Source organism: Oncorhynchus mykiss, chromosome 11 (assembly GCF_013265735.2).
Source record: "Oncorhynchus mykiss isolate Arlee chromosome 11, USDA_OmykA_1.1, whole genome shotgun sequence".
In the NCBI taxonomy this organism is placed as follows: domain Eukaryota; kingdom Metazoa; phylum Chordata; class Actinopteri; order Salmoniformes; family Salmonidae; genus Oncorhynchus; species Oncorhynchus mykiss.
Genome location: NC_048575.1, coordinates 4,487,473 through 4,630,462, shown reverse-complemented (window position 1 = coordinate 4,630,462; position 142,990 = coordinate 4,487,473). Strand labels below are relative to the sequence as shown.

Here is a 142,990-nt window from a genome sequence, read left to right as displayed (position 1 = left end):
ATTGTCACTATCACATAGTCACTATCACATAGTCAATATCATACTATCACATAGTCACTATCACATAGTCACTATCACACTATCACATAGTCACTATGATACTATCACATAGTCACTATCATACTGTCACATAGTCACTATCATACTATCACATAGTCACTATCACAGTGTCACTATCACACGATCACATAGTCACTATCACATAGTCAATATCATACTATCACATAGTCACTATCACATAGTCACTATCACATAGTCACTATCACACTATCACATAGTCACTATGATACTATCACATAGTCACTATCATACTGTCACATAGTCACTATCATACTATCACATAGTCACTATCACATAGTCACTATCACACTATCACATAGTCACTATCACATTATCACATAGTCACTATCACACTATCACATAGTCACTATCACATAGTCACTATCACACTATCACACAGTCACTATCACTTAGTCACTATCACATAGTCACTATCACATAGTCACTATCATACTATCACATAGTCACTATCACATAGTCACTATAACACTATCACATAGTCACTATCACATAGTCACTATCATACTATCACATAGTCACTATCACACTATCACATAGTCACTATCATACTATCACATAGTCACTATCACATAGTCACTATCATAATATCACATAGTCACTATCACGTAGTCACTATCATACTGTCACATAGTCACTATCACACTATCACATAGTCACTATCACACTATCACATAGTCACTATCACATAGTCACTATCACACTATCACACAGTCACTATCACTTAGTCACTATCACATAGTCACTATCACACTATCACACAGTCACTGTCATCAAATCAAACGTGGCCAGTCCTCTTCTGGCTGTGCCGGGTGGAGATTATAACAGAACATGGCCAAGATGTTCAAACGTTCATAGATGACCAGCAGGGTTAAATAATAATAATCACAGTGGTTGTAGAGTGTGCAACAGGTCAGCAACTCAGGAGTAAATGTCAGTTGGCTTTTCACAGCTGATCATTGAGAGTATCTCTACCACTTCTGCTGTCTCTAGAGAGTTGAAAACAGCAGGTCTGGGACAGGTAGCACGTCCGGTGAACAGGTCAGGGTTCCGTAGCCGCAGGCAGAAACAGTTGAAACTGGAGCCAGCACAGGTAGACTGGGGACAGCAAGGAGTCAAATATTTTACTAAATGAATCTGAGTTTAAATAGAGACGGATATATTGATAAAAGTCACGTTGTCCGAGAGAGATTTACATGTTTATCCAAACGTCACTCCAGGGTAAGCGTAACACGAAACACAGCCCATATTTTAAATGTTTCTAAAAATCCCCTATAGGATTTGTATGGAGGAAAAATAATTGGTACCATTTCCCTGTTGGCCCGCTAGGTTTTATGGGTATAATGACACCGTCGCTGTGGGGCTCTATAGCATGTCTATAGAGCCCCAGGAGTCCAGGAGGGGCCACGTAGTCCAGGAGGGGCCACGTAATAAGCAGAGTGGTGAATGTCTGAATCTGCCTCAATGAGGACATTTTGTGACATTAACGTGTGTGATTGAATGTGTGAATAGATCCCTCAAAACACTTTTGTCCGGTCCAGAAACCCAGAAACAAAAGTTGAAAATATCCAGTCAGTCCTTCAGTCGGTGTGGAGGGTAGAACCAGCCTATTGAGGACATTAAAGCCTTTGTGAGCAGAGAGAATGTAGGGTGTGGGGTTAATAGCCAGGCAAAGAGGGCCCCTCCCATTACTTGTAAACTGGGGCAAGGATATCTACACATGTCCTGAGAGCAAAAAACAAATATCTGTTTCTTAAGTAAATTTGTTAGCAGTGGAACCAGGATATTCCATCCATACAAAAGACAGCCAGTCGGACTGACAGACAGACAGCGTGCCAAGCCAACATGGTGATCCTCCCCTCCGCAGTCCTTTACCCCACCCCACCACACTTCCCTCCTCCTTTACCCCAGCCCTCCACACATCCCTCCTCCTTTACCCCAGCCCTCCACACATCCCTCCTCCTTTACCCCACCCCACCACACTTCCCTCCTCCTTTACCCCACCCCACCACACTTCCCTCCTCCTTTACCCCAGCCCTCCACACATCCCTCCTCCTTTACCCCAGCCCTCCACACATCCCTCCTCCTTTACCCCAGCCCTCCACACATCCCTCCTCCTTTACCCCAGCCCTCCACACATCCCTCCTCCTTTACCCCAGCCCTCCACACATCCCTCCCCCTTTAACCCAGCCCTCCACATATCCCTCCTTTACCCCAGCCCTCCCTCCTTTACCCCAGCCCTCCACACATCCCTCCTCCTTTACCCAGCCCTCCACATATCCCTCCTTTACCCCAGCCCTCCACATATCCCTCCTTTACCCCAGCCCTCCCTCCTTTACCCCAGCCCTCTACATTTCCCTCATCCTTTACCCAGCCCTCTACATATCCCTCCTCCTTTACCCCAGCCCTCCACACGTCCCTCCCCCTTTATCCCAGCCCTCCATATATCCCTCCTTTACCCCAGCCATCCCTCCTTTATCCCAGCCCTCCACACATCCCTCACCCCTTATGCCTCCTCCTCCTGTCCACTTCTTCCTCTCCCTCCAACTCGCCCTTCCCTCCTCAGAGCGTTCTTCAGCCCGTCATCCCGCCACAGAGAGGAGCAGCCAGGACACACACCACACACACACACACACACACACACACACACACACACACACACACACACACACACACACACACACACACACACACACACACACACACACACACACACACACCACACACACACACACACCACACACACCACACACACCACACACACACACACACACACACACACACACACACACACACACACACACACAGTAGCAGCAATGTTCAAAGTGACTCCAACTTTCTCACAGTAGGTCCTGCTGCTTCTCATGTATAGATCTCATGTCGACATTACCAAAACGTTACCCTATCAACCAACCACCCAGCCAATCAACCATATCTTAAACCCATGTGGACAACACCAACTCTGCAGCCTCAGCTTGGCTTGGCATTCCTCTACTACAGTACAATAGTAGTGATATTGGCACTTCTAGCACTGGGAAGCATTTCCTATTGTTATAATCCAAACGTCTTTTCAATTTTAGGAGGAAGAAGAAAGTTCTAGAACTTAAACACAGTAGATGATGACCGTTTAGAGGAAAGGGAAGTTTAAATGTATAAATATATAATATTAAACATGAGTGACCGGATATTAAATAACAAACATACTCTCAGTGAGGTTGGAAAACCTGAAAGGATCTGTGTTGGATCTCTGCCAGTCCAGGGATGTGTCCCAAATGGAATTCTATTCCCTATGTAGTGCACGGCTTTTGACCAGAGCCCCTATGGAAACCCTGTCAGCTCTGGTCAAAAGTAGTGCACTTTCAAGTGCTTTTTTTTTGGGGGGGGGGGGGGGGGGGACTACAAAGATAGCTTTAGTGAATCTCTGTCTCTCTCCGTCTCGCCGTCTCTCTCAAATTTGGGTTGTGTTGGTTTATCATGGCTGAAAACATGGTTTTAAATGAACTATATTAACCTAAATGTCTATCATTTGAATAAAGACAGGGCCAATCACTTTTGGAACATTTTAAGAATTTAATACAAAATTGGGAATTTTTTTTTTATAGTTGAAGACTAAACATACACTTGTGGTTAGAAAAGGGTTCATTTTGAGGGTATTCTAAAAACTATGCACAGTTTTCAAATAAATATTCACATATAACGGAGATGCATTGACATTAGGTGAACGAATCGAGAGAGAGAGAGAACTAAGGGGGTCATTGCACGAAATGAGTCTCTTTTGGGTAGTGTAACTTGTTAAAAAATTAAAATGTCCTATATTGTAAAAATGTATTAAAAAAATAAGATTTTAATGCCAACATTTAACATGTTCCTCCATGCACCCTCTGTGACTTCTAGAAAGATGCTAACCCACCCCAACATTTATCCAGGCTTTTCCATTGTTCTTTTGTTGCTTTGACCAAGTCATTTCTGAAGATTAATTTATTTAACGTGATTAGTGAGATTCATTTTAAAAAGTCCAGCCGCAGTCAAAAAATGTGGGCGCCTGAAAATGTGGTGGGATGGTGTTTTGGCCTGCGTGGTGACATCACAGGTAAATGAGTTAATAGACCAATAAGAAAGATAGTTCCAAACCTCTCTGCCAATAACAGCTTGTTTTCAGAGTTGCACTTCCCACTCAGACCACTCCCAGACTCCTACTTGAGAAATTGTTCTTTGCTAAGAAGCTAGTTGGTTTAAACATCTTCGTAGAAGGTGTTGAAGGTGTACGGAGGGACATGTCAAATGTGCAGAATTTTGGCACTTTAGCCTTAGTCTTTAGTCATATTAAAAATCTGATTGATTGAATTTTCCATTGTGGACTATTATTAAAGAGCACGTCATGTACTATAGTAGTCTTTTAAAATGAATTCAATAATGGTGCACAATTTTGACTTAAAATATGGAAAGGGACTTATTTCACGGAATGACTCGAGGGCTTGTTGGAGCAAAGTGAAAAATCGAGGAATGTGTTTCCAAGGTTCCTCAAATTTAGGGCCGGACGGAATCACGGAATCACGCAATCACGGAATCACGGAATCACGGAATCACGGAATCACGGAATCACGGAATCACGGAATCACGGAATCTAGACATTAAAACTTAATTAAACAATATTCAACAATGTATTGAACTTAGTAGGAAATCAACTAAATGTGTTGAAATGAGTTGGAAATCAACTAAATGTATTGAACTTAGTAGGACATTAATTCATTTGCCCAAGTTAATCATTAGATATGAAGAAAATGCATAAATTATTTGTATTTTCCTGCAACTTTCTGGAACGGCAGAGGAATGCCACTGTCTGTGTGTCCACACGTTCTGTAGTGATGAAGGTAATGATAATTATCTTCTGGGAGAGGTTGAATGCCTTTCCCCAAAACCATCTCAATTCAATAGTTAAATACAAGTAGCCTACTAGGCTGAATGAGATCACGATTATTTACATCCATCCAGTGGTTATTTGTTTTTTCAAACTCATGAGCACTACAGAAACATCGCTAACCAAACAATGGTATCTTGCTGGTGCGAATTAAAGGAATTAAAGGATAACAAATATATAAATTTCTTAGATTTTTCCCCATGACCTCAAAAGTGGTCTCATGATGTGTTTTGAGATTTTTTTGTGGACATAGAACGTTCATTTTGTATTTGTTTTTTGTTTTACTGATTTTAAAGTGTGATTTATAATATCAAAAACTGGAAAAGCAGACATTTGGAAAAACAAAAACAAAATGTAGAAAATGGAATTTGTGAAAAAAATAAATAAACGGAATCATGCAAAAAAGAAAACTAGTTTTAGAGGGGCCAACAAATGGACATTATTATATTGCAGACCTGTACTGACCTCTGCTGGTGAAATGACTGAACTACGTACTCTCCATGAAGTACAGCAGGCTACTGCACTAACCATTGGCTCTTTATAGTCTACGGTGCACAGGCTTTTGTTCCAGCACAACACTACATCTAGGGCTGTGACAATTAGGGAATGTGTGGTAACCATTAATTGTCATGCAAATAGCCAACTGTTATTGTCATGATTACCATTGTTAGCTAGCCAATTACACTCACTGCATCTCAATGCTGGAGGCATCACTACAGTCCCTGATTCGAATTCAGACTGTGTCACATCCGGCCGTGATTGGGAGACCCATGGGGTGGCGCTCAATTGGCTCAGCGTCGTCCGGGTTTGGCCGGGGTAGGCCGTCATTGTAAATTAGAATTTGTTCTTGGTTAAATAAAAGTTTAAATAAATACTAAATTAATAATTAATAAATTAATAAAACAATTGTTGTTGAAAAAATGTTTTGAACTTGTAATTCATCTTTTGAAAATAAGCTATGACAAAAGACCGCTTTGACCACTTGGAAATGAAGTACCTCCTCCCAACCGTGCCCTAAAATAATGACCGGCTCCACCCACTTCATGTAAACATTTTAAACTGCTATTGGGTAAACTGTATCTTCTTGAATATAAAGTCTCCTAAAATGAATGTGTTAAGACAATTAGCTATAACGATAGTTTTTAATAGCCTTTTTTTTGTGTCCATAATTGTCGCTTACACGAACATACGATAATTGTGCCAGCCATAACTATGACACAACAAAACTATATTCAACAGGACATTTTGGAACGTTAAGCTAGAAATATGATATGTAGAACAAACATGCCGCTCCAAATCATGTCTGCACTATTCACATTTCTATTTATGTAACGTTCGACAACGTTTGGCAACTTGAACTTAGAAGTTGATGAATTCAATCAATTCATCCACAATTTGATAATCACTTCCTATCTGGAAAGGCTGTTACATCCCTTCCTATCTGGAAAGGCTGTTACATCCCTTCCTATCTGGAAAGGCTGTTACATCCCTTCTTATCTGGAAAGGCTGTTACATCCCTTCCTATCTGGAAAGGCTGTTACATCACTTCCTATCTGGAAAGGCTGTTACATCACCTCCTATCTGGAAAGGCTGTTACATCACTACATTTGCAGTTGGCTTCCACCCTATATTTAAGTTAAATGACTGCTTAACTCTCGGAAGAAAGAGAATGTTGTCAGAGGCGGAGGACAGCAGCCTTCAGAAAGAGTATGTTGTCAGAGGCAGAGGACAGCGGTGAGGCCTTCAGAAAGAGTATGTTGTCAGAGACAGAGGACAGCGGTGAGGCCTTCAGACAGAGTATGTTGTCAGAGGCAGAGGACAGTGGCCTTTAGAAAGAGTATGTTGTCAGAGGCAGAGGACAGCGGCCTTCAGAAAGAGTATGTTGTCAGAGGCAGAGGACAGCGGTGAGGCCTTCAGAAAGAGTATGTTGTCAGAGGCAGAGGACAGCGGCCTTCAGAAAGAGTATGTTGTCAGAGGCAGAGGACAGCGGTGAGGCCTTCAGAAAGAGTATGTTGTCAGAGGCAGAGGACAGCGGTGAGGCCTTCAGAAAGAGTATGTTGTCAGAGGCAGAGGACAGTGGCCTTCAGAAAGAGTATGTTGTCAGAGGCAGAGGACAGTGGCCTTCAGAAAGAGTATGTTGTCAGAGGCAGAGGACAGCGGCCTTCAGAAAGAGTATGTTGTCAGAGGCGGAGGACAGCGGTGAGGCCTTCAGAAAGAGTATGTTGTCAGAGGCAGAGGACAGCGGTGAGGCCTTCAGAAAGAGTATGTTGTCAGAGGCAGAGGACAGCGGTGAGGCCTTCAGAAAGAGTATGTTGTCAGAGGTAGAGGACAGCGGTGAGGCCTTCAGAAAGAGTATGTTGTCAGAGGCAGAGGACAGTGGCCTTCAGAAAGAGTATGTTGTCAGAGGCAGAGGACAGCGGCCTTCAGAAAGAGTATGTTGTCAGAGGCAGAGGACAGCGGTGAGGCCTTCAGAAAGAGTATGTTGTCAGAGGCAGAGGACAGCGGTGAGGCCTTCAGAAAGAGTATGTTGTCAGAGGCAGAGGACAGCGGTGAGGCCTTCAGAAAGAGTATGTTGTCAGAGGCAGAGGACAGCGGTGAGGCCTTCAGAAAGAGTATGTTGTCAGAGGCGGAGGACAGTGGTGAGGCCTTCAGAAAGAGTATGTTGTCAGAGGCAGAGGACAGCGGCCTTCAGACAGAGTATGTTGTCAGAGGCAGAGGACAGCGGTGAGGCCTTCAGACAGAGTATGTTGTCAGAGGCGGAGGACAGTGGTGAGGCCTTCAGAAAGAGTATGTTGTCAGAGGCAGAGGACAGCGGTGAGGCCTTCAGAAAGAGTATGTTGTCAGAGGCGGAGGACAGCGTTGAGGCCTTCAGAAAGAGTATGTTGTCAGAGGCAGAGGACAGCGGTGAGGCCTTCAGAAAGAGTATGTTGTCAGAGGCAGAGGACAGCGGTGAGGCCTTCAGACAGAGTATGTTGTCAGAGGCGGAGGACATTAGCCTTCAGAAAGAGTATGTTGTCAGAGGCAGAGGACAGCGGTGAGGCCTTCAGAAAGAGTATGTTGTCAGAGGCAGAGGACAGCGGCCTTCAGAAAGAGTATGTTGTCAGAGGCAGAGGACAGCGGCCTTCAGAAAGAGTATGTTGTCAGAGGCAGAGGACAGCGGCCTTCAGAAAGAGTATGTTGTCAGAGGCAGAGGACAGCGGTGAGGCCTTCAGAAAGAGTATGTTGTCAGAGGCAGAGGACAGCGGTGAGGCCTTCAGAAAGAGTATGTTGTCAGAGGCAGAGGACAGTGGCCTTCAGAAAGAGTATGTTGTCAGAGGCAGAGGACAGTGGCCTTCAGAAAGAGTATGTTGTCAGAGGCAGAGGACAGCGGCCTTCAGAAAGAGTATGTTGTCAGAGGCGGAGGACAGCGGTGAGGCCTTCAGAAAGAGTATGTTGTCAGAGGCAGAGGACAGCGGTGAGGCCTTCAGAAAGAGTATGTTGTCAGAGGCAGAGGACAGTGGTGAGGCCTTCAGAAAGAGTATGTTGTCAGAGGCAGAGGACAGCGGTGAGGCCTTCAGAAAGAGTATGTTGTCAGAGGCGGAGGACAGCGTTGAGGCCTTCAGAAAGAGTATGTTGTCAGAGGCGGAGGACAGTGGTGAGGCCTTCAGAAAGAGTATGTTGTCAGAGGCAGAGGACAGCGGCCTTCAGACAGAGTATGTTGTCAGAGGCAGAGGACAGCGGTGAGGCCTTCAGACAGAGTATGTTGTCAGAGGCGGAGGACAGTGGTGAGGCCTTCAGAAAGAGTATGTTGTCAGAGGCAGAGGACAGCGGTGAGGCCTTCAGAAAGAGTATGTTGTCAGAGGCGGAGGACAGCGTTGAGGCCTTCAGAAAGAGTATGTTGTCAGAGGCAGAGGACAGCGGTGAGGCCTTCAGAAAGAGTATGTTGTCAGAGGCAGAGGACAGCGGTGAGGCCTTCAGACAGAGTATGTTGTCAGAGGCGGAGGACATTAGCCTTCAGAAAGAGTATGTTGTCAGAGGCAGAGGACAGCGGTGAGGCCTTCAGAAAGAGTATGTTGTCAGAGGCAGAGGACAGCGGCCTTCAGAAAGAGTATGTTGTCAGAGGCAGAGGACAGCGGCCTTCAGAAAGAGTATGTTGTCAGAGGCAGAGGACAGCGGCCTTCAGAAAGAGTATGTTGTCAGAGGCAGAGGACAGCGGTGAGGCCTTCAGAAAGAGTATGTTGTCAGAGGCAGAGGACAGCGGTGAGGCCTTCAGAAAGAGTATGTTGTCAGAGGCAGAGGACAGTGGCCTTCAGAAAGAGTATGTTGTCAGAGGCAGAGGACAGTGGCCTTCAGAAAGAGTATGTTGTCAGAGGCAGAGGACAGCGGCCTTCAGAAAGAGTATGTTGTCAGAGGCGGAGGACAGCGGTGAGGCCTTCAGAAAGAGTATGTTGTCAGAGGCAGAGGACAGCGGTGAGGCCTTCAGAAAGAGTATGTTGTCAGAGGCAGAGGACAGCGGTGAGGCCTTCAGAAAGAGTATGTTGTCAGAGGCAGAGGACAGCGGTGAGGCCTTCAGAAAGAGTATGTTGTCAGAGGCAGAGGACAGTGGCCTTCAGAAAGAGTATGTTGTCAGAGGCAGAGGACAGCGGCCTTCAGAAAGAGTATGTTGTCAGAGGCAGAGGACAGCGGTGAGGCCTTCAGAAAGAGTATGTTGTCAGAGGCAGAGGACAGCGGTGAGGCCTTCAGAAAGAGTATGTTGTCAGAGGCAGAGGACAGCGGTGAGGCCTTCAGAAAGAGTATGTTGTCAGAGGCAGAGGACAGCGGTGAGGCCTTCAGAAAGAGTATGTTGTCAGAGGCGGAGGACAGTGGTGAGGCCTTCAGAAAGAGTATGTTGTCAGAGGCAGAGGACAGCGGCCTTCAGACAGAGTATGTTGTCAGAGGCAGAGGACAGAGGTGAGGCCTTCAGAAAGAGTATGTTGTCAGAGGCGGAGGACAGTGGTGAGGCCTTCAGAAAGAGTATGTTGTCAGAGGCAGAGGACAGCGGTGAGGCCTTCAGAAAGAGTATGTTGTCAGAGGCGGAGGACAGCGGTGAGGCCTTCAGAAAGAGTATGTTGTCAGAGGCAGAGGACAGCGGTGAGGCCTTCAGAAAGAGTATGTTGTCAGAGGCAGAGGACAGCGGTGAGGCCTTCAGACAGAGTATGTTGTCAGAGGCGGAGGACAGCAGCCTTCAGAAAGAGTATGTTGTCAGAGGCAGAGGACAGCGGTGAGGCCTTCAGAAAGAGTATGTTGTCAGAGGCAGAGGACAGCGGCCTTCAGAAAGAGTATGTTGTCAGAGGCAGAGGACAGCGGCCTTCAGAAAGAGTATGTTGTCAGAGGCAGAGGACAGCGGCCTTCAGAAAGAGTATGTTGTCAGAGGCAGAGGACAGCGGTGAGGCCTTCAGAAAGAGTATGTTGTCAGAGGCAGAGGACAGCGGTGAGGCCTTCAGAAAGAGTATGTTGTCAGAGGCAGAGGACAGTGGCCTTCAGAAAGAGTATGTTGTCAGAGGCAGAGGACAGTGGCCTTCAGAAAGAGTATGTTGTCAGAGGCAGAGGACAGCGGCCTTCAGAAAGAGTATGTTGTCAGAGGCGGAGGACAGCGGTGAGGCCTTCAGAAAGAGTATGTTGTCAGAGGCAGAGGACAGCGGTGAGGCCTTCAGAAAGAGTATGTTGTCAGAGGCAGAGGACAGCGGTGAGGCCTTCAGAAAGAGTATGTTGTCAGAGGCAGAGGACAGTGGCCTTCAGAAAGAGTATGTTGTCAGAGGCAGAGGACAGCGGCCTTCAGAAAGAGTATGTTGTCAGAGGCAGAGGACAGCGGTGAGGCCTTCAGAAAGAGTATGTTGTCAGAGGCAGAGGACAGCGGTGAGGCCTTCAGAAAGAGTATGTTGTCAGAGGCAGAGGACAGCGGTGAGGCCTTCAGAAAGAGTATGTTGTCAGAGGCAGAGGACAGCGGTGAGGCCTTCAGAAAGAGTATGTTGTCAGAGGCGGAGGACAGTGGTGAGGCCTTCAGAAAGAGTATGTTGTCAGAGGCAGAGGACAGCGGCCTTCAGACAGAGTATGTTGTCAGAGGCAGAGGACAGCGGTGAGGCCTTCAGAAAGAGTATGTTGTCAGAGGCGGAGGACAGTGGTGAGGCCTTCAGAAAGAGTATGTTGTCAGAGGCAGAGGACAGCGGTGAGGCCTTCAGAAAGAGTATGTTGTCAGAGGCGGAGGACAGCGGTGAGGCCTTCAGAAAGAGTATGTTGTCAGAGGCAGAGGACAGCGGTGAGGCCTTCAGAAAGAGTATGTTGTCAGAGGCAGAGGACAGCGGTGAGGCCTTCAGACAGAGTATGTTGTCAGAGGCGGAGGACAGCAGCCTTCAGAAAGAGTATGTTGTCAGAGGCAGAGGACAGCGGTGAGGCCTTCAGAAAGAGTATGTTGTCAGAGGCAGAGGACAGCGGCCTTCAGAAAGAGTATGTTGTCAGAGGCAGAGGACAGCGGCCTTCAGAAAGAGTATGTTGTCAGAGGCAGAGGACAGCGGCCTTCAGAAAGAGTATGTTGTCAGAGGCAGAGGACAGCGGTGAGGCCTTCAGAAAGAGTATGTTGTCAGAGGCAGAGGACAGCGGTGAGGCCTTCAGAAAGAGTATGTTGTCAGAGGCAGAGGACAGTGGCCTTCAGAAAGAGTATGTTGTCAGAGGCAGAGGACAGCGGCCTTCAGAAAGAGTATGTTGTCAGAGGCGGAGGACAGCGGTGAGGCCTTCAGACAGAGTATGTTGTCAGAGGCGGAGGACAGTGGTGAGGCCTTCAGAAAGAGTATGTTGTCAGAGGCGGAGGACAGTGGTGAGGCCTTCAGAAAGAGTATGTTGTCAGAGGCAGAGGACAGCGGCCTTCAGACAGAGTATGTTGTCAGAGGCAGAGGACAGCGGTGAGGCCTTCAGACAGAGTATGTTGTCAGAGGCGGAGGACAGTGGTGAGGCCTTCAGAAAGAGTATGTTGTCAGAGGCAGAGGACAGCGGTGAGGCCTTCAGAAAGAGTATGTTGTCAGAGGCGGAGGACAGCGGTGAGGCCTTCAGAAAGAGTATGTTGTCAGAGGAAGAGGACAGCGGTGAGGCCTTCAGAAAGAGTATGTTGTCAGAGGCAGAGGACAGCGGCCTTCAGAAAGAGTATGTTGTCAGAGGCAGAGGACAGCGGCCTTCAGAAAGAGTATGTTGTCAGAGGCAGAGGACAGCGGCCTTCAGAAAGAGTATGTTGTCAGAGGCAGAGGACAGTGGCCTTCTGAAAGAGTATGTTGTCAGAGGCAGAGGACAGCGGTGAGGCCTTCAGAAAGAGTATGTTGTCAGAGGCAGAGGACAGCAGTGAGGCCTTCAGAAAGAGAATGTTGTCAGAGGCGGAGGACAGCGGTGAGGCCTTCAGAAAGAGTATGTTGTCAGAGGCAGAGGACAGCGGCCTTCAGAAAGAGTATGTTGTCAGAGGCAGAGGACAGCGGCCTTCAGAAAGAGTATGTTGTCAGAGGCAGAGGACAGTGGCCTTCAGAAAGAGTATGTTGTCAGAGGCAGAGGACAGAGGTGAGGCCTTCAGAAAGAGTATGTTGTCAGAGGTGGAGGACAGTGGTGAGGCCTTCAGAAAGAGTATGTTGTCAGAGGCAGAGGACAGCGGTGAGGCCTTCAGAAAGAGTATGTTGTCAGAGGCAGAGGACAGCGGTGAGGCCTTCAGAAAGAGTATGTTGTCAGAGGCAGAGGACAGCGGTGAGGCCTTCAGAAAGAGTATGTTGTCAGAGGCAGAGGACAGCGGTGAAGCCTTCAGAAAGAGTATGTTGTCAGAGGCAGAGGACAGCGGTGAGGCCTTCAGAAAGAGTATGTTGTCAGAGGCGGAGGACAGCGGTGAGGCCTTCAGAAAGAGTATGTTGTCAGAGGCAGAGGACAGTGGCCTTCAGAAAGAGTATGTTGTCAGAGGCAGAGAACAGCGGCCTTCAGAAAGAGTATGTTGTCAGAGGCAGAGGACAGCGGTGAGGCCTTCAGAAAGAGTTTGTTGTCAGAGGCAGAGGACAGTGGCCTTCAGAAAGAGTATGTTGTCAGAGGCAGAGGACAGCGGTGAGGCCTTCAGAAAGAGTATGTTGTCAGAGGCAGAGGACAGCGGTGAGGCCTTCAGAAAGAGTATATTGTCAGAGGCAGAGGACAGCGGTGAGGCCTTCAGAAAGAGTATGTTGTCAGAGACAGAGGACAGCGGCCTTCAGAAAGAGTATGTTGTCAGAGGCAGAGGACAGCGGTGAGGCCTTCAGAAAGAGTATGTTGTCAGAGGCAGAGGACAGCGGTGAGGCCTTCAGAAAGAGTATGTTGTCAGAGGCAGAGGACAGCGGCCTTCAGAAAGAGTATGTTGTCAGAGGCAGAGGACAGCGGCCTTCAGAAAGAGAATGTTGTCAGAGGCGGAGGACAGCGGCCTTCAGAAAGAGTATGTTGTCAGAGGCAGAGGACAGCGGCCTTCAGAAAGAGTATGTTGTCAGAGGCAGAGGACAGCGGCCTTCAGAAAGAGTATGTTGTCAGAGGCGGAGGACAGCGGTGAGGCCTTCAGAAAGAGAATGTTGTCAGAGGCAGAGGACAGTGGCCTTCAGAAAGAGTATGTTGTCAGAGGCAGAGGACAGCGGTGAGGCCTTCAGAAAGAGAATGTTGTCAGAGGCAGAGGACAGCGGTGAGGCCTTCAGAAAGAGTATGTTGTCAGAGGCAGAGGACAGCGGTGAGGCCTTCAGAAAGAGTATGTTGTCAGAGGCAGAGGACAGCGGTGAGGCCTTCAGAAAGAGTATGTTTTCAGAGGCAGAGGACAGCGGTGAGGCCTTCAGAAAGAGTATGTTGTCAGAGGCAGAGGACAGCGGTGAGGCCTTCAGAAAGAGTATGTTGTCAGAGGCAGAGGACAGCGGCCTTCAGAAAGAGTTTGTTGTCAGAGGCAGAGGACAGCGGCCTTCAGAAAGACTTTGTTGTCAGAGGCAGAGGACAGCGGCCTTCAGAAAGAGTTTGTTGTCAGAGGCAGAGGACAGCGGCCTTCAGAAAGAGTATGTTGTCAGAGGCAGAGGACAGCGGTGAGGCCTTCAGAAAGAGTATGTTGTCAGAGGCAGAGGACAGCGGCCTTCAGAAAGAGTATGTTGTCAGAGGCAGAGGACAGCGGCCTTCAGAAAGAGTATGTTGTCAGAGGCAGAGGACAGCGGTGAGGCCTTCATAAAGAGTATGTTGTCAGAGGCAGAGGACAGCGGCCTTCAGAAAGAGTATGTTGTCAGAGGCAGAGGACAGTGGCCTTCAGAAAGAGTATGTTGTCAGAGGCAGAGGACAGCGGTGAGGCCTTCAGAAAGAGTATGTTGTCAGAGGCAGAGGGCAGTGGTGAGGCCTTCAGAAAGAGTATGTTGTCAGAGGCAGAGGACAGCGGTGAGGCCTTCAGACAGAGTATGTTGTCAGATGCAGAGGACAGCGGTGAGGCCTTCAGAAAGAGTATGTTGTCAGAGGCGGAGGACAGCGGTGAGGCCTTCAGAAAGAGTATGTTGTCAGAGGCAGAGGACAGCGGTGAGGCCTTCTGAAAGAGTATGTTGTCAGAGGCAGAGGACAGCGGTGAGGCCTTCAGAAAGAGTATGTTGTCAGAGGTGGAGGACAGTGGTGAGGCGTTCAGAAAGAGTATGTTGTCAGAGGCAGAGGACAGCGGACTTCAGACAGAGTATGTTGTCAGAGGCAGAGGACAGTGGTGAGGCCTTCAGAAAGAGTATGTTGTCAGAGGCAGAGGACAGCGGCCTTCAGAAAGAGTATGTTGTCAGAGGCAGAGGACAGCGGTGAGGCCTTCAGAAAGAGTATGTTGTCAGAGGCAGAGGACAGTGGCCTTCAGAAAGAGTATGTTGTCAGAGGCAGAGGACAGCGGTGAGGCCTTCAGACAGAGTATGTTGTCAGAGGCAGAGGACAGCGGCCTTCAGAAAGAGTATGTTGTCAGAGGCAGAGGACAGCGGCCTTCAGAAAGAGAATGTTGTCAGAGGCAGAGGACAGCGGCCTTCAGAAAGAGTATGTTGTCAGAGGCAGAGGACAGCGGCCTTCAGAAAGAGTATGTTGTCAGAGGCAGAGGACAGCGGCCTTCAGAAAGAGTATGTTGTCAGAGGCGGAGGACAGCGGTGAGGCCTTCAGAAAGAGAATGTTGTCAGAGGCAGAGGACAGCGGTGAGGCCTTCAGACAGAGTGTGTTGTCAGAGGAGGAGGACAGCGGTGAGGCCTTCAGAAAGAGGATGTTGTCAGAGGCGGAGGACAGCGGTGAGGCCTTCAGAAAGAGAATGTTGTCAGAGGCGGAGGACAGCGGTGAGGCCTTCAGAAAGAGTATGTTGTCAGAGGCAGAGGACAGCGGTGAGGCCTTCAGAAAGAGTATGTTGTCAGAGGCAGAGGACAGTGGCCTTCAGAAAGAGTATGTTGTCAGAGGCAGAGGACAGCGGTGAGGCCTTCAGACAGAGTATGTTGTCAGAGGCAGAGGACAGCGGCCTTCAGAAAGAGTATGTTGTCAGAGGCAGAGGACAGCGGCCTTCAGGAAGAGAATGTTGTCAGAGGCAGAGGACAGCGGCCTTCAGAAAGAGTATGTTGTCAGAGGCAGAGGACAGCGGCCTTCAGAAAGAGTATGTTGTCAGAGGCAGAGGACAGCGGCCTTCAGAAAGAGTATGTTGTCAGAGGCGGAGGACAGCGGTGAGGCCTTCAGAAAGAGAACGTTGTCAGAGGCAGAGGACAGCGGTGAGGCCTTCAGACAGAGTGTGTTGTCAGAGGAGGAGGACAGCGGTGAGGCCTTCAGAAAGAGGATGTTGTCAGAGGCGGAGGACAGCGGTGAGGCCTTCAGAAAGAGAATGTTGTCAGAGGCGGAGGACAGCGGTGAGGCCTTCAGAAAGAGTATGTTGTCAGAGGCAGAGGACAGCGGTGAGGCCTTCAGACAGAGAATGTTGTCAGAGGCAGAGGACAGCGGTGAGGCCTTCAGAAAGAGTATGTTGTCAGAGGCAGAGGACAGCGGTGAGGCCTTCAGAAAGAGTATGTTGTCAGAGGCAGAGGACAGCGGTGAGGCCTTCAGAAAGAGTATGTTGTCAGAGGCGGAGGACAGCGGTGAGGCCTTCAGAAAGAGTATGTTGTCAGAGGCAGAGGACAGCGGTGAGGCCTTCAGAAAGAGTATGTTGTCAGAGGCAGAGGACAGCGGTGAGGCCTTCAGAAAGAGTATGTTGTCAGAGGCAGAGGACAGCGGTGAGGCCTTCAGAAAGAGTATGTTGTCAGAGGCAGAGGACAGCGGTGAGGCCTTCAGAAAGAGTATGTTGTCAGAGGCAGAGGACAGTGGCCTTCAGAAAGAGTATGTTGTCAGAGGCAGAGGACAGCGGCCTTCAGAAAGAGTATGTTGTCAGAGGCAGAGGACAGCGGTGAGGCCTTCAGAAAGAGTATGTTGTCAGAGGCAGAGGACAGCGGTGAGGCCTTCAGAAAGAGTATGTTGTCAGAGGCAGAGGACAGCGGTGAGGCCTTCAGAAAGAGTATGTTGTCAGAGGCAGAGGACAGCGGTGAGGCCTTCAGAAAGAGTATATTGTCAGAGGCGGAGGACAGTGGTGAGGCCTTCAGAAAGAGTATGTTGTCAGAGGCAGAGGACAGCGGCCTTCAGACAGAGTATGTTGTCAGAGGCAGAGGACAGCGGTGAGGCCTTCAGAAAGAGTATGTTGTCAGAGGCGGAGGACAGTGGTGAGGCCTTCAGAAAGAGTATGTTGTCAGAGGCAGAGGACAGCGGTGAGGCCTTCAGAAAGAGTATGTTGTCAGAGGCGGAGGACAGCGGTGAGGCCTTCAGAAAGAGTATGTTGTCAGAGGCAGAGGACAGCGGTGAGGCCTTCAGAAAGAGTATGTTGTCAGAGGCAGAGGACAGCGGTGAGGCCTTCAGACAGAGTATGTTGTCAGAGGCGGAGGACAGCAGCCTTCAGAAAGAGTATGTTGTCAGAGGCAGAGGACAGCGGTGAGGCCTTCAGAAAGAGTATGTTGTCAGAGGCAGAGGACAGCGGCCTTCAGAAAGAGTATGTTGTCAGAGGCAGAGGACAGCGGCCTTCAGAAAGAGTATGTTGTCAGAGGCAGAGGACAGCGGCCTTCAGAAAGAGTATGTTGTCAGAGGCAGAGGACAGCGGTGAGGCCTTCAGAAAGAGTATGTTGTCAGAGGCAGAGGACAGCGGTGAGGCCTTCAGAAAGAGTATGTTGTCAGAGGCAGAGGACAGTGGCCTTCAGAAAGAGTATGTTGTCAGAGGCAGAGGACAGCGGCCTTCAGAAAGAGTATGTTGTCAGAGGCGGAGGACAGCGGTGAGGCCTTCAGACAGAGTATGTTGTCAGAGGCGGAGGACAGTGGTGAGGCCTTCAGAAAGAGTATGTTGTCAGAGGCGGAGGACAGTGGTGAGGCCTTCAGAAAGAGTATGTTGTCAGAGGCAGAGGACAGCGGCCTTCAGACAGAGTATGTTGTCAGAGGCAGAGGACAGCGGTGAGGCCTTCAGACAGAGTATGTTGTCAGAGGCGGAGGACAGTGGTGAGGCCTTCAGAAAGAGTATGTTGTCAGAGGCAGAGGACAGCGGTGAGGCCTTCAGAAAGAGTATGTTGTCAGAGGCGGAGGACAGCGGTGAGGCCTTCAGAAAGAGTATGTTGTCAGAGGAAGAGGACAGCGGTGAGGCCTTCAGAAAGAGTATGTTGTCAGAGGCAGAGGACAGCTGCCTTCAGAAAGAGTATGTTGTCAGAGGCAGAGGACAGCGGCCTTCAGAAAGAGTATGTTGTCAGAGGCAGAGGACAGCGGCCTTCAGAAAGAGTATGTTGTCAGAGGCAGAGGACAGTGGCCTTCTGAAAGAGTATGTTGTCAGAGGCAGAGGACAGCGGTGAGGCCTTCAGAAAGAGTATGTTGTCAGAGGCAGAGGACAGCAGTGAGGCCTTCAGAAAGAGAATGTTGTCAGAGGCGGAGGACAGCGGTGAGGCCTTCAGAAAGAGTATGTTGTCAGAGGCAGAGGACAGCGGCCTTCAGAAAGAGTATGTTGTCAGAGGCAGAGGACAGCGGCCTTCAGAAAGAGTATGTTGTCAGAGGCAGATGACAGTGGCCTTCAGAAAGAGTATGTTGTCAGAGGCAGAGGACAGAGGTGAGGCCTTCAGAAAGAGTATGTTGTCAGAGGTGGAGGACAGTGGTGAGGCCTTCAGAAAGAGTATGTTGTCAGAGGCAGAGGACAGCGGTGAGGCCTTCAGAAAGAGTATGTTGTCAGAGGCAGAGGACAGCGGTGAGGCCTTCAGAAAGAGTATGTTGTCAGAGGCAGAGGACAGCGGTGAGGCCTTCAGAAAGAGTATGTTGTCAGAGGCAGAGGACAGCGGTGAAGCCTTCAGAAAGAGTATGTTGTCAGAGGCAGAGGACAGCGGCCTTCAGAAAGAGTATGTTGTCAGAGGCAGAGGACAGCGGCCTTCAGAAAGAGTATGTTGTCAGAGGCGGAGGACAGCGGCTTTCAGAAAGAGTATGTTGTCAGAGGCGGAGGACAGCGGTGAGGCCTTCAGACAGAGTATGTTGTCAGAGGCAGAGGACAGCGGTGAGGCCTTCAGAAAGAGGATGTTGTCAGAGGCAGAGGACAGCGGCCTTCAGAAAGAGTATGTTGTCAGAGGCAGAGGACAGCGGTGAGGCCTTCAGAAAGAGTATGTTGTCAGAGGCAGAGGACAGCGGTGAGGCCTTCAGAAAGAGTATGTTGTCAGAGGCAGAGGACAGTGGCCTTCAGAAAGAGTATGTTGTCAGAGGCAGAGGACAGCGGCCTTCAGAAAGAGTATGTTGTCAGAGGCAGAGGACAGCGGTGAGGCCTTCAGAAAGAGTTTGTTGTCAGAGGCAGAGGACAGTGGCCTTCAGAAAGAGTATGTTGTCAGAGGCAGAGGACAGCGGTGAGGCCTTCAGAAAGAGTATGTTGTCAGAGGCAGAGGACAGCGGTGAGGCCTTCAGAAAGAGTATATTGTCAGAGGCAGAGGACAGCGGTGAGGCCTTCAGAAAGAGTATGTTGTCAGAGACAGAGGACAGCGGCCTTCAGAAAGAGTATGTTGTCAGAGGCAGAGGACAGCGGTGAGGCCTTCAGAAAGAGTATGTTGTCAGAGGCAGAGGACAGCGGTGAGGCCTTCAGAAAGAGTATGTTGTCAGAGGCAGAGGACAGCGGCCTTCAGAAAGAGTATGTTGTCAGAGGCAGAGGACAGCGGCCTTCAGAAAGAGAATGTTGTCAGAGGCGGAGGACAGCGGCCTTCAGAAAGAGTATGTTGTCAGAGGCAGAGGACAGCGGCCTTCAGAAAGAGTATGTTGTCAGAGGCAGAGGACAGCGGCCTTCAGAAAGAGTATGTTGTCAGAGGCGGAGGACAGCGGTGAGGCCTTCAGAAAGAGAATGTTGTCAGAGGCAGAGGACAGTGGCCTTCAGAAAGAGTATGTTGTCAGAGGCAGAGGACAGCGGTGAGGCCTTCAGAAAGAGAATGTTGTCAGAGGCAGAGGACAGCGGTGAGGCCTTCAGAAAGAGTATGTTGTCAGAGGCAGAGGACAGCGGTGAGGCCTTCAGAAAGAGTATGTTGTCAGAGGCAGAGGACAGCGGTGAGGCCTTCAGAAAGAGTATGTTTTCAGAGGCAGAGGACAGCGGTGAGGCCTTCAGAAAGAGTATGTTGTCAGAGGCAGAGGACAGCGGTGAGGCCTTCAGAAAGAGTATGTTGTCAGAGGCAGAGGACAGCGGCCTTCAGAAAGAGTTTGTTGTCAGAGGCAGAGGACAGCGGCCTTCAGAAAGACTTTGTTGTCAGAGGCAGAGGACAGCGGCCTTCAGAAAGAGTTTGTTGTCAGAGGCAGAGGACAGCGGCCTTCAGAAAGAGTATGTTGTCAGAGGCAGAGGACAGCGGTGAGGCCTTCAGAAAGAGTATGTTGTCAGAGGCAGAGACCAGCGGCCTTCAGAAAGAGTATGTTGTCAGAGGCAGAGGACAGCGGCCTTCAGAAAGAGTATGTTGTCAGAGGCAGAGGACAGCGGTGAGGCCTTCAGAAAGAGTATGTTGTCAGAGGCAGAGGACAGCGGCCTTCAGAAAGAGTATGTTGTCAGAGGCAGAGGACAGTGGCCTTCAGAAAGAGTATGTTGTCAGAGGCAGAGGACAGCGGTGAGGCCTTCAGAAAGAGTATGTTGTCAGAGGCAGAGGGCAGTGGTGAGGCCTTCAGAAAGAGTATGTTGTCAGAGGCAGAGGACAGCGGTGAGGCCTTCAGACAGAGTATGTTGTCAGATGCAGAGGACAGCGGTGAGGCCTTCAGAAAGAGTATGTTGTCAGAGGCGGAGGACAGCGGTGAGGCCTTCAGAAAGAGTATGTTGTCAGAGGCAGAGGACAGCGGTGAGGCCTTCTGAAAGAGTATGTTGTCAGAGGCAGAGGACAGCGGTGAGGCCTTCAGAAAGAGTATGTTGTCAGAGGTGGAGGACAGTGGTGAGGCGTTCAGAAAGAGTATGTTGTCAGAGGCAGAGGACAGCGGACTTCAGACAGAGTATGTTGTCAGAGGCAGAGGACAGTGGTGAGGCCTTCAGAAAGAGTATGTTGTCAGAGGCGGAGGACAGCAATGAGGCCTTCAGAAAGAGTATGTTGTCAGAGGCAGAGGACAGCGGTGAGGCCTTCAGAAAGAGTATGTTGTCAGAGGCAGAGGACAGCGGCCTTCAGAAAGAGTATGTTGTCAGAGGCAGAGGACAGCGGTGAGGCCTTCAGAAAGAGTATGTTGTCAGAGGCAGAGGACAGTGGCCTTCAGAAAGAGTATGTTGTCAGAGGCAGAGGACAGCGGTGAGGCCTTCAGACAGAGTATGTTGTCAGAGGCAGAGGACAGCGGCCTTCAGAAAGAGTATGTTGTCAGAGGCAGAGGACAGCGGCCTTCAGAAAGAGAATGTTGTCAGAGGCAGAGGACAGCGTCCTTCAGAAAGAGTATGTTGTCAGAGGCAGAGGACAGCGGCCTTCAGAAAGAGTATGTTGTCAGAGGCAGAGGACAGCGGCCTTCAGAAAGAGTATGTTGTCAGAGGCGGAGGACAGCGGTGAGGCCTTCAGAAAGAGAATGTTGTCAGAGGCAGAGGACAGCGGTGAGGCCTTCAGACAGAGTGTGTTGTCAGAGGAGGAGGACAGCGGTGAGGCCTTCAGAAAGAGGATGTTGTCAGAGGCGGAGGACAGCGGTGAGGCCTTCAGAAAGAGAATGTTGTCAGAGGCGGAGGACAGCGGTGAGGCCTTCAGAAAGAGTATGTTGTCAGAGGCAGAGGACAGCGGTGAGGCCTTCAGAAAGAGTATGTTGTCAGAGGCAGAGGACAGTGGCCTTCAGAAAGAGTATGTTGTCAGAGGCAGAGGACAGCGGTGAGGCCTTCAGACAGAGTTTGTTGTCAGAGGCAGAGGACAGCGGCCTTCAGAAAGAGTATGTTGTCAGAGGCAGAGGACAGCGGCCTTCAGGAAGAGAATGTTGTCAGAGGCAGAGGACAGCGGCCTTCAGAAAGAGTATGTTGTCAGAGGCAGAGGACAGCGGCCTTCAGAAAGAGTATGTTGTCAGAGGCAGAGGACAGCGGCCTTCAGAAAGAGTATGTTGTCAGAGGCGGAGGACAGCGGTGAGGCCTTCAGAAAGAGAATGTTGTCAGAGGCAGAGGACAGCGGTGAGGCCTTCAGACAGAGTGTGTTGTCAGAGGAGGAGGACAGCGGTGAGGCCTTCAGAAAGAGGATGTTGTCAGAGGCGGAGGACAGCGGTGAGGCCTTCAGAAAGAGAATGTTGTCAGAGGCGGAGGACAGCGGTGAGGCCTTCAGAAAGAGTATGTTGTCAGAGGCAGAGGACAGCGGCCTTCAGAAAGAGTATGTTGTCAGAGGCAGAGGACAGCGGTGAGGCCTTCAGACAGAGAATGTTGTCAGAGGCAGAGGACAGCGGTGAGGCCTTCAGAAAGAGTATGTTGTCAGAGGCAGAGGACAGCGGTGAGGCCTTCAGAAAGAGTATGTTGTCAGAGGCGGAGGACAGCGGTGAGGCCTTCAGAAAGAGAATGTTGTCAGAGGCGGAGGACAGCAGTGAGGCCTTCAGAAAGAGTATGTTGTCAGAGGCAGAGGACAGCGGTGAGGCCTTCAGAAAGAGTATGTTGTCAGAGGCAGAGGACAGCGGTGAGGCCTTCAGAAAGAGAATGTTGTCAGAGGCGGAGGACAGCGGTGAGGCCTTCAGAAAGAGTATATTGTCAGAGGCAGAGGACAGTGGTGAGGCCTTCAGAAAGAGAATGTTGTCAGAGGCGGAGGACAGCGGTGAGGCCTTCAGAAAGAGTATGTTGTCAGAGGCAGAGGACAGCGGTGAGGCCTTCAGAAAGAGTATATTGTCAGAGGCAGAGGACAGCGGCCTTCAGAAAGAGTATGTTGTCAGAGGTGGAGGACAGCGGTGAGGCCTTCAGAAAGAGTATGTTGTCAAAGGCAGAGGACAGCGGTGAGGCCTTCAGAAAGAGTATGTTGTCAGAGGCAGAGGACAGCGGTGAGGCCTTCAGAAAGAGTATGTTGTCAGAGGCAGAGGACAGCGGCCTTCAGAAAGAGTATGTTGTCAGAGGCAGAGGACAGCGGCCTTCAGAAAGAGTATGTTGTCAGAGGCAGAGGACAGCGGTGAGGCCTTCAGAAAGAGTATGTTGTCAGAGGCAGAGGACAGCGGTGAGGCCTTCAGAAAGAGTATGTTGTCAGAGGCAGAGGACAGCGGCCTTCAGAAAGAGTATGTTGTCAGAGGCAGAGGACAGCGGCCTTCAGAAAGAGTATGTTGTCAGAGGCAGAGGACAGCGGTGAGGCCTTCAGAAAGAGTATGTTGTCAGAGGCAGAGGACAGCGGCCTTCAGAAAGAGTATGTTGTCAGAGGCAGAGGACAGTGGCCTTCAGAAAGAGTATGTTGTCAGAGGCAGAGGACAGCGGTGAGGCCTTCAGAAAGAGTATGTTGTCAGAGGCAGAGGACAATGGTGAGGCCTTCAGAAAGAGTATGTTGTCAGAGGCAGAGGACAGCGGTGAGGCCTTCAGACAGAGTATGTTGTCAGATGCAGAGGACAGCGGTGAGGCCTTCAGAAAGAGTATGTTGTCAGAGGCGGAGGACAGCGGTGAGGCCTTCAGAAAGAGTATGTTGTCAGAGGCAGAGGACAGCGGTGAGGCCTTCTGAAAGAGTATGTTGTCAGAGGCAGAGGACAGCGGTGAGGCCTTCAGAAAGAGTATGTTGTCAGAGGCAGAGGACAGTGGCCTTCAGAAAGAGTATGTTGTCAGAGGCAGAGGACAGCGTTGAGGCCTTCAGACAGAGTATGTTGTCAGAGGCAGAGGACAGCGGCCTTCAGAAAGTGTATGTTGTCAGAGGCAGAGGACAGCGGCCTTCAGAAAGAGAATGTTGTCAGAGGCAGAGGACAGCGGCCTTCAGAAAGAGTATGTTGTCAGAGGCAGAGGACAGCGGCCTTCAGAAAGAGTATGTTGTCAGAGGCGGAGGACAGCGGCCTTCAGAAAGAGTATGTTGTCAGAGGCGGAGGACAGCGGTGAGGCCTTCAGAAAGAGAATGTTGTCAGAGGCAGAGGACAGCGGTGAGGCCTTCAGACAGAGTGTGTTGTCAGAGGAGGAGGACAGCGGTGAGGCCTTCAGAAAGAGGATGTTGTCAGAGGCAGAGGACAGCGGTGAGGCCTTCAGACAGAGTATGTTGTCAGATGCAGAGGACAGCGGTGAGGCCTTCAGAAAGAGTATGTTGTCAGAGGCAGAGGACAGCGGTGAGGCCTTCAGAAAGAGTATGTTGTCAGAGGCAGAGGACAGCGGTGAGGCCTTCTGAAAGAGTATGTTGTCAGAGGCAGAGGACAGCGGTGAGGCCTTCAGAAAGAGTATGTTGTCAGAGGCAGAGGACAGTGGCCTTCAGAAAGAGTATGTTGTCAGAGGCAGAGGACAGCGTTGAGGCCTTCAGACAGAGTATGTTGTCAGAGGCAGAGGACAGCGGCCTTCAGAAAGAGTATGTTGTCAGAGGCAGAGGACAGCGGCCTTCAGAAAGAGAATGTTGTCAGAGGCAGAGGACAGCGGCCTTCAAAAAGAGTATGTTGTCAGAGGCAGAGGACAGCGGTGAGGCCTTCAGAAAGAGTATGTTGTCAGAGGCAGAGGACAGCGGCCTTCAGACAGAGTATGTTGTCAGAGGCGGAGGACAGCGGTGAGGCCTTCAGAAAGAGTATGTTGTCAGAGGCAGAGGACAGCGGCCTTCAGAAAGAGTATGTTGTCAGAGGCAGAGGACAGCGGTGAGGCCTTCAGAAAGAGTATGTTGTCAGAGGCAGAGGACAGCGGTGAGGCCTTCAGAAAGAGTATGTTGTCAGAGCCAGAGGACAGCGGTGAGGCCTTCAGAAAGAGTATGTTGTCAGAGGCAGAGGACAGCGGTGAGGCCTTCAGAAAGAGTATGTTGTCAGAGGCGGAGGACAGCAGCCTTCAGACAGAGTATGTTGTCAGAGGCAGAGGACAGCAGCCTTCAGACAGAGTATGTTGTCAGAGGCAGAGGACAGCGGTGAGGCCTTCAGAAAGAGTATGTTGTCAGAGGCAGAGGACAGCGGTGAGGCCTTCAGAAAGAGTGTGTTGTCAGAGGCAGAGGACAGCGGTGAGGCCTTCAGAAAGAGTATGTTGTCAGAGGCAGAGGACAGCGGCCTTCAGACAGAGTATGTTGTCAGAGGCGGAGGACAGCGGTGAGGCCTTCAGAAAGAGTATGTTGTCAGAGGCAGAGATTACAGCGGTGAGGCCTTCAGAAAGAGTATGTTGTCAGAGGCAGAGGACAGCGGCCTTCAGACAGAGTATGTTGTCAGAGGCAGAGGACAGCGGTGAGGCCTTCAGAAAGAGTATGTTGTCAGAGGCAGAGGACAGCGGTGAGGCCTTCAGAAAGAGTATGTTTTCAGAGGCAGAGGACAGCGGTGAGGCCTTCAGAAAGAGTATGTTGTCAGAGGCAGAGGACAGCGGTGAGGCCTTCAGAAAGAGTATGTTGTCAGAGGCAGAGGACAGCGGCCTTCAGAAAGAGTTTGTTGTCAGAGGCAGAGGACAGCGGCCTTCAGAAAGACTTTGTTGTCAGAGGCAGAGGACAGCGGCCTTCAGAAAGAGTTTGTTGTCAGAGGCAGAGGACAGCGGCCTTCAGAAAGAGTATGTTGTCAGAGGCAGAGGACAGCGGTGAGGCCTTCAGAAAGAGTATGTTGTCAGAGGCAGAGACCAGCGGCCTTCAGAAAGAGTATGTTGTCAGAGGCAGAGGACAGCGGCCTTCAGAAAGAGTATGTTGTCAGAGGCAGAGGACAGCGGTGAGGCCTTCAGAAAGAGTATGTTGTCAGAGGCAGAGGACAGCGGCCTTCAGAAAGAGTATGTTGTCAGAGGCAGAGGACAGTGGCCTTCAGAAAGAGTATGTTGTCAGAGGCAGAGGACAGCGGTGAGGCCTTCAGAAAGAGTATGTTGTCAGAGGCAGAGGGCAGTGGTGAGGCCTTCAGAAAGAGTATGTTGTCAGAGGCAGAGGACAGCGGTGAGGCCTTCAGACAGAGTATGTTGTCAGATGCAGAGGACAGCGGTGAGGCCTTCAGAAAGAGTATGTTGTCAGAGGCGGAGGACAGCGGTGAGGCCTTCAGAAAGAGTATGTTGTCAGAGGCAGAGGACAGCGGTGAGGCCTTCTGAAAGAGTATGTTGTCAGAGGCAGAGGACAGCGGTGAGGCCTTCAGAAAGAGTATGTTGTCAGAGGTGGAGGACAGTGGTGAGGCGTTCAGAAAGAGTATGTTGTCAGAGGCAGAGGACAGCGGACTTCAGACAGAGTATGTTGTCAGAGGCAGAGGACAGTGGTGAGGCCTTCAGAAAGAGTATGTTGTCAGAGGCGGAGGACAGCAATGAGGCCTTCAGAAAGAGTATGTTGTCAGAGGCAGAGGACAGCGGTGAGGCCTTCAGAAAGAGTATGTTGTCAGAGGCAGAGGACAGCGGCCTTCAGAAAGAGTATGTTGTCAGAGGCAGAGGACAGCGGTGAGGCCTTCAGAAAGAGTATGTTGTCAGAGGCAGAGGACAGTGGCCTTCAGAAAGAGTATGTTGTCAGAGGCAGAGGACAGCGGTGAGGCCTTCAGACAGAGTATGTTGTCAGAGGCAGAGGACAGCGGCCTTCAGAAAGAGTATGTTGTCAGAGGCAGAGGACAGCGGCCTTCAGAAAGAGAATGTTGTCAGAGGCAGAGGACAGCGGCCTTCAGAAAGAGTATGTTGTCAGAGGCAGAGGACAGCGGCCTTCAGAAAGAGTATGTTGTCAGAGGCAGAGGACAGCGGCCTTCAGAAAGAGTATGTTGTCAGAGGCGGAGGACAGCGGTGAGGCCTTCAGAAAGAGAATGTTGTCAGAGGCAGAGGACAGCGGTGAGGCCTTCAGACAGAGTGTGTTGTCAGAGGAGGAGGACAGCGGTGAGGCCTTCAGAAAGAGGATGTTGTCAGAGGCGGAGGACAGCGGTGAGGCCTTCAGAAAGAGAATGTTGTCAGAGGCGGAGGACAGCGGTGAGGCCTTCAGAAAGAGTATGTTGTCAGAGGCAGAGGACAGCGGTGAGGCCTTCAGAAAGAGTATGTTGTCAGAGGCAGAGGACAGTGGCCTTCAGAAAGAGTATGTTGTCAGAGGCAGAGGACAGCGGTGAGGCCTTCAGACAGAGTATGTTGTCAGAGGCAGAGGACAGCGGCCTTCAGAAAGAGTATGTTGTCAGAGGCAGAGGACAGCGGCCTTCAGGAAGAGAATGTTGTCAGAGGCAGAGGACAGCGGCCTTCAGAAAGAGTATGTTGTCAGAGGCAGAGGACAGCGGCCTTCAGAAAGAGTATGTTGTCAGAGGCAGAGGACAGCGGCCTTCAGAAAGAGTATGTTGTCAGAGGCGGAGGACAGCGGTGAGGCCTTCAGAAAGAGAATGTTGTCAGAGGCAGAGGACAGCGGTGAGGCCTTCAGACAGAGTGTGTTGTCAGAGGAGGAGGACAGCGGTGAGGCCTTCAGAAAGAGGATGTTGTCAGAGGCGGAGACAGCGGTGAGGCCTTCAGAAAGAGAATGTTGTCAGAGGCGGAGGACAGCGGTGAGGCCTTCAGAAAGAGTATGTTGTCAGAGGCAGAGGACAGCGGCCTTCAGAAAGAGTATGTTGTCAGAGGCAGAGGACAGCGGTGAGGCCTTCAGACAGAGAATGTTGTCAGAGGCAGAGGACAGCGGTGAGGCCTTCAGAAAGAGTATGTTGTCAGAGGCAGAGGACAGCGGTGAGGCCTTCAGAAAGAGTATGTTGTCAGAGGCGGAGGACAGCGGTGAGGCCTTCAGAAAGAGAATGTTGTCAGAGGCGGAGGACAGCAGTGAGGCCTTCAGAAAGAGTATGTTGTCAGAGGCAGAGGACAGCGGTGAGGCCTTCAGAAAGAGTATGTTGTCAGAGGCAGAGGACAGCGGTGAGGCCTTCAGAAAGAGAATGTTGTCAGAGGCGGAGGACAGCGGTGAGGCCTTCAGAAAGAGTATATTGTCAGAGGCAGAGGACAGTGGTGAGGCCTTCAGAAAGAGAATGTTGTCAGAGGCGGAGGACAGCGGTGAGGCCTTCAGAAAGAGTATGTTGTCAGAGGCAGAGGACAGCGGTGAGGCCTTCAGAAAGAGTATATTGTCAGAGGCAGAGGACAGCGGCCTTCAGAAAGAGTATGTTGTCAGAGGTGGAGGACAGCGGTGAGGCCTTCAGAAAGAGTATGTTGTCAAAGGCAGAGGACAGCGGTGAGGCCTTCAGAAAGAGTATGTTGTCAGAGGCAGAGGACAGCGGTGAGGCCTTCAGAAAGAGTATGTTGTCAGAGGCAGAGGACAGCGGCCTTCAGAAAGAGTATGTTGTCAGAGGCAGAGGACAGCGGCCTTCAGAAAGAGTATGTTGTCAGAGGCAGAGGACAGCGGTGAGGCCTTCAGAAAGAGTATGTTGTCAGAGGCAGAGGACAGCGGTGAGGCCTTCAGAAAGAGTATGTTGTCAGAGGCAGAGGACAGCGGCCTTCAGAAAGAGTATGTTGTCAGAGGCAGAGGACAGCGGCCTTCAGAAAGAGTATGTTGTCAGAGGCAGAGGACAGCGGTGAGGCCTTCAGAAAGAGTATGTTGTCAGAGGCAGAGGACAGCGGCCTTCAGAAAGAGTATGTTGTCAGAGGCAGAGGACAGTGGCCTTCAGAAAGAGTATGTTGTCAGAGGCAGAGGACAGCGGTGAGGCCTTCAGAAAGAGTATGTTGTCAGAGGCAGAGGACAATGGTGAGGCCTTCAGAAAGAGTATGTTGTCAGAGGCAGAGGACAGCGGTGAGGCCTTCAGACAGAGTATGTTGTCAGATGCAGAGGACAGCGGTGAGGCCTTCAGAAAGAGTATGTTGTCAGAGGCGGAGGACAGCGGTGAGGCCTTCAGAAAGAGTATGTTGTCAGAGGCAGAGGACAGCGGTGAGGCCTTCTGAAAGAGTATGTTGTCAGAGGCAGAGGACAGCGGTGAGGCCTTCAGAAAGAGTATGTTGTCAGAGGCAGAGGACAGTGGCCTTCAGAAAGAGTATGTTGTCAGAGGCAGAGGACAGCGTTGAGGCCTTCAGACAGAGTATGTTGTCAGAGGCAGAGGACAGCGGCCTTCAGAAAGTGTATGTTGTCAGAGGCAGAGGACAGCGGCCTTCAGAAAGAGAATGTTGTCAGAGGCAGAGGACAGCGGCCTTCAGAAAGAGTATGTTGTCAGAGGCAGAGGACAGCGGCCTTCAGAAAGAGTATGTTGTCAGAGGCGGAGGACAGCGGCCTTCAGAAAGAGTATGTTGTCAGAGGCGGAGGACAGCGGTGAGGCCTTCAGAAAGAGAATGTTGTCAGAGGCAGAGGACAGCGGTGAGGCCTTCAGACAGAGTGTGTTGTCAGAGGAGGAGGACAGCGGTGAGGCCTTCAGAAAGAGGATGTTGTCAGAGGCAGAGGACAGCGGTGAGGCCTTCAGACAGAGTATGTTGTCAGATGCAGAGGACAGCGGTGAGGCCTTCAGAAAGAGTATGTTGTCAGAGGCAGAGGACAGCGGTGAGGCCTTCAGAAAGAGTATGTTGTCAGAGGCAGAGGACAGCGGTGAGGCCTTCTGAAAGAGTATGTTGTCAGAGGCAGAGGACAGCGGTGAGGCCTTCAGAAAGAGTATGTTGTCAGAGGCAGAGGACAGTGGCCTTCAGAAAGAGTATGTTGTCAGAGGCAGAGGACAGCGTTGAGGCCTTCAGACAGAGTATGTTGTCAGAGGCAGAGGACAGCGGCCTTCAGAAAGAGTATGTTGTCAGAGGCAGAGGACAGCGGCCTTCAGAAAGAGAATGTTGTCAGAGGCAGAGGACAGCGGCCTTCAAAAAGAGTATGTTGTCAGAGGCAGAGGACAGCGGTGAGGCCTTCAGAAAGAGTATGTTGTCAGAGGCAGAGGACAGCGGCCTTCAGACAGAGTATGTTGTCAGAGGCGGAGGACAGCGGTGAGGCCTTCAGAAAGAGTATGTTGTCAGAGGCAGAGGACAGCGGCCTTCAGAAAGAGTATGTTGTCAGAGGCAGAGGACAGCGGTGAGGCCTTCAGAAAGAGTATGTTGTCAGAGGCAGAGGACAGCGGTGAGGCCTTCAGAAAGAGTATGTTGTCAGAGCCAGAGGACAGCGGTGAGGCCTTCAGAAAGAGTATGTTGTCAGAGGCAGAGGACAGCGGTGAGGCCTTCAGAAAGAGTATGTTGTCAGAGGCGGAGGACAGCAGCCTTCAGACAGAGTATGTTGTCAGAGGCAGAGGACAGCAGCCTTCAGACAGAGTATGTTGTCAGAGGCAGAGGACAGCGGTGAGGCCTTCAGAAAGAGTATGTTGTCAGAGGCAGAGGACAGCGGTGAGGCCTTCAGAAAGAGTGTGTTGTCAGAGGCAGAGGACAGCGGTGAGGCCTTCAGAAAGAGTATGTTGTCAGAGGCAGAGGACAGCGGCCTTCAGACAGAGTATGTTGTCAGAGGCGGAGGACAGCGGTGAGGCCTTCAGAAAGAGTATGTTGTCAGAGGCAGAGATTACAGCGGTGAGGCCTTCAGAAAGAGTATGTTGTCAGAGGCAGAGGACAGCGGCCTTCAGACAGAGTATGTTGTCAGAGGCAGAGGACAGCGGTGAGGCCTTCAGAAAGAGTATGTTGTCAGAGGCAGAGGACAGCGGTGAGGCCTTCAGAAAGAGTATGTTGTCAGAGGCGGAGGACAGCAGCCTTCAGAAAGAGTATGTTGTCAGAGGCAGAGGACAGCAGCCTTCAGAAAGAGTATATTGTCAGAGGCGGAGGACAGCAGCCTTCAGACAGAGTATGTTGTCAGAGGCAGAGGACAGCAGCCTTCAGAAAGAGTATGTTGTCAGAGGCAGAGGACAGCAGCCTTCAGAAAGAGTATATTGTCAGAGGCGGAGGACAGCAGCCTTCAGACAGAGTATATTGTCAGAGGCAGAGGACAGCAGCCTTCAGAAGGAGTATGTTGTCAGAGGCAGAGGACAGCGGCCTTCAGAAAGAGTATGTTGTCAGAGGCAGAGGACAGCGGTGAGGCCTTCAGAAAGAGTATGTTGTCAGAGGCAGAGGACAGCGGCCTTCAGAAAGAGTATGTTGTCAGAGGCAGAGGACAGCGGCCTTCAGAAATAGAATGTTGTCAGAGGCGGAGGACAGCGGCCTTCAGAAAGAGTATGTTGTCAGAGGCAGAGGACAGCGGCCTTCAGAAATAGTATGTTGTCAGAGGCAGAGGACAGCGGTGAGGCCTTCAGACAGAGAATGTTGTCAGAGGCAGAGGACAGCGGTGAGGCCTTCAGAAAGAGTATGTTGTCAGAGGCAGAGGACAGCGGTGAGGCCTTCAGACAGAGTATGTTGTCAGAGGCGGAGGACAGTGGTGAGGCCTTCAGAAAGAGTATGTTGTCAGAGGCAGAGGACAGCGGTGAGGCCTTCAGAAAGAGTATGTTGTCAGAGGCGGAGGACAGCGGCCTTCAGAAAGAGTATGTTGTCAGAGACAGAGGATAGCGGTGAGGCCTTCAGACAGAGTATGTTGTCAGAGGCAGAGGACAGCGGTGAGGCCTTCAGAAAGAGTATGTTGTCAGAGGCAGAGGACAGCGGTGAGGCCTTCAGAAAGAGTATGTTGTCAGAGGCGAAGGACAGCGGTGAGGCCTTCAGAAAGAGTATGTTGTCAGAGGCGGAGGACAGCGGCCTTCAGAAAGAGTATGTTGTCAGAGACAGAGGATAGCGGTGAGGCCTTCAGACAGAGTATGTTGTCAGAGGCAGAGGACAGCGGTGAGGCCTTCAGAAAGAGTATGTTGTCAGAGGCAGAGGACAGCGGTGAGGCCTTCAGAAAGAGTATGTTGTCAGAGGCAGAGGACAGCGGTGAGGCCTTCAGAAAGAGTATGTTGTCAGAGGCAGAGGACAGCGGCCTTCAGACAGAGTATGTTGTCAGAGGCAGAGGACAGTGGTGAGGCCTTCAGAAAGAGTATGTTGTCAGAGGCAGAGGACAGCAGCCTTCAGAAAGAGTATATTGTCAGAGGCGGAGGACAACAGCCTTCAGACAGAGTATGTTGTCAGAGGCGAAGGACAGCGGTGAGGCCTTCAGAAAGAGTATGTTGTCAGAGGCAGAGGACAGCGGCCTTCAGAAAGAGTATGTTGTCAGAGGCAGAGGACAGCGGTGAGGCCTTCAGAAAGAGTATGTTGTCAGAGGCAGAGGACAGCGGCCTTCAGACAGAGTATGTTGTCAGAGGCAGAGGACAGCGGTGAGGCCTTCAGAAAGAGTATGTTGTCAGAGGCAGAGGACAGCGGTGAGGCCTTCAGAAAGAGTATGTTGTCAGAGGCGAAGGACAGCGGTGAGGCCTTCAGAAAGAGTATGTTGTCAGAAGCAGAGGACAGCGGCCTTCAGAAAGAGTATGTTGTCAGAGGCAGAGGACAGCGGTGAGGCATTCAGAAAGAGTATGTTGTCAGAGGCAGAGGACAGCGGCCTTCAGAAAGAGTATGTTGTCAGAGGCGGAGGACAGCGGTGAGGCCTTCAGAAAGAGTATGTTGTCAGAGGCAGAGGACAGCGGTGAGGCCTTCAGAAAGAGTATGTTGTCAGAGGCAGAGGACAGCGGTGAGGCCTTCAGAAAGAGTATGTTGTCAGAGGCAGAGGACAGCGGTGAGGCCTTCAGAAAGAGTATGTTGTCAGAGGCAGAGGACAGCGGCCTTCAGAAAGAGTATGTTGTCAGAGGCAGAGGACAGCGGTGAGGCCTTCAGTAAGAGTATGTTGTCAGAGGCAGAGGACAGCGGCCTTCAGAAAGAGTATGTTGTCAGAGGCAGAGGACAGCGGTGAGGCCTTCAGAAAGAGTATGTTGTCAGAGGCAGAGGACAGCGGTGAGGCCTTCAGAAAGAGTATGTTGTCAGAGGCAGAGGACAGCGGCCTTCAGACAGAGTATGTTGTCAGAGGCAGAGGACAGCGGTGAGGCCTTCAGAAAGAGTATGTTGTCAGAGGCGAAGGACAGCGGTGAGGCCTTCAGAAAGAGTATGTTGTCAGAAGCAGAGGACAGCGGCCTTCAGAAAGAGTATGTTGTCAGAGGCAGAGGACAGCGGTGAGGCATTCAGCAAGAGTATGTTGTCAGAGGCAGAGGACAGCGGCCTTCAGAAAGAGTATGTTGTCAGAGGCGGAGGACAGCGGTGAGGCCTTCAGAAAGAGTATGTTGTCAGAGGCAGAGGACAGCGGTGAGGCCTTCAGAAAGAGTATGTTGTCAGAGGCAGAGGACAGCGGTGAGGCCTTCAGAAAGAGTATGTTGTCAGAGGCAGAGGACAGCGGTGAGGCCTTCAGAAAGAGTATGTTGTCAGAGGCAGAGGACAGCGGCCTTCAGAAAGAGTATGTTGTCAGAGGCAGAGGACAGCGGTGAGGCCTTCAGAAAGAGTATGTTGTCAGAGGCAGAGGACAGCGGTGAGGCCTTCAGAAAGAGTATGTTGTCAGAGGCAGAGGACAGCGGCCTTCAGAAAGAGTATGTTGTCAGAGGCAGAGGACAGCGGTGAGGCCTTCAGTAAGAGTATGTTGTCAGAGGCAGAGGACAGCGGCCTTCAGAAAGAGTATGTTGTCAGAGGCAGAGGACAGCGGTGAGGCCTTCAGAAAGAGTATGTTGTCAGAGGCAGAGGACAGCGGTGAGGCCTTCAGAAAGAGTATGTTGTCAGAGGCAGAGGACAGCGGCCTTCAGACAGAGTATGTTGTCAGAGGCAGAGGACAGCGGTGAGGCCTTCAGAAAGAGTATGTTGTCAGAGGCGAAGGACAGCGGTGAGGCCTTCAGAAAGAGTATGTTGTCAGAAGCAGAGGACAGCGGCCTTCAGAAAGAGTATGTTGTCAGAGGCAGAGGACAGCGGTGAGGCATTCAGCAAGAGTATGTTGTCAGAGGCAGAGGACAGCGGCCTTCAGAAAGAGTATGTTGTCAGAGGCGGAGGACAGCGGTGAGGCCTTCAGAAAGAGTATGTTGTCAGAGGCAGAGGACAGCGGTGAGGCCTTCAGAAAGAGTATGTTGTCAGAGGCAGAGGACAGCGGTGAGGCCTTCAGAAAGAGTATGTTGTCAGAGGCAGAGGACAGCGGTGAGGCCTTCAGAAAGAGTATGTTGTCAGAGGCAGAGGACAGCGGCCTTCAGAAAGAGTATGTTGTCAGAGGCAGAGGACAGCGGTGAGGCCTTCAGTAAGAGTATGTTGTCAGAGGCAGAGGACAGCGGCCTTCAGAAAGAGTATGTTGTCAGAGGCAGAGGACAGCGGTGAGGCCTTCAGAAAGAGTATGTTGTCAGAGGCAGAGGACAGCGGTGAGGCCTTCAGAAAGAGTATGTTGTCAGAGGCAGAGGACAGCGGTGAGGCCTTCAGACAGAGTATGTTGTCAGAGGCGGAGGACAGTGGTGAGGCCTTCAGAAAGAGTATGTTGTCAGAGGCAGAGGACAGCGGTGAGGCCTTCAGAAAGAGTATGTTGTCAGAGGCGGAGGACAGCGGCCTTCAGAAAGAGTATGTTGTCAGAGACAGAGGATAGCGGTGAGGCCTTCAGACAGAGTATGTTGTCAGAGGCAGAGGACAGCGGTGAGGCCTTCAGAAAGAGTATGTTGTCAGAGGCAGAGGACAGCGGTGAGGCCTTCAGAAAGAGTATGTTGTCAGAGGCGAAGGACAGCGGTGAGGCCTTCAGAAAGAGTATGTTGTCAGAGGCAGAGGACAGCGGCCTTCAGAAAGAGTATGTTGTCAGAGGCAGAGGACAGCGGTGAGGCCTTCAGAAAGAGTATGTTGTCAGAGGCAGAGGACAGCGGCCTTCAGAAAGAGTATGTTGTCAGAGGCGGAGGACAGCGGTGTTGGTTATTACTGCATTGTCGGAACTAGAAGCACAAGCATTTCGCTACACTCGCATTAACATCTGCCAACCATGTGTATGTGACAAATAAGATTTGATTTCATTTGATTTGAACATGTCTCACAGCCATTCTGTCAACGTGTCTCACAGCCATTCTGTCAACGTGTCTCACAGCCATTCTGTCAACGTGTCTCACAGCCATTCTGTCAACGTGTCTCACAGCCATTCTGTCAACGTGTCTCACAGCCATTCTGTCAACATGTGCCACTGACTTATTGACTTATATTCCCTTTGTCCCATTCTTCAATGTTGTCTGGGTTATATATGTTTTAATTTAGACATCTGTATGATATTACATTAGTTTAAATGTATTCACTCTGGACGTGATACATTTCTTTATTTTATCCCTTTTAAATCTCTATGTTTACGTTTGTCTGGATGTTTGAGTTAGCACAGAAGTTAGTAAAACATTTGAAGACCAACATGACAAACATGTTCTGAAAAAAGTTAGTGTTTTTAATTAGTTGTTTTATACAAAAACGTTATTGCATTTGGTAATCCACAAAACGTGGCCATTGAAAGTCTATGGATAGCTGACAACAGTACTCTAGCCCAGCAGACTCACCTGGGGACAGAGAGGATAGCTGACAACAGTACTCTAGCCCAGCAGACTCACCTGGGGACAGAGAGGATAGCTGACAACAGTACTCTAGCCCAGCAGACTCACCTGGGGACAGAGAGGATAGCTGACAACAGTACTCTAGCCCAGCAGACTCACCTGGGGACAGAGAGGATAGCTGACAACAGTACTCTAGCCCAGCAGATTCACCTGGGGACAGAGAGGATAGCTGACAACAGTACTCTAGCCCAGCAGACTCACCTGGGGACAGAGAGGATGGACACATGTTAGTTTTGAATAACGTCTGGGAGACTTTCACAGGGAGGAGAGAGCATGAGTTTTGGAGTGAGTACAGTAAGTCCAATCCAACCAGTGGTCCTTGATAACATGGAAAGGGGGGATACCTAGTTAGTTGTTCAACTGAATGCATTCAACTTAAATGTGTCTTCCGCATTTAACCCCCAACCCTTCTGAATCAGAGGGCTGCCTTACTGTAAATCGACATCTACGTCTTCGGCGCCCGGGGGACAAGTGGGTTAACTACCTTGCTCAGGGGTAGAACGACAGATATTTTTTTTTTACCTTGTCAGCTCGGGACTCGATCCAACTACCTTCCGGTTACTGGCCCAATGCTCCTACCCGCCAGGCTACCTACCCGCCAGAGACTGCAGGTAGTGGGTCAGAAGGCTCTGGAGGTCCTTGGACCAGTCTGTCTCTCAAACACCTGGAGAGAGATGGATAGAGGTAGTGAGTGTGCTACACTATAATAAAAAACTAACTTCTCAAACCCTGAGCAATATATTTAATCGATTACAAATTACGTGACCCCCCCCTGACTGAAATTTTAAAAGCATGACCCAGAGAATCAGAGTAACTTCTGCGTAAATTTCGATCTCTCACTTAAGGCAACAAAAACAAACATATTTTGGCCAATAATAATATCTGAGTGGCTGGTAGATTTGTTTAATCTACATGCCACTGTGGCTGGTGGACCAAAAAGTAAATTTCCCATCCTGTCGGCATGGTGCTGAGAGATCATGAATATGAGGTTGTACCCATCCTGTCAGCATGGTGCTGAGAGATCATGAATATGAGGTTGTACCCATCCTGTCAGCATGGTGCTGAGAGATCATGAATAGGAGGTTGTACCCATCCTGTCAGCATGGTGCTGAGAGATCATGAATATGAGGTTGTACCCATCCTGTCGGCATGGTGCAAATGCAAATGAGGACCTGTGGATGCTTGGCGGTGATGCCTTCATGCAAATTAGGACCTGTGGATGCTTGGCGGTGATACCTTCATGCAAATTAGGACCTGTGGATGCTTGGCGGTGATGCCTTCATGCAAATTAGGACCTGTGGATGCTTGGCGGTGATGCCTTCATGCAAATTAGGACCTGTGGATGCTTGGCGGTGATACCTTCATGCAAATTAGGACCTGTGGATGCTTGGCGGTGATGCCTTCATGCAAATTAGGACCTGTGGATGCTTGGCGGTGATGCCTTCATGCAAATTAGGACCTGTGGATGCTTGGCGGTGATGCCTTCATGCAAATTAGGGCCCGTGGATGCTTGGTGGTGATGCCTTCATGTAAATTAGGACCTGTGGATGCTTGGTGGTGATGCCTCAATGTAAATGAGGACCAGTGGATGCTTGGTGGTGATTCCTATAAACATCTTTATGAGATAGCAACCACATTTCCCACCTCAATTCATTCTTAATGTCCCATAGTTTCATCTAGCTTTGTTTCCCTTGTTATTGTACACATCTCTGTAGATGGTTGATGTGAGGAAGAACCAGTGTGTGAATGTGAGAGGCTGACCCATTAGCTGGCCTAGCCCAGTAGAGTACCTCATATGTCCCATGGGACCGGTTCACAGCCCTGGGAAACTCACCAACAGCTGCAACCCTCCAGGAGCCCGACACAGTCTTTCTCTCTTCTCTTTTCCTCTCCTCTGTCTTCAGAAGTTCTAATTATCACTGTGTGTGTGTGTGTGTGTGTGTGTGTGTGTGTGTGTGTGTGTGTGTGTGTGTGTGTGTGTGTGTGTGTGTGTGTGTGTGTGTGTGTGTGTGTGTGTGTGTGTGTGTGTGTGTGTGTGTGTGTGTGTGTGTGTGTGTGTGTGTGTGTGTGTGTGTGTATGTGTGTGTGTGTGTGTGTGTGTGTGTGTGTGTGTGTGTGTGTGTGTGTGTGTGTGTGTGCGTGTGTGTGTGTGCGCGTGCGTGGGTGCATGTGTGCATGTGTGTGTGTGTGTGTCTGTATGCTCGTGTGTGTCCCAACAGAGCTCCCAATATGTATAATTTGGGGATTTTACCAACAGAAACTGCTGGTAGATCAAGAGATCCCTGCCATGTTTGGGTGCCGTGTTTTAACATAGCGTGAGTTTAATTGAGGCATGGAACACTGACTAAGGTTCAAAGGATTTGTTGAAGTGGTGTGTTATGTCTGGACTGGGAAAGACTGTGGGATAGCCTAACTAACATACCATCTGGAGCGAGTAGTAGGGACATCTGGGGAGGATGAGACCTACTCAGGAGGGCTGAGACCAACTCAGGAGGGCTGAGACCTACTCAGAAGGGATGAGACCTACTCAGGAGGGATGAGATCTACTCAGGAGGGCTGAGACCAACTCAGGAGGGATGAGACCTACTCAGGAGGGCTGAGACCAAATCAGGAGGGATGATACCTACTCAGGAGGGCTGAGACCAACTCAGGAGGGATGAGACCTACTCAGGAGGGCTGAGACCAACTCAGGAGGGATGAGACATACTCAGGCGGGCTGAGACCAACTCAGGAGGGATGAGACCTATTCAGGTGGGATAAGACCTACTCAGGAGGGCTGAGACCTACTCAGAAGGGATGAGACCTACTCAGGAGGGCTGAGACCAACTCAGGAGGGATGATACCTACTCAGGAGGGCTGAGAACAACTCAGGGAGGATGAGACCGACTCGGGAGGGATGAGACCTACTCAGGAGGGCTGAGACCTAGTCAGGAGGGATGAGACCTACTCAGGATGGCTGAGACCAACTCAGGAGTGATGAGACCAACTCAGGAGGGATGACTTTAACTCAGGAGGTATGAGACCTAGTCAGGAAGGCTGAGACCATCACATCATCATCACCATCACATCATCATCATCACCACATCACCACACCACATAATCACCATAGACATCACCACATCACCACATCATCATCATCACCACATCACCACATCATCATCATCACCACATCACCACATCATTATCATCACCACATCACCACATCATCATCATCACCACATCACCACATCATTATCACCACATCATCGTCACCACATCACCACATCATCATCATCACCACATCATCATCACCACATCACCACATCATCATCATCACCACATCACCACATCATCATCACCACATCATCATCATCATCACCACATCACCACATCATCATCACCACATCATCATCATCACACCATTGTCTCCACATCATCATCACCACATCACCACATCATCATCACCACATCATCGTCACCACATCATCACATCATCATCACCACATCATCATCACCACATCACCACATCATCGTCACCACATCATCACATCATCATCACCACATCATCATCACCACATCACCACATCATCGTCACCACATTACCACATCATCATCACCACATCATCATCACCACATCATCACATCATCATCACCACATCACCACATCATCATCACCACATCACCACATCATCACCACATCATCATCATCACCACATCACCACATCATCATCATCACCACATCACCACATCATCATCACCACATCATCGTCACCACATCACCACATCATCATCATCACCACATCATCATCACCACATCACCACATCATCATCATCACCACATCATCATCATCACCACATCACCACATCATCATCACCACATCACCACATCATCATCACCACATCACCACATCACCACATCATCATCACATCATCATCACCACATCACCACATCACCATCATAGACATCACCACATCATCATCACTTATTCTAGTAAAATCTTGGGCCCACTTCAAGATAGATAGGTTTATGTGTCTATCTGGTCCTATAAGGCAGAATAACCATTTGAACCATAATAGGTATGTTTCTGCGTATCACATCTTTGGCCTTTAAAGTCCACTACTTTTGACTAGAGACATATTGTCTCTGGTTGAAAGCAGTGCAGTACAGGCTAGAGGGAACAGAGTGCCATTTGGAACGCAGGAAATGTGGATAGCGCTTTGAGAGATAACTCTTTGAGAGATAACTCTCTGAGAGACAACACTTTGAGGGATACCTCTGAGATATTTCTGAGAGAGAACTCTGAGAGATAACTCTTTGGGAGATAACTCTTTGAGAGATAACTCTCTGAGAGACAACTATTTTAGGGATACCTCTGAGATAACTGTGAGAGATAACTCTTTGAGATTTAACTTTGAGAGATAACTCTTTGAGATTTAACTTTGAGAGATAACTCTGAGAGATAACTCTTTTAGGGATACCTCTGAGATAACTCTGAGATATAACTCTGAGAGATAACTCTTTTAGGGATACCTCTGAGATAACTCTGAGATATAACTCTGAGAGATAACTCTTTGAGAGATACCTCTTTGAGAGATAACTCTGAGAGATAACTTGTTGAGAGATAACTCTGAGAGATAACTCTGAGAGATAACTCTTTGAGATTTAACTCTGAGAGATAACTCTGAGACATAACTCTTTGAGATTTAACTTTGAGAGATAACTCTTTGAGAGATACCTCTTTGAGACAGTGCCTGTGGAACTGGGTCTCTTCTAAAAGCCTTTGGGAGGATGTAATTGATTATAGAACGGTTGAATGCACAGATGTACCGTGTCCTCATAAAAAAATAATTTATTATGTGAAACAAATATAACTCAGATTGGAAGACTTGAACTCTTTCACACAGGCGACCTGACACTGGGAAAGTGCCAACCACACTCCCCTGCATAAACTAGCTGATGGTTATCACTATTGGACACTTAGATATTGGGTATTGCAATATGTTTTGGCTGTCTGCATGGCGTTGGACATCAACAATATGTAACATGTCTTGTAAGAACCGACGTTGGAGTAGAGAAGCAGGTACGGAGAGAGAACATTTACTTTGGAACAGACATGGAACAGGACAGGAACCTCGTCAGAACAAGGGTGACACAACGACAAACGGGAATTAATGCTGAAGCCGGGGAACAGAACTGGGGAACAGACAGATATAAGGAAGGAAATAAACACAGGTGATTTGAGTCCAGGTGATGGCAATGAATCGCTGATAACGCGTGACGAGGGGAGCGGGTGTGCGTAATGACGGTGGCAGGAGTGCGTCGTGCAGGGCAGCCTGGCGCCCTCGAGAGCCAGGTGAGGGAGAGTGGGAGCAGACGTATGACATAGGCCGGTTCCTTATTCTCTATTCTCCACATGAATGGAAAACAAAACACGACACTGCATCCAGTGTAAAGCATTATTGTACGGTGCTGTTTGGTTTGAAGTGACAAAACACAGACTACGGGTTTTAGGTCACGAACAGAACAGACAATGCACAACAACCATGTTTCCTCTTCCTAACAAAGCTTTCTCATTAAGGAAATGTTCTCCTTATCTTGCTTCAACAGTGTCCCCTCTGTCGCTTTGAAAAAGCTGACCATTCCAGACGCTTATCGGCAGATGTAATACAAGATGATGAACAAGCTCACAAGTAGTGCATTTTGGGGCGGCAGGTAGCCAAGTGGTTAGAGCGTTGGGCCAATAACCAAAATGTTGCTGGATCGAATCCCCGAGCTGACATTGTAAAAATCTGTCGTTCTGCCCCTGAACAAGGCAGTTAACCCACTGTTCCCCGATAGGCCATCAATGTAAATAAGAATTTGTTCTTAACGGACTTGCCTGGTTAAATAAAAACTAGAGTAGGAATAGAGTTTAAAGTAAATAGCCTACTCTGGAGAGGAGAGAGAGGTGTTGAATGTAGAATACTTTCCAGAAATATGGAATAAAGACCCATATTCAAAAGTGGATACTATTATGACCCTAATAATTATTGCAGTGCCTGGAGAAACCTTCTAGGGAAGGTTTCTGCAGCATAATAGTATATACTAGAATACAGACTTTCCTTAACGAAAACCGTGTTTTAAGTACATTTCAAATTGGCTTCTTACCGAGCCAAATAACATCGACACCCTCCACACCTTTATCAAAAGACATGTTTATCAATCCACCAAGGGTCAACTATTGGCCTGCTTTATAGACTTCCAAAAAGCTTTAGATTCCATAAAGGACTTGTCCCCAAACTCACCCAAAGTGGAATTTGAGAAATAACCTAGTAAGTTATTAAGTTGGGGCGGCAGGGTAGCCTAGTGGTTTAGACTGTTGAACTGGTAACCAGAAGGTTGCAAGATCAAATCCCTCTGTCTTTCTGCCCCTGAACAAGGTAGTTAACCCACTGTTCCTAGACCAGTTAACCCACTGTTCCTAGACCAGTTAACCCACTGTTCCTAGACCAGTTAACCCACTAGACCAGTTAACCCACTGTTCCTAGACCAGTTAACCCACTGTTCCTAGACCAGTTAACCCACTGTTCCTAGACCAGTTAACCCACTGTTCCTAGACCAGTTAACCCACTGTTCCTAGACCAGTTAACCCACTGTTCCTAGACCAGTTAACCCACTGTTCCTAGACCAGTTAACCCACTGTTCCTAGACCAGTTAACCCACTGTTCCTAGACCAGTTTAACCCACTGTTCCTAGACCAGTTAACCCACTGTTCCTAGACCAGTTAACCCACTGTTCCTAGGCTGAAATTGAACATAAGAATTTGTTCTGAAGTTAAATAAAGATTATGAAAATACATGTTGAAATTAAATTGTTTTAAAAAAAAACACACCGATTTTTTTTCAGACTGGGGTCACCAATCTGAGACCGACATGGTTTAATATCTATATTGATGAATTTGCAACACAGTTTGAGCAATCTACAGCTCGAACAGAACAGGAGTTACATTCTAGTCTATCAGTGATAGATGTTGTCTCAACAGGAGTTACAACATAGTCTATCAGTGATAGATGTTGTCTCAACAGAACATAGTCTATCAGTGATAGATGTTGTCTCAACAGGACATAGTCTATCAGTGATAGATGTTGTCTCAACAGGACATAGTCTATCAGTGATAGATGTTGTCTCAACAGGACATAGTCTATCAGTGATAGATGTTGTCTCAACAGGACATAGTCTATCAGTGATAGATGTTGTCTCAACAGGACATAGTCTATCAGTGATAGATGTTGTCTCAACAGGACATAGTCTATCAGTGATAGATGTTGTCTCAACAGGACATAGTCTATCAGTGATAGATGTTGTCTCAACAGGGGTTACAACATAGTCTAACAGTGATAGATGTTGTCTCAACAGGGGTTACAACATAGTCTATCAGTGAAAGATGTTGTCTCAACAGGGGTTACAACAGTCTATCAGTGATATATGTTGTCTCAACAGGACATAGTCTATCAGTGATAGATGTTGTCTCAACAGGACACAGTCTATCAGTGATAGATGTTGTCTCAACAGGACATAGTCTATCAGTGATAGATGTTGTCTCAACAGGACATAGTCTAACAGTGATAGATGTTGTCTCAACAGGGGTTACAACATAGTCTATCAGTGAAAGATGTTGTCTCAACAGGGGTTACAACATAGTCTATCAGTGATAGATGTTGTCTCAACAGGACATAGTCTATCAGTGATAGATGTTGTCTCAACAGGACATAGTCTATCAGTGATAGATGTTGTCTCAACAGGGGTTACAACAGTCTATCAGTGATAGATGTTGTCTCAACAGGACATAGTCTATCAGTGATAGATGTTGTCTCAACAGGACATAGTCTATCAGTGATAGATGTTGTCTCAACAGGGGTTACAACAGTCTATCAGTGATAGATGTTGTCTCAACAGGACATAGTCTATCAGTGATAGATGTTGTCTCAACAGGACATAGTCTATCAGTGATAGATGTTGTCTCAACAGGACACAGTCTATCAGTGATAGATGTTGTCTCAACAGGACACAGTCTATCAGTGATAGATGTTGTCTCAACAGGACATAGTCTATCAGTGATAGATGTTGTCTCAACAGAAAATACTACTCAATAAAGAAAACAGTAGACAAAATTAAAATCTGGCTCCAAATATTTGGCTGCAAAATCCAACCAATCCTCCTGAATGTCAGTGAAATATGGGACCCACTGTTTTAGTCAAAATACACATCATGGCACAAAACACCCACAGAAAAACTGACCCTTGAATTTAGCAAAAACATCCTTCAGGTACACCGAAATTCCAGTAACCAGGGCAGAACTAGCAATATGTCCTCTTCTGCTGCCCACTGAAAAGAAAGGTAAGGCAACCTATCAAACGAACGGTCGTACAAACACAGAGCATTTATGGACAACAATCTCAGCCCGGAGAGTGGTGACCACTTAACAAAACACAAGATTGAAATGAACACAAGTGATCTGGCTCCAAGGGCAACATTTTGACAGCTGTAGGTGAATGATAAGAACACAAACATCAACTATCAACTGTTGGCGGAGTGAGGTCGAAGGTCAGAGAAAGATGGAACGCTAACGAACACTTGAACGAGACTTTAGGTGAACGCCAAACAAACAAAGCTCAACCTTAACCAACCTACCGAATTAGTGATCGTAAGCCTGGCCATTACATGGTTAGCAAGAGAGGACAGACTCAAAATGAACAACACCTTCTAATCACCTGCCCCATAAATTAATTAGAGACTTCCTTCTTCCCCAAATGTAAAATGTAAAGTAAAAAAAAGAAAAGTAAAACTTCCCACAAGTGGACAAAACATTAGGAACACCTGCTCTTTCCGTAACACAGACTGACCAGGTGAATCCAGGTGAAAGCTATGATCTCTTAGTGATGTCACCTGTTAAATCCACTAGATGAATTGGGAGGAGACTGGTTAAAGAAGGATTTGTAAGCCTTGAGACAATTGAGACATGGATTTCGTATGTGTGCCAAATGGGCAAGACTAAATATTTCAGTTCTTTGAATGTGATATGGTAGTAGGTGCACCGGGTTTGAGTGTGTCAAGAAATGCTGGGTTTTTCACGCTCATGTATCAAGACTGATCCCACCACCCAATAAGACATCCAGCCAAGTTGACACAACTGTGGGAAACACATGGAGCCAGCATCCCTGTGGAAAGCTTTCGACACCTTATAGAGTCCAAGCCCCCCGACGAATTGAGTCTGTCCTGAGGGCAAAATGGGAGGGGGGTCAACTCAATATTAGGAAGGTGTTCTTAATGTTTTGTACACTCAGTGTAGTGTGCCAGTCTATAACATCAATGCTGTTAAAGTTTCTTGTTTTTCCTCGGTCCTGTTTTCTCATCTCATCACTGATTGGAGGATATAAAAGAAACACTCACTTCCACCTGGCAAGTTTACGACAATAAAATTATCCATTAAAGTCCATAAAGAAATCACTGATATGGAATAACGAAATATTCTAATAGTATTAGACATAGGACCAAAAAAAATACTTGGAATTAGTCCCAAATGGCATCCACCCTATTCCTTATATAGTGCAGTAATTTAGTGCACTATGAAGGGAAGCAACCATGGTATGGTAGAAGAAGACAGTCCCAGCAGAGAGAGGTCTCTCTTGTCCTATGATGTAGCTCCACACTGTCTGGCTGCAGAAATGTCCTTGTTGTCCTCTGATCTACCTACCACAAATGGCCAAGTCTGTGGACAGATAGAGAGATAGATTTAATGAAAATACAAGACATATGAAGACGTATAGCAAAAAAAGGACGCATACCCATGACATGATGCAGCCACCACCATGCTTGGAGATTTGATGAGTGGTATTCAGTGATGTGTTGTGTTAGATTTGCCCCAAGCATTAGACTTACTGTTTAGGACATGAAGTTCACTTCTATGCCAACTTTATTTGCCAGTATTACTTCAGTGCCTTATTGTAAAACAGGATGGATGTTTTGAAATATTTTTATTCTCTACAAGTTTCCTTTTTTTCACTCTGTCATTTAGGTTAGTATTGTGGAGTAACTACATCCTCAGTTTTCTCCTGTCACAGCCGTTAAACTCTGTAACTGTTTTAAAGTCACTATTGGCCTCATGGTGAAATCCCTGAGCGGATTCTTTCCTCTCCGGCAACTGAGTTAAGAAGGACGCCTGTATCTTTATAGTGACTGGGTTGATACTCCATTCAAAGCCTATTTAATAACTTCACTCAAAGGAATTTTCAGCGGATGTTAATTTTACATTTTTTGTAACTGTCTGTAACTATCTATTTGTAACTATCTACCAATCGGTGCCCTTCTTTGCAAAGCATTGAAAAACCTCCCTGGTCTTTGTGGTTGAAAATTCACAACTCAATAGAGGGACTTTACAGGTAATCGTATGGGGGTACAGAGATGAGGTAGTCATTCAAAAAGAATATCGACACTATTATTGCACACAGAGTCCATGCAACTTATTATATGACTTGTTAAGCACATTTTTACTCCTGAACTTATTTAGGCTCCTTACCATAACAAAGGGGTTGAGTACTTATTGATATAAGACATTTCAGCTTTTACATTTTTAATTAAATTATAAACATTTCTGAAAATATAATTCCACATTTACATTATGGGGTGTTGTGTGTGTGTGTGTGTGTGTGTGTGTGTAGGCAAGCGACAAAAAGTCAAGGGGTGTGAATACCTTCTGAAGGCCCTGTATTCAGTTACTCATAAATGGTCTGACTCTCACCACACCGAATCATACAGCGATATCAGAAAGGCAATGGATCCAACACTTTACATTGATCATTTTACTACATCCAATGGAATTAGTCTGGATAAGAGCCTCTGCTAAATTACCAAAATGGTGAATGTAAAAATTTAAATGTGTGTCTTTCATACACAAAGTTTACAGGGTCAAGTTTACAGGGTCAAGTGTACAGGGTCAAGTTTACAGGGTCAAGTTTACAGGGTCAAGTGTACAGGGTCAAGTTTACAGGGTCAAGTTTACAGGGTCAAGTTTCCAGGGTCAAGTTTACAGGGTCAAGTTTACAGGGTCAAGTTTGAATAAATCAATGCTTCCTACCAGGTTGACAGGGTGTACAAAGCTGCTCTCGTAGTGGTTGTCTTGCAGTAGCTGTCGGAGGTGTGATATATAGCTAGATGCTAGTCGCAGCGTGTCCAGTTTGGACAGTTTGGTGTCGGCCGGTACCCACGGCAGGCTGGTTTTCAGTCTGGAAAAGGCTTTGCTCAGCACCCTCATCCTCGCCCTCTCTCTGGCGTTTGCAGCGTTCCTTTGTATCTGCCGTCCTTCCACTACTTGTTTTCCTCCGGCAGCAGTGATGCGTGTTCGCTTGGTCTCGACTTCGTAACCTCCATCATTACCGAACTCGTCATCTGAGTACTCGGTGGAGGCGTAGTGGTTCTGTGCAACGTTCCGCTTGGTTTTACTGCTTTCGAACGGAGCGTCTGTCCGTTTGTGACGTGTCTCAATGTCCTCTCCGTCGCTTACTGAGCCGGTGGACATGTCTGTCTGTTTCACCTGTGCCCTGTAGCAGGACAGAGCTGGAGAGTTACAGGTGAGATGATTGAACTACCTCAACAATAGACTCTCTTACTTTGATGCTATGTCTGTGTATAGGTGGTTTGGGAAATGGACGGTCCACTTCTTCTGCTCCAGGTGTGTGAAGGCTGCTTCTTCAACCAAAATTACAATTTTAAAAAAATATTTAGAAAGTCCCTATAGTTGATCCATCTCATTCTCAGATTTCAGTATGATACTCTTAGTTTAGGAATATTTAGTTTACCAGTAAACTTAAAATTTATCTAAAGGGTAGTTCAGAGCTAAGTGTGTAGTCTCTTACATTCTCTACAGCAAGTCAAGTCTCTGTAAGACTGAAACCTGCCCCCTCTCTCACCCGGCTAATTTAAGTGTCCTGGAATTAGCAGGGCAACTGTGTTTTCAGGAACTCCCCCCCCCCCCCCCCCCCCCCCTACACCCTCTCTCTTTCTCTCTCGCTCTCTCTCTCTCCAAACCAGAGTGACCTCTCGTCTAGCATTACTGTACAATGGCAATGGGGGATGCCTAGTTTCTTCTTCGCTACTTGTTAGTCATCGATAAACAATATATGACTGGGAAATGATCTGGAAATGATTTCATGGTAGAATTTCCCAGATGTTCTGAAATGGTTTCCTGGATCTTTAATTCCATCAATTTCTCAGACAATATAAAACAGCGTTTCCCAAACTCGTTCCTCTCTGGACACCAAAGGGTCCACTTTTTTTTCATTTTTTTCCCCCCCAAACAGCACACAGCTGTTTCAAATGATCAAAGCTTGTGGGATTAGTTGATTATTTGAATGAGCTGTGTAGTGCTAGGGCGAACAAACCAAAACGTGCCCTGAGCTACGGGCACACTGTAACCTACTACACTGTAATATAATGATAAGGTTATGCTAGAGGTTGATTTATCTAGCGGGACAGGGGCAAAGCGAAAACCTACTGCACCATTTTTGTGTCCCAAAAGGCACCCTGTTCCCTATACAGTGCAGTACTTTTGACCAGGCGACATACCCAATGTAAAATCAGCTATCTCACTGTCTAGTAACCAGTCATTTCATTTTACCGCAGCCAACTTCATTGACAGAAACAGTTCTGTCATCCTCTCCAAACAATCGTCAGGCTAGCTAGATGGCAAGAATGCATCACAATCACACTGTGACGAGTCTCTCTCACACATCTTTTGGTAATAGAAATGTCCGAAGATCTTATCAAAAAAAGTGACTAATCCTGTGTGCGTTTCACAGAGGGATAGAGTTTCTGCAGATTGTCCTTTCACACGCGGCCTCAGCTGTCAGCGGTTCCCATGACATCTGGAGACAGGGGGCGTGGCAGAGGGTGGAGGTTAGGGGGGAGGGGACCCTCCACTTTCTCAGGGGAAGCAGCATTGACTGTGTCTCAAGTGGCACCCTATTCCCTACATAGTGCACTACTTTTGACCAGGATCCTATGGCACCCTATTCCCTACATAGTGCACTACTTTTGACCAGGATCCTATGGCACCCTATTCCCTACATAGTGCACTACTTTTGACCAGGATACTATGGCACCCTATTCCCTACATAGTGCACTACTTTTGACCAGGATCCTATGGCACCCTATTCCCTACATAGTGCACTACTTTTGACCAGGATACTATGGCACCCTATTCCCTACATAGTGCACTACTTTTGACCAGGATCCTATGGCACCCTATTACCTAACAGTTGAAGTCTGAAGTTTACGAACACCTTAGCCACCAGTTCGCCACTTAATTTTAAGAATGTGAAATGACAGATTAATAGTAGAGAGAATGATTTATTTCAGCTTTTATTTTTTTCATCACATTCCCAGTGGGTCAGAAGTTTACATACACTCAGTTAGTATTTGGTAGCATTGCCTTTAAATTGCTTAACATGGTTCAAATGTTTCAGGTAGCCTTCCACAAGCTTCCCACAATAAGTTGGGTGAATTTTGGCTCATTCCTTCTGACATAGCTGGTGTAACTGAGTCAGGTTTGTAGGCCTCCTTGCGCGCACACACTTTTTCAGTAGTTGCCCACACATTTTCTATAGGATTGAGGTCAGGGCTTTGTGAGGGCCACTCCAATACCTTGACTTTGTTGTCCTTAAGCCATTTTCCACAACATTGGAAGTATGCTTGGGGTCATTGTCCATTTGGAAGACCCATTTGCGACCAAGCTTTAACTTCCTGACTGATGTCTTGAGATGTTGCTTCAATATATCCACATAATTCTCCTCCCTCATGACGCCATCTCTTTTGTGAAGTGCACCAGTCCCTCCTTAGCAAAGCACCCCCACAACATGATGCTGCCACCCCCTTGCTTCACAGTTGGGATGGTGTTCTTCGGCTTGCAAGCCTCCCCCTTTTTCCTCCAAACATAACGATGGTCATTATGGCCAAACAGTTCTATTTTTGTTTCATCAGACCAGAGGACATTTCTCCCAAAAGTGCGATCTTTGTCCCCATGTGCAGTTGCAAACCGTAGTCTGGCATTTTTATGGGGGTTTTGGAGCAGAGGCTTCTTCCTTGCTGTGTGGCCTTTCAGGTTATGTCCATATAGGACTCATTTTACTGAATATATAGATACTTTTCTACCTGTTTCCTCCAGCATCTTCACAAGGTCCTTTGCTGTTGTTCTGGGATTGATTTGCACTTTTCTTTCCAAAGTACGTTTATCTCTAGAAGACAGAACGCATCTCCTTCCTGAGCGGTATGACGGCTGCGAGGTCCCATGGTGTTCATACTTGCGTACTATTGTTTGTACAGATGAATGTGGTACCTTCAGGAGTTTGGAAATTGCTCCCAAGGATAAACCAGAATTGTGGTCTTGGCTGGTTTCTTTTGATTTTCCCATGATGTCAAGCAAAGAGGCACTGAGTTTGAAGGTAGGCCTTGAAATACATTCACAGGTACACCTCCAATTGACTCAAATTATGTCAATTAGCCTATCAGAAGCTTCTAAAGCCATGACATCATTTTCTGGAATTTTCCAAGCTTTTTAAGGCAGTCAACTTAGTGTATGTAAACCTCTGACCCACTGGAATTGTGATGCAGTGAATTATAAGTGAAATTATCTGTCTGTAAACAATTGTTGGAAAAATGACTTGTGTTATGCACAAAGTAGATGTCCTAACCGACTTGCCAAAACTATAGTTTGTTAACAAGACATTTGTGGAGTGGTTGAAAAACGAGTTTTAATGACTCCAACCTAAGTGTAGGTAAACTTCCAACTTCAACTGTACATAGTGCACTACTTTAGACCAGAGCCATATGGCACCCTATTCCCTACATAGTGCACTACTTTAGACCAGAGCCATATGGCACCCTATTCCCTACATAGTGCACTACTTTAGACCAGAGCCATATGGCTCCCTATTCCCTATATAGTGCACTACTTTAGACCAGAGCCATATGGCTCCCTATTCCCCACATAGTGCACGACTTTAGACCAGAGCCATATGGCACCCTATTCCCTATATAGTGCACTACTTTAGACCAGAGCCATATGGCTCCCTATTCCCTACATAGTGCACTACTTTTGACCAGGATCCTATGGCACCCTATTCCCTACATAGTGCACTACTTTTGACCAGGATCCTATTGGTGCCATGTTCCTTCCTGTCCTTGTTTCCCTTCCTTCATAAGCAGTGTAGCTCTTCCTCAACCTCTCCTTTCAGGTCGAGGCTGATGTTGCCCCTAACCACAGATCTAGAATCACATCTGGACTCAGATCACTATAATATATATATTTTTTTAAGTTTTAAATAAATCAAAAATGTAATACAAAATTCTCTACCAAGTTTAGTGGTGAAAACAAATTGCAGCAGAAGCACAGTCAGAATATACCTCCTCCTTGTTCTGAGGAATATTCCCAGTACATCTGATAGCTATGAGTAGGCCTAGTCAGTCCCCGGTAATTGGGGTGAAATTGTGATTTTTATTACAACAGTAACTTTGGGCCAGCGATTATCTAACGGCACAGCTGAGATCCCAATCCATGCTGGTGGATGGCCATGCCAAGTTCACTAGAAAGAGAACGGGATGGATGGAGATATGGAGGGAGATATGGAGGGAGGGAGGGAGGGAGGGAGGGAGGGAGGGAGGGAGGGAAGGAAGGAAGGAGGGAAGGAGGGAGAGATGGAGGGTGGGAGAGATGGAGGGAGAGAGAGAGAGATGGAGGGAGGGAGGGAGAGAAGGAGAGATGGAAGAAGGGAGAGATGGAGGGAGGGAGGGAGAGATGGATGAAAAGATGGAGGGAGAGAGAGATGGAGGGAGGTAGAGATGGAGGGAGAGAGAGATGGAGGGAGGGATAGATGGAGGGAGGGAGAGATGGAGGGAGGGATAGATGGAGGGAGGGAGAGATGGAGGGAGAGAGAGATGGAGGGAGGGAGAGATGGAGGGAGGGAGAGAAGGAGGGAGGGAGAGATGGAGGGAGAGAGAGATGGAGGGAAGGAGAGATGGAGGGAGAGAGAGATGGAGGGAGAGAGAGAGAGAGAGATGGAGGGAGAGATGGAGGGAGAGATGGAGGGAGAGAAGGAGAGATGGAGGGTGGGAGAGATGGAGGGAGAGAGAGATGGAGGGAGGTAGAGATGGAGGGAGGGAGAGATGGAGGGAGAGAGAGATGGAGGGAGAGAGATGGAGGGAGGGAGAGAAGGAGAGATGGAGGGAGGGAGAGATGGAGGGAGGGAGAGATGGATGGAGAGATGGAGGGAGAGAAGGAGAGATGGAGGGAGGGAGAGATGGAGGGAGAGAAGGAGAGATGGAGGGAGGGAGAGATGGAGGGAGGGAGAGATGGAGGGAGAGAAGGAGAGATGGAGGGAGGGAGAGATGGAGGGAGAGAGAGATGGAGGGAGGGAGAGAAGGAGAGATGGAGGGGGAGAAGGAGAGATGGAGGGAGGGAGAGATGGAGGGAGAGAGAGATGGAGGGAGGGAGAAATGGAGGGAGAGAGAGATGGAGGGAGGGAGAGATTTAGGGAGAGAGATGGAGGGAGGGAGAGAAGGAGAGATGGGGGGAGGGAGAGATGGAGGGAAGGAGAGATGGATGGAGAGATGGAGGGAGAGAAGGAGAGATGGAGGGAGGGAGAGATGGAGGGAGAGAGAGATGGAGGGAGGGAGAGAAGGAGAGATGGAGGGAGAGAAGGAGAGATGGAGGGAGGGAGAGATGGAGGGAGAGAGAGATGGAGGGAGGGAAGGAGAGATGGAGGGAGGGAGAGATGGAGGGAGAGAGAGATGGAGGGAGGGAAAGATGGAGGGAGAGAGAGATGGAGGGAGGGAGAGATGGAGGGAGGGAGGGAGGGAGAGATGGAGGGAGTGAGAGAGATGGAGGGAGTGAGAGAGATGGAGGGAGTGAGAGAGAGATGGAGGGAGGGAGAGATGCAGGGAGAGAGAGATGGAGGGAGGGAGAGAAGGAGAGATGGAGGGAGGGAGAGATGGATGGAGAGATGGAGGGAAAGAAGGAGAGATGGAGGGAGGGAGAGATGGAGGGAGAGAGAGATGGAGGGAGCGAGCGAGAGAAGGAGAGATGGAGGGACAGAAGGAGAGATGGAGGGAGGGAGAGATGGAGGGAGAGAGAGATGGAGGGAGTGAGAGATGGAGGGAGAGAGAGATGGAGGAAGGGAGAGATGGAGGGAGAGAGAGATGGAGGGAGGGATAGATGGAGGGAGAGAGAGATGGAGCAAGGGAGAAAGGGATGGAAGAGAGCTACTCTATACCACTCCTCTCCATAGCATCCAGACAGCTGAAGGGAGGATGTCTAATTCACGCCAGGGTTGCATCCCACTCCCAAATGACACCCTATTGGTTATTTCGTGTGCTACTTTGAACCACTTAGCTTGATCCCTTTTGGCCCTGGACAAAAGTAGTGGACTATATAAGAAATAGGGTATCATTTGGGATGCATGTTTAAGACTCTACTGTTGCACATTTTGCCTGTTATTTGCTTAAAGAAAATGAGCATTGTTATTTCTGGATCTATATGTACAGTACATTGCCCTTGTATAGTTGGATGAATTCATAGACACACTGTTAATTAAGCCTGAGTGGTGGCTTTCAGTTCCTTTCTGTTCTCACAGTGTCCATGAATTGCCTCTTGAGACAGAGCGTTCCGTTGGGAACTTAGGAACATCACAGAGCGTTCCGTTGGGAACTTAGGGACATCACAGAGCGTTCCGTTGGGAACTTAGGAACATCCCAGAGCGTTCCGTTGGGAACTTAGGGACATCACAGAGCGTTCCATTGGGAACATAGGGACATCACAGAGCGTTCCGTTGGGAACATAGGGACATCACAGAGCGTTCTGTTGGGAACTTAGGGACATCACAGAGCGTTCCGTTGGGAACATAGGGACATCACAGAGCGTTCTGTTGGGAACTTAGGAACATCACAGAGCGTTCCGTTGGGAACTTAGGGACATCACAGAGCGTTCCATTGGGAACTTATGGACATCACAGAGCGTTCCGTTGGGAACTTAGGGACATCACAGAGAGTTCCGTTGGGAACTTAGGGACATCACAGAGCGTTCCATTGGGAACTTAGGGACATCACAGAGCGTTCCGTTGGGAACTTAGGGACATCACAGAGCGTTCCGTTGGGAACTTAGGGACATCACAGAGCGTTCCGTTGGGAACTTAGGGACATCACAGAGCGTTCCGTTGGGAACTTAGGGACATCACAGAGCGTTCCGTTGGGAACTTAGGGACATCACAGAGCGTTCCGTTGGGAACTTAGGGACATCACAGAGCGTTCCGTTGGGAACTTAGGGACATCACAGAGCGTTCCGTTGGGAACATAGGGACATCACAGAGCGTTCTGTTGGGAACTTAGGGACATCACAGAGCGTTCCGTTGGGAACATAGGGACATCACAGAGCGTTCCGTTGGGAACTTAGGGACATCACAGAGCGTTCCGTTGGGAACTTAGGAACATCACAGAGCGTTCCATTGGGAACATAGGGACATCACAGAGCGTTCCGTTGGGAACTTAGGGACATCACAGAGCGTTCCGTTGGGAACTTAGGGACATCACAGAGCGTTCCGTTGGGAACTTAGGGACATCACAGAGCGTTCCGTTGGGAACTTAGGGACATCACAGAGCGTTCCGTTGGGAACTTAGGGACATCACAGAGCGTTCCGTTGGGAACTTAGTGTTACTACAGTGTTAGTGTAACTACAGTGTTAGTGTAACTACAGTGTTAGTACACAGTGGTGTTAGTGTAACTACAGTGTTAGTACACAGTGGTGTTAGTGTAACTACAGTGTTAGTGTAACTACAGTGTTAGTATATAGTGGTGTTAGTGTAACTACAGTGTTAGTGTAACTACAGTGTTAGTATATAGTGGTGTTAGTGTAACTACAGTGTTAGCATACAGTGGTGTTAGTGTAACTACAGTGTTAGTACACAGTGGTGTTAGTGTAACTACAGTGTTAGTATATAGTGGTGTTAGTGTAACTACAGTGTTAGCATACAGTGGTGTTAGTGTAACTACAGTGTTAGTACACAGTGGTGTTAGTGTAACTACAGTGTTAGTACACAGTGGTGTTAGTGTAACTACAGTGTTAGTGTAACTAGAGTGTTAGTGTAACTGCAGTGTTAGTGTAACTACAGTGTTAGTGTAACTACAGTGTTAGTGTAACTAGAGTGTTAGTGTAACTGCAGTGTTAGTGTAACTACAGTGTTAGTGTAACTACAGTGTTAGTGTAACTGCAGTGTTAGTGTAACTACAGTGTTAGTGTAACTACAGTGTTAGTACACAGTGGTGTTAGTGTAACTACAGTGTTAGTACACAGTGGTGTTAGTGTAACTACAGTGTTAGTGTAACTGCAGTGTTAGTGTAACTGCAGTGTTAATGTAACTACAGTGTTAGTGTAACTACAGTGTCAGTGTAACTACAGTGTCAGTGTAACTGCAGTGTTAGTGTAACTACAGTGTTAATGTAACTACAGTGTTAGTATAACTACAGTGTCAGTGTAACTACAGTGTCAGTGTAACTACAGTGTTAGTGTAACTACAGTGTTAATATAACTACAGTGTCAGTGTAACTACAGTGTCAGTGTAACTACAGTGTCAGTGTAACTACAGTGTTAGTGTAACTACAGTGTTAATGTAACTACAGTGTTAGTGTAACTACAGTGTTAGTGTAACTAGAGTGTTAGTGTAACTACAGTGTTAGTGTAACTGCAGTGTTAGTGTAACTACAGTGTCAGTGTAACTGCAGTGTTAGTGTAACTGCAGTGTTAGTGTAACTACAGTGTCAGTGTAACTACAGTGTTAGTGTAACTACAGTGTCAGTGTAACTACAGTGTCAGTGTAACTACAGTGTCAGTGTAACTACAGTGTTATTGTAACTACAGTGTTAGTGTGACTACAGTGTCAGTGTAACTACAGTGTTAGTGTAACTACAGTGTTAGTGTAACTACAGTGTTAGTATAACTACAGTGTTAGTATAACTACAGTGTCAGTGTAACTACAGTGTTAGTATAACTACAGTGTTAGTGTAACTACAGTGTTAGTGTAACCATTTGTTTAGAGTTTGTAAAATTCTGTTTTTTTTCAGCTCTGTTCCTGCACTTTAGGCCTATATACAGTCATGGTGTCCTTTTCTCTCCAAGGGCCACCACACATATTCATCCATGGCATCAATGAGAGGGCATACGTTTCCTGGTCTCTCTCTCCCCCTCCGCTTTCTATTTCTCACATTTCCCTCTGTCTCATTGGTCAGGAATGTTCCCTAATCCAGGACTATTCCCATTACTTCCGTTAATCCCATTTATTCTCTGACCGTTTTCCACATGAAAACTTCCGGAATATATTGTTTGTCCAGCTCACCCTTGAACTTCCATCACGTTCTGGATTCTGGACCGTTACTCATAAAGCCTGATCTAGGATCTGTTTAGTCTTTTAGATTGTAAAGAAACAGATTAGGCTACATGGACAGGGAGGATCTGATCCTACTCTCTGACTCTTCATGAATACGGGCCGTTTATCCTATTCTGGACCTGCCCGGGCTGAGTTGAGAATGTAGAGTTGTGGGTTTCTATTCCCTTCGCGGAATAGCTCAATTCTGAATCCTCAACATAGGTGCCATTAACTGTAATTCTCTATCATACTGCTATACATCTAGCTAGACATAGTAACAGGTGAATAAGGGTTGTTGTAATTCTCTATCATACTGCTATACATCTAGCTAGACATATTGCCTGGTGAATAGGGGTTGTACACTATAAGATTGCTAAACCTGACCCTATGTCTGTATCTCATGTTGAGATTCTCTACATCTAACTCTGACCCTGTGTCTGTATCTCATGTTGTGATTCTTTACCTCTGACCCTATGTCTGTATCTCATGTTGTGATTCTTTACATCTAACTCTGACCCTATGTCTGTATCTCATGTTGTGATTCTCTACATCTAACTCTGACCCTATGTCTGTATCTCATGTTGAGATTCTCTACATCTAACTCTGACCCTATGTCTGTATCTCATGTTGAGATTCTCTACATCTAACTCTGACCCTATGTCTGTATCTCATGTTGAGATTCTCTACATCTAACTCTAGTCCTACAGGAGTAATATTACTTGTTCTCCACCCCACAGCAAACACAGTTGATTTAAAGGTGCAATAAGCGGAAATCGCTCTGCCATTTCCTGGTTACAATTTTTTTATAGCCTAATTTCAGTTTATGTGGCAAAACAAGCAAGAATCGTTGTACCATCTAAACCACTGTGAAATATATTTCACATCACCAAAAAATATTGTAGTTTCAGCTGTTTGAGGCTAAGGTACAAAACCCGAAAGTAAAAGACTTAAGAGAGAGAGAGAGGCAAAGAAACTGCACACATAGAACAGATCTACTGATTATTTGTCCACCTTGGGGAGGGGGGTACTGTCACGCCCTGACCATAGTTTGCTTGTATGTTTCTATGTTTTGTTTGGTCAGGGTGTGATCTGAGTGGGCATTCTATGTTACATGTCTAGTTTGTCTATTTCTATGTTTGGCCTGATATGGTTCTCAGTCAGAGGCAGGTGTTAGTCATTGTGTCTGATTGGGAACCATATTTAGGTAGTCTGTTTGATGTTGGGTTTTGTGGGTGATTGTTCCTGTCTTTGTGTTTGTTACACCAGATAGGGCTGTTTTCAGTTTTTCACATTTTCTTGTTTTTTGTATATTGTTCTATTTTCATCTTTATTAAAGATGTATCACAATAACCACGCTGCGTTTTGGTCCGCCTCTCCTTCCCAGGAAGAATCCCGTGACATTATTACTCTTTAGTTCAATGAGAATGACAGATCTATATCTTAAATTTCTATGTGAATTGAAGATCATGATTAGTTATTTATTAATAATTGGAGTCAGATGTGTTTAGCTGGGGCTGGGGGTAAGCGTGGCACTAATCAGGCCCCCGAGGCCTGGAAGCTGCCCATCCCTTCTATACATAGTGGAACATGAATGGGTTAATGTTTTTTGGGTGGGGGATAAAAACACCTGACCCTATGTCTGTATATCATGGTGAAATATTGACTTCCTCTGTCCTTGGTAGATCGTCTGTCCGGCAGGACATCCATCCACCGGGTTAGGGATTCAACAGACTGACTCAGCCAGACTGCAAGCTAAGGGGATTTCATAATAGGATTTATGTATCATCTGATTCACTATCATATATATTTGTTTTTAAATAGCATGAAAAGGTATTGGCTACAAGGAGAATGTTTCAGGCCAAGCGCGACTTTGTCTCTGTTCCAACTGGTAGCCTATACCCTTCCAAAAGGGTTCTTTGGCTGTCCCGCTAGGATAACACTTTTTGGTTCTAGGTAGAACCCTTTCTGGTTCCAGGTAGAACCCTTTCTGGTTCTAGGTAGAACCCTTTCTGGTTCCAGGTAGAACCCTTTCTGGTTCTAGGAAGAACCCTTTCTGGTTCCAGGAAGAACCCTTTCTGGTTCTAGGTAGAACCCTTTTGCGTTCCATGTAGAACCCTTGGTGGAAAGCGTTCTACCTGGACCCCAACAATTGTCATTTAAAAGGTTCTCCAATGGAGGGGACAGCGAAGGAACCCTTTTAGGTTGTAGTTAGCACCTTTATTTTTTTCTCTGAGAGTGTACTCCCTATTTGTAATTTTTTTAATTTTACTACTTAAGTCAGTTAAGAACCAATTCTTATTTTCAATGACGGCCTAGGAACAGTGGGTTGACTGCCTTGTTCAGGGGAAGAAGGACAGATTGTGTACCTTGCCAGCTCAGGGGTTTGAACTTGCAACCTCCGGTTACTAGTCCAACGCTCTAACCACTAGGCTACCCTGCCACCTCTACACTCTAACCACTAGGCTACCCTGCCACCTCTACACTCTAACCACTAGCCTACCCTGCCACCTCTACACTCTAACCACTAGGCTACCCTGCCACCTCTACATTCTAACCACTAGGCTACCCTGCCGCCTCTACACTCTAACCACTAGGCTACCCTGCCACCTCTACACTCTAACCACTAGACTACCTGCCACCTCTACACTCTAACCATTAGGCTACCCGACCACCTCTACACTCTAACCACTAGGCTGCCTGCCACCTCTACACTCTAACCACTAGGCTACCCTACCACCTCCACACTCTAACCACTAGGCTACCTGCCACCTCTACACTCTAACCACGAGGCTACCTGCCACCTCTACACTCTAACCACTAGGCTACCTGCCACCTCTACACTCTAACCACTAGGCTACCCTGCCACCTCTACACTCTAACCACTAGGCTACCTGCCACCTCTACACTCTAACCACTAGGCCACCCTGCCACCTCTACACTCTAACCACTAGGATACCTGCCGCCTCTACACTCTAACCACTAGGCTACCTACCTCCTCGACACTCTAACCACTAGGCTACCCTGCCACCTCTACACTCTAACCACTAGGCAACCCTGCACTCCTTTTGACCAGGCTCCATTTGGGATGCCAGCCAGAGAGCGAAGTCACAAGGCTATCTGAAACCAGGGGGATGCATTTATCATTTCTTTCTCTATTTAGTCAAGTAAAAAAAAAAAAATCAGAAGAATCCCTCAAATACGTTCCCAAAACCATCAGGATAATGGATGACTGCATGCGTATTGTTTTGGGAATCCCGGCTTGAAGGGGACATTTTAACATTTGTCCATCAACAATGGTCTCTCAGAGGTCGTGACCTCTCTATCGAAGCCCTTTTTTGTGCATCTCAAATTACCTACAAAGTGCACCACTTTTCACCAGGACCCTATCGATCGTAGGGTAGTTGTAAAACAGAATAGGGTGACATTTGGGACACGGCCCCCAGTCCGTCCACACAGTAGCTGTGGCTGATAGACGGAGGAGACAGGTGCTATTCCCAGGCTATGACATCAGCTGTGGCCATTTTGTGTTTTCTGCCCCAACCGACTCTTGGGTTTCCATGGTCACCGAGGTGGTTTCACAGCTGCAGAACGGATGATGTGTGACAACAGCTTCGCCATGGAATCAGTGCGCAGGATATCTGCAACTCATTTGAATCAGAGTCGTCCTGTATTAGAGACAAGATTTAAATGGTTTAAGTTGTCAATTTTAAGATGCAGGTATTACACTTTCACCAAACTATTTTTGGTGTAGTTTCAAAATGGTTTAGTAGTTAAAATTCCCAGGTTTCCAAGCAATCCCAGTTTGAGGACTCACTCTGTGTTTAAGGGTCAGGTTGGTTCGAGGGGGGCTGACAAAGAGACACGCAGATGTTGAGCATTTCCCACTGTAGAGGGAAATATTTTCCTGATGAAAACTCATTACAATTGCCAAAGACACATCTTCGTTTATTTGCCTACTTTGTGTGTGAACCACTTTTGGTTTTGGGGGTATGTGAGTGTGAGAATCCGGTATAATTCCCGAGCTTTAACACAGTTGTTGAGTGCTACTACTCTCTCACACACTTCAGAGCCAGGCTGGGTAAGAGCCAGGGGGTGTGGGCTGGTGTAGCGAAAGGCTAGCCTGATAGCATGTTGGGTTAAGAGTGGGCCTGGGAGAGCGCCAAGGGGTGTGGGCTGGTGTAGCGAAAGGCTAGTCTGATAGCACAGTGGATATAGAGTAGGGCTTGGTAAAGGAGGTGTACAGTAGGATGGTGCAGCTAAAGGCTAGTCTGTTAGCACAGTGGATATGGAGTAGGGCTTGGTAAAGGGGGTGTACAATAGGATGGTGTAGCTAAAGGCCAGTCTGTTAGCACAGTGGATATAGAGTAGGGCTTGGTAAAGGGGGTGTACAATAGGATGGTGTAGCTAAAGGCTAGTCTGATAGCACGTTGGGTTTAGAGTAGGGCTTGGTAAAGGGGGTGTACAGTAGGATGGTGTAGCGAAAGGCTAGTCTGTTAGCACAGAGGATATAGAGTAGGGCTTGGTAAAGGGGGTGTACAGTAGGATGGTGTAGCGAAAGGCTAGTCTGTTAGCACAGTGGATACAGAGCAGGGCTTGGTAAAGGAGGTGTACAGTAGGATGGTGTAGCGAAAGGCCAGTCTGTTAGCACAGTGGATATAGAGTAGGGCTTGGTAAAGGGGGTGTACAATAGGATGGTGTAGCTAAAGACTAGTCTGTTAGCACAGTGGATATAGAGTAGGGCTTGGTAAAGGAGGTATACAGTAGGATGGTGTAACTGAAGGCTAGTCTGTTAGCACAGTGGATATAGAGTAGGGTTTGGTAAGGGAGTAGGGCTTGGTAAAGGGGGTGTACAGTAGGATGGTGTAGCGAAAGGCTAGTCTGTTAGCACAGAGGATATAGAGTAGGGCTTGGTAAAGGGGGTGTACAGTAGGATGGTGTAGCGAAAGGCTAGTCTGTTAGCACAGTGGATATAGAGCAGGGCTTGGTAAAGGAGGTGTACAGTAGGATGGTGTAGCGAAAGGCCAGTCTGTTAGCACAGTGGATATAGAGTAGGGCTTGGTAAAGGAGGTGTACAGTAGGATGGTGTAGCTAAAGGCTTGTCTGATCTCAGACAGATTTGGGCTCTTGACTGTGCAAGGTTTTTCTATTTTTCCCTGAACTTTTTTTAGTTTGTACAACAGGATGCACATTTCTGTTTGAAAAAGTTAGCCTTAGCTTTCCTAACTGCCTGTGTATATTGGTTCCTAACTTCCCTGAAAAGTTGCATATCACGGCGGCTATTCGATGCTAATGCAGAACGCCACAGGATGTTTTTGTGCTGGTTAAGGGCAGTCAGGTCTGGAGTGAACCAAGGGCTATATCTGTTCCTGGTTCTACATTTTTTGAATGGAGCGTGCTTATTTAAGAATAACCAGGTATCCTCTACTGACGGGATGAGGTCCATGTCATTCCAGGATACCCCAGCCAGGTCGATTAGAAAGGCCTGTTTGCTGAAGTGTTTCAGGGAGCGTTTGACAATGATGAGGGCTGGTCGTTTGACAGCAGACCCATTACGGATGCAGGCAATGAGGCAGTGATCGCTGAGATCTTGGTTGAAAACAGCAGAGGTGTATTTGGAGGGCAAGTTAGTTAGGATTTTATCTATGAGGGTGCCTGTGTTTACGGATTTGGGGTTGTACCTGGTAGGTTCATACATAGTTTGTGTGAGATTGAGGGCATCAAGTTTAGATTGCAGTATGGCTGGGGTGTTAACTGGCATGTCCCAGTTTAGGTCACCTAGCAGCTCGAGCTCAGAAGATAGATGGGGGGCAATCAGTTCACATGTGGTGTCCAGGGCACAGCTGGGGGCAGAGTGTGGTCTATAGCAAGCGGCAACAGTGAGAGACTTGTTTCTGGAAAGGTGAATTTTTAGAAGTAGAAGCTCGAATTGTTTTGGTACAGACCTCAATAGTAAGATAGAACTCTGCCGGTTATCTCTGCAGTAGATTGCCACACCGCCCCCTTTGGAAGTTCTATCTTGGTGGAAAATGTTATAGTTAGGCCAGGATTCAGACATGGCTAAGACATCTGGGTTGGCAGAGTGTGCTAAAGGAGTGAATAAAACAAATTGAGGGAGTAGGCTTCTAATATTAACATGAATGAAACCAAGGCTTTTACAGTTACAGAAGTCAACAAATGAGAGGGCTTGGGGAGTTGGAGTGGAGCTAGGCACTGCAGGTCCTGGATTAAACTCTACATCACCAGAGGAACAGAGGAGAAGTAGGATAAGGGTACGGCTAAAGAACTGGCCGTCTAGCACGTTTGGGAACAGAGAGTAAAAAGAGCAGGTTTCTTGGCACGATAGCATAGATTCAAGGCATAATGTACAGACAAAGGTATGGTAGGAAGAGAGTACATTGGAGGTAAACCTAGGCGTTGAGTAATGTAGAGAGAGTTATAGTCTCTAGAGACGTTTAAACCAGGTGATGTTATCGCATATGTGGGAGGTGGAACAACATGGCATATTAAGGTATATTGAGCAGGGCTAGAGGCTCTACAGTGAAATAAGACAGTAATCACTAACCAGGACAGTAATGGACAAGTCATATTGATATTAGGGAGAGGCATGAGCACAATGTATGGGGACGATTTGACAATTTTTAATGGTTCCACCCAAAATACAACCATTCAGTTCCAGTATGTTTCAGACAGGTTATAAAATATACATACACTATTCAAATCATTTCAATCACATGCAATTATTATTACGTGCACACAATAATCTATGAACACATTGAGAAATACAAGTATAGTGTTTGCAGAGAGAGAGAGAGAGAGAGAGAGAGAGATCCATAATTAACCAATCAAAAGTGCATCAGAAATAGTATCCCCAATGATGAAGTCATTCATGCTAATCATAGTATCCTACAGTAAATTTTTAAAACAATATCAGTTCAAGTATTGTATATATAAAAATGAAAATCTTATATATTTTAAATATTCTTATCATATTGTTGATGGTCATGAATGAGGATTTACAATTCTGGTCTTTCCTAAATATTTCCCTGGTTTTCACAAATCCTGGTTGGAGGTTTCTGGATCTTTTGTTTATTTCCTTCTGATCCCAGGGATCTTCCACCCAGGATTCCTGGAAAACCCGACAAAATGGAATTTTGCAACCCTTAGTCACCAGTAAATTGAAGGACTCAAACGTTCTTGCGCTCGAGGACCTTCATCAGCGGGATCCAGTTGGAGCCCTTGGCTTGGCCCCAGTTTGACCTCTGCCTGTAACCTTTGACCTCTGTGGGCCCGTCATGTTCGTCTGCCTCCGATGTGATCTCCATCTTCTGGATCATCAGCTTCATCAGGTCGTGCTGCTTCTCCAGCACACTGGATATCTCCTTCAGTCTGTATGGGATTATATAGAGATATATACACAGGATATCTCCTTCAATCTGAATGGGATTATATAGAGATATATACACTGGATATATCCTTCAGTCTGTATGGGATTATATAGAGATATACATACTGGATATCTCCTTCAGTCTGTATGGGATTATATAGAGAAATACACACTGGATATCTCCTTCAGTCTGTATGGGATTATATAGAGATACATACTGGATATCTCGTTCAGTCTGTATGGGATTATATAGAGATATACATACTGGATATCTCCTTCAGTCTGTATGGGATTATATAGAGATACATACTGGATATCTCCTTCAGTCTGTATGGGATTATATAGAGATATACATACTGGATATCTCCTTCAGTCTGTATGGGATTATATAGAGAAATACACACTGGATATATCCTTCAGTCTGTATGGGATTATATAGATATATACATACTGGATATCTCCTTCAGTCTGTATGGGATTATATAAAGATATATACACTGGATATCTCCTTCAGTCTGTATGGGATTATATAGAGAAATACACACTGGATATATCCTTCAGTCTGTATGGGATTATATAGAGATATACACACTGGATATCTCCTTCAATCTGTATGGGATTATATAGAGATATACATACTGGATATCTCCTTCAGTCTGTATGGGATTATATAGAGATATAAACACTGGATATCTCCTTCAGTCTGTATGGGATTATATAGAGATATACATACTGGATATCTCCTTCAGTCTGTATGGGATTATATAGAGAAATACACACTGGATATATCCTTCAGTCTGTATGGGATTATATAGATATATACATACTGGATATCTCCTTCAGTCTGTATGGGATTATATAGAGATATATACACTGGATATCTCCTTCAGTCTGTATGGGATTATATAGAGATATACACACTGGATATCTCCTTCAGTCTGTATGGGATTATATAGAGAAATACACACTGGATATATCCTTCAGTCTGTATGGGATTATATAGAGATATAAACACTGGATATATCCTTCAATCTGTATGGGATTATATAGATATTTAACCACTGGATATCTCTACTTCAGTCTGGAAAATATAGAAACATGTTTGGTTTTATCAGTATGACTGGCTTCTCAATGTCTCAGCTTAGTTACAGTAGGGAGGCTCTCCTTGTTGCTCTGCTTAGTTACAGTAGGGAGGCTCTCCTTGTTGCTCTGCTTAGTTACAGTTGGGAGGATCTCCTTGTTGCTCTGCTTAGTTACAGTAGGGAGGATTTCCTTGTTGCTCTGCTTAGTTACAGTAGGGAGGATCTCCCTGTTGCTCTGCTTAGTTACAGCAGGGAGAATCTCCTTGTTGCTCTGCGTAGTTACAGTAGGGAGGATCTCCTTGTTGCTCTGCTTAGTTACAGTAGGGAGGATCTCCTTGTTGCTCTGCTTAGTTACAGTAGGAAGGCTTTCCCTGTTGCTCTGCTTAGTTACAGTAGGGAGAATCTCCTTGTTGCTCTGCTTAGTTACAGTAGGGAGGATCTCCTTGTTGCTCTGCTTAGTTACAGTAGGGAGGATCTCCTTGTTGCTCTGCTTAGTTACAGTAGGGAGGCTCTCCTTGTTGCTCTGCTTAGTTACAGTAGGGAGGCTCTCCTTGTTGCTCTGCTTAGTTACAGTAGGGAGGCTTTCCTTCTTGCTCTGCTTAGTTACAGTAGGGAGGCTCTCCATGTTGCTCTGCTTACTCTTAGTGTTAAGAACATATATGCAGTTAGTATGTTACTGTTGAGCACTTTCTTACAATTTGAGTTGCTTTTGAAAACGGGCAGAATGTAAAAATTAACATTTGGTCAAATCTCCCTGTGCTGCGTCTCTAGTCTATCTAACAGAGTGGCACTGGTTTTTACATAAGACCACTAGAGGCAGCTCACGCACCATTTAAAACACTCCAGATCCCTGATTGTGTGTGTGTGTGTGTGTGTGTGTGTGTGTGTGTGTGTGTGTGTGTGTGTGTGTGTGTGTGTGTGTGTGTGTGTGTGTGTGTGTGTGTGTGTGTGTGTGTGTGTGTGTGTGCGTGTGTGTGTGTGACATACCTGTACTTCTGTCTGCGTAGTTCAGCCTCGACAGAGGTTGAATTTGATGAGTTGGTCATTAGACGAGTCTGCACTTCGTTTGCTTCTCCTTGACTCCAGAAATTAAGTATTGAGGCCTTTTGAAAGAAAGAACAAAGAACCATTGATTTCTCCAAACCACAGTAAGTCCTATATACACACTATATACAGTATACTGTGTATATACTGTTTATATGTGTGTATAATACACAGCTCCAAAAAATAAAGGGAACACTAAAATAACACATCCTAGAGCTGAATGAATGAAATATTCTTATTAAATACTTTTTTCTTTACATAGCTGAATGTGCTGGCAACAAAATCACACAAAAATTATCAATGGAAATCAAATGTATCAACCCATGGAGGTCTGGATTTGGAGTCACACTCAAAATTAAGTGGAAAACCACACTACAGGCTGATCCAACTTTGATGTAATGTCCTTAAAACAAGTCAAAATGAGGCTCAGTAGTGTGTGTGGCCTCCACGTGCCTGTATGACCTCCCTACAACGCCTGGGCATGCTCCTGATGAGGTGGCAGATGGTTTCCTGAGGGATCTCCTCCCAGACCTGGACTAAAGCATCCGCCAACTCCTGGACAGTCTGTGGTGCAACGTGGCGTTGGTGGATGGAGCGTGACATGATGTCCCAGATGTGCTCAATTGGATTCAGGTCTGGGGAATGGGCAGGCCAATCCATAGCATCAATGCCTTCCTCTTCCTCTTGCAGGAACTGCTGAAACACTCCAGCAACATGAGGTCTAGCATTGTCTTACATTAGGAGGAACCCAGGGCCAACCGCACCAGCATATGGTCTCACAAGGGGTCTGAGGAGCTCATCTCGGTACCTAATGGCAGTCAGGCTACTTCTGGTGAGCACATGGAGGGCTGTGCGGCCCCCCAAAGAAATGCCACCCCACACCATGACTGACCCACCGCCAAACCGGTCATGCTGGAGGATGTTGCAGGCAGCAGAACGTTCTCCACGGTGTCTCCAGACTGTCACGTCTGTCACATGTGCTCATTGTGAACCTGCTTTCATCTGTGAAGAGCACAGGGCGCCAGTGGCGAATTTGCCAATCTTGGTGTTCTCTGGCAAATTAAAAACGTCCTGCACGGTGTTGGGCTGTAAGCACAACCCCCACCTGTGGACGTCAGGCCCTCATACCACCCTCATGGAGTCTGTTTCTTACAGTTTGAGCAGACACATGCACATTTGTGGCCTGCTGAAGGTCATTTTGCAGGGCTCTGGCAGTGCTCTTGCACAACGGCGGAGGTAGCGATCCTGCTGCTGGGTTGTTGCCCTCCTACGGACTCCTCCAAGTCTCCTGATGTACTGGCCTGTCTCCTGGTAGCACCTCCATGCTCTGGAAACTACGCTGACAGACACAGCAAACCTTCTTGCCACAGCTCGCAATGATGTGCCATCCTGGATTAGCTGCACTACCTGAGCCACTTGTGTGGTTTGTAAAATCCGTCTCAAGCTACCACTAAAGTGAAAGCACCGCCAGGATTCAAAAGTGACCAAAACATCAGCCAGGAAGCATAGGAACTGAGAAGTGGTCTGTGGTCACCACCTGCAGAACCACTCCTTTATTGGGGATTTCACAGAAGTGTGATTGACTTGGAGTTGCATTGTGTTGTTTAAGTATTCCCTTTAATTTTTTGAGCATATATATATATTTATCAACCTCTTTCTCTATAATGACTTGACTTAGACACCAATCGAGATTAATCTACTTATCATTCGCCTATTGTGGGATGGTAGAAGGTGAAGACTGTTTCGTTTTTCCCCAGTAGGATGGTAGAATGTGAAGACTGTTTCATTTTCCCCAGAAGGATGATAGAGGTGAAGACTGTTTCAGTTTCCCCAGTAGGATGGTAGAAGGTGAAGACTGTTTCATTTCCCCCAGTAGGATGGTAGATGTGAAGACTGTTTCAGTTTCCCCAGTAGGATGATAGAAGGTGAAGACTGTTTCATTTTCCCCAGTAGGATGATAGAGGTGAAGACTGTTTCAGTTCCCCCAGTAGGATGATAGAAGGTGAAGACTGTTTTAGTTTCCCCAGTAGGATGATAGAGGTGAAGACTGTTTCAGTTTCCCCAGTAGGATGGTAGAAGGCGAAGACTGTTTCATTTCCCCCAGTAGGATGGTAGAAGGTGAAGACTGTTTCAGTTTCCCCCAGTAGGATGGTAGAAGGTGAAGACTGTTTCAGTTTCCCCAGTAGGATGATAGCTGACCGATGTTTTCGCAAATGTTTTCTTTCGTACGAGTGTAAAAACGCATTGAAAACACAGGGAGCACTGATTTATTTGCCTCAAATGGGGATCAGCTTGTTTTGTGTCTTTCTTACCACCACATCAGTGGAACGCACCAGGTAGAGGGTTGCAAAATTACGGTAACTTGACCAAAATTCTGGTTGAAGGATTCTGGATATCCTGCTTATTCACTCCTGATTCATGGAATTTCTTAATCGGTATTTTTGGAAAACCTGGGAATTAGAGATATATTACCGACAGGAGTCATACCCACCTTGGAGCACTTGCGGTTGGGGTAGATGGTGAAGAATGACTGGTCTACTCTCTTCAACAACCAGTACGGCATCTTCTCCTCCAGATTGGTGTGGAGCTCGATCTGACATGGAAATAAATCAATGCCTTCAAGTCAACAAAATCAGCAAGTATGGCATTTTGTGATATTGAAGACTTTAAGAAAGGTTTTGGGAATAGTTGTAGGTCTATGATTAGGTACAGTATGATGAGGAAGGGATATTGACCCAATCAGAACAACTTTACAATACACTTCACGAATGAGGAAAGATGCAACACACTGAACAAGAATCCATTAGATGTTATGTATGGTGTCTGTAATTTTATCTTAACAAAAGGATGAGTGTCAGCTACACACCTGCATGGCTATTCTCTTCAGACCTGCGGTTCTCTTTACCTCAGCGATGTCTCCGACTGCCAAACCGATCTACAACACATAGGTTAGCATTTTTAGTCATGAATGTTGTTCTGGAGGCAACTCTGCAGAGTGGTCACTAGCTGGCACAGCCACAAAGTCATACAAACCTTAACTTTAACCACACTGCACACCCTAATGCCTAACCGTAACTTTAAAGATTACCAAAAAGCTATTTTATTAACATTTGTTTACATTTTTACATTATAGACAATTTTGACTTTGCAGCTGGCCCACCCAGTCGAAATAGCTCAGTTTTGCCTCCAGGACAAGACACATCACAATAAACCTTCCTACAACACTATCAGGTTCGAAGGTAAGACCCAATTGCAGACTATGTCGAAGTAACAATGTATCATGACACAATGCGAGACCCAGATGCAGACACAGGAGGCAGATGGTTGGAGTCTTACAATGTTTAATAATCCAAAAGGGGTAGGCAAGAGAATGGTTGTGGACAGGTTAAAGGTCAAAACCAGATCAGAGTCCAGGAGGTACAGAGTGGCAGACAGGCTTGAGGTCAAGGCAGGCAGAATGGTCAGGCAGGCGGGTACAGAGTCCAGAAACAGGCAAGGGTCAAAACCAGTAGGACTAGAAAAAGGAGAATAGCAAAAAGCAGGAGAACGGGGAAAAGAACGCTGGTTTACTTGGAAAACATACAAGATGAACTGGAACAGAGAGACAGGAAACACAGGGATAAATACACTGGCACAGAGAGACAGGAAACACAGGGATAAATACACTGGCACAGAGAGACAGGAAACACAGGGATAAATACACTGGCACAGAGAGACAGGAAACACAGGGATAAATACACTGGTACAGAGAGACAGGAAACACAGGGATAAATACACTGGTACAGAGAGACAGGAAACACAGGGGTAAATACACTGGCACAGAGAGACAGGAAACACAGGGATAAATACACTGGGGATAATAAGCGACACCTGGAGGGGGTGGAGACAATCACAAGGAGCAGGTGAAACAGATCAGGGCGTGACACAATGTTTATTACAGCAACAGGGTCAGGCAAACCACGGGTCAAGGCAGGCCGGGGTCGATAATCTAGAGTAGTGGTGAGAAGGTACAGGACAGCAGGTAGGCTCAGGAAAGGCATGAATGGTCAAAACCGGGAAAAACAGGAACATTAGGCAAGACAGGAGCAGGGGTGAAAACCGCTGGTAGGTTTGAAGAAGAAAACGAACTGGCAACAGACAAACAGAGAACACAATTATAAATACACAGGGGATAATGGGGAAGAAGGGTGACACCTGGAGGGGGGGGGGGGGGAGACAATCACAAGGACAGGTGAAACAGATCAGGACGTGACATACACACTCAAATAAGAACCATCTTTCCTGTGAAATGTGCGGCTGCATTTCAATAATCTGAAGTGGCTTTCTCGCCTCATCTCCTTCCATTCATCAACACAGATCTAAGGTAAGGAGACAAGAAGAGGAAGCCATTTTGGACAGTTGAGATGGACCAGGGGTGTCAAGGTCATTCTATGGAGGGGTTGTGTGTGTGTGCTGGTTTTTAATTATTTTCTTTCAATTTGTGTCTAATTAAGACCTAGATAACCAGGTGAGGAGAGTTCCAATCATGTACTCTCGATAACCAGGTGAGGAGTGAAAACCCTCAGAGATTCGTCCCTCCAGTGAATGAGTTTGACACGCTTTAGATCATGGAGATGCTTACCATCATGTTCATCAGCAGGATCGGCATGAGGATGACAAACACCACAAACATGTAGAAAGTGAGGAAGGGAAATGGAAGTTTGTTGTCTAGGTATATGTCCAGAATGTTGCTTTGGTAATTCAGTTCTCCAACCATCATCACAAAGATCTGGACCCCAGACAGGTCCAGTCGCTCAAACTCTTTCTGAAACAACAAAAGAGAGAAAGAGAAATGGGATGACATGGAACATGGCAGAGGACATAAAACATAAGCAGATCTTAGTTCCATCTCAGATATCTTTGTTGATTTTTTGAAATGACAAATTACCTATGTAGGCCTTATGAAGGGTTTATGAAGGCGTCATTAGGCCTTATAGGGCATCTGCACTTCCTGATTTGGCCTTGTTTTTCATCAATGCTCATTAAGAAATGCTAGCAGCCATGACTGAAGGCAAACAAGAGTTGTCTTGGGGGTTTCTTGGGTGAGTCTTTGCCATTCAATCACAACGAAGAGCAGTAGTAGGTACAGCGAGGTAAAACTAAACTAGCTTTTCTATGGAGAGAATGAAGTTTTGAAGTTCTCCCCTCCTGACTGACCTGCCACCTCAAGATGGTCAGTTCTATGTGTAAGCTAAAGCCTGTACGGACCTTGTGTTTAGCCAAGCTGACAGCAGCTAGCTAGCTAGCATAGCTTGGTGATAGCTGCAGCTGGCTATACTATGATAACGCAGCACTCCGGGCCAAGGGCACAACGGCCACTGGCCACAAAAGGCATGGATTTTTTTAGGGTGCATTACGGCCACACAAATGGGATGCCGCTGAGGAAATTCTGCAAAATTGTGGATGAGAGACTGATGTTGTGTGTGCAGCCCGGGCAAAAAAACTAACCCGAGCTCATGCCTTTCAAGCAACTGTTTTCAAATTATCATCAGAGTCGCATCATGGAGCCTTACAATGTATTAAAAATCAAAACACATAGCCCAACGTTTGTAAAACAACTAAAGTTACATAAATAACTCTCAATTAAGCATATAGGAGTACCTATTTTTTTGCCTTATGTGCGCACTTCCTCAAATTGTTTGGAGGAAATAACCTTTCTACTTTATAACTTTGGGATCGGTGTCCCTTCCACGGGACAGCTAACGTAGGCTAATGCGATTAGCATGAGGTTATAAGTAACAAGAACATTTCCCAGGACATAGACATGTCTGATATTTGCATAAAGCTTAAATTCTTGTTAATCAAATTGCATTGGCCAATTTACAGTAGCTATTACAGTGAAATAATACCATGCCATTGTTTGAGGAGAGTGCACACTTTTGAACAAGAAAAGTTATTAATAAACAAATTAGGCACATTTGAGCAGTTTTAAAACAACATTTTGAACAGAAATGCAATGGTTCATTGGATCAGTCTGAAACTTTGCACATACACTGATGCCATCTAGTGGCCAAAATCTAAATTGCACATGGGCTGGAAAAATATATTATGGCCTTTCTCTTGCATTTCAAAGATGATGGTACAAAAGAACGGTTGTTTTTTTTCTTTGTATTATCTTTTACCAGATCTATTGTGATATGTTCAACTAAATTCTTTTCACATGGTCATAAACATCAAAGAGTTTTCTTTCAAATGGTACCAAGAATATGCATATCCTTGCTTCAGGGCCTGAGCTACAGGCAGTTAGATTTGGGTTTGTCATTTTAGAAGAAAATTGAAAAAAAGGGGGGAATCCTTTTATTCAGCTTTGTTCAATTGTATTTTTCATACTTTAAAATAATGCCTAGGAATACTAAGCAAATCTTGTCTGCTAAATGAATGAGTGTAGCCCAACAGCCATTTGGCATGGCCAGATCAGGACCTAACACAAGGACAATTCAGAGTATGTTATTCTGTTCTTCTGAAATACACTACATTTTCTTCATATCATGCTTCTTTAGACCTGTCTGAAATACATATTGGGTTAATTGTGAAGGTCTAGGCTGTATCACCGGCTGCCAAAATGTTGTGCATGCCACAGCCCTAATCCTATCTGGATGGTATTTCTACGGCTAGATAGTAAGAGCCACTAGAACAATGTTTCTGACTCCTATCGATGCCACATAGGCTTTCAAAATGAGAAGTTGGTTTTCCAAGGGCAGTTGACTTTAAAAAACAAATGTTGTGTTATTTAAAATGGGGACCACTGTTTGGGATGTCTCTTCTCACCTGATTGAGCATGAGGGCATGGAACACCAAGGACCACTGTTTGAGATGTCTCTTCTCACCTGATTGAGCATGAGGGCATGGAAGACCAAGGACCACTGTTTGAGATGTCTCTTCTCACCTGATTGAGCATGAGGGCATGGAACACCAAGGACCACTGTTTGAGATGTCTCTTCTCACCTGATTGAGCATGAGGGCATGGAACACCAAGGACCACTGTTTGAGATGTCTCTTCTCACCTGATTGAGCATGAGGGCATGGAACACCAAGGACCACTGTTTGAGATGTCCCTTCTCACCTGATTGAGCATGAGGGCATGGGAGACCAAGGACCACTGTTTGTGATGTCTCTTCTCACCTGATTGAGCATGAGGGCATGGAACACCAAGGAACACTGTTTGAGATGTCTCTTCTCACCTGATTGAGCATGAGGGCATGGAACACCAAGGACCACTGTTTGAGATGTCCCTTCTCACCTGATTGAGCATGAGGGCATGGGAGACCAAGGACCACTGTTTGTGATGTCTCTTCTCACCTGATTGAGCATGAGGGCATGGAACACCAAGGACCACTGTTTGAGATGTCTCTTCTCACCTGATTGAGCATGAGGGCATGGAACACCAAGGACCACTGTTTGAGATGTCTCTTCTCACCTGATTGAGCATGAGGGCATGGAACACCAAGGACCACTGTTTGAGATGTCTCTTCTCACCTGATTGAGCATGAGGGCATGGAACACCAAGGACCACTGTTTGAGATGTCTCTTCTCACCTGATTGAGCATGAGGGCATGGAAGACCAAGGACCACTGTTTGAGATGTCTCTTCTCACCTGATTGAGCATGAGGGCATGGAAGACCAAGGACCACTGTTTGAGATGTCTCTTCTCACCTGATTGAGCATGAGGGCATGGAAGACCAAGGCAAACGCCAGCATCAGAAAGAAGAAAAGCAGTAGGATTTTCCACAATGTCTTCGCAATCTCGTTAAACATCACCACGTAAATCCCAAAGTGCTCAAACCTGGCAAGAGGAAACACAGGAAGGATTTGAATAACATTTGATATGTGCACTACTCACAATATTCAAAAAAACTAAGTAAAATAGTTTTTTTTATTGTCTGTCTACACCCGAGGAATGTCAGCTACATTGTTCGGACAGTTGGTAAAAACCTTTGCAGATAGAATAGGAAGCTAATCCAGGATTGAAAGACTGCCATCGCCCCAGCCTGCCAGTACCAAGACCCCTCAACGTTGAAATTCAGGGGGATGACGAAGAGAAGAGAGAAGATGGCCACGGTCCAGTCCTGATAGTTAAAGGGATCCTTGAAGTAACTCAAACGCTATTGAGAGAAAACGAGAGAATGTCAGGTACACGTCTGAAACTACATTTTTTAGAATGAGCCTTCAATTGACTTTATTGCAAGACAAACACAACTTTACCTAAGTTAAGTGAGAATTCAAATGATGAAGCCTATTGAAAATATATTTTTGGGGATGTTGCATTAGCCCAATTGATCACACATGGAAGAACTGACAATATATCACTGTTTAACCAGCGGTTTCTTTATAAAAGCGTTATAACTTTTCTTGACGACAACAATAAATAGTAACTAGCAGCAGTCACCAGTAACCTGTATCGTTAAAGTTGTAAAGTTCCTATTTTGGCACATTTGTACTGTGATAACACGTTTAAATAAGAGACCCCCCCCCCCCTCTCTGATCCATCACGAGCGACGCGTCTGTGTGTCTGTCTGGAGACGTTACTGAAGGTCTACCTGGTGGTACATCTGCGTCACTTCCTTCCCCATGGAATAAATGTTCATCACCAGCACCATCACCATGCAGCCGGACAGGAAGGAACCTTGCTGTGGGTCAAAGGTTGTCAGATTTAAAGGAGAAGTTTACCCAAAATCAAATAAACTTCCAAGTGATTCCATGTATTGCAACTAGTTCCGTGGAGTTTGCCCTCTCCCCCCCCCCTTCTCTCTCTCCCTGGACGCTGTAACAAAAAACAACGGGTCATGTGACACGTTATTGGAACTCTGCTCTGTTGTCAGTGAATACCCGGTTCACAAATCAGCAAACTGTGGACAGATTCATTGTTTTATCGAAAGCGTACGGCCAAATTAGCATTTTTTTTTGTTGTAAAAAAAGTACCATCGGTTTTGAGTCAGGATATGTGTACAGTACTTTTCCACCTCAAACATTTGCGATTATTTTACGTAGCTGACTGCCACAGCAGTGGAGATGGGTCACAATTGAGCATGTGTGACCTCGTGGGGTAAACTCTGGTCACGATTATGCCCTTAAATGGAGCTTGATGCCACAGTTTTATTTGGTGGGAGAAGGAGCTGGTTCGAAGGTTGATAGAGTCCGGATCACTGGTTGCTGCGGAAAAGGAGGAAGGTCAAAAGGGGTGTGAGTGTAACGGATGTGAAGTAGCTAGCTTAGTTAGCGGTGGTGCGCGCTAATTAGCGTTTCAATCGGTGACGTCACTAGCTCTGAGACCTTGAAGTAGTAATTCCCCTTGCTCTGCAAGTGCCGTGGCTTTTGTGGAGCGATAGGTAACAATGCTTCGCGGGTGACTGTTGTTGATGTGTGCAGAGGGTCCAGAGACCTGTGGGGCCTAATCAGAGACCAGAGACCTGTGGGCCCTAACTAGAGACCAGAGCCCTATGGGCCCTAATCAGAGACCAGAGACTTATGGGGCCTAATCAGAGACCAGAGACCTGTGGGGCCTAATCAGAGACCAGAGACCTATGGGGCCTAATCAGAGACCAGAGACGTATGGGGCCTAATCAGAGACCAGAGACCTATGGGGCCTAATCAGAGACCAGAGACCTATGGGGCCTAATAAGAGACCAGAGACCTATGGGGCCTAATCAGAGACCAGAAACCTATGGGGCCTAATAAGAGACCAGAGACCTATGGGGCCTAATCAGAGACCCGAGACCTATGGGGAATAATAAGAGACCAGAGACCTATGGGGTCTGACCAAAGACCTATGGGGTCTGACCAGAGACCTATGGGGCTTGACCAGAGACCTATGGGGTCTGACCAGAGACCTATGGTGTCTGACCAGAGACCAGAGACCTATGGGGTCTGACCAGAGACCTATGGGGCTTGACCAGAGACCTATGGCCTGACCAGAGAACTATGGGGTCTGACCAGAGACCTATGGGGCCTGACCAGAGACCTATGGGGCCTGACCAGAGACCTATGGGTCTGACCAGAGACCTACGGGCCCTAATCAGAGACCTATGGGTCTGACCAGAGACCTATGGTGTCTTACCAGAGACCAGAGACCTATGGGACCTGACCAGAGACCTGCAGGACCTGACCTGAGACCTATGGGGTCTGACCGGAGACCTATGGGCCCTATTCATAGACCAATGGGGCCTGACCAGAGACCTGTGGGCCCTCATCAGAGACCTATGGGGTCTGACCAGACACCTGTGGGCCCTAATCAGAGACCTATGAGGCCTGACCAGAGACCTATGGGGTCTGACCAGAGACCTGTGGGCCCTAATCAGATACCTATGGGGTCAGACCAGAGACCAGAGACCTATGGGGCCTGACCAGAGACCTATGGGGCCTGGCCAGAGACCTATGGCGTCTGACCAGAGACCTATGGGGCCTGAGCAGACCAGAGACCTATGTGGCCTGACCAGAGACCTGCGGAGCCTGACCAGAGACCTATGGGGCCTGACCAGAGACCTATGGGGCCTGACCAGAGACCTATGGGATCTGACCAGAGAACTATGGGGTCTGACCAGAGACAAATGGGGTCTGACCAGAGACCTGTGGGCCCTAATCAGAGACCTATGGGGTCTGACCAGAGACCAGAGACCTATGGGGCCTGACCGGAGACCTATGGGGCCTGACCAGAGAACTATGGGGTCTGACCAGAGACAAATGGGGTCTGACCAGAGACCTATGGGGCCTGACCAGAGACCTACAGGGCCTGACCAGAGACCTATGGGGTCTGACCAGAGACCTATGGGGCCTGACCAGAGACCTATGGCCTGACCAGAGAACTATGGGGTCTGACCAGAGACCTATGGGGCCTGACCAGAGACCTATGGGGCCTGACCAGAGACCTATGGGTCTGACCAGAGACCTACGGGCCCTAATCAGAGACCTATGGGTCTGACCAGAGACCTGCGGTTCCTAATCAGAGACCTATGGGTCTTACCAGAGACCTGCGGGCCCTGACCAGGAACCTATGGGTCTGACCAGAGACCTGCTGGCCCTGACCAGAAACCTATGGGTCTGACCAGAGACCTACGGGCACTGACCAGAAACCTATGGGTCTGACCAGAGTTGTGCGGGCCCTGACCAGAAACCTATGGGTCTGACCAGAGTAGTACACCATATAGTGAACAGGGTGCCATTTCGGACCCAGACAATGATCTGGTCAACAAGGTCACATGACTGTATCCTCCTCCTTCTGGGGAATGAGAGATGTGTGATGACATCACCCCGATTGCATCCCAAATGGCGCCCTATTCCCTATACAGTGCACTACTTAGAGACAGTTGTAATGTACTGTATGAATCAATTCAATGACCTGCAACTTTGACTATACTTTCTATAGCAGCATTTCCCAAACGTGGTCCTGGGTACCTCAAGGGGTGCACATTTAGTTTTGTATACCCTAGTCTTGATGATGAGGTGATTAGGCTATTTGAATCAGACGTGTTGTGCTCGGGAAAACATCAAAATGTGCGAGCCTTTGGGTCCCGGGGACCAAGTTTGAGAACCTTGCCTATAGCAATGTGTTGTTTATATAGCGTATACTAGCGAATGCATAATGCAAATCACTTCCGTTCAACTGCTTGACCACTAGACCTATACTAAGGCACGGTGTGAGAATGTCATTTTTATTCCCACTCGTAAATTGATACTAGCCAATCCATGATGGCAAGGTCTCACCCCCCATGCACTCGCTTTCTTCTGTTTGTTAATAACACAAAGCATATGCTCCTTTCATTACAATTTCTCCTAACACACACACACACCATTACAGCCGAGCCCACAGCACCTGGCATTTGACAGCCATGCAGCCAGTATTACTGTACAGTACCTCTCTGAAGGAAATGGGCACCATGGTGACAGCTGTGGTGTTGTCAGGGCTGGTGTAGTCCAGGCTGGGTCTCAGGCTCACTATGAGGTGGGTGAGAGGAAGCAGACCCAGCAGGTACACGAACAGGTTCAGAAGGTGGGCAGCGCTCCCGTAGGCCACCCTGGAGTTAGGAAATAGAAGAATCATAAAAGCCTAATGGGCCCTGGTCGAAATCAGTGTAGTGTTTAGCAGGGGTTGGAACCGGTTCAGGGAACAGAACCGAAAACTGGAACAAAATTCAAGGAACAGAAACGGAACCTGGAACGAAAGTGATCCATACTGTTCTGGAACATAAATTTTATTTTTAAAGGCTTTTGAACTGGTCAACAACATTATTTAATGCTACCGAGTTTGTGCTGCTACCCTGTTGTTTTGATACCGTGTTGTTGTCATGTTGTGTTTCTACCATGCTGTGTTGTCATGTGTTGCTGCCATGCTGTGTTGTCATGTGTTTCTGCCATGCTGTGTTGTCATGTGTTGCAGCCATGCTGTGTTGTCATGTGTTGCTGCCATGCTGTGTTGTCATGTGTTGCTGCCATGCTGTGTTGTCATGTGTTGCTGCCATGCTGTGTTGTCATGTGTTGCTGCCATGCTGTGTTGTCATGTGTTGCTGCCATGCTGTGTTGTTGTCTTAGGTCTCTCTTTGTGTAGTTTTGTGGCGTCTCTCTGGCCGTGATGCATGTTTTGTCCTACATTTTTATTTTTAATCCCAGCCTTCGTCCCGCAGGTGGCCTTTTGCCTCTTGGAGGCCGTCATTGTAAATAACAATTTGTTTAAATAAAGGTTAAATACAATTAAAGTAAAATGTTCCAGGCATTTTTTTCTACTCACACAAAAAAATGCAACAAAGCTCCTATGCGAAGCCAGTGTCTGCCTGCAAGTTAAACATCTTTGCCAATGTGTGTGAGCCCCTCCCCCTCTGAAGCATAGGCTACTGTAGCCCCTCCCCCTCTGAAGCATAGGCTACTGTAGCCCCCCCCCTCTGAAGCATAGGCTACTGTAGCCCCTCCCCCTTCCGAAGCGTAGACTACTCTAGCCCCTGCCCCTCTGAAGCATAGGCTACTGTAGCCCCTCCCCCTTCCGAAGCGTAGGCTACTGTAGCCCCTCCCCCTCTGAAGCATCGGCTACTGTAGCCCCTCCCCCTTCCGAAGCGTAGACTACTCTAGCGCCTCCCCCTCTGAAGCATAGGCTACTGTAGCCCATCCCCTTCCGACGCGTAGGCTACTGTAGCCCCTCCCCCTCTGAAGCATAGGCTACTGTAGCCCCTACCCCTTCCGAAGCGTAGACTACTCTAGCCCCTCCCCCTTCCGAAGCGTAGACAACTGTAGCCCCTCCCCCCTCTGAAGCGTAGACTACTGTACTGACATTAGAATTGTGATTCAGAAGATGGGGAGAGATGTTTTATTAGCTAGAGAAGAATGGATTAACATTTTCAATGGTATTTAAGGATACTATAGGCCTAGTTTATTAACTACAAAAATGTTAGATGTGTTTTTAATTCTGGTGCCGCTCTGCACACACAAGCTTGTTAGCTAGCTAGCTCACAGGATATTCAAAGTTCCTCCTTACAAGCCACTCCTCCTAGATATAATTCTCTGGACCTAATTCAGATAATGCATGTCATAACAAGGTGCCCAGCGCTTCAAGCCTCCCCCTCAATCCAATATCGCTCTCATCTTGCACCATAGGCTACAATAGTTTGTCCATCACACACGTAAACAACTAGCTTACCTGCTCGATCCGCACTGATTGGTGAAGTAGTTTAATGGGCAAAATTTTAAAAAACAAACGTGATTTTACAGGTTATAAACTTTTTTGGTGGTTCGAACTGGTTCAGACTCTTTATTTTGCTGGCCGGAACAGTGGAAAGGAACTTAACAAATGATGGTTCCGTTTAAAATGAAACGATTGTGAAATAATTTCGTTTCCAACCCTTTGATGTACGGAATAGGGTCCTAGATTACTCTAAATACTGACCACTTCATCTCCAGGTATTTCTTGCAGACGGGGTGTGAGAGGAGCTCTATGCGGTTGTATTTCACCATGGCCTGAGAGAGAGAATAAAAGGTTGATGAGTATTTGGATCATTGTATGTTAAAAATAATCTCTCTCTTACTAAAACATTTAACTCTAGCACACTGGTGATCTTGATGCTTCCAACAGCTAATGGATCTTTTGTACACCAACGTTTCTGTCCCAATAGACCTTCACCAAGCTGTTTTACAGAGAGCTGAAACCCCGCTCTCGTTAGAACTCTCGCTGCCGCAGGAGCTCACTGTTCTGAACAGTACAGGTTTGCTTTTACACTAAATCTACAATAGAAGCTGAGGTTAAAAAAATAAAAATAGTCTAATGTATCCGTAGTGTTCTTACATTCAGAGTGGCCAGAGGCTGGATCTTCAGGCCTTTGTCTACCTTTGCGTGCTTCGTCAGTGCTATTGGAGCCTGAAGCCACTGGAAATTGTAGTCGATCTACACAGAAGAAAGAAAACAGCATTTGAAAATTTATAAAAACGTTCATATTTTTGTATTTATTTTACTGAAATTGTACAGTTTGCAAAATTCCAGAATCTTTCCCAAAATTGTTCAGGTTTTCTATGAAATCCTCTGGAATATTTCTGGAATCTAGAGGGAATACGCAAGGGAAATAGGGAATCCTCCAACCAACATTTCTGTAAAACCATTGAATTTTTGTGTAAAAGTGAACTGTCATTTTGCCTCCCTAGTATTAAGTGCATATGGTGGAATATACTCACATGGTAGTCAGGACTTCTGGTATCGTCGTCTGATTCTCTAATGCAGCGATCCAGAAGGTACTGAACAGGTACAGGGAGATGAGGTGAAATCACCTGGTTAACCTCCTGGTTAAACTAATGGCCACTTGGGATTTTCCTCCACGTTTATATATTTGTAAAAGTCTATGCACAAGCATATTATCATTAACCCTTATTTTATCAACTAAGTTGACTGAAAACTTGAACATCTAGTTTTCAGCAATGACATGGGTGATAAAATATATTTGTTCTCAGGACACCCTTTTAAATCAAATCAAATGTTATTTTGTAAAATACAGTAGGCTACACGTTACTCTCATTTCTCAATATATTTCTTCCTTCGAAATCGAATCAAATCAAATCAGATTTGATTTGATTTGATTCCTTCACCGGCTTAAAAAAAAGTTGAGGCTCAAACGGATCCTCACTAATTTTACCAAGAAAGTTGGAGCAAACCTTGCAAGACTCTGGCAGCAAGTCAACCAGGTCCAACACTGGACAACGACGGCCAGCATCACGTTTGAACATACTCAGGATGTGAGTACATCTGTAAAACACAAACAACAAACACATGTCTTTATCTGGAGGGTCTGTGATCCTCTCCTTGTGATTGGACCAGGAGAAACCCATGGCAGAGAAAGGTTAATAGACCACTAGACTAGGGTTGTAAAATCCCAAGTCTGTGATCCTCTCCTTGTGATTGGACCAGGAGAAACCCATGGCAGAGAAAGGTTAATAGACCACTAGACTAGGGTTGTAAAATCCCAAGTCTGTGATCCTCTCCTTGTGATTGGACCAGGAGAAACCCATGGCAGAGAAAGGTTAATAGACCACTAGACTAGGGTTGTAAAATCCCAAGTCTGTGATCCTCTCCTTGTGATTGGACCAGGAGAAACCCATGGCAGTGAAAGGTTAATAGACCACTAGACTAGGGTTGTAAAATCCCAAGTCTGTGATCCTCTCCTTGTGATTGGACCAGGAGAAACCCATGGCAGAGAAAGGTTATTAGACCACTAGACTAGGGTTGTAAAATCCCAAGTCTGTGATCCTCTCCTTGTGACTGGACCAGGAGAAACCCATGGCAGAGAAAGGTTAATAGACCACTAGACTAGGGTTGTAAAATCCCAAGTCTGTGATCCTCTCCTTGTGATTGGACCAGGAGAAACCCATGGCAGTGAAAGGTTAATAGACCACTAGACTAGGGTTGTAAAATCCCAAGTCTGTGATCCTCTCCTTGTGATTGGACCAGGAGAAACCCATGGCAGAGAAAGGTTAATAGACCACTAGACTAGGGTTGTAAAATCCCAAGTCTGTGATCCTCTCCTTGTGACTGGACCAGGAGAAACCCATGGCAGAGAAAGGTTAATAGACCACTAGACTAGGGTTGTAAAATCCCAAGTCTGTGATCCTCTCCTTGTGATTGGACCAGGAGAAACCCATGGCAGTGAAAGGTTAATAGACCACTAGACTAGGGTTGTAAAATCCCAAGTCTGTGATCCTCTCCTTGTGATTGGACCAGGAGAAACCCATGGCAGTGAAAGGTTAATAGACCACTAGACTAGGGTTGTAAAATCCCAAGTCTGTGATCCTCTCCTTGTGATTGGACCAGGAGAAACCCATGGCAGAGAAAGGTTAATAGACCACTAGACTAGGGTTGTAAAATCCCAAGTCTGTGATCCTCTCCTTGTGATTGGACCAGGAGAAACCCATGGCAGAGAAAGGTTAATAGACCACTAGACTAGGGTTGTAAAATCCCAAGTCTGTGATCCTCTCCTTGTGACTGGACCAGGAGAAACCCATGGCAGAGAAAGGTTAATAGACCACTAGACTAGGGTTGTAAAATCCCAAGTCTGTGATCCTCTCCTTGTGATTGGACCAGGAGAAACCCATGGCAGTGAAAGGTTAATAGACCACTAGACTAGGGTTGTAAAATCCCAAGTCTGTGATCCTCTCCTTGTGATTGGACCAGGAGAAACCCATGGCAGAGAAAGGTTAATAGACCACTAGACTAGGGTTGTAAAATCCCAAGTCTGTGATCCTCTCCTTGTGACTGGACCAGGAGAAACCCATGGCAGAGAAAGGTTAATAGACCACTAGACTAGGGTTGTAAAATCCCAAGTCTGTGATCCTCTCCTTGTGATTGGACCAGGAGAAACCCATGGCAGTGAAAGGTTAATAGACCACTAGACTAGGGTTGTAAAATCCCAAGTCTGTGATCCTCTCCTTGTGATTGGACCAGGAGAAACCCATGGCAGTGAAAGGTTAATAGACCACTAGACTAGGGTTGTAAAATCCCAAGTCTGTGATCCTCTCCTTGTGATTGGACCAGGAGAAACCCATGGCAGAGAAAGGTTAATAGACCACTAGACTAGGGTTGTAAAATCCCAAGTCTGTGATCCTCTCCTTGTGATTGGACCAGGAGAAACCCATGGCAGTGAAAGGTTAATAGACCACTAGACTAGGGTTGTAAAATCCCAAGTCTGTGATCCTCTCCTTGTGATTGGACCAGGAGAAACCCATGGCAGAGAAAGGTTAATAGACCACTAGACTAGGGTTGTAAAATCCCAAGTCTGTGATCCTCTCCTTGTGATTGGACCAGGAGAAACCCATGGCAGAGAAAGGTTAATAGACCACTCGACTAGGGTTGTAAAATCCCAAGTCTGTGATCCTCTCCTTGTGATTGGACCAGGAGAAACCCATGGCAGAGAAAGGTTAATAGACCACTAGTCTAGGGTTGTAAAATCCCAAGTCTGTGATCCTCTCCTTGTGATTGGACCAGGAGAAACCCATGGCAGAGAAAGGTTATTAGACCACTAGACTAGGGTTGTAAAATCCCAAGTCTGTGATCCTCTCCTTGTGATTGGACCAGGAGAAACCCATGGCAGGGAAAGGTTATTAGACCACTAGACTAGGGTTGTAAAATCCCAAGTCTGTGATCCTCTCCTTGTGATTGGACCAGGAGAAACCCATGGCAGAGAAAGGTTATTAGACCACTAGACTAGGGTTGTAAAATCCCAAGTCTGTGATCCTCTCCTTGTGATTGGACCAGGAGAAACCCATGGCAGAGAAAGGTTAATAGACCACTAGTCTAGGGTTGTAAAATCCCAAGTCTGTGATCCTCTCCTTGTGATTGGACCAGGAGAAACCCATGGCAGAGAAAGGTTATTAGACCACTAGACTAGGGTTGTAAAATCCCAAGTCTGTGATCCTCTCCTTGTGATTGGACCAGGAGAAACCCATGGCAGAGAAAGGTTATTAGACCACTAGACTAGGGTTGTAAAATCCCAAGTCTGTGATCCTCTCCTTGTGATTGGACCAGGAGAAACCCATGGCAGAGAAAGGTTATTAGACCACTAGACTAGGGTTGTAAAATCCCAAGTCTGTGATCCTCTCCTTGTGATTGGACCAGGAGAAACCCATGGCAGTGAAAGGTTAATAGACCACTAGACTAGGGTTGTAAAATCCCAAGTCTGTGATCCTCTCCTTGTGATTGGACCAGGAGAAACCCATGGCAGAGAAAGGTTAATAGACCACTAGACTAGGGTTGTAAAATCCCAAGTCTGTGATCCTCTCCTTGTGATTGGACCAGGAGAAACCCATGGCAGTGAAAGGTTAATAGACCACTAGACTAGGGTTGTAAAATCCCAAGTCTGTGATCCTCTCCTTGTGATTGGACCAGGAGAAACCCATGGCAGAGAAAGGTTAATAGACCACTAGACTAGGGTTGTAAAATCCCAAGTCTGTGATCCTCTCCTTGTGATTGGACCAGGAGAAACCCATGGCAGAGAAAGGTTAATAGACCACTAGACTAGGGTTGTAAAATCCCAAGTCTGTGATCCTCTCCTTGTGATTGGATCAGGAGAAACCCATGGCAGAGAAAGGTTAAGGACCACTAGACTAGGGTTGTAAAATCCCAAGTCTGTGATCCTCTCCTTGTGATTGGACCAGGAGAAACCCATGGCAGAGAAAGGTTAATAGACCACTAGACTAGGGTTGTAAAATCCCAAGTCTGTGATCCTCTCCTTGTGATTGGACCAGGAGAAACCCATGGCAGAGAAAGGTTAATAGACCACTAGACTAGGGTTGTAAAATCCCAAGTCTGTGATCCTCTCCTTGTGATTGGACCAGGAGAAACCCATGGCAGAGAAAGGTTAATAGACCACTAGACTAGGGTTGTAAAATCCCAAGTCTGTGATCCTCTCCTTGTGATTGGACCAGGAGAAACCCATGGCAGAGAAAGGTTAATAGACCACTAGACTAGGGTTGTAAAATCCCAAATCTGTGATCCTCTCCTTGTGATTGGATCAGGAGAAACCCATGGCAGAGAAAGGTTAATAGACCACTAGACTAGGGTTGTAAAATCCCAAGTCTGTGATCCTCTCCTTGTGATTGGACCAGGAGAAACCCATGGCAGTGAAAGGTTAATAGACCACTAGACTAGGGTTGTAAAATCCCAAGTCTGTGATCCTCTCCTTGTGATTGGACCAGGAGAAACCCATGGCAGAGAAAGGTTAATAGACCACTAGACTAGGGTTGTAAAATCCCAAGTCTGTGATCCTCTCCTTGTGATTGGACCAGGAGAAACCCATGGCAGTGAAAGGTTAATAGACCACTAGACTAGGGTTGTAAAATCCCAAGTCTGTGATCCTCTCCTTGTGATTGGACCAGGAGAAACCCATGGCAGTGAAAGGTTAATAGACCACTAGACTAGGGTTGTAAAATCCCAAGTCTGTGATCCTCTCCTTGTGATTGGACCAGGAGAAACCCATGGCAGAGAAAGGTTAATAGACCACTAGACTAGGGTTGTAAAATCCCAAATCTGTGATCCTCTCCTTGTGACTGGACCAGGAGAAACCCATGGCAGAGAAAGGTTAATAGACCACTAGACTAGGGTTGTAAAATCCCAAATCTGTGATCCTCTCCTTGTGATTGGACCAGGAGAAACCCATGGCAGAGAAAGGTTAATAGACCACTAGACTAGGGTTGTAAAATCCCAAGTCTGTGATCCTCTCCTTGTGATTGGACCAGGAGAAACCCATGGCAGAGAAAGGTTAATAGACCACTAGACTAGGGTTGTAAAATCCCAAGTCTGTGATCCTCTCCTTGTGATTGGACCAGGAGAAACCCATGGCAGAGAAAGGTTAATAGACCACTAGACTAGGGTTGTAAAATCCCAAGTCTGTGATCCTCTCCTTGTGATTGGACCAGGAGAAACCCATGGCAGAGAAAGGTTAATAGACCACTAGACTAGGGTTGTAAAATCCCAAGTCTGTGATCCTCTCCTTGTGATTGGACCAGGAGAAACCCATGGCAGAGAAAGGTTAATAGACCACTAGACTAGGGTTGTAAAATCCCAAGTCTGTGATCCTCTCCTTGTGATTGGACCAGGAGAAACCCATGGCAGAGAAAGGTTAATAGACCACTAGTCTAGGGTTGTAAAATCCCAAGTCTGTGATCCTCTCCTTGTGATTGGATCAGGAGAAACCCATGGCAGAGAGGGGTTAAGGACCACTAGACTAGGGTTGTAAAATCCCAGTAACATTCCCAAAACCTGCAGGTTTTCCAGAAATCCCGTTTAGAGAACTATGGATTTCCTTCTTATTCCCTATTAATTCCAGGAAACTTCCAGCTAGGAATTTTTTAAAGAAAAACCTGGGAGTTGTGGTTAAATCACCAGAGTTTCGCAACCCTAAGCCCACTGGACTAACCCATTGGTCTCCTAACACTGCCCACTGCACCGTGGCTGCCCCTGTTCCAACCTCTATCTTTTTGAAGAGGGTCGGGTACAAAGTAGAAGAATGTCTGTGGACTGGATCAATGAAGTATTCGTTTTCTGGACTGACCTGTCACTGTCGATGATGGCGTTAATCACATCCTTCCTCCCATGTTGCAGTGCTTCGTGGAAGAAGGAGGCGTGGTTCTTGTTGAGGCTGATCTCCGCCCCTCTCTGGAGAAGCAGTCTCACCGCTGCTACGTGACCCTCCCGGGCTGCCAAGTGCAGCGCAGTGCTCTGATCACAACAACAACAACAACAACAACAACAACACGATTTGTGAATTCAAATCATCGACGAACCAACACATCAATAGGCACGTTTATCCATTCATTCAGTAAGAAGTATCTGAAGAATAAAAGCATTTAAAAATTAATAATTTGGTTTCCAAAGAGGGTGCTTATTGCTGTTAGAATGTCTGGCTAGGCTGTAGCCCTCCCTCATATCATGATTGTTTTGTTTTGTGTTTAGTTTTATTTTGTATACTTATTGGCTAAAAACGGAATTATGTTTACAAAATTGATTTGTCCTGAAACATAGAGGTTGTCTGAACGAAGCATAGAGGTTGTCTGAACGAAGCATAGAGGTTGTCTGAACGAAGCATAGAGGTTGTCTGAACGAAGCATAGAGGTTGTCTGAACGAAGCATAGAGGTTGTCTGAACGAAGCATAGAGGTTGTCTGAACGAAGCATAGAGGTTGTCTGAACGAAGCATAGAGGTTGTCTGAATGAAACATAGAGGTTGTCCGAACCCCATCCTCATCCAGCTTGTCCAGTAGTTTGATGTTGGTGGCCAGGACGATCTTCATGGTCTGGGTGTACCCCTCTGCCGCTGCATGGTGCAAACAGGTCCTCCCTTTGTAATCACTATGGAAGAGAGAGACAGACAGACAGACAGACAGACAACACTGAGGAATAGACAGACAGACAGACTGTTGATTGAATTTATATAAATGACTAGAATAGTCCACCCTGAAGCCATATAATCGTATGAAATTGATTAGAATTATGTATAACCATAGTCTGTACAATATGTCTATAATAGCATCTTAAAAACAGACTGTCGGTGTCGACCTTGGATTCGGTGCCGACCTTGGCTGGGGTCACTGAGAGTACTTCCCAGGGTCTCCCTATCTTGAGGGAGGATGGGGAGTAAGTCTCACGGAATCCCCTAATCTTTGTCGGTTGTGTAGCAGGACATTGTATGCCAATGTTAGTGTAAATGTGTGTGTGTATGTTTGTGTGAATGTGTGTGCTAATGTTAGTGGGACTGTGTGTGCGTATGTTTGTGTGAATGTGTGTGCGTATGTTTGTGTGAATGTGTGTGCTAATGTTAGTGGGACTGTGTGTGCGTATGTTTGTGTGAATGTGTGTGCGTATGTTTGTGTGAATGTGTGTGCTAATGTTAGTGGGACTGTGTGTGCGTATGTTTGTGTGAATGGGTGTGCGTGAGAAGTCAGTATAAAATTAATTATTTTGTACAACAGACCAGAACGTTGCCGTGAATAAACATTTGAGTATTGAAGACTGGGCCTCTGTCTGTTTCGTTTCAATCAGTATCTTACAAATCCTGGTTAGCAGACTGAGTCGTTTAATTGAATTGGTTTATGAACATTGAGAACATAATTCTCATAATTCTCATGACACAGACTGCACTAATGAATAGAGAGATACAGACAGACAGACAGACAGACCGACAGACAGACAGACAGACAGACAGACAGACAGACAGACAGACAGACAGACAGACAGACAGACAGACAGACAGGCAGACAGACAGCACTAAGGACAAATACAGCAGGACTTTGTCACAATATCACACACACTATGACATCCTGCTATGTAGAGTTGCCACTGCAGAAATATAATGAATAGAATGGGCTTGGATCCTCTGATCATGGCAATTTGACTGGTAAACTCATGGGACCACTCCCAACGGCTGCCTGGCATTGCGATGCAGTCATTTCCATTGTAATGTAGATCAAATTATGTTCAAATTATGTTAATTAACTGACGTGGTTCATGCAATGGAATGTAGTTTTTGTTATGTGAGTTGATTCAACAAGTCACAGATTGATGGGTACACTTCCTGCTTTACCTTCCTGCTTAGCTTCTCTGTGCAAGAATGGGTAACTGCCTACATCGAGTATGTCTGGAAGTGGGCGTGTCAACAGAAGTTTGCGTATGGAAAGCGGATCAGCTAATTGGACCTGTTTGTTGCCGTTTTGCGAGGCTGATTGGGCTACACAACGAGTCGATTGTTGACAACTGTAGAATTTTAGCTAAGCCTATCCCTTTCTCTTACTTTAACCTCATTAGCCTAACCTTCTACGTTAATTATCCTAACCTTCTACGTAAATTATCCTAACCTTCTACGTTAATTATCCTAACCTTCTATGTTAATTATTCTAACATTAATTATCCTAACCTTCTACGTTAATTATCCTAACCTTCTACGTAAATTATCCTAACCTTCTACGTAAATTATCCTAACCTTCTACGTTAATTATTCTAACATTAATTATCCTAACCTTCTACATTAACTATCCTAACATTCTTTGTTAATTATCCTAACCTTCTATGTTAATTCTCTTAACCTCCTACGTTAATTATCCTAACCTTCTATGTTAATTCTCTTAACCTTGCTCTTGCTGCGGGCGATTCCCTGATCCACCTCTACGCCGACGACACCATTCTATATACTTCCGGCCCGTCCTTGGACACTGTGCTATCTAACCTCCAAACGAGCTTCAATGCCATTCAACACTCCTTCTGTGGCCTCCAACTGCTCTTAAACGCTAGTAAAACCAAATGCATGCTTTTCAACCGGTCGCTGCCTGCACCCGCACGCCCGACTAGCATCACCACCCTGGATGGTTCCGACCTAGAATATGTGGACATCTATAAGTACCTAGGTGTCTGGCTAGACTGTAAACTCTCCTTCCAGACTCATATCAAACATCTCCAAGCTAAAATCAAATCTAGAGTCGGCGTTCTATTCCGCAACAAAGCCTCCTTCACTCAAGCCGCCAAACTTACCCTAGTAAAACTGACTATCCTACCGATCCTCGACTTCGGCGATGTCATCTACAAAATAGCTTCCAATACTCTACTCAGCAAACTGGATGCAGTCTATCACAGTGCCATCCGTTTTGTTACTAAAGCACCTTATACCACCCACCACTGCGACCTGTATGCTCTAGTCGGCTGGCCCTCGCTACATATTCGTCGCCAGACCCACTGGCTCCAGGTCATCTAAAAGTCCATGCTAGGTAAAGCTCCGCCAAATCTCAGTTCACTGGGTACAATGGCAACACCCACCCGTAGCACGCGCTCCAGCAGGTGTATCTCACTGATCATCCCTAAAGCCAACACCTAATTTGGCCGCCTTTCGTTCCAGTTCTCTGCTGCCTGTGACTGGAACGAATTGCAAAAATTGCTGAAGTTGGAGACTTTTATCTCCCTCACCAACTTTAAACATCTGCTATCTGAGCAGCTAACCGATCGCTGCAGCTGTACATAGTCTATCGGTAAATAGCCCACCCAATTTTACCTACCTCATCCCCATACTGTTTTTATTTATTTACTTTTCTGCTCTTTTGCACACCAGTATCTCTACCTGTACATGATCATCTGATTATTTATCACTCCAGTGTTAATCTGCAAAATTGTAATTATTCGCCTACCTCCTCATGCCTTTTACGCACAATGTATATAGACTCTCTTTTTTTTCTACTGTGTTATTGACTTGTTAATCGTTTACTCCATGTGTAACTCTGTGTTGTCTGTTCACACTGCTATGCTCTATCTTGGCCAGGTCGCAGTTCCAAATGAGAACTTGTTCTCAACTAGCCTACCTGGTTAAATAAAGGTGAAATAAATATATAAAAATAAAAAAACCTTCTATTAAGCTGACCTGCTGTGAACCTGACTATGGCCGGTCTAACCCAGAATGGAGCACCGATGTTCCACCCATCGCTGTTGATCCACCCACTGATGTTCCACCCATCGCTGTTGATCCACCCACTGATGTTCCACCCATCGCTGTTGATCCACCCACTGATGTTCCACCCATCACTGTTGATCCACCCACTGATGTTCCACCCATTGATGTTCCACCCATTACTGTTGATCCACCCACTGATGTTCCACCCATCGCTGTTGATCCACCCACTGATGTTCCACCCATTGATGTTCCACCCATTACTGTTGATCCACCCACTGATGTTCCACCCATCGCTGTTGATCCACCCATTGATGTTCCACCCATTGATGTTCCACCCATCGCTGTTGATCCACCCACTGATGTTCCACCCATTGATGTTCCACCCATTACTGTTGATCCACCCACTGATGTTCCACCCATCGCTGTTGATCCACCCACTGATGTTCCACCCATTGATGTTCCACCCATCGCTGTTGATTCACCCACTGATGTTCCACCCATTGATGTTCCACCCATTGATGTTCCACCCATCGCTGTTGATCCACCCACTGATGTTCCACCCATTGATGTTCCACCCATCGCTGTTGATCCACCCACTGATGTTCCACCCATCGCTGTTGATCCACCCACTGATGTTCCACCCATTGATGTTCCACCCATTACTGTTGATCCACCCACTGATGTTCCACCCATCGCTGTTGATTCACCCACTGATGTTCCACCCATTGATGTTCCACCCATTACTGTTGATCCACCCACTGATGTTCCACCCATCGCTGTTGATCCACCCATTGATGTTCCACCCATTGATGTTCCACCCATCGCTGTTGATCCACCCACTGATGTTCCACCCATTGATGTTCCACCCATTACTGTTGATCCACCCACTGATGTTCCACCCATCGCTGTTGATCCACCCATTGATGTTCCACCCACTGATGTTCCACCCATCGCTGTTGATCCACCCACTGATGTTCCACCCATTATTGTTGATCCACCCACTGATGTTCCACCCATTGATGTTCCACCCATTACTGTTGATCCACCCACTGATGTTCCACCCATTACTGTTGATCCACCCACTGTTGTTCCACCTATTGATGTTCCACCCATTGATGTTCCACCCACTGTTGTTCCACCCACTGATGTTCCACCCATTACTGTTGATCCACCCACTGATGTTCCACCCATTACTGTTGATCCACCCACTGTTGTTCCACCTATTGATGTTCCACCCATTACTGTTGTTCCACCCACTGATGTTCCACCCACTGATGTTCCACCCATCACTGTTGATCCACCCATTGATGTTCCACCCATCACTGTTGATCCACCCACTGATGTTCCACCCATTACTGTTGATCCACCCACTGTTGTTCCACCTATTGATGTTCCACCCATTGATGTTCCACCCACTGTTGTTCCACCCACTGATGTTCCACCCATTACTGTTGATCCACCCACTGATGTTCCACCCATTACTGTTGATCCACCCACTGTTGTTCCACCTATTGATGTTCCACCCATTACTGTTGTTCCACCCACTGTTGTTCCACCTATTGATGTTCCACCCATTACTGTTGATCCACCCATTGATGTTCCACCCATTGATGTTCCACCCATCACTGTTGATCCACCCATTGATGTTCCACCCATCACTGTTGATCCACCCATTGATGTTCCACCCATCACTGTTGATCCACCCACTGTTGATCCACCCACCAATGTTCCACCCATTACTGTCGATCCCCCACTGATGTTCCACCCATCACTGTTGATCCACCCACTGTTGTTCCACCCACAGATGTTCCACCCATTACTGTTGATCCACCCACTTCTTTTGCAACACCCCCGCGGGGCGGCAGGGTAGCCTAGTGGTTAGAGCATTGGACTAGTAACCGGAAGGTTGCAAGTTCAAATCCCAGAGCTGACAAGGTACAAATCTGCCCCTGAATAGGCAGTTAACCCACTGTTCCTTGGCCGTCATTGAAAATAAGAATTTGTTCTTAACTGACTTGCCTAGTTAAATAAAGGTAAAATAAAAAAAATATAAATACATTTCAGACACGCTCCAAGTGTGCAGTCAGCCATGCTTGGAGTCATTGGTAACTGCAATCTCTGCCAGTCTACCCATTATGCCATCATTGGCATGAATGGGGGACGCCAGTTCTACTCCTTCTATTTCTACGGGGTGCTAACTTTCCAAATATTCACAAGTTCCCCAAAAATCCTGGTTGAAGAATTCCCAGATTTCCTGCTTATTCCTGCTTTTGGTGATATTCCAGCTGGGATTTCTGGTATAGCAGGAACTTTTGGGACATTTTACAGAAATGTTGTTGACCCTAATCCTAACATTGAAGTGAGGATCTGTTGCACAAACCTTTAGAGGCATAATCAATGCCAAAAAAAAAACAGAGCAACTTTCTTCATAACTCATGAACAGTAGACAAGACCACCACCAACATGACCCTGGGAGAAGTTGCCATCTCCACCAGGATGGATCAGTAGCGGCGACAGCATTAGCAACAGGACCTAGTAATGTACAGTGCCAAAAAAACTGAGCAACTGTCTTCATAACTATGAACAGTAGACCTAGTAATGTACAGATGGTGCGTTAATACCAGTGAAACAGGGCTCCTTTACGAAGCAGCAGCTCCACCACTTTGGTGTGTCCCCCTCCAGAGGCCAGGTGTAGGGGGGTCAGGCCTCTCTCGTCCCCCTCGTTCAGCAGACGGGAGTCTGTGATGGTCTCCAGTAGACGCTGGCAGGTGTTGACACGACCATACCTGATGAGAGTGCGGAGAGGAGAGGAGGGTTAAACGTAACACCTGGTGTTAATACCACAGATGTAGGATCTTCATTTGAGCCAGTTTGCTTGAGCAAGAAAATAATCCTGCGGCATCAGGAAATGTGAATTATTATGTGGATTATACACTGAGTAGACAAAGAATTAGGAACAGCTCAGGAGCATTCCATTACATAACAATAACTATTGGCTAATGTCCCCTCATTTCACCCTATCAGGAACATTCCATTACTTAACAATGACTATTGGCTAATGTCCCCTCATTTCACCCTATCAGGAGCATTCCATTACATAACAATGACTATTGGCTAATGTCCCCTCATTTCACCCTATCAGGAGCATTCCATTACATAACAATGACTATTGGCTAATGTCCCCTCATTTCACCCTATCAGGAGCATTCCATTACATAACAATGACTATTGGCTAATGTCCCCTCATTTCACCCTATCAGGAGCATTCCATTACATGTTCATCCTTAATTAGATTCCATTGTAGTGACCACTCCGTTGCGTGTTATTAATCAATTGGTTTAATGATCAGATCAGCCTGGTTAGGAATCGGAGATAAAGACTGTCTGAAAGAGCACCCTGTTCCCTCTGAAGTGTACTACGTATGACCAGAGCTCCAACCTTTTTAGTGCACTTCAAAAATAATAAAAGGCGCATTTGGTACACTACAAAGCTCTATGGGTGTCTGTGATCTATAGTGGCCTGCTCTCCTTGTACCCTTCACCTGTGCTGAGCTGGAAACACAGAATAGATGAGAGCGATAGAGTGGAAGCCTGTAGTGGGATTTACGATCTCTTCTTCCATTCTTTTAGATCAATTTGATAGGAGATTAGACAAAAAATTTGTCACTAAAGACAATCTGAAATAATAGATTTGGATAGTGTACAAAATGTTTAATAGACTCCCTGCGCAGACATTTGTTTGTAAACTACAGTGGCTATTAAAGGCATGTTTGGCTGAAACCAGTTGCTGTGGGGAAGCAGATAAGAGCATCAGCTAAATATAGATTAGCCTAGCATGTTACCCTATTAAAAACACCACTGACTTGGCAGTGAAGATTAGCCTAGCATGTTACCCTATTAAAACCACCACTGACTGGGCAGTGAAGATTAGCCTAGCATGTTACCCTATTAAAAACACCACTGACTGGGCAATGAAGATTAGCCTAGCATGTTACCCTATTAAAAACACCACTGACTGGGCAGTGAAGATTAGCCTAGCATGTTACCCTATTAAAAACACCACTGACTGGGCAATGAAGATTAGCCTAGCATGTTACCCTATTAAAAACACCACTGTCTGGGCAGTGAAGTGCAGGGCAGACTTCTTGTATATAACAACACTAGACCTAACACCACTAGACCTAACCCCACTAGACCTAACTCCACTAGACCTAACACCACTAGACCTAACCCCACTAGACCTAACCCCACTAGACCTAACCCCACCAGACCTAACCCCACTAGACCTAACACCACTAGACCTAACCCCACTAGACCTAACAACACTAGACCTAACAACACTAGACCTAACCCCACTAGACCTAACAACACTAGACCTAACAACACTAGACCTAACAACACTAGACCTAACCCCACTAGACCTAACCCCAATAGACCTAACAACACTAGACCTAACCCCACTAGACCTAACACCACTAGACCTAACCCCACTAGACCTAACGCCACTAGACCTAACCCCACTAGACCTAACACCACTAGACCTAACCCCACTAGACCTAACCCCACTAGACTTAACCCCACTAGACCTAACCCCACTAGACCAAACCCCACTAGACCTAACACCACTAGACCTAACCCCACTAGACCTAACAACACTAGACCTAACCCCACTAGACCTAACAACACTAGACCTAACAACAATAGACCTAACCCCACTAGACCTAAAAACACTAGACCTAACACCACTAGACCTAACCCCACTAGACCTAACCCCACTAGACCTAACCCCACTAGACCTAACACCACTCACTGGGCAGCGAAGTGCAGGGCTGACTTCTTGTCCTTGGACTTGCGGTCCAGAGAGACCTGTAGAACCAGGATGTTCTTGACCGATTCGTGGATGCCCAGTCTGCAGGCGTAGTGGAGAGGAGTACAGCCCTCGTTGTCCTCGTTACTCAACAGATCCTTCACACTGCTGTGCTGTTAAGGAGGCAGTACACACACACACACACACACACACATAAACACTTGATCCCTGACTTCGCAAGAGCAGGTAGACAGATGCTGTCTGCCATCCAAAGGGTCTGCTGAAGTCTATTATCTGTGCTTCACAGTTTTAGAGGTTACAGCAGATCACTGAGACGCTTGGCAAAGCTTTAAATGGTTTAAATAAACTATAATTTGGCACAGAGCGATGGTAATAAAGTTCAACAGCCTTGGTGCTCCTTCCTAACAGCACCCTAGTCCCTTGTTATAGTGCACTACTTTTAACCAGGGTCTATAGCCAAATGGCACCCTATTCCCTTTATAGTGCACTACTTTTAACCAGGTTCTATAGCCAAATGGCACCCTATTCCCTTTTTATAGTGCACTACTTTTAACCAGGTTCTATAGCCAAATGGCACCCTATTCCCTTTTTATAGTGCACTACTTTTAACCAGGGTCTATAGCCAAATGGCACCCTATTCCCTTTTTATAGTGCACTACTTTTAACCAGGTCCTATAGCCAAATGGCACCCTATTCCCTTTATAGTGCACTACTATTAACCAGGGTCTATAGCCAAATGGCACCCTATTCCCTTTATAGTGCACTACTTTTAACCAGGGTCTATAGCCAAATGGCACACTATTCCCTTTATAGTGCACTACTTTTAACCAGGGCCTATAGCCAAATGGCACCCTATTCCCTTTATAGTGCACTACTTTTAACCAGGGCCTATAGCCAAATGGCACCCTATTCCCTTTTTATAGTGCACTACTTTTAACCAGGGTCTATAACCAAATGGCACCCTATTCCCTTTTTATAGTGCACTACTTTTAACCAGGGCCTATAGCCAAATGGCACCCTATTCCCTTTTTATAGTGCACTACTTTTAACCAGGGTCTATAACCAAATGGCACCCTATTCCCTTTTTATAGTGCACTACTTTTAACCAGGTTCTATAGCCAAATGGCACCCTATTCCCTTTTTATAGTGCACTACTTTTAACCAGGGTCTATAACCAAATGGCACCCTATTCCCTTTTTATAGTGCACTACTTTTAACCAGGGTCTATAGCCAAATGGCACCCTATTCCCTTTATAGTGCACTACTTTTAACCAGGGTCTATAGCCAAATGGCACCCTATTCCCTTTATAGTGCACTACTTTTAACCAGGGTCTATAGCCAAATGACACACTATTCCCTTTATAGTGCACTACTTTTAACCAGGGCCTATAGCCAAATGGCACCCTATTCCCTTTATAGTGCACTACTTTTAACCAGATCGGGTCAAAAGTAGTGCACTATAAAGGGACTAGGGTTCTATAGGCCCTGGTCTAAAGGAGTGCACTATAAAGGGACTAGTGTGCCATTTGGGATGCACAACCTACTGGACTCTAGGAACAGACTCATAAGGGTTTGTAGAGGTAGAGATTGTTAGCTGGATGAAAATGAATGGTGGCAGAAAGCGATACGCTATCCCACCTTTAATGTTGATGCCTTTCCCTAACTTCGAAAAACGAGTCGCTTTTACGTAACCTTCCTTCCTAACCCTTACCATGACCTTATGGTAAGAAATTATGCAGTGTCTAAATTAAATTAAATCTTATCCGTGAAATGGTGGTAGACTAACAGTGAAATGCTTTGTAAACAACAGGTGTAGACTAACAGTGAAATGCTTTGTAAACAACAGGTGTAGACTAACAGTGAAATGCTTTGTAAACAACAGGTGTAGACTAACAGCGAAATGCTTTGTAAACAACAGGTGTAGACTAACAGCGAAATGCTTTGTAAACAACAGGTTGTAGACTAAGAGCGAAATGCTTTGATTACGAACCTTCCCCAACAATACAGAGAGAAGTAAAAAGAGAAAACTAATAGAAAGATATTAACAAGAGGAATAAAAAACAATGACTAGCGATAACTTGGCTATGTAGACGGGGTACCAGTACCGAGTACCAGTACCGAGTCAATGAGCAGCGTACAAGGTAATTAAGGTAACTATGTACAATATAGGTAGGCATAAAGTGACTAGGCAACAGGATAAATAATAAACAGGTAACAGCAGTGTATGTGATGAGTCAAAGGAGTCAGTGCAAAAAAGAGTCAATGCAGATCGTCTGGGTAGCTATTGTTGAACTATTTGACTAACTATTCATGTCTTGGGGATAGAAGCTGTTCAGGGTTCTGGCCCATGCCAAATCTTTTAAGACTCCTGGAAGGAAGAGGAGTTATCATGTCTTCTTTATGACAGTGTTGGTGTGTGTGAGATCCATGATAAATCGTTAGTGACGTGGACACCAAGGAATTTGAAAGACTCGACCCGCTCTACTGCATCCCAGTCGATGTGTATGGATGCGTGCTCGGCCCTCAGTTTCCTGTAGTCCACAATCAGCTCTTTTGTCTTGCCGATGTTGAGGGAGAGGATGTTGTCCTGGCACCACACTGCTAAGTCACTCATCTCCCTATAGGCTGTCTCATCGTCATCGGTGATGAGTCCAACCATGTTTTGTCGTCAGCAAACTTAATGATGGTGTTGGAGTCATGTGCGGCCAAGCAGTTGTAGGTGAACAGGGAGTACAGGAGGGGACTAAACACACACCCCTGAGGGGCGCCAATGTTGAGGGTCAGCGTGGGGGACGTATTGTTGCCAACCCTCACTACCTCCAGCGGCCGGTTAGGAAGTCCAGGATCCAGTTGCAGAGGGAGGTGTTCAGTCCCAGGGTCCTGAGTTTAGTGATGAGCTTGGAAGGCACTATGGCGTTGAACGTTGAGCTATAGTCAATAAACAGCATTCACACGTAGGTGTTCCTCTTGCCCAGGTGGGAGAGAAGTCAGTGTGGAGTGTACAGTAATAGAGATAGCTTCATCTGTGGATCTGTTGGAGCTGTATGAATAGGAGTGGGTCCAGGGTGTCTGGGATAATGGTGTTGATGTGAGCCATGACCAGCATTTCAAAGCATTTCATGGAAACAGATGTGAGTGCAACGGGGCGATAGTCATTTAGATTATGTTATGTTATGTTGGCGTTCTTTGACACAGGGACTATTATGGTCTGCTTGAAACATGTAGATATTACAGACTGGGTCAGGGAGAGGCCAGATGGTCAGGGCATGCTCTGAGTATGATATTACAGACTGGGTCAGGGAAAGGCCAGATGGCCAGAGCATGCTCTGAGTATGATATTACAGACTGGGTCAGGGAGAGGCCAGCTGGTCAGTGCATTCTCTGAGTATGCGTCCTGATAAACCGTCTAGCCCTGAGGCCTTGTGAATGTTAACCTGTTTAAAGGTCTTACTCAGATTGGCTACGGAGTGTGAGATCACACAGTCATCCGATACAGCTGGTGCTCTCATGCATGGTTCAGTGCTGCTTGCCGGGGCAGTTCGCAGCTGGATTTCCCTTTGTAATTTGTGATAGTTTGCTAGCCCTGCCACATCCGACGAGTGTCAGAGCCTGTGTAGCAGTTTTTGATCTTAGTCCTGTATTGATGTTTTGACAGTTTGATGGCTCGTCGGAGGTCGTAGCGGGATTTCTTATAAGAGTCTGGAGTAGTGTCCTGCTCCTTGAAAGAGACAGCTCTAGCCCTTTAGCTCAGTGTGGATGTCGCCTGTAATCCATGGCTTCTGGTTGTGATATGTACGTACAGTAAAGCCAGTAACTGATGTGGTAAACTCCACAATGTTATCGGATGAATTCCGGAACATATTGTAGTCTGTGCGATCGAAACGATCCTGTAGTTGAAAATCCACTTCATCGGACCACTTGTACTTCCTGTTTGAGTTTTTGCTTGTAAGCAGGAATCAGGAGGATAGATTTATGGTTAGATTGGCCAAATGGAGGGCGAGGGAGAGCTTTGTATGAATTTCTGTGTGTGGAGTAAAGGTGATCAAGAGTTTATTCCCCTCTGGTTGCACAGGTGACATGCTGGTAAAGTTGCTGATGCTCCAGTTTCCCTACATTAAAATCAGTCACTAGGAGCACATTTTCTTGTTTGCTTATGGCCTGATACAGCTCGTTGAGTGTTTTCTTAGAGCCAGCATCTTGAGGCAATCTAACTCAAGCTAGCAAAACCTTGAGACTTCCTTAACATTAGAGATCGCTCACCAGTTGTTGTTACCAATCCCCGAGCTGACAAGGTAAAAATCTGTCGTTTTGCCCCAGAATAAAGCAGTTAACCCACTGTTCCTAGGCCGTCATTGAAAATAAGAATTTGTTCTTAACTGACTTGCCTAGTTAAATAAATAAAGGTTAAATAATAGTTTAAATAAAAACAGAGACACATTAAGTTAACCCTTAACTTTAACCTTAACCTGCCGTTAGGTCTTGACGATGAATAGAACAACTAGCTAGATGTATATTCTCCATGTCCTTGTTCAGCAACGACTCTGAGAAACACAGGATATTACAGTTCTTCAGATCCCGTTGATGGGATAGTCTCAAACTTTGTGATTGTACGTTTGCCAATAGAATGGAGAGTCGGTTTATTTAGTCGCAGGCTAGTCACGTCAGGGAGCTCGATTGCCTCTCTTGCACCGTCTCTTCCTCTTTTGAGTCGTGGGGATTAGGGCATCCACTGCTGCCGACTCGTTGAAATCTTCATCCAAATCTGATGTCCAGAAGCTGTTTTTTTTGTCATAGGAAATTATGTTCAAAAAAGTTAATACAGTCGATTGATGCACCCAGTTTATATTTATATAAATAAAATCTGAACGGTAAATCTGAGAAAAGTACTGTTTTTCCCGAGTTCCAAGTTGTTTTGAAATCGGCATAACAGAAAGTAAATTTGTGAATCTTAGTTTCATTCCGTAAAAGCCTCAGTGATTCAACACGTTCGCCACGGAGAAATATTCTGTTTTTTGTTTGTTATGTGCATGAAGAAATATGGAAAGTATATGGTTCACCACGAAACAAACGTGAAGAGCAGCGAGGCTTGAAGGCCAAGACAGTTTTCTTATGATGATGAACTGGATGAAATCCATGGTGAATGTATCATTAGCCTACTTTATAATTGTGGTATAAATTGGAAAAAATGTACTGTGTGATATTTGGTTTATTTAAAAAGCATTTACTCTTTACTGTGTTGATAATGGTAACATACATGTCATTTAATAATTGTACTGATTTCATAGCCTAACGATAAAGTCGTCATTTATTTATCCTGTTGATACGATACGGGAGTAACGTAGTCTACAATAACTAGTGACGTTATTATTTATTTATTGAAAAATATACACATTTGGTGATACAGGGTTTATTTTATGTTAAGACAGGTTACATCATGATAGGTCTATGCCATGATATATTGTGATATTATATTGTGATGTCATTATGGGGTATTGTGATGCCATTATGTGGTATTGCGATGTCATTATGGGGTATTGTGATGTCATTATGGAGTATTCTGAGTAGATTTATGAGGAAAAACAAACTATTTAATCCATTTTAAAATAAGGCTGTAACGTAACAAAATGTGGAAAAAGTCAAGTGGTCTGAACACTTTCTGAAAACACTGTATGCGGAGTTCGTTGTAGAAGTTGGTCACAGCAGTGTCCATAAAACGGAGATTAAAACCGCGCTGTGATGCACAGAGTAGTATTGGGGTCTGAATACTTTCCGAATGCATTGTACTTCCCTGAGGTGCAATACATATGAAGGCCAGTAGACGGGGACCTAGTTCCACTAATGACCATGGGATCACTGGGGTGACCCTCTGAGACATTAGGAATTGCTTTCACCTGTGGTATAACACGAGAGCCAGACATGGCAATTCTGTGTGATTGGGTTTTTTGTTCTGTTGAAAAAACAGATGTGGGCAGTGGTCCCAAATATGTACAGTGCCTTGCGAAAGTATTCGGCCCCCTTGAACTTTGCATACCCCAAGCGACTTACAGCTGTAATCGCAGCAAAAGGTGGCGCTACAAAGTATTAACTTAAGGGGGCTGAATAATTTTGCAAGCCCAATTTTTCAGTTTTTGATTTGTTAAAAAAGTTTGAAATATCCAATAAATGTCGTTCCACTTCATGATTGTGTCCCACTTGTTGTTGATTCTTCACAAAAAAATACAGTTTTATATCTTTATGTTTGAAGCCTGAAATGTGGCAAAAGGTCGCAAAGTTCAAGGGGGCCGAATACTTTCGCAAGGCACTGTATATGGTTTGTTTCATTGATGTCTGTGCCCCCAAAACACTGGTACAGTAATTCTCAAGACCTGGGGGAACCACAATCTGGTGTTGAATGCCTTCTTCATTATGGATTGAAGTGCTTTTCACAACAAAAGACAACGAATTTCAACGTGTGTTTTAAAAAATATGTTTGGGCCTTTATGGCGGTAGGTAGACTTGGAGCGTTGGGCCAGAATCCGCAAGGTCTCTGGTTCAGATCCACAAGTCCTCTAGCCGAATAGGTGAAAAATCTGTCTGTGCCATGGCACTTAACCCTAATAGCTCTAATTATTATCACTCATATAAGTGTCTCAAAAGTTTGTTTTGACATTGTATTTGACGTTATATTTCCGAATCAATAAATCTAAAACACTTATTACAAAATGTCAAGGTAAAAAACACAGCAGAGTTGGTCAAATGTCCGTAAGGTGGCAGCTCTTCTCTATTCTCTGCAGCACCAACCTTAACCCTCGTTCCTAACCCTAACCTTAATGAATTTCAACACCTATTCCTACACATCGGTTTCCGTAACAACATGTATTTCCCAAGCATTTCTACCACATCATGTACCTGCAAGACGTCCCCGGAGAGATTTTTGAGGCCTTTGGGTTGCAGGATGGCCAGGTGGAGGAAGTTACATCCTGATTGGTCCTTTATGTTCACGTTGGCACCTGAAAAACACACACACACACACACACACACACACACACACACACACACACACACACACACACACACAAAAACACACACACAAAAACACACACACACACACAAAAACACACACACACACACACAAAAACACAGACACACACACACACACAAAAACACAGACACACACACACACAAAACACAGACACACACACACACAAAAACACAGACACACACACACACAAAAACAAAGACACACACACAAAAACACAGACACACACACACACAAAAACAAAGACACACACACAAAAACACAGACACTCACACACACAAAAACACACTTAAAAACCTGAGTTTGATCCACGGACTTGTTGAATTTTAATACAATGATTGTACCATGCAATCCCACCTGCAACGACTATTAAACACTGTGAATCTGTAACAGCTGACCTTTGGACAGCAGAAGAGCCACAGTTCTCCAGGCTCCACAGTTAGTAGCCAGCAGCAAGGGGGAAAGACCCTTACTGTCAATGTAGTCAATGTCTGCACCCTGTCAACACAGAATTCAATACAGGTCCCAAATGGCAACCTATTCCCTATATAGTGCACTACTTTTGACCAGTGTCCCTGGCCAAACAGGTCTCATAGGCCCTGGTCAAAAGTAGTGCACTACACAGGAAAGAGGGTGCCATACAGTTGCAGAAGCTCAAACCGGCACCTTATAGGGGATAGTTTATGGGCCATATTCTTGTAGTGTGTTTACCTTGGAAATTAGGTGTCCGCCAACTCGTGTGTGTGTGTGTGTGTGTGTGTGTGTGTGTGTGTGTGTGTGTGTGTGTGTGTGTGTGTGTGTGTGTGTGTGTGTGTGTGTGTGTGTGTGTGTGTGTGTGTGTGTGTGTGTGTTTGAGTGCCTGTGTACTGTATTTACCTTTGAAATGAGGTACTCCGCCAATTCTGTGTGATCAAATATAGTTGCCCTGGAAAAATAACATGCATTATATCACAGCTATAAACAGGCTCTTGTTTGCTTACTCTGCCCTTTGCCCAATATACAATATATATACAGCGCCTTCAGAAAATATTCAGACCCCTTGAGTTCTTCCACATTTTGTTACATTACATTTAAAATGGATAAATATATATATTTTTTTTAAACTCTGATATCTACACATACAGTTGAGGTCAGAAGTTTACATAAATCTTAGCCAAATACATTTCAACTCAGTTTTTCACAATTCCTGACATTTAATCCTAGTACAACATTTCCTGTCTTAGGTCAGTTAAGATCACCACTTTATTTTAAGAATGTGAAATGTCAGAAAAATAGTAGAGAGAATTATTTATTTCAGCTTTTATTTCTTTCATCACATTCCCAGTGGGTCAGAAGTTTACATACACTCAATTAGTATTTGGTAGCATTGCCTTTAACATGTTTAACTTGGGTCAAACCTTTCGGGTTGCATTCCACAAGCTTCCCACAATAAGTTGGGTGAATTTTGGCCCATTCCTCATCAGACCAGAGGACATTTCTCCAAAAAGTACGATCTTTGTCCCCATGTGCAGTTACAAACCGTAGTCTGGCTTTTTTTAATGGCGGTTTTGGAGCAGTGGCTTCTTGATTGCTGAGCGGCCTTTCAGGTTATGTCGATATAGGACTCGTTTTACTGAATATATAGATACTTTTCTACCTGTTTCCTCCAGCATCTTCACAAGGTCCTTTGCTGTTCTGGGATTGATTTGCACTTTTCGCACCAAAGTACGTTTATCTCTAGGAGACAGAACGCCTCTCATTCCTGAGCGGTATGACGACTGCGTGGTCCCATGGTGTTTATACTTGAGTACTTTTGTTTGTACAGATAAACGTGGTACCTTCAGGCATTTGGAAATTGCTCCCAAGGATGAACCGGACTTGTGGAGGTCTACAATATTTTTTCTGAGGTCTTGACTGATTTCTTTTGATTTCCCCATGATGTCAAGCAAAGGGGCACTGAGTTTGAAGGTAGGCCTTGTTGTACATCCACAGATACACCTCCAATTGACTCAAATTATGTCAGTTAGCCTACCAGAGGCTTCTAAAGCCATGACATCCTTTTCTGGAATATTCCAAGCTGTTTAAGGCACAGTCAACTTTGTGTATGTAAACTTCTGACCCACTGGAATTGTGATACTGTGAATTATAAGTGAAATAATCTGTCTGTAAACAATTGTTGAACATATTACTTGTGTCATACACAAAGTAGATGTCCTAACCGACTTGCCAAAACTATAGTTTGTTAACAAGAAATTTGTGGAGTGGTTGAAAAATGAGTTTTAATGACTCCAACCTAATTCAAATCAAATCAAATCAAATTTATTTATATAGCCCTTCGTACATCAGCTGATATCTCAAAGTGCTGTACATAAACCCAGCCTAAAACCCCAAACAGCAAGCAATGCAGGTGTAGAAGCACGGTGGCTAGGAAAAACTCCCTAGAAAGGCCAAAACCTAGGAAGAAACCTAGAGAGGAACCAGGCTATGTGGGGTGGCCAGTCCTCTTCTGGCTGTGCCGGGTGGAGATTATAACAAAACATGGTCAAGATGTTCAAATGTTCATAAATGACCAGCATGGTCGAATAATAATAAGGCAGAATAGTTGAAACTGGAGCAGCAGCACAGTCAGGTGGACTGGGGACAGCAAGGAGTCATCATGTCAGGTATTCCTGGGGCATGGTCCTATGGCTCAAGTCCTCCGAGAGAGAGAAAGAAAGAGAGAATTAGAGAGAGCATATGTGGGATGGCCAGTCCTCTTCTGGCTGTGCCGGGTGGAGATTATAACAGAACATGGCCAAGATGTTCAAATGTTCATAAATGACCAGCATGGTCGAATAATAATAAGGCAGAACAGTTGAAACTGGAGCAGCAGCACAGCCAGGTGGACTGGGGACAGCAAGGAGTCATCATGTCAGGTAGTCCTGGGGCATGGTCCTAGGGCTCAGGTCCTCCGAGAGAGAGAAAGAGAGAGGGAGAGAATTAGAGAACGCACACTTAGATTCACACAGGACACCGAATAGGACAGGAGAAGTACTCCAGATATAACAAACTGACCCTAGCCCCCCGACACATAAACTACTGCAGCATAAATACTGGAGGCTGAGACAGGAGGGGTCAGGAGACACTGTGGCCCCATCCGAGGACACCCCCGGACAGGGCCAAACAGGAAGGATATAACCCCACCCACTTTGCCAAAGCACAGCCCCCACACCACTAGAGGGATATCTTCAACCACCAACTTACCATCCTGAGACAATTGTTGTTGGAACACTATAATGTTGGAACACTGTAATGTTGGAACACTATAATGTTGGAACACTGTGTTGTTGGTACACTGTAATGTTGGAACACTATAATGTTGGAACACTGTAATGTTGGAACACTGTAATGTTGGAACACAGCCCCCACACCACTAGAGGGATATCTTCAACCACCAACCTACCATCTTTAAGTGTATGTTTACTTCCGACTTGAACTGTAATACCCCATAATAACAAAGTGAAAATATTTTTTTTAGAAATGTTTGCAAATGTATTAAAAATAAAAAACAGAAATACCATACTTACATAAGTATTCAGCCTCGAAATTGAGCTCAGGTGCATCATGTTTCCATTTATCATCCTTGAGATGTTTGACAACATGATTGGAGTCGATCTGCGGTGAATTTAATTGATTGGACATGATTTGGAAAGGCACACACCTGTCTATATAATGTCCCACAGTTGACAGTGCACGTCAGAGCAAAAACCAAGCCATGAGGTCAAAGGAATTGCTCCGAGACATGATTGTGTCGTGTCACAGATCTGAGGAAAGGTATCAAATCATTTCAGCACCACCGAAGGTCCCCAAGAACCCAGTGGCCATCCATCATTCTTAAATGGAAGACGTTTGGAACACCCAAGACTCTTCCGAGAGCTGGCCACCCGGCAAAACTGAGCAATCGGGGGAGAAGGGCCTTGGTCAGGGAGATGACCAAGAACCCGATGGTCACTCTGACAGAGCTCTAGAGTTCCTGTTACGGTGAGTGAATGAGGACCCAAAAGCGAACTAACTTAAACAGAGCTTCTTTAATAACCAAACATAGGTAGGCTCAGATAGACCGGCAGATTCCGACAGGACAGGACAAGGTTACAGCAAACATGACGATAGTCTGGCTCAGGCATGAAACACAACAAACAAGAATCCGACAAGGACAGGAACAAAAACAGAGAGAGATATAGGGGACTAATCAGAGGGAAAAGGGGAACAGGTGGGAGAAGGGGTGGCGAGGTAGTCAAGAGGAGACAAGGAACAGCTGGGGGAAAGCGGGGGAGAAAAGGTAACCTAATACGACCAGCAGAGGGAGACAGGGTGAAAGGAAAGGACAGAAAGACACAACATGACAATACATGACAGTACCCCCCCACTCACCGAGCGCCTCCTGGCGCACTCGAGGAGGAAACCTGGCGGCAACGGAGGAAATCCTCGATCAGCGCACGGTCCAGCACGTCCCGAGAGGGAACCCAACTCCTCTCGGAGTTGGGAAATACGGAACGGACCAATGACGGAACGGACCAATGAACCGCGGGGTCAACTTGCGAGAAGCCGTCTTAAGGGGAAGGTTCTGAGTGGAGAGCCAAACTCTCTGACCGCGACAATATCTAGGACTCTTAGTTCTACGCTTATTAGCAGCCCTCACAGTCTGCGTCCTATAACGGCAAAGTGCAGACCTGACCCTCTTCCAGGTGCGCTCGCAACGTTGGACAAAAGCCTGAGCGGAGGGGACGCTGGACTCGGCGAACTGAGATGAGAACAGCGGAGGCTGGTACCCGAGGCTACTCTGAAAAGGAGATAGCCCGGTCGCAGACGAAGGAAGCGAGTTGTGGGCGTATTCTGCCCAGGGGAGCTGTTCTGACCAAGACGCAGGGTTGCGAAAAGAAAGACTGCGTAAGATGCGACCAATAGTCTGATTGGCCCGTTCTGCTTGACCGTTAGACTGGGGGTGAAAGCCGGAAGAGAGACTGACGGAAGCCCCAATCAAACGGCAAAACTCCCTCCAAAATTGAGACGTGAATTGCGGACCTCTGTCCGAAACGACGTCTGACGGAAGGCCATGAATTCTGAAAACATTCTTGATGATGATTTGTGCCGTCTCTTTAGCAGAAGGAAGCTTAGCAAGGGGAATGAAATGAGCCGCCTTAGAGAACCTATCGACAACCGTAAGAATAACAGTCTTCCCCGCTGACGAAGGCAGTCCGGTGACAAAATCTAAGGCGATGTGAGACCACGGTCGAGAGGGAATGGGAAGCGGCCTGAGACGGCCGGCAGGAGGGGAGTTACCGGACTTAGTCTGCGCGCAGACCGAACAAGCAGCCACGAAACGACGCGTGTCATGCTCCCGGGTGGGCCACCAAAAACGCTGGCGAATGGAAGCAAGCGTACCCCGAACGCCAGGGTGGCCGGCTAACTTGGCAGAGTGAGCCCACTGAAGAACGGCCAGACGAGTAGGAACGGGAACGAAAAGAAGGTTCCTAGGACAAGCGCGCGGCGACGGGGTGTGAGTGAGCGCTTGCTTTACCTGCCTCTCAATTCCCCAGACAGTCAACCCGACAACACGCCCCTCAGGGAGAATCCCCTCGGGGTCAGTGGAGGCTACTGAAGAACTGAAGAGACGAGATAAAGCATCAGGCTTGGTGTTCTTAGAGCCCGGACGATAAGAAATCACGAACTCGAAACGAGCGAAAAACAGCGCCCAACGCGCCTGACGCGCATTAAGTCGTTTGGCAGAACGGATGTACTCAAGGTTCCTATGGTCAGTCCAAACGACAAAAGGAACGGTCGCCCCCTCCAACCACTGTCGCCATTCGCCTAGGGCTAACCGGATGGCGAGCAGTTCGCGGTTTCCCACATCATAGTTACGTTCCGACGGCGACAGGCGATGAGAAAAATACGCGCATGGGTGGACCTTGTCGTCAGAGAGGGAGCGCTGAGAAAGAATGGCTCCCACGCCCACCTCTGACGCGTCAACCTCGACAACGAACTGTCTAGAGACGTCAGGTGTAACAAGGATAGGAGCGGATGTAAAACGATTCTTGAGGAGATCAAAAGCTCCCTGGGCGGAAACGGACCACTTAAAGCACGTCTTGACAGAAGTAAGGGCTGTGAGAGGAGCTGCCACCTGACCGAAATTACGGATGAAACGACGATAGAAGTTCGCGAAGCCGAGAAAGCGCTGCAGCTCGACGCGTGACTTAGGGGCGGGCCAATCAATGACAGCTTGGACCTTAGCGGGATCCATCTTAATGCCTTCAGCGGAAATAACAGAATCGAGAAATGTGACGGAGGAGGCATGAAAAGTGCACTTCTCAGCCTTCACAAAAAGACAATTCTCTAAAAGGCGCTGGAGGACACGTCGAACGTGCTGAAGATGAATCTGGAGTGACGGTGAAAAAATCAGGATATCGTCAAGGTAAACGAAAACAAAGATGTTCAGCATGTCTCTCAGGACATCATTGACTAATGCCTGAAAGACAGCTGGAGCGTTAGCGAGGCCGAAAGGAAGAACCCGGTATTCAAAGTGCCCTAACGGAGTGTTAAACGCCGTCTTCCACTCGTCCCCCTCCCTGATGCGCACGAGATGGTAAGCGTTACGAAGGTCCAACTTAGTGAAAAACCTGGCTCCCTGCAGGATCTCGAAGGCTGAAGACATAAGAGGAAGCGGATAACGATTCTTAACTGTTATGTCATTCAGCCCTCGATAATCTATGCAGGGGCGCAGAGACCCGTCCTTCTTCTTGACAAAAAAAAACCCCGCTCCGGCGGGAGAGGAGGAGGGGACTATGGTACCGGCGTCAAGAGCTACAGACAAATAATCCTCGAGAGCCTTACGTTCGGGAGCCGACAGAGAGTATAGTCTACCCCGGGGGGGAGTGGTTCCCGGAAGGAGATCAATACTACAATCATACGACCGGTGTGGAGGAAGAGAGGTGGCCCTGGACCGACTGAACACCGTGCGCAGATCGTGATATTCCTCCGGCACCCCTGTCAAATCACCAGGCTCCTCCTGTGAAGAAGAGACAGAGGAAACAGGAGGGATAGCAGACATTAAACATTTCACATGACAAGAGACGTTCCAGGAGAGGATAGAATTACTAGACCAATTAATGGAAGGATTATGACAAACTAGCCAGGGATGGCCCAAAACAACAGGTGTAAAAGGTGAACGAAAAATCAAAAAAGAAATGGTTTCGCTATGATTACCAGAAACAGTGAGGGTTAAAGGTAGCGTCTCACGCTGAATCCTGGGGAGAGGACTACCATCCAGGGCGAACAAGGCCGTGGACTCCCTTAACTGTCTGAGAGGAATGTCATGTTCCCGAGCCCAGGTCTCGTCCATAAAAGAGTAGTAGCGCTCACCAGTAGCCCTCCGCTTACTGATGAGCTCTGGCTTTTACTGGACATGAAGTGACAAAATGACCAGCAGAACCGCAATAGAGACAGAGGAGGTTGGTGATTCTCCGTTCCCTCTCCTTAGTCGAGATGCGGATACCTCCCAGCTGCATAGGCTCAGCTCCCGAGCCGGCAGAGGAAGATGGTAGTGATGCGGAGAGGGGGGCAACGGAGAACGCGAGCTCCTTTCCACGAGCTCGGTGACGAAGATCAACCCGTCGCTCAATGCGAATAGCGAGTTCAATCAGGGAATCCACGCTGGAAGGGACCTCCCGGGAGAGAATCTCATCCTTTACCTCTGCGCGGAGACCCTCCAGAAAACGAGCGAGCAAAGCCGGCTCGTTCCAGCCACTGGAGGCAGCAAGAGTGCGAAACTCAATAGAGTAGTCTGTTATGGATCGATTACCTTGACATAGGGAAGACAGGGCCCTGGAAGCCTCCTCCCCAAAAACAGATCGATCAAAAACCCGTATCATCTCCTCCTTAAAGTCCTGATACTGGTTAGTACACTCAGCCCTTGCCTCCCAGATTGCCGTGCCCCACTCACGAGCCCGTCCAATAAGGAGAGATATGACGTAGGCGACACGAGCAGTGCTCCTGGAGTAAGTGTTGGGCTGGAGAGAAAACACAATATCACACTGGGTGAGGAACGAGCGGCATTCAGTGGGCTCCCCAGAGTAACACGGCGGGTTATTGATTCTGGGCTCCGGAGATTCGAAAGCCCTGGAAGTGGCCGGTGGATCGAGGCGGAGATGGTGAACCTGTTCTGTGAGGTTGGAGACTTGGGTGGCCAGGGTCTCAACGGCTTGTCGAGCAGCAGACAATTCCTGCTCGTGTCTGCCTAGCATCGCTCCCTGGATCTCGACGGCTGAGTGGAGAGGATCCGAAGTCGCTGGGTCCATTCTTGGTCGGATTCTTCTGTTACGGTGAGTGAATGAGGACCCAAAAGCGAACTAACTTAAACAGAGCTTCTTTAATAACCAAACATAGGTAGGCTCAGATAGACCGGCAGATTCCGACAGGACAGGACAAGGTTACAGCAAACATGACGATAGTCTGGCTCAGGCATGAAACACAACAAACAAGAATCCGACAAGGACAGGAACAAAAACAGAGAGAGATATAGGGGACTAATCAGAGGGAAAAGGGGAACAGGTGGGAGAAGGGGTGGCGAGGTAGTCAAGAGGAGACAAGGAACAGCTGGGGGAAAGCGGGGGAGAAAAGGTAACCTAATACGACCAGCAGAGGGAGACAGGGTGAATGGAAAGGACAGAAAGACACAACATGACAATACATGACAGTTCCTCTGTGGAGATGGGAGAACCTTCTAGAAGGACAACCATCGCTGCAGAACTCCACCAATCAGGCCTTTATGGTAGAATGGCCAGACGGAAGACACTCCTCAGTAAAAGGCACATGACACAAGAACTCTCAAACCATGAGAAATAAAATTCTCTGGTCTGATGAAACCAAGATTCAACTCTTTGGCCTGAATATCAAGTTTCACGTCTGAAGGAAACCTGGCACCATCCCTACAGTCAAGCATGGTGGTGGCCATGCTGTGGGAATGTTTTTCAGTGACAGGGACTGGGAGACTTGTCAGGATTGAGGCAAAGATTAACCGAGCAAAGTAGAGAGAGATCCTTGCTTCAGAGCACTCAGGACCTCAGACTCAGACTCAGGTTCACCTTCCAAAAGTGACAACGACCCTAAGTACAAAGCCAAGACAACACAGGAGTGGCTTTGGAAACAAGTCTCTGAATGTTCTTGAGTGGGCCAGCTTGAACTCGATCGAATATCTCTGGAGAGACCTGAAAATAGCTGTGCAGCAACGGACCCCAGTCTGACAGAGGGGGAGAAGGATCTGCAGAGAATAATGGGATAATCTCTCCAAATACAGGTGTGCCAATCTTGTAGCGTCATACCCAAGGAAACATAAACATTACCTTTATTTAACTAGGCAAGTCAGTTAAGAACAAATTATTATTTTCAATGACGGCCTAGGAACAGTGGGTTAACTGTCTGTTCCTTGTCAGCTCGAGGATTTGAACTTGCAACCTTCCGGTTACTAGTTCAATGCTCTAACCACTAGGCTACCCTGCCACCTCTTCACTCTAACCACTAGGCTACCATACCACCTCTACACTCTAACCACTAGGATACCCTGCCACCTCTACACTCTAACCACTAGGCTACCCTGCCACCTCTACACTCTAACCACTAGGCTACCCTGCCAGCTCTACACTCTAACCACTAGGATACCCTGCTGTCCCTACACTCTAACCACTAGGATACCCTGCAGTCCCTACACTCTAACCACTAGGCAACCCTGCCACCTCTACACTCTAACCACTAGGCTACCTGCCGCCTCTACACTCTAACCACTAGGATACCCTGCTGTCCCTACACTCTAACCACTAGGCTACCTGCCGCCTCTACACTCTAACCACTAGGCTACCTGCCGCCTCTACACTCTAACCACTAGGTTACCCTGCCGCCTCTACACTCTAACCACTAGGCTACCCTGCCGCCCATCTCTTTTATTTATACATTTGCAGAAATGTCAAAAACCTGTTTTTGCTTTGTCATTATGGGGTATTGTGATGTCATTATGGGGTATTGTGATGTCATTATGGGGTATTGTGATGTCATTATGGGGTATTGTGATGTCATTATGGGGTATTGTGTGTAGATTGATGAGGAAAACAAATGATTGAATCCATTCTAGAATAAGGCTGTAACATAACAACATGTGGAAGAAGTCAAGGGGTCTGAATACTTTCCAGAGGCACTCAATTAAAATTTAAACCCAACATGCAACAATTTCAAAGATTTTGAAATAAATTCATTAGACCCCAATCTATGGATATCATTTGACTGGGCAGGCGTGCAGCCACGGTTGGCCCTGGAAGGGCATAGGCCCACCCACTTGGCAGCCAGTCCCCCCCCAGATGATCCCACAGGTCAAGAAGCTAGATGTAGATGTCCAGGGATGACACGTGGGCTGTGGTTTCGAAACCGGTTGGACATACCTTCTCCACTACCGCCAATGTGTATAGGGGTGTGCTCCACAATCAGCTCCTTCGTTTTTTTGACTTTGAGGGAGAGGTTATTTTCCTCCATCAGGGCCCTCACCTCCTCCCTGTAGGCTGTCTGGTCAATGTTGGTAATCAGGCCTAATAAGGTTGTGTCCTCAGCAAACTTGATGACTGAGTTGGAGGTGTGTGTGGCCACACAGTCATGGGTGAACAGGGAGTACAGGAGGGGGCTGAGCACGCACCCTTGAAGGGCCCCTGTGTTGAGGATCAGTGAAGTGGAGGGGGTTGTTTCCTACCTTCACCACCTGGGGACGGCCCATCAGGAAGTCCAGGACTGGGTTCCACAGGGCGGAGTTCAGACCCAGAGCCACAAGCTTAATGATGAGCTTGGAGGGTACTATGGTGTTGAAGGTTGTGCTTTAGTCAATGAACTGCATTCTTACATAGGTATTCCTCTTGTCCAGGTGGGATGGGGCAGTGCAATGTTACCGTTTGCTTTCTTGGGTACAGGAACAATGGTGGACATCTTGAAGCAAGCGGGGACAGCAGACTGGGATAGAAAGATATCAAATATATCCGTAAACACTCCAGCCAGCTGGTCTGCGCATGCTCTGAGGACGTGGCTAAAGATGCCGTCTGGGCCGGCAGCCTTGCGATGGTTATCACTTAAATGTCTTACATCGGCCACAGAGAAAGAGAACCCATGGTCCTCGGGAGCGGGCCATGTCAATGGCACTGTGTTATCTTCAAAGCAGGCGAGCCAGATATCGATATCCGCGACGAGGCTGGTTTTCCCTTTGTAATCTGTGATTGTCTGTAGACCCTGCCACATGCGTCTCGTGTCTGAACCGTTGAATTGCAACTCCACTTTGTCTCTGTACTGATGTTTTGCTTGTTTGAGTGTCTTACGGAGGGAATAACGACACTGTTTGTATTCAACCGTATTCCCAGTCACCTTGCCGCGGTTAAATGCGGTGGTTTTGCGCTTTTCAGTTTTGTGCGAATGCTGCCATCTATCCACGTTTTCTGGTTTGGGGTAGGTTTTTACTAGCGACAGTGGGAACAACATCCCCTATGATGAACTCAGTCTCCGTTATTATCCGAGGCTACGCGGAACATCACAGTCCGCGTGATGAAAACAATCCAGGGTCGTCCAGAAGATGGACAGTAAGCGAGGGCAAGGCTTTAAAGGTCAAAGTTCAGAAGCCCAGGGGTCAGAGTATCCAATGATTCGGTACATCCTATATAGTCTAAAGTGGCTTCCTCCAAACATCTCTTTTCCTTGAAGTGGCTTCCTCCACTCATCTCCTTTCCTTGAAGTGGCTTCCTCCACTCACCTCCTTTCCTTGAAGTGGCTTCCTCCGCTCACCTCCTTTCCTTGAAGTGGCTTCCTCCACTCATCTCCTTTCCTTGAAGTGGCTTCCTCCACTCATCTCCTTTCCTTGAAGTGGCTTCCTCCACTCACCTCCTTTCCTTGATGTGGCTTCCTCCACTCACCTCCTTCCCTTGAAGTGGCTTCCTCCACTCATCTCCTTTCCTTGAAGTGGCTTCCTCCACTCATCTCCTTTCCTTGCTCTGTACTGATCTTTAGAATTGGACAGGTGACAGCCCAGGACACTAGCCTAGTTGAATATTGAGATGTCCATTCTAACGCATTATCTTTCTACACTACATAATGGCCAGTTTATTATTTTCATCAAATGTAGATATGAAGTTAATAGGATAATGAGGGTTTGCTTTTCCATTGACTTTCAGACTGGATTTGTTAACGGGTTCATAATTGGTAGTTTACAGTCTAAAACAGCTAAATATGTATAAAGCTGTTCCCTTTCCAGTTCCACTTACTGTGGCTTCCTGTGCCAACACACACAGCTGTTAGATACAGAGGAGATGTGAGACTGAGGCACATCTTTTATGATCAGTGATATTAAAAACCCAGCCATACTTTCTTCACATTGCCCTTTTTCTACGTATCATTTAGTTTTTTTTATGACGGTAGTTATGATGTGGGTATTAACCAGGTGTTACCGAGTCATTTTCCCTCTTTACACACACACACACACACACACACACACACACACACACACTGCAGTTGGATAGTTACCGTGGTTACTGGTCATAAAGACTAAGGACAAGAGGTACAACTAGGGGACTGCGTCCTAAATGGCACACTCAAAAGTAGTGCACTAAATTAGGGAATAGGGTGCCATTTTGGGGCACAGACATAGGTATTAGGCTAGTTGTGAGGTCACAGTCCATTACACTGTGATTCATGGTTAATTTTTAATGAGCAATGTTTGGTTCTGTTGACCATGGAATAGAATGTCTGGATGTCTGGTTATCACGGGTCATTTAATGAGTCTAATAAATATATGAACAAAATAACATTAAAATGGATGAATGAATGAAGGAATAAATGAACGAAGGAATAAATTAATGATAGAAAAGTCTCCCACCTGTGTAGAGGTGTCTGGCAGGCTCCATCAGGCAGGTTAATGATGCTGTCCAGTCTGCTGTAGGAGGACAGCATCAGTTTAACTGCCTCTGTAGCTCCCTGGGAACAGGCAAAATGTAGAGCTGTGGACCGGTCCACCTGGAGTACAGTACACACACACACACACACACACACACACACACACACACACACACACAGACACACACACACACACACACACTGGTTTTGTGTATCATGGAATTTCAGACACAGAAATGTGACAAACATTTCAGAAAACACAGACCTATTTTCCATGTTTCTACTCGTGTATGTGAAACCATGCACGCTACAGTACATCTCATAGACATAGAGTGAAGAGAGAGTCAAATAGAGATGGGCATCTCCGGTGGGATGTACAGTGTATGTCATAGAGAGACGGGGAAAATACAAGCATTTTAATGAGATATGCATGAATAGCAGGAGCAGAGCAGCAGTACAGGAAGTGGAGGTCAGTTCAGTACAGGAAGTGGAAGTCAGTACAGTAAAGGAAGTGGAGGTCAGTTCAGTACAGGAAGTGGAGGTCAGTAGAGTACAGGAAGTGGAGGTCAGTACAGTACAGGAAGTGGGGGTCAGTAGAGTACAGGAAGTGGGGGTCAGTAGAGTACAGGAAGTGGAGATCAGTACAGTACAGGAAGTGGAGGTCAGTACAGTACAGGAAGTGGAGGTCAGCACAGGACGTGGAAGTTATTATTATCAGGGGCTATTTATGTCTGTCTGGACTCTCTAGACTTCTGGTCCTGCATCTGATCTGGAGTTGAGTCCTTAATGACACCCTATTCCCTTAAAAGTGCACTTATTCACCAGGGTTAATAAGTCCCTCTTCAAAAGTAGTGCACTATACAGGGAAAAGGGTGCCATTTGGAGATCCTGTCTTGATCTATCTTGTCAGCTCAGGGATTCGATCTTGCAAACTTTCATTGCTGGTTACTAGTCCAATGCTATAACCACTAGTCTACCTGCTGGTTACTAGTCCAATGCTTTAACCACTAGGCTACATGCTGGTTACTAGTCCAATGCTCTAACCACTAGTCTACCTGCTGGTTACTAGTCCAACGCTCTAACCACTAGGCTACCTGCTGGTTACTAGTCCAACACTCTAACCACTAGACTACCTGCTGGTTACTAGTCCAACACTCTAAACACTAGGCTACCTGCTGGTTACAAGTCCAACGCTCTAACCACTAGGCTACCTGCTCGTTACTAGTCCAACGCTCTAACCACTAGACTACCTGCTGGTTACTAGTCCAACGCGCTAACCCCTAGGCTACCTGCCACCTCTACACTCTAACCCCTAGGCTACCTGCCACCTCTACACTCTAACCACTAGGCTACCCTCCACCTCTACACTCTAACCACTAGGCTACCTGCCACCTCTACACTCTAACCACTAGGCTACCTGCCTCCTCTACTCTCTAACCACAAGCCTACCTGCCACCTCTACAGTCTAACCACTAGGCTACCTGCCTCCTCTTCACTCTAACCATTAGCCTACCTGCCACCTCTACACTCTAACCACTAGGCTACCTGCCTCCTCTTCACTCTAACCACTAGGCTACCTGCCACCTCTACACTCTAACCACTAGGCTACCTGCCTCCTCTTCACTCTAACCACTAGGCTACCTGCCTCCTCTACACTCTACACTCTAACCACTAGGCTACCTACCACCTCTACACTCTAACCAATAAGGCTACCTGTCCCCTCTACACTCTAACCACTAGGCTACCTGCCTCCTCTACTCTCTAACCACTAGGCTACCTGCCACCTCTACTCTCTAACCACTAGGCTACCTGCCACCTCTACTCTCTAACCACTAGGCTACCTGCCACCTCTACTCTCTAACCACTAGGCTACCTGCCTCCTCTACACTCTACACTCTAACCACTAGGCTACCTGCCACCTCTACACTCTAACCACTAGGCTACCTGCCACCTCTACTCTCTAACCACTAGGCTACCTGCCACCTCTACTCTCTAACCACTAGGCTACCTGCCACCTCTACTCTCTAACCACTAGGCTACCTGCCACCTCTACTCTCTAACCACTAGGCTACCTGCCACCTCTACACTCTAACCAATAAGGCTACCTGTCCCCTCTACACTCTAACCACTAGGCTACCTGCCTCCTCTACTCTCTAACCACTAGGCTACCTGCCTCCTCTACTCTCTAACCACTAGGCTACCTGCCACCTCTACACTCTAACCACTAGGCTACCTGCCACCTCTACTCTCTAACCACTAGGCTACCTGCCACCTCTACTCTCTAACCACTAGGCTACCTGCCACCTCTACTCTCTAACCACTAGGCTACCTGCCTCCTCTACACTCTACACTCTAACCACTAGGCTACCTGCCACCTCTACACTCTAACCACTAGGCTACCTGCCACCTCTACTCTCTAACCACTAGGCTACCTGCCACCTCTACTCTCTAACCACTAGGCTACCTGCCACCTCTACTCTCTAACCACTAGGCTACCTGCCTCCTCTACACTCTACACTCTAACCACTAGGCTACCTGCCACCTCTACACTCTAACCACTAGGCTACCTGCCACCTCTACACTCTAACCACTAAGCTACCTGCCTCCTCTACTCTCTAACCACTAGGCTACCTGCCACCTCTACTCTCTAACCACTAGGCTACCTGCCACCTCTACTCTCTAACCACTAGGCTACCTGCCACCTCTACACTCTAACCAATAAGGCTACCTGTCCCCTCTACACTCTAACCACTAGGCTACCTGCCTCCTCTACTCTCTAACCACTAGGCTACCTGCCTCCTCTACTCTCTAACCACTAGGCTACCTGCCACCTCTACACTCTAACCACTAGGCTACCTGCCACCTCTACTCTCTAACCACTAGGCTACCTGCCACCTCTACTCTCTAACCACTAGACTACCTGCCACCTCTACTCTCTAACCACTAGGCTACCTGCCTCCTCTACACTCTACACTCTAACCACTAGGCTACCTGCCACCTCTACACTCTAACCACTAGGCTACCTGCCACCTCTACTCTCTAACCACTAGGCTACCTGCCACCTCTACTCTCTAACCACTAGGCTACCTGCCACCTCTACTCTCTAACCACTAGGCTACCTGCCTCCTCTACACTCTACACTCTAACCACTAGGCTACCTGCCACCTCTACACTCTAACCACTAGGCTACCTGCCACCTCTACACTCTAACCACTAAGCTACCTGCCTCCTCTACTCTCTAACCACTAGGCTACCTGCCACCTCTACTCTCTAACCACTAGGCTACCTGCCACCTCTACTCTCTAACCACTAGGCTACCTGCCACCTCTACACTCTAACCAATAAGGCTACCTGTCCCCTCTACACTCTAACCACTAGGCTACCTGCCTCCTCTACTCTCTAACCACTAGGCTACCTGCCTCCTCTACTCTCTAACCACTAGGCTACCTGCCACCCCATCCTAATGTACCTGTTGTTGGTCGATCTTGGCTCCTTTGTGGATGCAGAACTCGATGATGTCCATGTTGCCTCCCCTGACCGCCAGGTGAAGTGGACTACTGTATGACTTATCCAGGAAATTAATGTGTTCCTCTATGGAATGACCCATCTCCTCTCCTGGAAAAAAACAAAACACACAGGCAGAGTTATGTACAAGTACACCCCCCTGGACATGCAGAGGGCTCATCATCTAAAGTGGTTTCATTTCCTCATCTCCTTTCCTTGAATAAGCACTATTGAGACCTAAGTGGACAGATGTATTGAGTTAATGAAGCATTATGGTATATTCTGTTCAAATGAATAACTCAAAAGGTTGTTGTGTTTAATTTCACAGTGTCATTTCCCCTTAGTCCTGCCATCTGTGGAGATCTGGCTAGGCCTGGTCTAAAGAATGTCAATTCCCATTTGGTCCAAAACTGACAACGACAGGAGCTTCACAAATATTTTGCTGTTGTACTAAACACATCAGCGTCCTGTTATATATGACTCAGCTGCAGACCTCCCAGGTTAGGTAAACAGTGTGTCTGTCCTGAGGTCTCTGGTTTGTGTGTCTCCCTAGATCAACATTTAGGCACCAAATGGCTCCGGTATATCAGTAACAAAGATCCTGTATATTGACACAAAATGGCTCCTGTGTGTCAGTAACAAAGATCCTGTATGTTGACACAAAATGGCCACTATGTAGAGAACTTTCAAAGGTCTTCCAAGAGAACTTGGAAACTCAGAAATGTCCGACTTGGAAACTTGTCGAAAACTTTGGTCAGATTTTCCAATAAGAAAGTATCAGAATCAACCAATAATAAGCTGTACACCAGTAAAATTGGATTTGATTTGATTTTGACAAAGATGGTAACATTGGTAAGGGATTAGCCTGAGTATTAGCCTGTTTGTGCTATCATGCTAACATGCTATTATGCTAACATGCTATCATGCTAACATGCTATTATGCTAACATGCTAACATGCTAACATGCTATCATGCTAACATGCTATTATGCTAACATGCTATCATGCTAACATGTTTTGCCTTGACAAGGACAGCATTGAAATTGATAAAAACACAAACAGATCTCTGACCAGGCTAGTAATGAATGAGGGGGAAACTTACAATAGTAAAGTGTTTTTTACACCAATGGACAAGTGTAGCATCCTATACAAATGCAATCCTTTATTATCTCCTCATCAATAATGCCATACCAGCCTTGAGGATGACATCCATGGCTTTCTTTGAGCCTGCGAAGGCAGCTGCATGGATAGCATACTGGCCCAGTTTGTTCTGACTGGAGAGCCGCGCCCCATGGCTCAGCTACAGTGCAGGGAATAGGACACAGGCGGACAGAGTCATCAGGAGTTTTTCATAAAGCAGAATTGTGACAGTTAATAACAGTGGGTCATTCTAAATTCTAGGCGAGACTGGAAGCTGTGTGCGTTATTTATAACTCTTGGTTATAAACATTATACACATTTTGTATACATTCTCTCATAAAAACAGGATAATTGAGTATTATTTGACATGAATTGTACAACTGGCTATGTACGTGTACTGTATACACTTACAGACATAATGTATACAGTACAAGCCTATGTTACTCGATTCGATAGCACTTTCAGTGAAGTATGTACAGTGCTTTATAATGCACATAGAGGGAGAGGGAGGGAGGGAGGGAGGGAGGGAGAAGGAGGGAGGGAGAGAGAGATGGAGAGGGAGAGAAGGAGGGAGAGAGAGAGAGAGAGAGATAGAGAGAGAGAGAGATCCTCTCACCAGTATAGAGAGCGCCTCAGTATTGTTGATGGAGCAGGCTAACATGACTGGAGTGTTGCCAAGACCTCCTTCTAGGTTAGACTCTGTCTTATAGTGAGACAACAGGAGCTGGGAGAAACCACACACACATTAACATTAATAATGAAACCTCATGTGATATGAATGAATTCATGAAATTGTATTTGTTCACTAACAGCAGCTGGGGAAACAACAACATTATGTGATACATACCTGTCTATGTCTCTTTCTACTCCCTGACACAGGGACACAGGGACCGCTGCTATTCTCACCCCCAGAACAGACAGTAGAAATGCTGACAAGGTCCTAGAGTCAGGGGAGGCTCAGCCTCATTAACCTTCATCACCAAGCTTGGCTTTGGGTGACCAGATTCTGTTTTGTAAGCCATATCTATCATCCCTTACTCTGGCACAACCTTGGGTTACCAGATGCCTCTTACCCACTAGAGTGACCCACGAACTCGCCAGATGCTCTTTGTTACCCCACGTGTCTCTATCCAGGGTGACCTAATCGATTACGTCCATCCACCCATATCTATTCATATGTCTTGGATCCATTGTCCGTTAGCTCTGGGTTACCAGATGCCTCGTACCCTCAAAAATGGTCCACACAGTCAGCTTCAGCTTTTGTTTAAGACAGGGGTGTGAAAACATAGGATCCAGCCCCCGAAGGGGGACCAATCTGGCCCATGGGTGATTTGATATGGGAATGATAGAAGGTGATAGTTGCGCCTGGCGAGTTGCTGACGCCAGCCCCGTGATGACTGAATCACCATTTGTGACATTGTCTGGATGGCTGACCATATGAATGCTGACCATATGATGGCTGACCATATGATGGCTGACCATATGAGAGCAGACAATATGTTGGCTGACCATATGATGGCTGACAATATGATAGCTGACCATATGATGGCTGATTAAATAATGGCTGACAATACAATGGCTGACCATATGATGGCTGACCATATGATGGCTGATTAAATAATGGCTGACAATATGATGGCTGACCATATGATGGCTGACCATATAATGGCTGATTAAATAATGGCTGACCATATGATGGCTGACCATATGATGGCTGATTAAATAATGGCTGACCATATGATGGCTGACCATATGATGGCTGATCATATGATGGCTGACAATATGATGGCTGACAATATGATGGCTGACAATACGATGGCTGACCATATGATGGCTGACCATATGATGGCTGATTAAATAATGGCTGACCATATGATGGCTGACCATATGATGGCTGATTAAATAATGGCTGACCATATGATGGCTGACCATATGATGGCTGATTAAATAATGGCTGACCATATGATGGCTGACCATATGATGGCTGATTAAATAATGGCTGACAATATGATGGCTGACCATATGATGGCTGACCATATGATGGCTGATTAAATAATGGCTGACCATATGATGGCTGACCATATGATGGCTGATTAAATAATGGCTGACCATATGATGGCTGACCATATGATGGCTGATTAAATAATGGCTGACCATATGATGGCTGATTAAATAATGGCTGACCATATGATGGCTGACAATATGATGGCTGACCATATGATGGCTGACCATATGATGGCTGATTAAATAATGGCTGACCATATGATGGCTGACCATATGATGGCTAACCATATGATGGCTGACCATATGATGGTTGACCATATGTTGACTGACCATATGATGGCTGACCATATGAGTCAAACACACCTTATCCGTGGCTTTCCCCAGGGCGGGACATTAAGAGCACGTACACCATTGGGCGATGTGAAGACAGATGAAAACGCTTAAAATTGACTAAAATCATTTTACTGTGTGAATTGAATCGTCTTGTTTGGTTAGATCTTAATTAAGATCTATGACATTCAGTTTGTTGACTGAGTCCAGTGTGCTAATAATCACAATCTTCCAATTGGCTCATACACCCCCACCCCCCCCCCTCTATTCCCCTGTAACTCTTTTCCAGGTCGTTCATGTAAATGAGAATGTGTTCTCAGTCAACTTCCCTGGTAAAAATCAAATAAAAAATAATCACAGATAAGAAAACTGTACTATTTTGTATATTTTTCTGATGTCGAGGAAATCTATATTTTTTAATCCGTGCAGCCCTCCGGTCAATGTTGAATACTGAATGTGGCCCCGCGGCTAAATGAGTTTGACACCGCTGGTTTAGGACAAGGAGGGAAATGAAAAGCCATGGTAAGGCAGTACGGGGTGATGGAGGAGTTGGTGGGGCTGGTAGGGGCAGGTAGTTTAGTGGGGGAGGTATGGGCAGGTAGTTTAGTGGGGGAGGTATGGGCAGGTAGTTTGATGAGGGAGGTATGGGCAGGTAGTTTGGTGGGGGAGGTAAGGGCAGGTAGTTTGGTGAGGGAGTTATGGGCAGGTAGTTTGGTGGGGGAGGTAAGGGCAGGTAGTTTGGTGAGGGAGGTATGGGCAGGTAGTTTGGTGGGGGAGGTAAGGGCAGGTAGTTTGGTAAGGGAGGTATGGGCAGGTAGTTTGGTGAGGGAGGTATGAGCAGGTAGTTTGGTGGGGCACGAAAGGTGTAACTCACCTCTAGGTGTAGGAGAGACCCAAGACTGTTTAGTAGAAGAGGAGGGGGGGGGGGGGTGATACAGGGGGGAGCTAAGGATCATGGTGTCTCACCTGGACCAGATGGTTGTGTGTGTGGCTAACAGCCAGGTGTAGAGGTGACATCAGGGCCTTGTTGAGGACGTTAGGTTCAGCCCCCAGCTCTAACAGAGCCCTGCAGCTGTCTGGCTGGTTCCTCTCCACGGCCCAGTGCAGCGGCATAGACCCCTCGTCATCATACACCTTCCACCCTGGGGAGAGAGGACAGAGGTAGGACACACACACACACACACACACACACACACACACAAACACACACACACACACACACACACACACGGATAAACAGACATGCACACACACGAACACACACATGCATAAACCGACACACACACGCACACAGGCATAGACAGACACACACACACACACACACACACAAACACACACACACACACACACACACACACACACACACACACACACACACATATATAATTAAGATGAGGAAACTTGAGAAATGAAATGAAGAGGAAATATTTCACTCCAGTTAATTTACATCATACTGGCAGCCATTTTGTATTTTTAGAATGGGAGCCTCACCATCTCTGACTGTGATGCTGGGTGTGTGTGTGGGAGCCTCACCATCTCTGACTGTGATGCTGTGTGTGTGTGTGTGGAGCCTCACCATCTCTGACTGTGATGCTGGGTGTGTGTGTGGAGCCTCACCATCTCTGACTGTGATGCTGGGTTTGTGTGTGGAGCCTCACCATCTCTGACTGTGATGCTGGGTTTGTGTGTGGAGCCTCACCATCTCTGACTGTGATGCTGGGTGTGTGTGTGGAGCCTCACCATCTCTGACTGTGATGCTGGGTGTGTGTGTGGAGCCTCACCATCTCTGACTGTGATGCTGGGTTTGTGTGTGTGGAGCCTCACCATCTCTGACTGTGATGCTGGGTGTGTGTGTAGAGCTTCACCATCTCTGACTGTGATGCTGGGTGTGTGTGTAGAGCCTCACCATCTCTGACTGTGATGCTGGGTGTGTGTGTGGCGCCTCACCATCTCTGACTGTGATGCTGGGTGTGTGTGTGTGGAGCCTCACCATCTCTGACTGTGATGCTGGGTGTGTGTGTGTGGAGCCTCACCATCTCTGACTGTGATGCTGGGTGTGTGTGTGGAGCCTCACCATCTCTGACTGTGATGCTGTGTGTGTGTGTAGAGCCTCACCATCTCTGACTGTGATGCTGGGTGTGTGTGTAGAGCCTCACCATCTCTGACTGTGATGCTGGGTGTGTGTGTGGAGCCTCACCATCTCTGACTGTGATGCTGGGTGTGTGTGTAGAGCCTCACCATCTCTGACTGTGATGCTGGGTGTGTGTGTGGAGCCACACCATCTCTGACCGTGATGCTGGGTGTGTGTGTGGAGCCTCACCATCTCTGACTGTGATGCTGGGTGTGTGTGTGGAGCCTCACCATCTCTGACTGTGATGCTGGGTGTGTGTGTGGAGCCTCACCATCTCTGACCGTGATGCTGGGTGTGTGTGTGTGGAGCCTCACCATCTCTGACTGTGATGCTGGGTGTGTGTGTGGAGCCTCACCATCTCTGACTGTGATGCTGGGTGTGTGTGTGGAGCCTCACCATCTCTGACTGTGATGCTGGGTGTGTGTGTGGAGCCTCACCATCTCTGACTGTGATGCTGGGTGTGTGTGTGGAGCCTCACCATCTCTGACTGTGATGCTGGGTGTGTGTGTGGAGCCTCACCATCTCTGACTGTGATGCTGCAGATTAACCTGATAACAGGGGTGTTTCCTGCACCAGCAGCGTGGTGGACCAGAGAGGCACCAGAGTCATCCTGTTCCCTCAGTACTCCTGGGTTCCTCCTCACCAAGCCCTCCAGCTGGGACACATCACCTCCCCGAGCCCACTGGACAGAGATAAGGGACGGTTGGGGACAGAGATAAGGAAGGTTGGGGACAGAGATAAGGAAGGTTGTGGACAGAGATAAGGAAGGTTGTGGACAGAGGTAAGGAAGGTTGGGGACAGAGATAAGGAAGGTTGGGGACAGAGATAAGGGACGTATGGGGACAGATGTAAGGGACGGATGGGGACAGAGGTAAGGGACATATGGGGACAGAGGTAAGGGACGGATGGGGACAGAGGTAAGGGACGAATGGGGACAGAGGTAAGGGACGGATGGGGACAGAGGTAAGGGACGGATGGGGACAGAGGTAAGGGACGGATGGGGACAGAGGTAAGGGACGGATGGGGACAGAGGTAAGGGACGGATGGGGACAGAGGTAAGGGACGGATGGGGTTAATTCAATTTCAATTCGATCAATTCAGCTACATTAACACATGTTGTATATATTGTATGACATCACATTTTGTGTGTTTCTGCATGTGTACCTCAATTTCCTACTTGATTTCCACCCCGCCATCTCTCTCTCTCTCTCTCTCTCTCTCTCTCTCTCTCTCTCTCTTTCTCTCTCCTCCCCACCTCTTCAACCTCCCCCTCCTTCCTCTCCCCCTCCCATCCCCGTCCCCTCCCCCCCTGTCTCGTATAAACACAACATCTAACCAATGAGGACAAACACTCCTCCAAGCTGTTTAAACTACACTGTGTTTACAAAACATTAGGAACATCTGCTCTTTCCATGACATGGACTGACCAGGTGAACCCAGGTGAAAGCTACATCCACATCAATCAGTGTAGATGAAAGGGAGGAGACGGGTTAAAGAAGGATTTTTAAGCCTTGAGAAAATAGAGACAGGATTGTGTATTTGTGCCATTCAGAGGGTGAATAGGAAAGAGAAAATAGTGATGTGCCTCTAAACGGGGTATGGTAGTAGGTGCCAGGCGCACCGGTTTGAGTCTGTCAAGAACTGCAATGCTACTGGGTTTTTCACGCAGTTTGTAGTGCATCAAGAATGGTCCACCACCCAAAGGACATCCAGCCAACTAAACACAACTGTGGGACGTATTGGAGACAACATGGCCAGCGTTTTTTTTAATATTTTACCTTTTTTTAACTAGGCAAGTCAGTTAAAATAACAAATTCTTATTTACAATGACGGCCTACCAGAGAACTGCCTTGTTCAGGGGCAGAATGACCTTGTCAGTTCTGGGATTCTATCCAGCAACCTTTCGGTTACTGGCCCAAAACTAATCCCTAGGCTACCTGCCGCCCCACCCCAGCATCCCTGTAGAAGCCATGCCCTTACAAATTGAGGCTCTTCTTAGTGCAAATGGGGTGCACTTCAATATTAGGAAGGTTTTCGTGGACTGTTTGATTCAGGCTTCAAGTTACAAGTTTTAATGTCACACATATACAGTGGGGCAAAAAAGTATTTAGTCAGCCACCAATTGTGCAAGTTCTCCCACTTAAGAAGATGAGAGAGGCCTGTAATTTTCATCATAGGTACACTTCAATTATGACAGACAAAATGAGAAAATAAATCCAGAAAATCACATTGTAGGATTTTTAATGAATTTGCAAATTATGGTGGAAAATAAGTAGGGAGCTGGGCCCCAGTGATGTACTGGGCTGTCCGCACTACCTTTTCTAAAGGCCATGCGATGGAGGGCGGTGCTATTGCCATACCAAGCAGTGAAACAGCCAGTCAATATTCTCTCAGCGGAACCTTTTTCAGGATATGTGTATTTGTATTTATTACGGATGCCCCTCTCACCTCCCCTCTTCCTAGGGTCGAGCAAAATTTAAGGCAGTTTATGCTATCTTAAAACATTAGAATAGATTCACAGATTTCACGAGACACTGTGTACCCTCAGGCCCCTACAGTACTAAATACATGTGTATGTATAGTGCCAATGTTTGTGTTGCTTCACATTCCCACTGTTCCATAAGGTGTTTTTTTTAAATCAAATTTTACTGCTGCATCATTTACTTGATGTGGAATAGAGTTCCATGTAGTCATGGCTCTATGTAGTACTGTGGAATAGAGTTCCATGTAGTCATGGCTCTATGTAGTACTGTGGAATAGAGTTCCATGTAGTCATGGCTCTATGTAGTACTGTGGAATAGAGTTCCATGTAGCCATGGCTCTATGTAGTACTGTGGAATAGAGTTCCATGTAGTCATGGCTCTATGTAGTACTGTGGAATAGAGTTCCATGTAGTCATGGCTCTATGTAGTACTGTGGAATAGAGTTCCATGTAGCCATGGCTCTATGTAGTACTGTGGAATAGAGTTCCATGTAGTCATGGCTCTATGTAGTACTGTGGAATAGAGTTCCATGTAGCCATGGCTCTATGTAGTACTGTGGAATAGAGTTCCATGTAGTCATGGCTCTATGTAGTACTGTGGAATAGAGTTCCATGTAGCCATGGCTCTATGTAGTACTGTGGAATAGAGTTCCATGTAGTCATGGCTCTATGTAGTACTGTGGAATAGAGTTCCATGTAGTCATGGCTCTATGTAGTACTGTGGAATAGAGTTCCATGTAGTCATGGCTCTATGTAGTACTGTGGAATAGAGTTCCATGTAGTCATGGCTCTATGTAGTACTGTGGAATAGAGTTCCATGTAGCCATGGCTCTATGTAGTACTGTGGAATAGAGTTCCATGTAGTCATGTCTCTATGTAGTACTGTGGAATAGAGTTCCATGTAGTCATGGCTCTATGTAGTTCTGTGGAATAGAGTTCCATGTAGTCATGGCTCTATGTAGTACTGTGGAATAGAGGTCCATGTAGTCATGGCTCTATGTAGTACTGTGGAATAGAGTTCCATGTAGTCATGGCTCTATGTAGTACTGTGGAATAGAGTTCCATGTAGCCATGGCTCTATGTAGTACTGTGGAATAGAGTTCCATGTAGTCATGGCTCTATGTAGTACTGTGGAATAGAGTTCCATGTAGTCATGGCTCTATGTAGTACTGTGGAATAGAGTTCCATGTAGTCATGGCTCTATGTAGTACTGTGGAATAGAGTTCCATGTAGTCATGGCTCTATGTAGTACTGTGGAATAGAGTTCCATGTAGCCATGGCTCTATGTAGTACTGTGGAATAGAGTTCCATGTAGTCATGTCTCTATGTAGTACTGTGGAATAGAGTTCCATGTAGTCATGGCTCTATGTAGTTCTGTGGAATAGAGTTCCATGTAGTCATGGCTCTATGTAGTACTGTGGAATAGAGGTCCATGTAGTCATGGCTCTATGTAGTACTGTGGAATAGAGTTCCATGTAGTCATGGCTCTATTGTAGTACTGTGGAATAGAGTTCCATGTAGTCATGGCTCTATGTAGTACTGTGGAATAGAGTTCCATGTAGCCATGGCTCTATGTAGTACTGTGGAATAGAGTTCCATGTAGTCATGGCTCTATGTAGTACTGTGGAATAGAGTTCCATGTAGTCATGGCTCTATGTAGTACTGTGGAATAGAGTTCCATGTAGTCATGGCTCTATGTAGTACTGTGGAATAGAGTTCCATGTAGTCATGGCTCTATGTAGTACTGTGGAATAGAGTTCCATGTAGTCATGGCTCTATGTAGTACTGTGGAATAGAGTTCCATGTAGTCATGGCTCTATGTAGTACTGTGGAATAGAGTTCCATGTAGTCATGGCTCTATGTAGTACTGTGGAATAGAGTTCCATGTAGTCATGGCTCTATGTAGTACTGTGGAATAGAGTTCCATGTAGTCATGGCTCTATTGTAGTACTGTGGAATAGAGTTCCATGTAGTCATGGCTCTATGTAGTACTGTGGAATAGAGTTCCATGTAGCCATGGCTCTATGTAGTACTGTGGAATAGAGTTCCATGTAGTCATGGCTCTATGTAGTACTGTGGAATAGAGTTCCATGTAGTCATGGCTCTATGTAGTACTGTGGAATAGAGTTCCATGTAGTCATGGCTCTATGTAGTACTGTGGAATAGAGTTCCATGTAGTCATGGCTCTATGTAGTACTGTGGAATAGAGTTCCATGTAGCCATGGCTCTATGTAGTACTGTGGAATAGAGTTCCATGTAGTCATGGCTCTATGTAGTACTGTGTAATAGAGTTCCATGTAGTCATGGCTCTATGTAGTACTGTGGAATAGAGTTCCATGTAGTCATGGCTCTATGTAGTACTGTGGAATAGAGTTCCATGTAGTCATGGCTCTATGTAGTACTGTGGAATAGAGTTCCATGTAGTCATGGCTCTATGTAGTACTGTGGAATAGAGTTCCATGTAGTCATGGCTCTATGTAGTACTGTGGAATAGAGTTCCATGTAGTCATGGCTCTATGTAGTACTGTGCGCCTCCCATAGTCTGTTCTGTGATCAGGCCGACCACCGTCATGCCATGAGCGAACTTGATAATGGCGGTGGAGTCGTGTACGGCCACACAGTCGTGGGTGAACAGGGAGTACAGGAGGGGACTAAGCACACACCCCTGTGGGGTATTGGGTTGCACAATTCTGGTGACTTTCCAAAAATTCCCAGTTTTTCCTGAAATCCCGGTTGGTTGATTTCTGGATTTCATACTTTTTCAAGGAATCTTCGAACCGGAAATTCTACAAAACCTTTATGGAAAGTAATTGTATAAATAAAAATAAAAACCTTGTCAAGCCAGAGATGCGTTTAATATTTTACATTTACAATCACAATCAAGAATTGGAACTTGGACTTACCTCAAACAGGTTTACGGACTCCAGAGTGATGTCTGTTTTTACAGAGAGTTGGTGAGATCTTCTTTCGTCATCGTCGATCACGCACTTATAGGAACCGTTCTGAGGTGCCACTTCCTTGGTGAGCTGCATGAGGTCTCACAGTCCAATCACTGAATGGAAGAAGGATAGAGTGATGTCATTAACACACGTGTGCACGCAGGATAACACACACACACACACACTCTTCCAGTAAGATTGACTAGCAGCAGACTCCACAGTACGCCTTAAAAGACCACAAATGCATACCTAGTCAAAATACACATTTCCCTCACAAACAAAACATGCAATTTTTGGTGTAAGAAACAGTTTTGTTGCCAGTTCTTTATTCTCCCATTTAGTCTCACTATAGAAGGTTAATGGACGGGACTGGGGGTGGGGGGTGGGGGGAGAGGGAAGGGGGAGATGAGAGGAGGGGAGGTGAGGTGAGGAGGGGAAAGGGGAGTAGAAGTGAAGGTTGGTGAGGAGGTGAGGAGGAGAGGGGGGGGGGGTGGGGGGGTGGGGAGGAGGTGTGGTGATGTGAGGAGAGAGGTCTTGAGTGTAGTCCAATGACCAAGTAACTGTCTGACATTGGTGAAGACTGCGGAGGGAGGGAGGGAGGGAGGGAGGGAGGGAGGGAGGGAGGGAGGGAGGGAGGGAGGGAGGGAGGGAGGGAGGGAGGCTGTTGCCTCAGTCCTGGATGGTGTACAGTATATGCACACAAACATAAAACACTTTGAAAAGGAAAAAAGGAAATGAGCAGCATTTATCCAGTTAATTTTCTATCTCCGTCTTTTTTTAACTCTTGCAGGACATTCTCCTTGACGTCTGGTATAGTTCATATTATCAGTTGAAAACAGAAAGAGACAAACAGAAAGGTTAGTATATCATTGGACAGTGTCGTATTCACAAGGAACCAAACGTAAGCAAACGTGCCGAATCGGAAGAGAACCCAGCTGAATCTGTCTCGAAGAAACTCTTGTTTTCGTTGAAAAGACACTTTGCGTCGCACAACGTTGTGTGACAGTTTTGCTACGCTGTGCACTAATGCACACGACCCTGGTGGTTCCGCTTTTGTCTCAAAGTGTTTCCTCCTGACATGTTATAAAAAAACACACATTTTTCATTTTCTGTTTGGTGCCTGCAGGAGATGACCTTGGTCTGGGGAACTCCATCTCTTCACAGCTACTCATGAAGGCTGCTGACTTTTTTATTATCTAAGACTATTCTGTGTTTTTATCACAGTGAAATAAAAAAAAGCACCTCAAACAACTATTCAACATTACACGACAATCTCAAATTACATGACACACCCACATAACACAACAATCCCAAATGGCATGACAACCCCACATTACATGACACACCCACATTACATGACACACCCACATTACATGACACACCCACATTACATGGCAACCCCACATTACAGGACACACCCACATACATGACACGGCAACATTACATGACACACCCACATTACATGACACACCCACACTACATGACACACCCACATTACATGGCACCCCCACATTACATGACACACCCACATTACATGGCACACCCACATTACATGACACACCCACATTACATGGTAACCCCACATTACAAGACACACCCACATACATGACACACCAACATTACATGACACACCCACATTACATGACACACCCACATGAACACTTCTGTGATTATAACCACCAGTACATACAGTGCCTTCGGAAAGTATTCAGACCCCTTGACTTTTTACACATTTTGTTACGTTACAGCCTCATTCTAAATTGGATCAAATAGATTTTTCCCTCATCAATATACACATAATTCCCCATGATAACAAAACGAAAAAAAAAGGTTTTTAGAAATTTTAGCAAATTTATTACAAATAAAAACAGATATACCTTATTTACAGAAGTATTCAGACCCTTTGCCATGAGACCCGAAATTGAGCTCAGGTGCATCCTGTTTCTATATATCGTCCTTGAGATGTTTCTGCAACTTGTTTGGAGTCCACCTGTGGTAAATTTAATTGATTGGACATGATTTGGAAAGGCACACACCTGTCTATATAAAGGTCCCACAGTTGACAGTGCATGTCAGAGCAAAAACCAAATCATGAGGTTGAAGGAATTGTCCGTAGAGCTCTGAGACAGGATTGTGTCGAGGCAAAGTTCTGGGGAAGGGTACCAAAAAATGTCTGCAGCATTGAAGGTCCCCAAGAACACAGTGGCCTCCATCCTTCTAAAATGGAAGAAGTTTGGAACCACCAATACTCTTCCTAGAGCTGGCCGCCCAGGCAAACTGAGCAATCGGAGGAGAAGGGCCTTGGTCAGGGAGGTGACCAAGAACCCAATGGTCACTCTTACAGAGCTATAGAGTTCCTCTGTGGAGATGGGAGAACCTTCCAGAAGGTCTCAGCAGTACTCCACCAATCAGGACTTTATGGTAGAGTGGCCAGACGGAAGCCACTCCTCAGTAAAAGGCACATGACAACGCGCTTGGAGTTTGCCAAAAGGTTTCTGGCCTGATGAAACCAAGATTGAACTCTTTGGCCTGAATGCCAAGCATCACGTCTGGAGGAAACCTGGCACCATCCCTACGGTGATGCATGGTGGTGGCAGCATCATGCTGTGGGGATGTTTTTCAGTGGCAGGGACTGGGAAACTAACCAGGATCGAGGAAAAGTTGAACGGAGAAAAGTACAGAGAGATCCTTTATGAAAATATGCTCCAGAGTGTTCAGGAACTCACACTGTCGCAAAGATTCACCTTCCAACAATACAACGACCCTTTTTGCTATGTCATTATGTTGTATTATGATGTCATGATGGTGTATTGTGATGTCATTATGGGGTATTGTGATGTCATTATGGGGTATTGTGATGTCATTGTGGGGTATTGTGATGTCATTATGGGGTATTGTGATGTCATTATGGGGTATTATGATGTCATGATGGTGTATTGTGATGTCATTATGGGGTATTGTGATGTCATTGTGGGGTATTGTCTGTAGATTGATGAGGGGAAAAAAACAATTTAATACATTTTAGAATACGGCTGCAATGTAACAAAATGTAGAAAAAGTCAAAGGGTCTGAATACTTTCCAAATGCACTTGATCTTGATATATGCAGTAAGACTGTATGGACAGCCTGGGGGGAGACTACATGTTCTATACTATAGATATATACAGTAAGGCTGTATGGACAGCCTGGGGGGAGACTACATGTTCTATAATATAGATATATACAGGTAGGCTGTATGGACAGCCTGGGGGGAGACTACATGTTCTATACTATAGATATATACAGTAAGACTGTATGAACAGCCTGGGGGGAGTCTACATGTTCTATACTATAGATATATACAGTAAGGCTGTATGGACAGCCTGGGGGGGAGACTACATGTTCTATACTATAGATATATACAGTAAGACTGTATGGACAGCCTGGGGGGAGACTACATGTTCTATAATATAGATATATACAGTAAGGCTGTATGAACAGCCTGGGGGGAGTCTACATGTTCTATACTATAGATATATACAGTAAGGCTGTATGAACAGCCTGGGGGGAGTCTACATGTTCTATACTATAGATATATACAGTAAGGCTGTATGGACAGCCTGGGGGGAGACTACATGTTCTATACTATAGATATATACAGTAAGACTGTATGGACAGCCTGGGGGGAGACTACATGTTCTATAATATAGATATATACAGTAAGGCTGTATGAACAGCCTGGGGGGAGTCTACATGTTCTATACTATAGATATATACAGTAAGGCTGTATGGACAGCCTGGGGGGGAGACTACATGTTCTATACTATAGATATATACAGTAAGACTGTATGGACAGCCTGGGGGGAGTCTACATATTCTATAATATAGATATATACAGTAAGGCTGTATGGACAGCCTGGGGGGAGTCTACATGTTCTACACTATAGATATATACAGTAAGGCTGTATGGACAGCCTGGGGGGAGACTACATGTTCTATAATATAGATATATACAGTAAGGCTGTATGGACAGCCTGGGGGAGTCTACATGTTCTACACTATAGATATATACAGTAAGGCTGTATGGACAGCCTGGGGGGAGACTACATGTTCTATAATATAGATATATACAGTAAGGCTGTATGGACAGCCTGGGGGAGTCTACATGTTCTATACTATAGATATATACAGGTAGGCTGTATGGACAGCCTGGGGGGAGTCTACATGTTCTATACTATAGATATATACAGGTAGGCTGTATGGACAGCCTGGGGGAGTCTACATGTTCTACACTATAGATATATACAGTAAGGCTGTATGGACAGTGAGGGGGGAGTCTACATGTTCTATACTATAGATATATACAGGTAGGCTGTATGGACAGCCTGGGGGAGTCTACATGTTCTACACTATAGATATATACAGTAAGGCTGTATGGACAGTGATGGGGGAGACTACATGTTCTATACTATAGATATATACAGTAAGACTGTATGGACAGTGATGGGGGAGACTACATGTTCTCTAGTGAAGCCATAATGCATACATCAATGGTCTATGTCCCTACGGGCCCTGGTCCAAACTGGAGCACTATGTGAGGAGCAGGGTGCCATTTGGGTCTCCGACAATGTTTTCCACCTGGCAGCTCCATGCATCTCTCGTTGAGAGAGAATGAGGCTTTTCTAAATTGCGATCAATGTTGGCCTTGGCCTGTCTCAGTGGCTGAGTTATCCATCCAGCTATGACCACACGGCAACTGGGTATTCACATTGAATACATTGGAAAAGGTATGCCTATCGTGTCTGTTTTTACCCCTGCCTTGCTCTGAGCTGAAATAACAGTACAGGTTACACCAAGGAATGGTGGTTGGTATCAATGTTCTTTCAATTCCAGTCAATTCAGGAAGTACTCTTACAGTAGAAAAAAAGGTGGTTCCAGGTAGAACCCTTTCGGTTCCAGGTAGAACCCTTTCGGTTCCAGGTAGAACCCTTTCCACAGATGGTTCTACCTGTAACCCAAAATAATTCTACCTGGAACCAAAAAATGGTTCTACCTGGAACCTAAAGGGTTCTACATGGAAACATTTTTACTAAGAGTGTACAGTGCCTGCAGAAAGTATTCATACCCCATTAGTTATTCCACATTTTGTTACAGCCTGAGTTCAACATGGATTCAATAGATTTTACCACATAATGACAAAGTGAAAACATGTTTTTAGAAAAATTAATATTTAATTTATATAAGTATTCACACCCGTTGGTCAATTCTGTGTATAAGCACCTCTGGCCACTCAAGAACGTTCACTGCCTTCTTGGTAAGTCAGTGCAGAGTTGGCGTTGTGTTTTAGGTTATTGTCCTGCTGAAAGGTGAATTCATCTCCCAGTGTCTGGTGGAAAGCAGACTGAACCAGGTTTCCCTCAAGTATTGTGCCAGTGCTTAGCTTCATTCCAATTATTTTCTATCATAAAAACTCCCCATTCCTTAACGATTACAAGCATACCCATAACATGATGCAGCCACCACTCTGCTTGAAAATATGGATAGTAGTACTCAATAATGTGTTGTATTGAATTGGCCCCAAGCATAACACTTTGTATTCAGGAAAAAAAGTTCATTGCTTTTCCACATGTTTTTTCAGTATTACTTTAGTGCCTTGTTGTAAACAGGATGCATGTTTTGGAATATTTTTTATTCTGTACAGGCTTCCTTCTTTTCACTCTGTCATTTAGGTTAGTATTGTGGAGTGACTACAATGTTGCTGATCCATCGTCAGTGTTCTATCACAGCCATTAAACTCTGTAGCTGTTTTAATGTAAGTGTGTTAAAGTCACCATGTGCGTCATGGTGAAATCCCTGAGCGGTTTCTTTCCTCTCCGGCAACTGACTTAGGATGGACGCCTGTATCTTTATAGTGACTGGTTGCATTGATACACCATCCAAAGTGGAATGAATAACCACCATGCTTAAAGGGATATTCAATGTCTGCATTTACATTTTTACCCATCTACTAATAGGTGCATTTCATTGCGAGGCATTGGACCATACAGGTGTGTGGGGGTACAGAGATGAGGTAGAGATGAGGTAGTCATTCAAAAAATATTGTGTTAAAAACTATTATTGCACACTGAGTGAGTCCATGCAATTTATTATGTGACTTGTTAAGCACATTTTTACTCCTGAACTTATTTTAGGCTCCTTACCGTAACAAAGAGGTTGAATACTTATTGACTCAAGACACTTCAGCTTTTCATAGTTAAAAAAATAAAATAGTCAAAATATTGATAGATGATTCCACTTTGACGTCATGTCAATCGTTATCGGACAAAACAAAGTGTAGTCTAATCCATTTTAAATTCAGACTGTGACAAAAATGTGGGGCGAAAAATCTAAATCATGTTTGATGCACTCTGGATGCAATGTTTTTTACAGAACTGTTCAAACTAGACGATAGGGACACTGTGGACACTGTGGACAAAAAGGGGGGAAAACATTTAAAGGGGTATGTTACGGTTTACTTTCTCCTCTTCCTCTGAAGATCGGACCAAAATGCAGCGTGGTTATTATGATACATGTTTAATGAAAGATAAAACACGAACAAAACAATAAACGTACCGTGAAAACCTAAACAGCCTTATCTGGTGCAAACTAACACAGAGACAGGAACAATCACCCACGAAACACTCAAAGAACATGGCTGCCTAAATATGGTTCCCAATCAGAGACAACGATAAACACCTGCCTCTGATTGAGAACCACTCTAGACAGCCATAGACTATTCTAGATAACCCCACTATACCGCAATCCCATGACCTACCCCTACTATAATACACACCCAATACCTAACAAAAACCCCAAGACAAAACACACCACATAAATAACCCATGTCACACCCTGGCCTGACCAAATTAATAAAGAAAACACAAAATACTAAGACCAGGGCGTGAAAGTATGAATACTTTCTGAAGGCCCTTTACCTCTCACCATTGATCTTTACCTCTCACCATTGATCTTTACCTCTCACCATTGATCTTTACCTCTCACCATTGATCTTTACCTCTCACCATTGATCTTTACCTCTCACCATTGATCTTTACCTCTCACCATTGATCTTTACCTCTCACCATTGATCTTTACCTCTCACCATTGATCTTTACCTCTCACCATTGATCTTTACCTCTCACCATTGATCTTTACCTCTCACCATTGATCTTTACCTCTCACCATTGATCTTTACCTCTCACCATTGATCTTCACCTCTCACCATTGATCTTTACCTCTCACCATTGATCTTTACCTCTCACCATTGATCTTTACCTCTCACCATTGATCTTTACCTCTCACCATTGATCTTTACCTCTCACCATTGATCTTTACCTCTCACCATTGATCTTTACCTCTCACCATTGATCTTCACCTCTCACCATTGATCTTCACCTCTCACCATTGATCTTTACCTCTCACCATTGATCTTTACCTCTCACCATTGATCTTTACCTCTCACCATTGATCTTTACCTCTCACCATTGATCTTTACCTCTCACCATTGATCTTTACCTCTCACCATTGATCTTTACCTCTCACCATTGATCTTTACCTCTCACCATTGATCTTTACCTCTCACCATTGATCTTTACCTCTCACCATTGATCTTTACCTCTCACCATTGATCTTTACCTCTCACCATTGATCTTTACCTCTCACCATTGATCTTTACCTCTCACCATTGATCTTTACCTCTCACCATTGATCTTTACCTCTCACCATTGATCTTTACCTCTCACCATTGATCTTTACCTCTCACCATTGATCTTTACCTCTCACCATTGATCTGTATATAATATCTACATTCTTATGTGTTTACATTGTTTACTATTTAATTGTTATTATCATTTTAAACTCTACATCGTTGGGAAAGGCTCGTAATCAAAGCATTTCAGGGAAAGTTCTACACCAGTTGTATTGGTGACAAAATAACATTTGATTTGATTCCATTCTATTTATTTGGCTTATTTTCAATTTTCGTTCCAAAATGGCACCCTATTTTTTTTTATTTTTTTTATAGTGCACTACTTTTGCCAAGCGCCTTATGGAACCCAGGTCAAAGGTAGTGTACTATAAAGGGAATAGGGGGCCATTTGGGACGGACACAGAGCCTTGGGAAGCTTGTATCTGTAGATATCAGTTTCATTAATTAGCCGGGTGATCATTCTCCTGTTTGCTGGGAACAAAGAAATCCAGGAAATGTCATTAAACCTAATAGAACACAGTCAACATGGTGGACGGTTGCCAAGCGATGAAGAGTAGCTGCTTGATATACAGTATATATGTATATTGTATACAGTTACTGTTTATATAATCACTGCAAAGGACATGACAGCCCCCCCCCCCCTGAATGCAATCTGTTGCTTTAATAGTGTACTGTGTGTCTGTGTGTGTGTGTGTGTGTGTGTGTGTGTGTGTGTGTGTGTGTGTGTGTGTGTGTGTGTGTGTGTGTGTGTGTGTGTGTGTGTGTGAAAGAGGATGTTTAGCAGTCTAGCTTGTTATACTATCCTGAAAACATATGTATTGCTATAGTAATGATCAATTAGCCAATGGTGTCAGCATGCTAAAGTCTCAGAGAAATAATTGTGCTTCATGACTTCAAAATATTATATATAATATAACATAATATAATTATATATATAATTAAGTGGTCTTGAGAAGGTCCCCATTATACGGTGATATAAACCATGTAAAGCAACTGCACCTCAGTCACTCTGCCTTTCCTGACCACAGATCTTAAATCTAGATGAGATGTTAAACAGACAGCGTAGTGATAAGTAAAGCATGTAGATCAGGTCAGGATCCTTGAAAGGCGGGTAACACTGTATTTTTTTACAGTTGAAAGGAAAGAAAACATTGATTTTTACGGGACTTTCATAATTAAAAAGATTTGCTTTTGGAATGTTCCAGATATTCGGCTCTGTGCCAGGAAATGCCCTTGTCCGGAGGAAAGGATCCCAATTCCAAACTCTCTCTCTCTCAAAAAATATAAATTGATTCAAATTCCACAAACTCTCTATGATCCTAACTTAACCAGGAATGATTTAAAGCACCGGAGGAAAAACTAAATTGGTAATTTGTGTACCACACTAACCTAACCCCTAACCTAACACTAACCTAACCGCAACCTAACCCTAACCCTAACCCTAACCCTAACCTTAACCACTTCAATAAAGAAGAACATTTTTATTTTTGTCCACTGGGTAAAACATTAACTCCATCAGAATACTGAAAAATCTGATCAAATGTTTTTTATTTTATTTTTATTTTTTAATTAATAATTTTCTATGTTTTTACAAATGTTTGTATTGAACGGTCTGTTTTGAGCATTTCTAGAAACTCTTTATTTGGATCGTCCATCTGTAGATTCTCTCTTCACAGTAACATTTTCAACTAACAATCTACTAACCCTAACATGACCTATAACCCTAACCCTCTTTCTAAACCTAACCTTAGCGAGCAGATAGTTTGATGATAGTACGCTCATCTGGAGAGAATCTACAGATGCAACATCCGGACTGTACAAAATAAAGTGTGATCGTATTCGTTGTCAACTCCGTCAAGGCTCAGGTCAAATGTTTTATATCACTGTTCTACAACATGCAGAATGCATCAACTATTGGCATATTTTCTGTGCTAGACCAAAGCGTTAATGTTTGCTTTGGAAATGTTGTTTTATGTTCTGAATCTAGCAAAACATGCCAAAAATGCCAATAAAATTAACCCTGGAGCACTATATATATAGTACTATAAAATTAAACAAAAATAAGTTTGGAGATTTGTATTACATAAATAAATTAATGTTAGAATTAAACAATCAGAGCCTTCAATAAATAATTGTTGGACCATAAACTTTAAAAATGAAATGCCTTTTATGGTCGTTCTAGATTCATGAAATCAAGACCCTATTTCCCACAACCCTGTTTCTGTTATTACGACATAGGAAAGTAAGAGAAAGCTGAAAAAGCCATAGAAAGAGAGGGACTTACATACCTCTTTAGTGGTTAGGCTGGTTGGTTGGTTGGCTGGTTGGATGCTGACTGCCTCTGAGTAGAGCAGACTGCTGTGGTCTCCCAGTACGGGGCAAGTAATGGTTTATGTACTGTAGTTGTCACAGTTCAGTGACATCCCATTCAGACCTGGGATCAAATAGTATGTGAAACGTTTCAAACACTTTTAGCGTTTGTACTAGTCTGTCTGGAGTGCCAGACGGACGGGGTTGGCACTCCTTGTGACTATTCTATTGGTTACATTGTGTCAAGCTAGCTCAATTAAACCCAGATACAATCATTTAAAATAATTTTGAATAGTATTTGAACCCAGGACTGATCCCATTACAATAGCTCCTAGATGCTCAGAGATACACAGTAGAATGAGTAGAGAAAGACCAAGCTCCCAGAGAGTAGGGTTGTGTAGCTAATAACCCCTTATTCCCTAGTGCACTACTTTTGATAGGTCTCTGGTTTTGTTATGTCTTTGTTTTAAGTATGGTCAGGGCGTGAGTTGTCTATGTTATTTTTTCTATGATTTGGGATTTCTGTGTTTGGCCTGGTATGGTTCTCAATCAGAGGCAGCTGTCAATCGTTGTCCCTGATTGAGAACCATACTTAGGTAGCCTGGTTTCACTTTTGAGTTGTGGGTGTTTATTTTCTGTTCTGTGTTTGAATTTCACCGTTCAGGACTGTTTTCGTTTCGTTCTGGTGTTTTGTTGGTTTTGTTCGAGTATTCGTTTTCATTAAAAGACAATATGAATACTTACCCACACTGCACCTTGGTCCTCCTCTCTCTCTCCCAACGACGAACATTACACTTTTTGGTGTAGTGGTTTTCACCACTAGACTGTGGTACTGTTCCTGCTACTGCCCCCACACTCTTTAATCCATTTTGCTGTGCTAGTATTATATTTTGAACAAAAATATGAATTCAACAATTTCAACGATATTACTGAGTTACAGTTCATATAAGGAAATCTGTCAATTGAAATAAATTCATCATGTTATATAGAACTAACTGTCCATCATCATGATCATCATGGGGCGGCAGGGTATCCTAGTGGTTAGAGAGTTGGACTAGGAACCGGAAGGTTGCAAGTTCAAACCCCGAGCTGTCGTTCTGCCCCTGAACAGGCAGTTAACCCACTGTTTCTAGGCTGTCATTGAAAATAAGAATTTGTTCTTAACTGACTTGCCTGGTTAAATAACGGTACAAAAATGTTACTAACTGTCCATCATCATGTTATATAGAGTAGGGATGTGTAGCTAACTGGACTAACTGTCCATCATCATGTTATATAGAACTAACTGTCCATCTGTGTGTTTGGGAAAAAAATCCTTTCTGTTCTGTTGTCAGAAGGAACCTGAGTAAACCGGATACAAAACATTTTATTTTACCAAATGTGTACTTATTTGCAATATATTTAAAAAAAAATGTTTTGTACATTTGCTGCTGTGATAAGTAGCATCTTCTATATGTTTTGTACATTTGCTGCTGTGATAAGTAGCATCTTCTATATGTTTTGTACAGTTGCTGCTGTGATAAGTAGCATCTTATATATGTTAGCCTTTCTCTTGTGTTGTTGTTATATTGCTAGCCAGTAGTTAGCAGTCTAGCTCTTTATGTTATCTTTTAGCTAGCCAGTGTTAGCAGTCTAGCTCTTTATGTTATCTTTTAGCTAGCCAGTGTTAGCAGTCTAGCTCTTTATGTTATCTTTTAGCTAGCTAGTAGTTAGCAGTCTTGCTCTTTATGTTATCTTTTAGCTAGCCAGTGTTAGCAGTCTAGCTCTTTATGTTATCTTTTAGCTAGCCAGTAGTTAGCAGTCTAGCTCTTTATGTTATCTTTTAGCTAGCCAGTAGTTAGCAGTCTAGCTCTTTATGTTATCTTTTAGCTAGCCAGCCTTAGCTAAAAGATGGTGTCAATTTGACGTCCTCCCCGCCATGTTGATGGTAGGATAAGATCATTTTCCTCTTGCGAAGAAGAGAAGGATGGAATTGAAACTGCTGGTCATATAATGTTTATCAGACGGGATTATCAGACGAGGTATATCATTCATTTGGAATTTGCTTGTGTTACAAAGGCATATCGAGGGAAGTGGAATTGTTTGGCTGTTAGATTACGGCTTTACTGTTAGTTGTTTAATGGTGCGGGTGTCTTCATAGCTACTTGTTGAAAAATACTTTCATTAAGTTTACGTATGACTTAAACAGGTACCATATCTGTAAAAAACAGTTGGATTAAAAACTACTATAGCTGTTTGGTTTCCTTGAGTTAAAAGGCTTGCCCTCCATTTACCCACGAATACCCCTCCATGAAAACGCCAACAATTACAGTACATTCATTTCAACCATTAATCGTCTCATATTCTCTCAAATTCACACCGCGAGCATATAGTACTTTAGACTATAGGATCAATCAGGCTCCCAAATGGCACCCTATTCCCTATGTGGCCTGGTCAAAAGAAGTGCACTATATAGGGAATAGGGTGTCATTTGAGTCGCACACTGAATACCATCTCACGGTACCTGTTCATCTGAGGTTTATTTATTTGTTTTTAATAAATTTTTTGTACCTTTATTTTAACTAGGCAAGTCAGTAAAAGAACACATTCTTATTTTCAATGACGGCCTAGGAACAGTGGGTTAACTGCCTTGTTCAGGGGCAGAATGACAGACCTTGTCAGCTCGGGGACTTGAACTTGTAACCTATCGGTTACTAGTCCAATGCTCTAACCACTAGGCTAGTTTTAATACCAATATCTAATATCTAATATTGGTACTAATATTTGCTTGCTTTTTTGAGTCAGGATTCATCAGCCCTAATGTTCCCCATACAAGCCAAATCCCAACTGGCAAAAAAACATGTGTCCTAAGTGAGCCGTATGGGCAATGGTCAACATTACTGAACTAAACTAAACATTAGTGAACTAAATGTTGAATAGGGCTCCGTTTGGGGCACACCTGCCATTTGGGACATATACGGTGGAAAGTTTTCAGCACTTCCTGTTAAACGGCGCCTAAATGGTTGGATAAATATTAGTGTCATTACAGACAGCTAATACTGCTAGTGTTGTTTGTTCTGCTCATCGTGACCGGATGGATCCTGTTTCTGTTTCTGTTTCTGTGTGTGTGTGTATGTGTGCAAGCACACTTGTTTGTGTGGGTGCCAGCGTTTGTGTGTGTGTGCGTGTGTGTGTGTGTGGATGTGTGTGTGTGTGTGTGTGTGTGTGTGTGTGTGTGTGTGTGTGTGTGTGTGTGTGTGTGTGGATGTGCGTGTGTGTGGATGTGCGTGTGTGTGTGTGTGTGTGTGTGTGTGTGTGTGTGTGTGCGTGTGTGTGCGTGTGTGTGTGTGTGTGGATGTGCATGTGTGTGGATGTGCGTGTGTGTGTGTGTGTGTGTGTGTATGTGTGTGTGTGTGTGTGTGTGTGTGTGTGTGTGTGTGTGTGTGTGTGTGGATGTGCATGTGTGTGGATGTGCGTGTGTGTGTGTGTGTGTGTGTGTGTGTGTGTGTGTGTGTGTGTGTGTGTGTGTGTGTGTGTGTGTGTGTGTGACAGGCAGGTCAGTGCTATGGTAGTTACTGCATTGGTGTAAATTAAACATTCATGTATGTACATTACCCATGCTGTGCCCAGCAGAAATCACTACTACAGAAAATGTCACTTCAACACACTTTCCATATCCTCTCCGCCATAACTCTGTTATTACTAATATAAAAACACATTTTATACTTGACATGTGTTGCTTTGCATATTGAGTACTTTGTTGACAACATCATAATTTCTCTCTCTCTCTCTCTCTCTCTCTCTCTCTCTCGCTCTCTCTCTCTCTCTCTCTCTTTCTCCCCCTCTCTCTCTCTCTCTCTCTCTCTCTCTCTCTCTCCCTCCCTCCCTCCCTCCCTCATTCTCCTAGTATCAGTCTGACTTCGTTCCTTCCTTCACATGGTTTTGGACCAGCACTGGGCTAAAGGACCAGCCTCTTCGTTTACCCACAGACACACTGCTTTGGGAATAAACATATTTCCATTGGTCATGCAGTGCACTTCCATAATAACTGTAGGGTACGAAGAGTGCATTAATTCCTGAGCTGTCAAACACTCAATGCCGAAGGCAGCGCTGTTCTAAGTTCTACTGGGGGATCGGAGTCCCACATTCCCTATACATGTTCCGGGATTCATCCATCTAAGTTCTACTGAGTGAGGGGTATCGGAGTCCCACATTCCCTATAGATGTTTTGGGATTCATCCAATGGCATTGAGGAGTATACCACATCAGTCATCAGCTTCATCAATAAGTGCGTCGCCGATGTTGTCCCCACAGTGACTGTACGTACATACCCCAACCAGAAGCCATGGATTACTGAGCTAAAGGGTAGAGCTGCTGATTTCAAGGAGCTTGACTCTAACCCTGATGTTTATAAGAAATCCCTC

At 46.1% G+C, this 142,990-nt stretch overlaps 2 protein-coding genes across 3 annotated transcripts; both read right to left on the bottom strand.

Annotated features, from left to right (window-relative positions):
• Nucleotides 1-43,880: 43,880 nt before the first annotated feature.
• LOC118937435 (musculin-like) lies at nucleotides 43,881-46,847 on the bottom strand. The gene is made up of 2 exons (XM_036936609.1): nucleotides 46,003-46,847; nucleotides 43,881-44,637 (listed from the first exon to the last, which is right to left on the bottom strand). Exons 1-2 carry the CDS (start codon nucleotides 46,441-46,443, stop codon nucleotides 44,560-44,562), a joined length of 519 nt encoding a protein of 172 aa, XP_036792504.1. The 5' UTR covers nucleotides 46,444-46,847; the 3' UTR covers nucleotides 43,881-44,559.
• Nucleotides 46,848-61,871: 15,024 nt separating this feature from the next.
• LOC110536527 (transient receptor potential cation channel subfamily A member 1) lies at nucleotides 61,872-138,695 on the bottom strand. 2 transcript variants are annotated; one of them, XM_036934674.1, is made up of 28 exons: nucleotides 138,566-138,695; nucleotides 128,516-128,664; nucleotides 123,650-123,812; nucleotides 121,966-122,141; nucleotides 119,282-119,389; nucleotides 118,717-118,825; nucleotides 117,492-117,637; nucleotides 114,006-114,142; nucleotides 101,981-102,029; nucleotides 101,503-101,602; nucleotides 100,975-101,075; nucleotides 94,069-94,238; nucleotides 91,881-92,045; nucleotides 86,066-86,180; nucleotides 85,385-85,551; nucleotides 79,998-80,088; nucleotides 79,524-79,583; nucleotides 79,141-79,239; nucleotides 78,745-78,815; nucleotides 76,729-76,888; nucleotides 73,418-73,507; nucleotides 72,813-72,982; nucleotides 72,534-72,663; nucleotides 69,463-69,645; nucleotides 67,708-67,776; nucleotides 67,333-67,434; nucleotides 64,785-64,900; nucleotides 61,872-62,717 (listed from the first exon to the last, which is right to left on the bottom strand). In XM_036934674.1, exons 2-28 carry the CDS (start codon nucleotides 128,642-128,644, stop codon nucleotides 62,516-62,518), a joined length of 3,378 nt encoding a protein of 1,125 aa, XP_036790569.1. In that variant the 5' UTR covers nucleotides 128,645-128,664; nucleotides 138,566-138,695; the 3' UTR covers nucleotides 61,872-62,515. The 2 variants fall into 2 exon arrangements, with proteins under 2 accessions (XP_036790569.1, XP_036790570.1); XM_036934675.1 differs by lacking the exon at nucleotides 138,566-138,695 and adding an exon at nucleotides 134,731-135,165.
• Between the last annotated feature and the right edge of the window lie 4,295 nt (nucleotides 138,696-142,990).

Coding starts and splice junctions, on each gene's coding strand:
- LOC118937435 (XM_036936609.1), bottom strand. CDS start 46,443: ATGTCCACCGGCTCAGTAAGCGACGGAGAGGACATTGAGACACGTCAC. Junction 44,638..46,002: donor TTGTACACCCTGTCAACCTG/GTAGGAAGCATT, acceptor ATCTGTCCACAG/ACTTGGCCATTTGTGGTAGG.
- LOC110536527 (XM_036934674.1), bottom strand. CDS start 128,644: ATGCAGCTCACCAAGGAAGTGGCACCTCAGAACGGTTCCTATAAGTGC. Junction 92,046..94,068: donor GCCCTGCACTTCGCTGCCCA/GTGAGTGGTGTT, acceptor CACTCTCATCAG/GTATGGTCGTGTCAACACCT. Junction 64,901..67,332: donor CCAACCGCAAGTGCTCCAAG/GTGGGTATGACT, acceptor TTCTTTCAAAAG/GCCTCAATACTTAATTTCTG.